The sequence below is a fragment of the Vollenhovia emeryi genome, unplaced genomic scaffold (genome assembly GCF_000949405.1).
Source record: "Vollenhovia emeryi isolate VEMERY1.0 unplaced genomic scaffold, V.emery_V1.0 DF939362.1, whole genome shotgun sequence".
Classification (NCBI taxonomy): domain Eukaryota; kingdom Metazoa; phylum Arthropoda; class Insecta; order Hymenoptera; family Formicidae; genus Vollenhovia; species Vollenhovia emeryi.
In genome coordinates, this window is record NW_011967004.1 from 1 (window position 1) to 109,399 (window position 109,399).

The following is a 109,399-nucleotide window of genomic DNA, read 5'->3' on the forward strand; positions in this document are numbered from 1 at the left end:
TGTAGTAACTAAGATGAAGCAAGATATATATATTAACATTAAGGCTTTCGATTGTTCTTTATTGGAGGAGTGTGTTCGAAAATTTGTTGATGAATTAAAGCGGTCCAATGCAAAATTATCTGGTCCGATTGCGTTGCCAAGAAAAGATTCTAAATTTATTGTTAATAGATCTCCTCACGTTGATAAAAAATCTCGTGAACAGTTTGAAATGAGGACTTCTAGGCGTTTGATTGTTTTACATGATCTTACTCCTACTATGATGCAGATGCTTACAGGTTTATCTTTTTCTGCTGGCGTAGAAGTGGATTTAAAAGTCAAGGAAGTTAAGGTTTAGGAGAAGGAAATGAAGAGAGTAAATTCACTGAGGAGAATTGGTTTATTAATGACGAATATTGGTCATACTGCTATATACTCTGATAATAGTCGCATGGCTGTAACTTTATTGCATCTCAGCGAAACTCATATTGTTGATATAAAAGGACAAGATAAATGTGGCTATAATTCAGTCGTTTTAGGCACAGGAGATTTTAAAAATATAGCAAAACCTCAGTTGGAATATTTAAAGAAAAAGGGTGTAAATAATAAGTGTAAGTTATACGAAAGTAGATTAAATGACCTGTCGGGAATAAAATGTGGTAAAAAAGTGGGAATCAATCATTTTGTGGTTGGTCAATATCTTGATATTACAGGTTATTCTATAGGTAAAGGATTTGCTGGTGTGATGAAGCGGCATAACTTCAGTGGGCTTAGGGCATCTCATGGTGTTTCTATTGCTCACAGATCACAAGGTTCCACTGGTCAATGTCAGGATCCTGGTAGAGTATTCAAAGGAAAGAAGATGGCTGGTCATTTAGGTAACAGCAGAATAACTGTACAAAATATGAAGATATTATCCATTGATTATGAAAATAGTATAATTGCTGTGAAGGGTAATAATGTTCCTGGGTTTAAAAATTCCTATGTTTTTGTAAGAGATGCAGTTAAAAAACCTTTACATAAAGATGTTCCTTTTCCGGTAGGGTTACTTCTAGATGTAAATGATGATGCTAGTAATTTGGTAAGTTAGTTATGGAATGTAATTTAGTTAATCTATCTAATAATAATGTAGGTACTGCTCAGCTCAATCCTTTGATATTTTCTGCTAAGCAAAAATTGAGTGTTTTGCATGATATAGTGAGATGGCAATTAGCGAAGAGAAGAGCTGGTACTCATAAAACAAAAGGTATCAGTGATGTCTCTGGTACAACAGCTAAACCTTATGGTCAAAAACGTACCGGTAGGGCAAGACAAGGGAGCTTGCGATCTCCTCAATTTAGAGGTGGTGGGGTTATTTTTGGCCCTGTTGTGAGGAGTCATAGTTATTCTCTTAATAAGAAGGTACGCAAATTTGGTTTAAAAGTTGCTTTATCTTTAAAGTATTTAAATAATCAAGTAATTATTCTGGATAATTTAAATATTGATGTGAAGAAAACGTCTGAAATGTGCAAATGTATTAAAAATTTTAAATTTTCCTCCTTTTTGATAGTTGGTGATTATGGAGATGATTTGTTGCGTGTTGTTAGAAACTTGCATTATGTAGACTTAATCAAACCTATTGGGTTAAATGTCTTTGATATATTGAATCACGAATGCGTAATGTTGACAAAGGATACTTTAAAGCATCTTGAAGGTAGATTGTTATGATCAAATATAATAATATAATAAAATCTCCTATAATTACAGAAAAGGCCTCTTTTTTGAGGGAGAAGTTTAATAAATATTCTTTGTATGTTTTTATAAATGTAAATAAGCGTCAAATAAAGTTGGCAATAGAGTCTCTATTTGATGTTAAAATTTCTTCTATAAATGTTGTTAGAATTAAGCCTAAATATAGGCGTTTCAGGGGTGTGATTGGTTGTGAAAAACAGAAAAAGAAAGTTTATTTTTCTTTGATAGATGGTCAAAAATTAGATATAATGAGCGTTTAATATGGGTATGAAATTTTTTAATCCTGTTACTCCGTCTTCTCGTGGGACTGTGTTAGTAAGTAAAGTTGGTTTATCAAAAGATGAGCCAGAAAAGTCTCTTACATCCGGTAAAAAGTCCAGTGGTGGAAGAAATAATTATGGTAGAATTACAACTCGTCATAGGGGTGGTGGTCACAAAAAGAAGTATAGAGTTATAGATTTTAAGCGTAATAGAAGTGGTCAGGGTATAGTTGAAAAAATAGAGTATGATCCAAATAGAAGTGGGTTTTTAGCGTTAATATCATATAAGGAAGATGATATTAAATCTTATATATTAGCTCCTCAAGGTATGAAACCTGGTGATATTGTTACAGCTGGAAATGATGCTGATATTTTGCCAGGTAATTGTTTGCTACTCAAGTATATACCTGTTGGTTCTTTCGTTCATAATGTTGAGCTGAAGCCAGGTAATGGTGCTGCGATTGCTAGAGCTGCTGGTTGTTATGCACAAATCGTTGGTCGTGATGGCCAATATGTTTTATTACGACTTAGGTCTGGTCAAATTAGGTTGATTTTATCTTCTTGCAAGGCTACTATTGGTGTAGTATCTAACCCTGATCATAAGAATAGAAAGCTGGGTAAAGCTGGAAGAAGTAGGTGGCTTGGAATTAGACCTACTGTGCGTGGGGTTGCAATGAATCCGGTTGACCATCCTCATGGAGGTGGGGAAGGAAAAACCTCTGGTGGTCGTCATCCTGTTACTCCTTGGGGTGTTGCAACAAAAGGAAAGAAAACTCGGAGGAAAAATAAATCTAGTGATAAGTATATAAAACAATTGAAAGGTTAGTTTATGAGTAGATCTGCGTGGAAGCCTCCTTTTTGTCATCCTTCTATATTAAAGTCGGTGAATAATGCTTTAAACAAGGGGTTTGTTAACATGGCTATAAAAGTTCATTCCAGGGCTTCTGTAATTCTTCCTAATTGTTTAGGTTTAAAGTTTGCTGTTTATAATGGTAAGGATTACATTCCTGTTAATGTTAATGATCAGAATATGATAGGTCATAAGTTTGGTGAATTTTCGCCCACTCGTAAATTTACTGGGCATAGTGGTGATAAAAAGGCGACAAGAAGGTAATTGATATGAAAAACAGAGATGTAATAGTTAAAGCTGGTTCTAGGGTTTTAAAATCAACTCCTCGTAAATTGAATTTGGTTGCTGGTTTAGTACGTAATAAAAAAGTTTCTTTTGCCACTGTGCAATTAAGATTTTGTGAAAAGAAGGCTGCGGGTCTTATAAGGAAGGTATTAAATTCTGCGATTGCTAATGCTCAATATAATTATGGATTGGATATCGATAATTTATATATAAAAGAAATTTCAATAGGTAAGTCTCTTACTTTGCGCAGGGTGTGTCCAAAAGCTATGGGTAGAGCTAATAGAGTTAGTAAACGTTATAGTAATATAACTGTAAAATTGGGGGAAATTATATGATTCATAAAAATAGAAAATTAATAAGGAAAGTGCAAAAGTATGGGAAACGTTAATCCTAAAGGATTTAGGTTAAAAATAATTAATACTTGGTCATCTGTTTGGTATGCTGAGAAAGGTTATAAACAAGGGTTGCATCAAGATTTATCTATTCGCAGTTATATCAATGAATCTTTTAAGCATGCTGGTGTTTCTAAAGTAATTATAGAGCGTACGATCGATTTGGTGTCTGTAATAATACATTCTTCTAGACCTGGAGTGATAATAGGTAAGAAAGGCTCAGATATTGAGAAGATAAAGCAAAAAATAGCTGAAAAAGTAAAAAATAATGTGGAAGTGAATGTAGTAGGAGTTAAAAGGTCTGAAATAGATGCAACTTTAATATCAAACAGCATTGCGCAGCAGTTAGAAAAAAGGGTTTCATTTAGAAGAGCGATGAAAAAAGCTATTCAAAGTTGTTTAAGGATGGGTGCTAGAGGTATTAAAGTAAGTTGTTCTGGGCGCCTTGGCGGAGCTGAGATAGCTCGTACTGAATGGTATAAAGAAGGTCGTTTGCCTTTACACACTTTACGTGCTAATATAGATTATGCTTTTTGTGAAGCAAAAACTATATATGGTATTATAGGAGTTAAGGTTTGGGTTTATATTGGTAATTAAGGTATATTGAGATGTTTGTTCCCAAAAAAAGTAAATATAAAAAAGTATTTAAAGGACGAATTAAGGGTAACACGAAGGGTGGTAGTACGCTATCTTTTGGAGATTATGGTCTAAAGGCTATGGAAGCTGGTAGGATTCAATCTAAACATATTGAAACTGCAAGGCGTGTAATATCTAGAACTTTAAAACGTTCTGGTAAAGTCTGGATAAGGATTTTTCCTGACACTCCTGTTAGTAAAAAGCCAGCGGATGTACGTATGGGTAAGGGAAAAGGTAGTGTTGAATTTTGGGTGTTTAAAGCTAAGCCCGGTAGAATGTTGTTTGAAATTAGCAGTGATGTTCCCATGCATTTAGCAAGATTGGCGCTTGAAAAGGCAACCGCTAAGCTTCCTATGAAGTGTAAATTTGTATCTAATCATAATTAAATGGAGTTGCAATGGATATAGCTGACATTGAATCAAGGTCTTCACAAGAATTGCATGAAATTCTTGTGAATTTGAGAAAAGAGTTTGTTAATTTGGTTTTTCAAAAGAAGTTGGGGCAGTGCAACAATATTTCGCGTTTTAGCTTAATAAGAAAGAGCATAGCTCGTATTCTAACTACATTAAATAAAAGAAGAAGAGAGGAAAAGAATGCCTAAAAAGGTTTTTTGTGGTACTGTAACTAAGGCTAAGTGTGATAAGACTGTAAAGGTTTCGGTATTACAAGTGTATAAGGATAAGCTGTATAAAAAGGTTATAAAAAAATACAAGAAGTATACAGCACATGATGAGAATAATAGTTGTAAAGAAGGGGATAAGGTTTTAATACAAGAACACAAGCCTATTTCTACTACTAAAAAATGGGTTGTTGTTAATAGCTCACATTGAATAGGATATTTATATGATTCAAAAAAATACATTGTTGGAAGTAGCTGATAATTCTGGTGCGCGTGCAGTGCTTTGTATTGGTTTATTGGGTGGTAGAAAGTCTGCATCTATAGGTGACACAGTTATTATATCTACTAAATCTATTATTCCAAGAGGGAAGGTTGAGAAGGGAAAAGTATATAGGGCAGTTGTGGTGAGGGTGAAAAGCCCTATTAGAAAATCTGATGGTTCTGTAATTCGTTTTTCTAGCAATGCTGTAGTTTTGATTAACGATCAAGGTGAACCACTTGGCACTCGGGTATTTGGTCCGGTAAAAAAGTTATCATCTGGTTCTTTTATGAAGATAATGTCATTAGCTGTTGAGGTTTTATAATGAGTGCTAAAATAAAAAGTGGTGACGACGTTATAGTTTTAATTGGTAGAGATAAGGGAAAAATTGGTAAAGTGATTAAAGTTGTGGCATGTGATGCTAAAAAGAAAGTAATTGTTTCTGGGGTAAATGTACATAAGAGACACACTAAACCAAAAGCTGGTAGTAGTGGTGGTATATTAAATAAAGAGTTAGCTATTGATATATCCAACGTTGCAACATTGGACCCTAAATATAAAACTCCAACTAGAGTGGGGTTTAAGGTTATAGACGGTAGAAAAGTGCGTTTTGCAAAAGTTTCTGGAGAAGTGATAGATTAGGTTGATATGTTTAAAGAATTGTATAAAGATAGCATAGCAAAGTCCTTAAAGGATAAGTTTAATTACGGCAATATAATGCAAGTGCCTAAACTTGTCAAGGTGTGTATCAATATGGGCGTTGGAGATGCTGCTACAGATAGTAAAGCAATAAATGAACCACTTGATAGCCTATATTTGATTGCTGGGCAGAAGCCTTTATCAACTTTTGCAAAAAAATCTATTTCTGGCTTCAAGATCAGAAAAGGTGCTACAGTAGGTTGCAAAGTAACTTTGCGTAGAGATAAAATGTATGAGTTTTTAGAAAGATTGATATATATTGCTTTGCCAAGGGAAAAAGATTTTAGAGGATTTAGTGTGAAGCAATTTGACGGTAATGGTAATTTTTCCTTTGGTATAAAGGAACATATCTCGTTTTTAGAAATAGACTATGATAAAATAAGTAAAATTAGAGGTATGGATATTAATATTATAACAAGTGCAGTTAGTGATAAGGAAGCAAAGGAATTATTACTGGCTCTTAAATTTCCTTTTTTTGATTAATTGAGAGGAGAAATATATGGCAAAAAAATCTATGATAGAAAGAAATCTTCGCAGAATAAAGCTGTGCGATCAATATAAAGAAAAAAGAGAGAAATTGAAATCTATAATAAATGATAAGAATTTATCTATTGTAGAAAGGTTTACAGCTCAAAATAAATTAATTAAAAAATTGCCTAGAAATTCTTCTAAAACCAAAATTAGAAATAGGTGTGCTTTAACTGGGAGACCAAGAGGAGTATATAGAAAATTTGGTTTATGTAGAATTATTTTGCGTGATTTATGTTCTTTTGGGCAAGTTCCAGGAGTTACAAAGTCTAGTTGGTAAATATAATATAAGGAGTATATTGTGGCGTTATCTGATAGTATTGGTGATTTTTTAACAAGGATACGTAATGCTCAATTGGCAATGCATAGAACAACAAGAGTGTTGTTTTCTAAAGTGAATTCTTCTATACTGAAGATTTTAAAAGATGAAGGGTATATCCTTGATTATGAAAAGCAAGTTGTAGATAATTTACCTTCTTTCATTGTAAAATTGAAGTATTATGAGAAGTCACCTGTAATTAGTGACATAGTTAGGGTGTCAAAGCCTGGTTGTCGTTGTTATTCTAAGTATAAGGACATTTCTAAAGCATATAATGGTCTTGGTATTTTTATTATATCGACACCCAAAGGAGTGATGACTGATTATAATGCACATAAGTTAAAGGTTGGTGGAGAAGTTTTGTGTCGTGTGTTTTAAATAATAGGAGAAATTCATGTCTCGTATAGGTGCTGCTCCTATCAATATTCCTGCTGGTGTTTCAGTTGAACATAATAATGGTAGGATGTTAATAAAGAGCGCTAAGGCTGAAAAAGAAGTTAGCTTAATCAGTGATGTTGTGTGCCGAATTGTTGATAATCAGCTACTCCTTTCTGTGGATCAAGATAAAGATGATTATGATGAAATAAAGCCTATGTGGGGCACTTATAGGAGTAATATTAATAATATCATTAACGGCATGGTTGATGGTTTTTCTGTTAATCTTGAGATTAACGGTGTGGGATATAAGGCGGAGTATGATGGTAAGTATTTGACTTTGTATCTTGGTTATAGCCATAATGTTAAATATAAAGTGCCTAAAGATGTTGAGATTAAGTGCATAAAGCCAACTCATTTAGTAGTGAGTGGTATGGATAAGCAAAAAGTCTATATGGTGGCATCCGATATATGCAGGATTAGGAAGTACGATCCTTATAAAGGTAAGGGTGTTGTAATAAAAGGCAAATTTATGCTGCGTAAGGTTGTAAGTAAAAAGAAGTAATTAAAATGAAAAGATCGTATAATTTTTTAAGTAATTCTGAAAAAAGGAAGTTACGTAATAGAGCGAAGCTTGATAAGAGCGCTGAACGTTTACGTATATCCATATTTAAATCTAATAGGCATTTTTATGTCCAGTTAATTAATGATGTAAAAGGAGTAACTCTCACTTCGGCTTCTACTTTGGATGCTAAAATTAAGGATGTATGTAAAGGGAAAGTCAACGCTGAAACTATAAAACAGGTGTCTTCTTTAATGGTTGAGCGTCTGTCTGGCATGAGATTAGAGCAGCAGCTTACGTTTGATCGTGGAGCGTATAAATATACAGGGTTAGTTTCTCAATTTGCTGAGGCTTTAAGAAGTTCTGGATTTGAATTTTAGAAGGTTTTGAATATGGCTATAAAGAATTTACAAAATAATAATGATTTATCAGAGCTTTTAGTTTCGGTACGAAGGGTGACAACGGTTACCAAAGGTGGTAGAAGATTTTCATTTTCAATTTTGGTTGTTGTTGGCGACGAAAAGGGTAGAGTAGGATGTGGAATAGGTAAGCACGCAGAAGTTGCTGAAGCAAGAGACAAAGCTGTAAATGCTGCAAAGAAATCGATGATTAGAGTGTACTTGCGTGAAGGTAGAACTTTGCATCATGATATTAAAGCTAAATTTTGTTCTGGTGAGATAGTTTTAAGAACCGCAAGAGCTGGAACAGGTATTATTGCTGGTGGAGCGATTAGATCAGTTTTTGAGGTGTTAGGTATAAAGGATGTGGTAGCTAAATCCACTAGATCAAATAATCCTCATAACGTTATATGTGCGGTATTTAAGGCTTTTGATAGCATGTTATCTCCTCGTCAGGTAGCAAGCAAAAGAGGCAAAAAGATTAGCGAGATAGTTGGAAACAGGTAAAGTATGAATAATGCTGTAAAATTAAACTCTATATTTACTAAGTTATCTAAGAAAAAGAAGCCTAAGTTGCTGGGTAGAGGTATCGGTTGTGGTAAAGGTAAAACATCCGGTAGAGGGCATAAAGGGCAGAAGGCTAGAAGTGGAGTTTCCATAAATGGTTTTGAGGGTGGACAACAGTCTATATATACTCGTTTGCCTAAAAGAGGTTTTAAGCCTATACGTAGGAACATATACTCTATAATTAATGTTGGCGATATACAGCGCTTAATGGAAGCTAAAAAAATAGTGAAAGACTCTGTTATAGATAAGGAGAGGCTGTATAGATTAGGTTTTATAAAGTCTATTAAGGATAAAATTAAACTTCTTAATAAAGGTAAGTTGAGCGAAAAATTTGTGTTTCATGTTGATTTTGCGTCAGAAGCTGCAAAAAAATCTGTAGCTTCAGTTGGTGGTAGTGTGGAAATACTATCGTAAATCATGGGCAATAAATCCGCATTTAATAGCTTGGATCCTACGTTTTTATATAAAGGAGATTTATTAAAACGTATATTTTTTACGCTAATAGCTTTAATTTGCTATCGCTTGGGTACTTATGTGCCTATTCCTGGAATTAATCTTGATATAATTAATGATATATTTCCCAAAGAGGGCTCAGGTGTTTTTGGAGTATTTAATTTATTTTCTGGTGGTGCATTAGCTAGAATGACAATTCTAGCATTGAACGTTATGCCATATATAATGGCTTCTATCATTATTCAGTTGCTTTCTTCTGCCATTAAAGGAATGAAGGAAGTTAAGAATGATGGAGAATCAGGCCGTAGAAAGATGAATTCTTATATACGCTATCTGACCATAGTAATTTGTGTATTTCAATCAATTCCAATTTTGGTTGGATTGGAAGGGATGAATAGGGAAGGGGTATTGGTTGTAATCGAACCTGGTGTTATGTTTCGTATAATAGGTGTTTTCAGCCTTTTAGGTGGAACTATGCTTTTAATATGGCTTGGTGAACGAATCAGTGCTAGCGGTATAGGCAATGGTATCTCATTGATCATTTTCACGGGCATAATATCAGAGTTACACAGCGCTTTGTCATCTCTGTTAACGTTAAATAAAAACGGTAGCGTATCGTTATTTATTATCCTTTTTGTTTTGGTATTGTTTTTTTTGCTGCTAGTCTTAGTCATTTTTGTAGAGTCTTCTTATAGAAAGGTTATTGTTCAACATCCTAAAAAGCAATTTAAAAGATTACATAATGACGATTTTACTTATATTCCATTGAAGATTAATTTATCTGGTGTAGTACCAACCATTTTTGCTAATGCAATTTTATTGACACCTATTTCAATTGCAAATTTCTATAAGGGGCACGCTTTTTCTGATTTTATTTTAAATTACTTTATGGCAAATAAAGTAGTATATATTGTAGCCTATTTGGTGCTGATAGTATTTTTTAATTTTTTCTATACCAATTTTATATTTAATCCAGAGGAAAACGCAGATTTTCTTAAAAAAAATGGTGGTTTTATACCTGGTAGAAGGCCTGGGAAACATACTTCTGATTACCTTCAAGATATAGTTTTTAAGTTGACATTCATTGGCTCTGCGTATTTGGTAGTCATATGTACTGTACCTGAAATTATGAGATATTATTATGATATACCATTTATTTTTGGTGGGACGAGTTTACTGATTATAGTGAACGTTATTACTGATACTATTATGCAAATACAATCTTATATTTTTTCGAATAGGTACGATAGCTGGATAAAGAAATATGAGTCTAAAACGAGGAAAGTAAGATGATCATTACGATTTTTGGTCCCCCAGGTTCTGGTAAAGGTACTCAGTCAAGCTTGTTAATAGCAAAATATAATTTTAAATTAATTTCAGTGGGGGATTTATTAAGGAATATTATATCTGATGGCAGTGAGTTAGGTAAAAAAATAAAGGGTACCGTGGAATCTGGTAATTTAATTCAAGATGGAATTATATGTGGATTATTGCGTGACCAGCTTGCATTAATGGATGATAATTGCTTATTAGATGGTTTTCCGAGAAATTTAAACCAGGCTCATTTTTTGACTCAAGTTTTGCAAGAAAAATATAATAGGGATGTTGATATTGTAATTGAGCTGCAGCTTAACGATAATATTGCAATCGATAGATTAAAAAATCGTCTCGCGTGTTTGGACTGTAAAAGCATATATAGTGTATCTTCTTTTAAGAGTACTACTTGTGCTAAATGTAAAAGTACGAGGTTAGAGAAAAGAATTGATGATGCTGATATGTCTGTAATTAATAAGAGAATAAGTGAGTATCACCTTCAAATGAAAGGTTTACGCGAGTATTATAAAGGCAAATTATTAACAATTGACGCTAATTTAAGTGTTGATGAGGTAACGCAAGAGATTGAAAGTAAAATTTCTTGTAATTTGGTTTGACTCTGAGTTGTTTTATGGTATAAATTAAGAGTTGTTATTAATAAAGTATCGAGGTACCAGTGGCACGTATTGCAGGCATAAATATTCCAGTGAGGAAATGTGTTCCTTTTGCATTAACTTATATATATGGTATAGGTATTGCTACTGCGAATGTAATTTGTCACGCTTGCGAAGTTGATAAGCGCAAACGTGTTTCAGAATTACGAGATGAAGATATAGAAAAGATCAGCAGTTTCATTAGACAAAATTATGTTATAGAAGGTGAACTCAGAAAAGAAGTGGCTATGAACATAAAATCTTTAGTCGAAATGGGGTGCTATAGAGGAGTGAGACATAGAAAAGGTTTACCTGTGAGAGGGCAAAGGACTCATACTAATGCTAAGACTCGTAAAGGTAGATCTCGGTTGCCTATTGCTGGGAAAAAATAAAATTTATTATTGTGAGTTTTAATGAAAAAAGTCAAAACGGTTGGTAAGAGTACAAAGGAGTTTATTACTGGTGTTGTTCATATTCGTGCAACTTTTAATAATACTTTTGTAAATGTAACTGATGTTCATGGTAATACGCTATGTCAAACTTCTGTGGGTGCATGTGGTTTTTCAGGTTCGAGAAAATCCACACCTTATGCTGCAGGTAAGGCTGCGGAGGCTGCTGTGAAGAATGCAATGGAGAGATTTGGTATGAAGGTTGTCTCTGTAATAATTCGTGGTCCTGGCTTTGGTACCGAAGCTGCGGTTAAAGCACTTCAGAGCTGTGGGTTGACTGTGACTTCAATTGCAGATAAAACCGCAATTCCTCATAATGGGTGCAGGTTAAGAAAAAAAAGAAGAGTATAGGATATTTGAAAAGGTTGTTTTATGTATTATAATAATGATGTTTCTCTCTGTAGCAATTTAGATAAATTGATTAAACCTAGTTCAGTTAAGGTAATATCAGATGATTCAAGTGAAAAAAGTGATATAATCCTAGAACCGTTGGAAAGTGGTTTTGCTTTAACATTAGGTAATGCATTAAGACGTGTAATGTTATCTTCTCTTAAAGGTAGTGCTGTTTATGGAATGAAAATTGAAGGTATAACTCATGAGTTTACTTCAATTCAAGGGGTAAGAGAAGATGTAACTGATATAGTATTAAATATGGGCATGTTGAGGTGTAAATTAAATGGTGCTTCTAATAAATGCTTAAATTTAAACGCTAAAGGGCCTTGCCAGGTAGTAGCTGGGATGATAGAAACTGATGATCAATGCTCTATTGTTAATAAAGATTTGTTAATATGTACGCTGGGGCAAAATGTAGAGCTTAACATGACCATATATGTGGCTAGCGGAAAAGGTTATCTTCCTGTAACTAAGTATAAAGAAAATGAACTTTTGAAGCTTATGAGTGAGCAGGATTTAATTGGTTTTATTCCAGTTAATGCTTTGTATAGCCCTGTCAACAGGGTTTCATGCAGGGTAGAGAATAGTCGTGTTGGCCAAGTGACTGATAAGGATAAGCTGATATTGTCAATTGAAACTGATGGTACAATCTCTCCGAGTCAAGCTGTTGACTCTGCTGCAAGAATATTACAGGAGCAACTTCAGCCCTTTATTAGTTCTGATGTAAGTTATAAAAAATCGCAGGTTTCTTCGTCTAGTGGTGCTAAAGATTTGGGTTATGATCCTGTCTTATTGCGTAAGGTAGATGAAATGGAATTATCTGTCAGGTCTCATAACTGTCTGAAAAACGAAAACATCACTTATATAGGTGATCTTGTGCAAAAGACAGAAGGTGAAATGTTAAGAACTGCTAATTTTGGCAGGAAGTCTTTGAATGAGATTAAGGCAGTTTTGGCTAATTTTGGTTTGTCTTTGGGTATGAATGTGCTAAACTGGCCGCCTAAGGATATAGATGAGTTGGCTAAACAACATACTGATGAAGATTAGGTGATATATGAAGCATGGAATAAAAAAACGTAAACTATCTCGTTGCACTGAACATAGATTATCGACGTTAAAGAATCTATCTGTCTCATTAATTAACCATGAGCAGATTGTAACTACTTTACCAAAAGCTAAGGAACTTCGTCCATATGTCGAAAAATTTATTACAATTGCTAAGAATAAGAATACTTTACATGGTAGAAGACTTTTGCTTTCACGCCTTCATAATAGTAAGTTAGCAGTTGATAAGTTATTAAACGTCTTAGCCATCCGTTATCAAGATCGTAAAGGTGGGTATTCTAGAATAATAAAATTTAGCACTCGAAAGGGTGATTGCGCTTCAATGGCAGTGATAGAACTGGTTAATAGGGATATTGCAGCAAGAGGTAAGGTTTATAGTAAAAATAGAGAAGGAGGTAAAGTAGTTACACAAAGTTAATTGTTATCATAATTGTTCTTCTTATGGTAAGTAGGTTACGCTACTTTATGGGTTATTTTGGCGAATTGCTAGTTTTAGCATATTTAAAGCTGAAATGGTATAATGTTATAAAACGCCGTTACCGTTGTAAGTTTGGTGAAATTGACTTAATTGTGTCTAAAAAAAAGGAGCTGATTTTTATAGAAGTTAAAACAAGTTTACTTGGAAAAGAAATACCGATATCTCATCTTCAATGTCAGTCTATTATAAATTCTTCTAAGTATTTCTTAAGTACAAACCTTAGTTTTTTAGATTATTCAGTCAGATATGATTTATGTTTTCTTTCCTTAAAGAGGGGACCTGTTTATATAAAAAATGCTTGGATTGAAGAATGGAAGGTTTGTAGCTGAATTAATTTAGATTTACTGGATTTAATATGAAAAAGACCCAATACAATAATTTAGTTTCATTTTACGCTAGAGTGCTGTTTCATGTCTCAGAAAGCAGGTTAGGTATTATAAGGAAAGAAGTAGAATTTTTATTGGCTTTTTTTAAGGATCAACGTGATGTTTTTGTGTACCTATCTCATCCTATGATTTCTTTTGCACACAAAAAAGAAGTGATGCTTTCTATAAATGAGCACTTGAGTGAAAATTTAGTAAAATTTATTATGGTTATATTTGCAAACAAACGCTCTAGTTTATTGATCCTTATATTAGAAAAATTCTTAAGTCTTGCAAAAGAAAATGAAAATGAATTCGAAATTACTATAAAGTCAGCAGAAGCTTTAAAGGAATCTGATATAAAAATAATTACTGAATCTTTGAGCTTTCTTGGTAAAATAATAAAAGTAAGCAATGTGGTTGACTCTTCTATACTAGGTGGCTTCGTAGTTAGGTATGGTTTTAATTTGATCGATGCTTCGCTAAAAAGTTACTTAGATAGGTTAGTTGACTTAAGTAAAATGGAAATATTAAAAGTAAGGAATTTTGTATGAAGAACAGTATGAATGTTTCTGAGATAGCAAGTGTAATAAGGGAAAAAGTTGAGACGTTTGATAATCCTATAAAGCGGGAAAATATAGGTGAAGTAATTTCAGTAACAGATGGTATCGCATTGGTTTATGGGCTGGAAAAAGCAAAATTCGGCGAAAAGGTATTTTTTGCAAGCGGTGTAGAAGGAATAGTTCTTGATTTAGATCATGATACGGCTGGAATAGTTGTGCTTGGTAATGACCGTGATGCGAAAGAAGGGGACGTTGTAAAATGTAGTGGTGATGTTGTGCAGGTGCCTATAGGGCATGAATTGTTAGGGAGAGTTGTAAATGCGTTGGGCCATCCTATAGACAACGGTGGGGAAATTAGAGCCAAAAACAGAATGGATATAGAATCTAAAGCGCCAGGCATTATTGATCGTAAGTCTGTGCATGAGCCACTGCAAACAGGAATTAAAATTATAGATTTGCTAATTCCAATAGGTAGAGGGCAGCGTGAATTAATTATTGGTGATAGACAAATTGGTAAAACTACTATTGCGCTTGATACTATTATCAATCAGAAGAAGATTAACGATGAGGTAAACGAAAATCAAAAAATCTACTGTGTTTATGTTGCTATTGGACAAAAAATTTCAACAGTAGCAAAAGTGGTAAATAAGCTGAAAGAAAGCGGAGCATTAGAGTATACAACTGTAGTTGTGGCTAGTGCATCTGACTGCGCGCCTATGCAATTTTTAGCACCTTATGCTGGTTGCACTATTGGGGAATTTTTCCGTGACAATGGAATGCATTGTTTGATTATATATGATGATTTATCTAAGCATGCTGTGGCATACAGGCAGATGTCTTTATTGCTCAGACGTCCTCCTGGTCGTGAAGCTTACCCTGGGGATATATTCTATGTACATTCTCGTTTGCTTGAAAGAGCTGCTAAAATGTCTGATAAAAAAGGGCAGGGGTCTTTAACTGCTTTGCCGATTGTCGAAACTCAAGCTGGTGATGTATCTGCATATGTGCCAACAAATGTTATTTCAATTACCGATGGGCAGATCTTTCTTGAGTCTGAATTATTTTATAAAGGATTTCGACCTGCAGTAAATATAGGTTTGTCAGTTTCACGGGTTGGTTCTGCTGCACAACTAAAGTCTGTGAAGAAAGTTGCTAGTTCTATAAAGCTAAGCTTAGCTCAGTATAGAGAATTAGAAGATTTTGCAAAATTTGGTTCTGATCTTGATGCTAGTGTTCAATTATCCTTGAATAAGGGTAAATATCTTGTCGAGTTATTAAAGCAAAAACAACATTTACCTATGTCAATAGAAGAGCAAGTAGTGCTGATGTATATTTTTTCTAACCTATATAATCAGTTAAGTAAAATACAAATAAGTTACATTAATAAATTTGAACATGATCTTATTAATTATTTTCATACTGTACACCCTGGGGTTTTAAAAAAGTTGTCAAGTGACATGAGAGATGATATAAAAGGTGATATTTTTAACATTGTGAGTAATTTCGTTACTCAATTTAATTGCATTTAGGCGGTGATTATGGCTTCATCCATTATTAATAAATTTCCTATGACGAGGGAAGGTTTTGAGAATATGCAAGCCGAACTTGAAAAATTAAAGGAAGGAAAACCTTCTGTGATACAGGCTATTTCTGATGCTCGTGATCAAGGTGATTTGTCTGAAAACGCAGAGTATCATGCAGCACGGGAAAGGTTAGGTTTTATTGAAGGCCGTATAATGGAGATAGAAAGTAAGCTCTCACATGCGGAAGTAATAGAAGTAAAAAATTTGTCTGGTGATTTAGTAATGTTTGGTGCAACTGTGACATTAAGCATGTTAAGTGATAATAACGGTGAAGTGGAATATGTTTATAAGGTTGTAGGCGAATATGAAGCTGATGTTTCAAAGCAGTTAATATCTACTAGTTCACCACTCGGGAGTGCCTTAATCGGCAAAAAAGTAGGTGAGTATGTGGAAGTGACAGTGCCAAATGGAGAGAAATTGTATAAAATAGCTAAGATTGAATTTAAGTAAATTATTATGGTACAGGCCACTTATGCTTCAATGAGTCTACCCGGTATTTCTTCTGTGGAAGATGTATTAGAGGATGCTCGTTCCGGTAAATTATTCATTTTAGTTGATGATGAAAGTAGAGAAAATGAAGGTGATTTGGTTGTCTTAGCTGAAAAAGTAAAACCAGAACATATGGCTTTTATGGTTAGATACGGTACAGGGGTTGTGTGCTTAGCAATGACTAAATTTCACATGAAGAGGTTGGGCCTTAATTTCATGGAAAAGAAAAATATTGGTGAAAATCATACCGCATTTACTACATCAATTGATGCACGTTATGGTATTACAACCGGTGTTTCAGCAGAGGATAGAACGAAAACTATACATGCTGCTATCAACAAGGATGGCACTCAGGATGACATCATAACTCCAGGTCATGTTTTTCCTGTAATTGCACATAAAGGTGGGGTGGCACAACGTGCTGGTCATACTGAAGCGAGTGTTGAAATGGCGAAGTTAGTAGGGTTTGATCATTCAGCAGTTATTTGTGAATTAGTGAATGATGATGGCTCTATGATGCGCTTACCTCAGTTACTTAAATTTGCTGAACAACATAAAATTAAGTTAACTACCATCGACAAACTTATTAGTTACGTTAAAAAATTAAACTAGCGTTTATAAATTTGTATAATTTAAGTGTTAAAATATAGAATTCCTATAAATTATACAAGCACAGAATTTCCATGTTTAGAATTGCTAAGTTTTTGACCTTATTGTTCTTTTTTGCATATTATAATAATGCTTACTCTATTAACATTATTAGAGATAGTGAAGTGGAAGCAATAGTGAAAGAGCTAGCGCAACCTTTATTTTTTGCTGCAAACATTGATAGTGACCGAATGAAAGTTTTTATAATTAATGATAATTCGATTAATGCTTTTGTAATTAACAATAACAGTATTTTCATTCATTTAGGACTTTTACAATACTCGGCTAAACCTTATGTCCTGCTTGGTATATTAGCACATGAGATTGCTCACATATCTGCTGGTCATATATTGCAAATGAGTAGTGCTATGGGTTATTTTCAATCGATAGCAATGATTAGTTATATGGTAGGATTAGTTTCTAGTATTATCATTAACCCTCAGGTTGCTGGTGCAATTTTGCTTAGTGGTGTAGCACTCAGCTCAAGGCTATTTTTTAACTATTCTCAAGAGCAAGAAAGTGTAGCAGATAGCTATGCTTTAAGGTACCTTGATGAATCTGGCTATGATAATTCAGGTATGAAAGAGATTTTTGATTATTTTAAAAGTATTGAGCATGAGAACACCGAGGAATATTTCCGCACTCACCCACTTAGTGAGAAACGCATATTTGCTGTACGAAATTATAAGGTCAAAAACAACGTAAAACCAATTTTTGCGGATAAGTTACTAAAGTTTGAGCGTGTGGTTGCAAAGCTAGACTCTTTCTTTGCTCCTATTCATGTGTTATCTAATAAATATGAAAATAATTCTGAGTATGTAAATGCTATAGTTTGCTATAGGCAAGGAAAGATAGAAGAGGCTATTGCTAAAGTTAATTCATTGATTCAAGAATCACGCAATGACCCATACCTATATGAATTAAAAGCAGAAATGCTATACAAGGCCGGAAATTTAAGTGAAGCAATAAAAATGTATGAGGAATCGCTTAGGTATTTATCTGAGAAAAACAGTTATTTAGTGAAACTTGCATTATCTCATACTTTATTATTACACGGTGATGCAAAAAAGGCGATTTTTTACCTGGAGCAGATTTTGAATGTAGAACCAAATAACGCTTTTGTCTGGAAATATTTAAGCATTGCATATAAATGTGAAGCTGATACGGCAATGCATTATTTTGCCTTAACAAAAAAGGCTTGTATTGAAGGTAATTTAAAGCAATTGACAAAATATGCTGAGCTAGCTGTTAAAACTTTACCAAAAGATAGCCCTTATTTGTTGCAAGTTGAAGATATGAAGCGATTTAATGGATAACAAAAAAGCATTTCCGTACTTTTATGGATTATTTTCCACACTTTTCCAACATAGCTTTTGCTTCATTACTTACGTTGGGCATAATTTTCATTATGATAGTTTTAGCGCCAAAAAATACACCACAGAACATGCCTAGAGCAAAGAGGGCTGGCCACGGCATCCTGCCAAATATTGCAAGCAAAGCTGCACCGATTATTACTACCGTCATAAGTGGACCGCCTATTCCCCAAACGTAACCAATAATATTGCATATTACTTTAGTTGTGTCATCCATATCAGGATCAGTGGTAGCTGCATAACCTGAGAAAGAGAAAAGTAATACTACACAAAAAACACTAAAAAATCTTTTTATTATAGAGCTCATTTTCTTGCCTTTAAATAATAAATTAACGCAAACGCAAACCTACACATATTTTTATTTTAAAGTAAAAATTATAATTTGTCCATACATAAGTGTTGCTACATAAATAACCCACCATTAATGTTAAGCACATGCCCTGTTATATATTTTGCTTCATCACTTGCTAAAAATAAGACCCCTGCTGCTATTTCTTCCCCTGTTCCCATTCTTTTCATTGGAATATTATCTAATATTTTTCCCTTTTGTCCTTCATTTAAAACTTCAGTCATTTTAGTATCTATAAACCCAGGAGCAATACAATTTACTGTTATATTACGACTTGCAACTTCTTTTGCTATAGATTTGCTCATAGCTATTATTCCAGCTTTAGACGCTGCATAATTTGCTTGCCCGGCGTTTCCTGTCAGCCCTATTATTGAGGAAATATTTATAATTCTTCCCCAATTATTCTTAATTAGTCTCTTACATGCTTCTCTACTCAGCTTAAATGTAGAGCTCAAGTTAATATCAATTACTTTTTGCCATGCTTCATCTGTCATCCTCAATAATAAACTGTCTCGCGTAATGCCCGCATTGCATACAAGCCCGTCAAAGCCTTCCATCAACTCACTTGCTCTATTTACTAGTTGATTTACTTCCTCAGCGTTTAATAAGTCACAAGGGAGTATATGCATATTTTTTTCATATTGTTTAGCAACTCCTTCGAGCACTTCTTTTTTTGTGCCAGAAATACATAAAGTTGCTCCGGCTTTGTGCATAATTTTTACAATTGCTTGCCCTATTCCGCCTGATGCGCCAGTAATCAGGAACTTTCTGCTTTCCAATTTAAACATAATAACTTTATATTATCTTAATTCCTAACAGAATATTGACTGGTTGGCAATAGATTTCTTACATAATATAAGTAACTCAGGTATTCACAAAATAAAGGAAAAGTTATAATAAAGTTAAACGTCAAAAAATTTTAAAAACATAGTTGATGCAGGAATTGTTACTAAATAGTTTATTCTGGTGCTCTGCAGCCTAAATGGAATGCCTAAATTATAGATTCTTTGTTTTTGTGTGTTATCTTGAGTTAACACAAATTCACAGTAGTATTATGATAAGTAAGTTGAAAAAGCTTAGCGCTGGATTTTCTTTGACAGGCCTGATTGGCCATAGTGATAATATAAATATGCAAGGAGCAAGAAATAAAAAGAAGAAGTACCCAAAATTTTTGGATAAGACGTTTGCATTGATTGATGCGGTGATAAATTTTATTTTAAAACGCGAAAGTAATAACGTAAATGAAGTTCTGAGAGTAACATGGGGACCACTATTTTTTGGTCTGGTAGTAATACTCATCTTTTTTGGGATAGGTGGTATTTGGTCGGCTATAGCTCCAATTGACGGTGCGGTGCATGCAAGTGGAGAAGTTATTGTATCTTCAAATAGAAAAATAGTTCAACACTTGGGCGGAGGAATAATAAGCAAAATTTTAGTCAAAGAGAGCCAAGCAGTTAAAAAAGATGAGCCTCTAGTTTTGTTGAGTGATGTTAACGAGAAGGCGAATTTAAGTATTATCAAAGAGAAGCTCTTATCATTTTTAGCAACAGAAGCAAGGCTTATTGCAATCAGAGGAGATTTAGACACGCTCGAGTTTCCTGATGAGGTTAAAAAATTATCTCACGATGAACTTGTAAATAAAGTGATAAAGAATCAAGTAAAGTTATTCAACTCTCAGAGAAAGAGCATATTGGGAAAAACAGACATACTGCAACAACGTATAAAGCAGTTAAATGATGAATTAGCGGGGCTAAACTTTCAACTAAATGCAGCTCATAAGCAATATGACTTGATAACTGAGGAGTTGGAAACAAAAAGACAATTACTTGATAGTGGCCATATAAGCAAACCACACATTTTAGCTTTAGAAAAACAGTTTGCTGAAATTGAAGGCAGAGTTGGACATTACCGTTCTGCAATATCTCAAGCGCAGCAAAAAATTGGAGAGAACGAATTAGAAATTATAAACGTGAGAAATGATTCTCAAGAAAGAGCAAACGCTGAACTTAAGGAAGTTAGTACGTCTATTGCAGACTTGAAAGAGAGGCTGATGGTTGCTGAAGATTCATTAGCACGTACAATAATTAAATCGCCTCAAGATGGGATAGTCACAGATATAAGATACCATACTGAAGGTGGTGTTATACAATCTGGAGTTCCAATCATGAGCGTAGTGCCATCGGATGATGACTTAATAATAGATGCTAAAATTCAAACTAGAAACATAGAAGAGGTACTGTCAGCACAAAAGAAAGATAGCAACATAGTCTCTATTGATGGGCTAGAAGGGCTAAAGGTTAAAGTCCGGCTGAGTGCTTACAGTGCACGTCGTTTAAGTTTAATTAGTGGTATAGTAAGCCATATTTCTCCTGATGCTCTTGATGATCCAAGACTAGGGCGTTATTATTCAGTGCGTGTAGTGATACCAAAGTCAGAGCTTGCTCAATTTAAAAATGTATACCTATACCCTGGTATGCCAGCAGAAGTGTACATAGTTACTCAATCCCGTACTCTTTTATCATTCTTGTTTACGCCTATAATTGCAACAGTCGATAGGTCTTTTATAGAAAGGTAGCTCACTCGTTAAAGTAGTAGTGAAAGTGCCGTAATAAAATTTAGGTATATAGTTAGACAATATCAATAATATGTAGCCCTACACTACTTGCAATCCCTATAAATTGAATATCGAATTTTAAAGAAGGCTCTGTTTTGCTACTTGCATTATGAAGCCTAAAAGAAATAGTCCATCCACCCTCAAACATTACTTCTATTGTACTTGACGAGCCAGACTTTCTTTCTATTACTCTTATTCTTTCAGGTATTTTCCATTTTGAACCGTATTCTAATGTGCCGCCAATATTGACGGACTGCAAAGAGACTGTTTTTCTTTTACATGCTGTTTTTAACATAATCTTATAAAAATCATGACGCCCAAGTAAATATCTGAAAAATTTTTCAACAAATACACCTCTAAAACTTTCACATAGCCGTTTAAGCTTATCCTCAAACGCTGTTAAAACTGGCAAATAAATTCTTGTTTCTTTTCCTTGAATATCTCTAAATAGCATATTCTGAGCACGCATTTCTCTTAATTGCATAAATACAGGCTGAATAGTCTTAAAATATTTTTCGCCACATGGATGATCTGTCCATTCTTTACCAAAATCAATTTTATCTGAAAGTCGAGAATGTTTTATTGCAGCATGATTGTATTTAGCTGAAATTCCAATTTGACCTTTAGGGACTTCAATCACAATATCTCGAACATCACCCTGTATTCCAACACCGTCATCTTGAAGCAAAATAGAACGTGCATTTGTTACTCTAGCATCATGCGCTTGCAAAAACATTGCTGCCTCACTGGAGGCTTTTTCTAATATATATTTATGTAAATCTTCTAAACTTCTATAGCAATTTTTAGCTACCTCAAAAGAAGAATTTTCTTGAATCTTTGCTTTTGTTATTTGATAAAATGCTATAGCTAATGTATACTCAAACGCCTTTCCGTTTATGTTTTGCTTCATGCTATCTTCCTATAGTCTTTGCTCAAGATTAAAACCTCATTTGATTTTTTAGAGTTACCCATCCCATAAGTCCACTTGGGTGTAATAATACGATACCCTGTATACATATCCCGTATTTCTTCGCAATCATTGTACGACAAAATCCATCCATCACGAGTCGCTAAAAGTTTGGCAAGTCCTTTATGATCAAAATCTGTGTGTTGATCACCTCTTTTTCCATATAGTTTTTGATCAATTAGATAGGGAGGATCACAATATAAAAAATCATTTGCGTGTTTAGGAATACTTTTTTTAAAGTCAGCTGAATTCACAGTAAGATTTTTAATTGAGAACTTTGCCAATCTTTCTATTGAACTTGGTGTAAAACGTGGGTGTCCTGGGGACATACCGCCCGACAATGTTGTACCGCTGAAAGATGAGCGATTTAATGCAAAAAATGCTGCAGCAATTTCAACTCTATCTTTCAAGGTGAAAAATGTTTTTTGTAAGTTATAAAACATGATGGATGTCATATTTTGATACTTCCGCACCACCTCTGCAAGGTAAGAAGCATCTTTTAAAAGCACCTGCCAAAATCTTACTAATGGTTCAAAGGCGTCATAACCATAAACTTTTGTTCCTATGCTGGCTAACGCTAACTCTATTGATCCTCCGCCTATAAAAGGAGAGCAAAGCTTAGGTAACCCTTTTGGAATATATTCATTAATGATTTGGGAAACAGCACGACTCTTACCGCCAGGATAACGAAGAGGAGACTTTACAGGCAAAACAACTTTATTTGTTTCTTCTTCTTTATTTGGTTTTTTCCCTACACTAGCAAGCATTAATTCGTTAAAAGAAGCATTTATTTTAACTTTCTTTTCATTCATATAGTTGGCTCAAAATATGTGGTCCTTTTCCGAACTTCGGACCATATGTGTTAAAACATTCATTAAAGTCCATGTAAACGTATTATGCCGGTTGAAAATTCATCTACGTAGCGATTTAAATATTTAACACTGAAGTGATAAAATGTACCATGCTTTAGAACAAACCAAAAACTTTCCACTCCATCAGTGCTTGCTTATTGTTTAACATATTTACCGGCAGAATGCCTAGCACTTTCATAAGTACAATTTCCTAAACCTAATAATCTCCATAATCATTGTTGATTCCTATTTCTCCTAGAAACATAAAATTTTCTATTGTCCATGATTCCCTAACTCTTTGCAACATACACCACGCCGTCTTTTGAGTTATGTGTTAAAAACTACTTGTCTAATTATGCATATAAATTTCAAAATTTTCTAGGTTCTGTGGGCAAAAATGTAATAGGAAAGAAGATGAACATATTTATAAAATGTCCATAATTGAATATTTTTTTGTCAAATCAGGAATTTTAGCGTATTTTGCCTTGTTTTGGCGAAAGACCTTCATGAAACTTTGCCCATTTGGCTTCTCTAAAGATTTTGTTTACAGAATCTAGTAACTTAGCTATGCAGAATGAAAAAAGTTTGTATGGTATACAAATATAGTGTGTTTTTTATAATTATTTTCTATAATGCATAAACTTTTGGTCCAAGCTGTAATGCTACCATAGGCATTAAAAGTTAATTAACAAACTGCAATGTATAATAAAATAAAGGAACTTGTAAGATTTTGATCTTGCAAATTATAAACTTGTCATAAAGTTTAATAGTGTCTGTTACTGCTTTTAGGTGTGAGGCTAGAGGGTTATTAGCAGTAACAGACACTATTAAACTTATTATAGAATTTACTTAAAGTAAATACTTAATTTAAAATATTATAATATTTTTACTTACAATAGATTTATGTAAATGCTTTTTCCTCAAATTAGTATTGTACTATTATACTTATTGAATGCTAAAAAATTATTAACCATCACTAATCTCTATTTGCATAGTAAGTTTATATATACTATTATACAGTATATCATTTAGTTTTATAGCAAACAAACAAAAGATATGGTGAAGTTATTTGCACTATTGATAATATTTTACTCAAATATATCTGTTGCCTCTGCTCCTACTTCCTGGCAATTTGGATTTCCTGCTCCTGCAACTGAAGTAATGGAGGCTGTAGTTAGGTCACATTCGTTTGTAATGGTTGTGATGGTTGCAATAATGCTTTTTGTGTGGGCGCTGCTTGCTTATGTAGTATTTCGCTTTCGTAAAAGCAAAGTGGCAAACGTAAGCCAAACTAACCATAATGTCCTTTTAGAAATTGTTTGGTTTGTTATACCAACGATTATTGTTGGTATATTAGCTTTTGAAAACGCTAAATTACTGAAGCTACAGGAAGAAATACCGAAAGCTGATATAACACTGAAAGTTATTGGCCATCAATGGTATTGGAGTTACCAATATCCAGAATATCAAGGTGTGTCATTTGATAGTTATATTAAGGGAAAAGAAGACTTTATCGAAGGAGATTTAAAGCTATTCTCTGTTGATAACAACATCGTTTTACCCATTAATACTAACGTTCGTTTACAAGTTACAGCAGGAGATGTGATACACAGCTGGGGAGTACCGGCTTTTGGTGTAAAAATTGATGCGATACCAGGTAGGCTGAATGAGGCGTGGTTTAATATCAAAAAGTCTGGTGTTTATTACGGGCAGTGCTATGAATTGTGTGGTCAAGGCCATGGATTTATGCCAATTGTTGTTGAAGCAGTAAGCAAAGAAGATTTTAATAAGTGGATTGAAAATAGAAAATTAGTGAGTTAAATTTGGAGTATAGATATGAGTGACGTACCAAAGGGCATAAAGCGTTGGTTGTTTTCCACTAATCATAAAGACATAGGGACACTGTACATTATTTTTTCCATATTAGCTGGAATTATTGGTGGATTATTATCGGTGATTATTCGCACTCAGCTAATGCACATTAATATACTTAACAATAATTATCAATTATATAACGTAATGGTTACAGGGCATGCGTTGATAATGGTGTTTTTTATGATAATGCCAGCCCTCATGGGAGGATTTGGTAACTGGTTTGTACCTCTCATGATTGGCGCACCAGATATGGCATTTCCTCGTATGAATAATTTAAGTTTTTGGTTATTAGTGTCATCTTTTATTTTGCTCATTCTCTCAGTGTTTATTGGTGAAGGTCCAGGTACAGGTTGGACCTTATATCCACCTTTATCACAGGTAATGTCCCATCCAAGTGCAGGAGTTGACATTGCTATACTTGCACTTCATGTTGCTGGTATGTCGTCAATTGTTGGGGCGATCAACTTTATAGTTACTATATTTAACATGCGCGCAAAAGGCATGTCATTAACTAAGATGCCACTGTTTGTTTGGTCTGTCTTGCTAACAGCATTTATGTTGATTGTTGCTTTACCAGTGCTTGCCGGTGCTATAACTATGCTTCTTACTGATCGCAATGTTGGTACTTCCTTTTTTGATCCTGCCGGTGGCGGAGATCCTGTGTTATTTCAACATCTATTTTGGTTTTTTGGTCATCCAGAAGTTTACGTAATTATTTTTCCTGCATTTGGCATCATAAGTCAGGTTGTATCAACTTTTTCTCACAGACCTGTATTTGGTTACATAGGGATGGTTTATGCAATGATAGGTATAGCAGTATTTGGCTTTATGGTTTGGGCTCATCATATGTTCACTGTTGGGCTTAGTGCTGACGCTGCTGCATTTTTTAGCACTACCACAATTTTTATCGGTGTTATAACTGGTGTAAAAGTCTTTAGCTGGATTGCAACTATGTGGGGTGGAGCAATTGAGTTTAAGACCCCTATGCTATTTGCACTAGGTTTTATTTTCATGTTTGTTGGCGGTGGCATAACGGGAATAATTCTTTCTCATGGTGGAATAGATAAGCTTCTGCATGATACCTACTATGTTGTTGCTCACTTCCATTATGTCATGTCACTTGCTGCATTATTTGGAGCTTTTGCTGGCTTTTATTATTGGATTGGTAAAATGTCGGGTAAACAATATAATGAGCGCTTAGGTCAAATCCACTTTTGGCTTACTTTTATTAGCACCAATATCACTTTTTTACCTCAACATTTCTTGGGATTAGCTGGTATGCCAAGGCGTATACCTGATTATCCTGATGCGTTTATCCCTTGGAATTATATATCCTCAATTGGCTCATATATATCCTTTGTTTCAGTTATGTTTTTTGTGTTTATAGTTATACATCTCTTTAAATGGGGCAAGAAAGCTGGAGATAATCCTTGGGAAGGTGACACCTTGGAATGGACGGTATCTTCACCACCGCCTTTTCATACTTTCGAAAAACCACCAGTGATAGAATAGAATGCATACAAGTGTTTTGCTAAATGTTGAATCAACAATACTGGATTTTTGGCGTTTGCTGAAGCCAAGGATAATGTACCTTGTGGTATTTACTGCAGTTGCTGGTATGGTTACTGCACCAGGTAGTATGCACCCTTTTCTAGCACTAATATCTATTATATGTGTTGCTCTTGGCTCAGGATCTGCAGGTGCTATAAATATGTGGTATGACAGAGACATAGATCTGCTCATGAAAAGGACAAAAAACCGCTCTATACCCTCAGGCAGAGTTCTTGCAGAAAGTGCGCTTGAATTTGGTATAACTCTTGGAATATTGTCAGTATTTATCATGGCAATAGCAGTAAACTATATTTCTGCTGCTTTGCTTGCAGTTAGCATATTATTTTACGTTTTCGTATATACAATTTGGCTAAAAAGGCGTACTCCGCAGAATATCGTTATCGGTGGTGCAGCGGGTGCTTTTCCTCCAATGATTGGCTGGGCAGCTATGACTAATTCTGTCAGTTGGGAAAGTTTCATTTTATTTTTAGTAATTTTTATGTGGACTCCACCACACTTTTGGGCCCTATCTTTAAATAAGTCTGAAGACTATGCAAGTGCATCGATTCCAATGTTCAATATTGTTTATGGTCCGGAAAAAACAAGAAAATATATATTAATTTATAGTGTGTTGCTGGTATTAACCAGCTTGCTTCCAGCTCTATTTTTGAAAAAGGCTTTACTTTATCTAAGCATGGCAATTTTTGCAGGTTGCATCTTTATTTGGTACGCTATATCAATTCTCAGATTCAAGAACCACAACTCACAGAAACAAATGTTTTCTTATTCAATTTCTTATCTATTTTCCCTATTCGCCAGTATTATTTTTTGTTCTATTGATTTATTTTAGTTATGAAAGAACGGCAGAAGCATAAAAACTATTTTTTACTTTTCCTTTTAGTAATGCTCGTTGTCACACTTTTTTTTGTTTCTATAATAAAATTTAAAGGTGCAGCTTAAACTACCTTTAGAAATTGTGCTTTCATAGAAGCAACTATATACTTTATCAATTCATTACAGTTAAAGATGAGCAAAAAGGAAGTGATAATATACACGGATGGGGCGTGTTCTGGTAATCCTGGAGCGGGAGGATGGGCAGCTATCATATTATTTCAAGATTATAGAAAGGACATTTATGGTAGAGAAGAAAACACCACAAACAATAAAATGGAGTTAACAGCAGTGGTCAATGGGCTAAAAGCGTTAAAATTTTCTTGTAATATTAATTTATATACGGATAGTCTTTATATTAAGCATGGCATAACAGAGTGGATAAATAAGTGGAAAGTGAATGGCTGGAAAACAAGTAATAAAAAATCAGTAAAAAATATGGAATTGTGGAAAGAGCTAGACAACGTTGCTTCACAACATGAAATTGATTGGAAGTGGGTTAAAGCACACAGTGGCAATAAATATAATGAGGAGGCTGATAGTTTAGCAAGAAAAGCAATAATCGATGCTTAAAAAAATTACTATATTATTTTCCGTAGTTTTATTGTTCATATTGTGCTTCTTTATTTTTTTTAAGCCTTTAGAAATCAATATTAATTATATTAATTTTTATGTTAAACATAAAATATCAAAAATATTTGTTGGCTCAAGCGTTAATACGGAGAATACCTCAGTTGTTTGGCAGAAAGATGGCAAGGATCCGTACTTAGTCATTACAGATTTGGCAATAGCAAACCCTAATTTTACTATAAAAGTTCCTGAGCTTTTTGTACATTTTAAGTTAAGTTCCTTATTTAAAGCTAGCACAAGTCTCTCTCAGGTTTCAGCTGATAATGTGCATGTATGTATCAATCAGAAAGAAGCTGACTTTAAAGCAGTAAATTTTAATCTGCAAAACTCAGTAAAAACAATAAAGGAATTTTTTTTTGACTTAAATGCGGATTCAAAAATTGAATTTACTAACATCGCTATTAATAAAGGCACGGAAGATGAATTTTTTATTGATAAATTGTATATAGGGAAGGGGGAAGATTTTAATGTTTTAGATATTCATGTGAATACAAAAGATGGAAAGGGATTGTTGGACGATTTATCAATTACGGTAAAAAATCGCAACAATTTGTTAAATGTGTACGGGACATTTTATGATCTAAAATTGGGACTATTGAGCGAGTTTTCTACATTAGTTAAAAGCTACAATTTGGACAAAAATATAGGATTCAAAGGAAGCTTCTCAGTGAAAATTAATAAAAAGGATGAAATTGTAGATGGAAATATATACGTATTGAATACAGAAAATTATTTGAACAAAAATTTGGCCTTAACTAATGTAAATATAAATTTAACATATAGTGATGGAATTATTAGTGTAAAAAACTTTCATTTTAAGTTAAATGGCACGTATCTCTCTTTAATAGGCAAGATGAACTTTAGTACAAGCCATGCTTTGCTTAGAATTAATATTAGTAAGTTTGCTGCAAAGGATTTATGTACTTATGTACCAGATGGTGTAGTGAATAGTAAATTTAAAAGCTGGTATTGTGATAATATTAATGGGGATGTTTCAAATACCATTGTAAGTTTCAATGGCAAAATTAACAATTTGGTTAATGACGATCTGTCAGACATTGTAATTGTTGCTGATATAGAAAATGGTAGCGTAAAATTTGATGAAGATTTTGAGCAAGTAAAGGAACTAAAGGGTGATTTGATTATCAAGAATAACGATCTTGAGATTACTGTAAATAGCGCTAAGTTTCAGAATTTCACTATTAATGGTGGTGATATTGAAATGAAATCTCTCAATAAGGAAAATTCAGTTCTAACCATTAATGGCCAAGCTGTAAGTGATGCGTATGGTTTATATGAGCCTATAAGATTTAAGCTGGATGATGTGGTGAAGATTGAAATGGATAAAGTAAGTGGAATGGCAAAATCTATATTTAATTTTCGCATTTTTAATCTAAATGCTGATGACAAAAAAGTAGACTTCTCAGCAAATTTTCATTCTGAAATTGACAATTTGGCCATCTATAATGCAAGTCTTGGTAAATATGACATTAAGCTTAGTTTTGGCAGTGACTTTATAGATTTAAATGGTAGTGGTATGGTGAATAACACACAGCTATTATTTGACCTGAAAAGTAGCAATAGGAATGAAAGTTTTGCCTGGAATTTGACCGGAGATTTACCCGCTCAAATACTTGATTTTGATGAAAATATAGGTGGCTATGTCAATACAAATATAGAATCGGTGATAAATCAAGATAAGACGGGATATGTTAATGGTAATATGGATTTATCAGAGCTTGAATCACGTTCAAGTTATTTTGGGTGGAAAAATAGTTTTGAAGATCACAATAAAGTTTTGTTCTCTGTAAAGTTAAAAGGTGCCGATGAATTGTTAATAGACAGATTAGATGTTATAGGAGATGACCTAGATATAAAATTCAGCGGAAGAGTAGGAAATGGAAATTTATATTTAAATTCTAGTAATTTTAAATTGCCTGATAATGATTTTAGTATAGAAATTGAATCAGGTAAGGAAAAAAATGCCATAACTATTTATGGTGAGAAAATCAATTTGAGTGATATTTTAGGCTTGCTTGGCAAAAACAATAATGGATTAAACAAAGATATAGAAATTAGTATGAATGTTGACGATGTAATTATGAAAGAAGGCGTCGTTATCAAAAATGCTAAGCTGAATGTAACCTGTACTAAAGGTAATTGCAATGGAAGTCAATTTACAGGACAGTTTCTAGAAGATAGCAGCAACATACTAGCGGAATACAGTGGAATAGGGCTCGAAATATATGCGGATAATGCAGGTATACTTTCGCGTTCCTTAGGCATTAGTAAATCAGTCAAAAATGGTAAACTTTCTCTTTATCTATCTCCTCAAAGAGAAAATAAAGAACATTATGGCATGTTATCTATTAGTAATTTTTATATCAAAGATGCTCCACTACTCACTACTTTATTATCGATGTCTTCGCTTCCTGGTATTGTGAATGCTATAAAGGATGAAGGTGTATACTTTTATAAATGTAATGTACCTTTCTCATACAAAGATGGCTCTGTCGAAATTGAAGAATCTTGGCTTGAAGGGGCGGAATTAGGCATTAGCACTAGCGGTAAGCTCGACATTAGAAATTATAAATTCCAAGTTAAAGGACAGGTAATACCAGCATATTCAATTAATAAATCTTTGTTAAAAATTCCTATAATTGGGAAATTTCTTACTGGCGGGAAAAGTAGGGGAATCGTTTCAATAGACTATAAAGCAAGTGGTGATGACAAAAACAATAACGTATCTGTTGATCTTATCTCTTCGCTAACTCCAAACCTATTAAAGAGGTTATTGGGAGTGTTTGATCGCATTATGACAAAAACCAACGAAGCTGTCATCGGTGGCTTAAAAGGTGGTGTGAAAAAGAAATTTGGTTCGACATGACCAAAAATGCAAGAATTTCAGAATGATCCACCTAATTTTTTATCTAATTGTTTAAGTAATACCACTCCCTTTACCTCTCTATATTTGATGAACAACTAAAAAGGGTAGGGGAGTGGTTGTAAATTAGCTATATTACATTAGCCCATCAGATGAGTTGTAATGGTTATAATTGTCTGATAAGTGATCTCTAACATCGTGACCTAACTCATTGGCATCAGGCTTGACATCGTGATCTAACTCATTAGCATCGAGCTTAAACAAAGAAAGATTGTCATCAGATTTTTCCTCTTTAGACCCAAATAGCCATGAAAAGAGTGATGAGATAGAATCAATAACGGATTTAATTGCTGAAAAAATATTGGATAAGAAATTACTGGGTTGCTGAGTATCCTCTTCGGCTGATTCTGGTTCAGGCTCTTTTCCTGCTGTGTCATCCACATCTTCTTCAGGTTTACTTCTGCTTATGAGTGTCTTATCTAACCATTTTGATATATTCTTGTCTGGATTACGAAAAAGCATTAGACTTATCTCCTTATTTTTATCAACGTAAATCGATAAAGCTGTATTCTCATTTCCCAATCCATCACATTCACTAACGAGCGATTCATGAGAGTTCTTTATATCTTGAATAAATTGAAATTTCTCTTCTTCTGAAAAGCCCTTGCTGTATATACTATAAGTTGTACCTTGGTATTTAAAACTAAATATCGATCCATGGCATTCATATTCATCTACACCCATCTGCTTGCAAATAGCTTTATAATTTTTTTCTTCTACCTCTCGTCCAATGACATTCGCTATGAGTTCAGTATCCAGAATATTCAAAGTTTGGACTGTTGTTGATGGTGAAAAACGTAATTGAAATATGTGACCTAGCTCATGACCTAGAACAAAATCCATGGCACTTTGCTTATATGTCAGAATATTCTGACAATCTGTTACTCCTCGTGTAATATATTTTGGACCACCATCTTTATCTAAGCCGAGAAGATCATTATACTTTGTATAATCGCTTCTATTATTAAAAATGTAAACCGTTATATTGTAACTTGCATTACTATTTTTCAAGCAAAACTTTTCTTTAAATGCTTCATAGGCAGTTTTAATGTCTGTTTCTATTTGGTTTTGTTCCTGCTCAGATAAGTTGTCGTATTTTATAGTACAATTTATATACCCGTATTTAACGGTAAAGCTGTTAGACAAAACATCATGTATATTTGTGGAAAAATCATTGAACTGCTTTGACTCAGCTTCCTTATACAATTGATGCCCATATTTATCACTAGAATGCTTTGGTAGTATAGGTACTTTGGCAATTAAGTTTTTGTTACTATCAAAAAAAGAAATGTCTGTATTACCAATTTTGCAATTTTGTATAGATTGCCCGCAAGTGCCATCATTTGCACAATCGTGATGATTTGGGTCAGTCTTCTCATAAAACCATGCGTTGGTGTATTTTCCCATTTTGATACCTCACTACCAAACCTTACTATATTATTATCTTGGTAGAAGTTATAATAATTCGTTAACTTGTAAAGTGCCAATTGTGAGGCTAATGAACTTTATTTGTTTGAAACTTTGCTGAAATAGCTCTTTTTATACTATGTTTTATCGTTTGCTATATTATGTGATTTTATTTTTAGCGTTGCTTCTTATGTTATGTAATTTTATTTTCCATAATGTATATTATGTAATTTTTAATGCTAATAAAACCACTTCCCAACCTTTTAAACAGCAACTTGTCAAACCTCCAGATTAGCACTTAAGAAGAAGTGTTAAAGTATCTCTTTAAGTATTATATATTAGTATTTAGAGATCATATTTATTATAAATGTCCAAAGTACTCATAACGCGTTATGAGCAACACTCGCTACTTTGTTTGAGTCTGGTTCATCTAGTTTATTACTAGGTTTTAGTACTGCATATGTAATGCCACCAGCAACAATCCCGACTGCCAGCGCAGCAGCTACAGCTATACCAACTAAAGCCAATATTGGTAATTGAACACCAGCAGCAAAACATCCACCGAAAGCTATTAATCCAGCTATAATACTAGAAGCACCACCAACTTTCATTGCTTTATCAGTTGCCATGCTTCTTTCAATTTTATAAATTTTGTCTAGTATATTCTGATCTTCTAATCTACTTTTAATGTTTGCACGATCATTTTTATCCATAAACTTCAAAATAGTTTTAGTTTTTTCTTCCTAATCATTAGAATCTAGAACAGCTTCAAATAGTGTTACAGTATGTTCCGTACCATTTGAGAGCCTCATATGCATATCTGTATTAAGAACTTCTTCTAATATACCTTCCTCTTTAGCTGCATCTAAAACAGCTTTACTTCTTTCTTGCCAATCATGCGAACGTAAAGCACAGGCAAGCAGTGTTATAGTATATTTTTCATCTCTTGAGCAATGCTTTATATACATACTTGTATAAGTAAGAACTTCTTTTAAGATACCTTTCTTTTTAACTGCATCTAAAATAGCTTTAGTTTTTTCTTGCCAATCACGCGAACGTAAAGCAGCGCCAAGCAGTGTGTAAAACCCTATCTCATTAAGTTGCATACATATCTTGCCGAGTAAGAACTTGCAGTAACTCATCTCCTGATACTTCTGTTAAAATGTCAGGTATACGTACATAAGCTCTGTCATTGATTGCTTCCCTTAACTGGAAATGTACTATCTGTAATCTTTGATTTACCATATACTTACCTAACATAAAAACTTAAGCTTAATTATTCCATATTTTAGCAAAAAAATCAACCGGAGTGGCATCACATATCACATACACTCAAACAAGAAAAGGCGCTCAGGTATTCATCTTTTTTTTCAACAACTAATATTCTTGTTTTTTTAAGCACTCTATCTATATTCAATCCTTTGCCTTCTTCTCAATATACCTACATATCAGAATGGACAATTCATATAGAATCAGCATTGGTATTGCAAGCCCTACTTGGCTTAACACATCAGGTGGAGTTAAGATTGCAGCGATAATAAAAATTACTACTATCGCGATTCTGCGTTTATTTGACAAACTTTGTGTAGTGAGTAACCCTACTCTCACCATCAATGTGAGTATGACTGGAATTTGAAATGCAGTGCCAAATGCAAACATAAATTGGAGAACGAGGTCTAAATATTCGCTAACTGATGGCATAAACTCTATCGGTATATCGAAGGATTTACCACTGTGTTCGAAGTTGATAAAAAACTTCCAGGCTAAAGGAAATATATAGTAATAAACTACAGTAGCTCCCGTTACAAATAAAACCGGTGTTGCAATTAAGTATGGCAACAACACTGCCCTTTCACTTTTATATAACCCAGGTGCTAAGAACATATAGAATTGCCATGCAAACACAGGAAAAGAAAGCAAAAGTGCACTCATTATTGCAACTCTAAGATACACAAAAAATGCCTCTGTTAAGTCTGTGTAAATTAAAGAGAAACCTTCGCTATCTTTTGTTGCTTCTATTAAAGGTGCAAGTAAAAAACGGTATATATTTTCCTTAAAGTAATAACAAAAACCAAAAGCAACGCAAAAAAATAGAAAGCAAAAGATAACTCTTTTTCTGAGTTCCGCAAAGTGCTCACAAAATGAAGCATATTTGTTTGGGTTTCCATTCATACTTTACTATGGCTCAATAATGCTATGTCTAACATTCTCAGCGAAAAAGCCCACTCATTGTCATACCACGCTGCAACTCTACAGATGTCGCCTGTAACATATGTACCAGTTAAATCCACAATTGCACTATAAGGGTTATGCACAAAGTCTATTGAAACCAAAGGTTCCGTGCATATAGAAAGTACATTTGACATTGGATAACCCTCTGTCATCCTAGTACCCTCTGATGTCATCCGAGTAGCTGACACTGGGATCCAGAAATTAGATTCCAGCGTCACGCGCTGGAATGACGTAGAGGAGAGAGCTGCATCCTTAAACATTTCATTTATTTCTTTGACGGTCGCTTTCTTATCAGTCGTAAATTTAAAATCAACCATAGAAACATTGCTAACCGGAACTCTGACGGCAGTGCCATCTAGCTTTCCCTTTAATTCAGGAATTATAGAACCAATTGTTTTTGCTGCCCCAGTTGTAGTTGGCACCATAGATAATCCGCAAGCCCTTGCTCTGCGCAAATCTTTATGATTACCATCAAGAATATTTTGATCATTCGTATAGGCGTGTATAGTAGTCATAAAGCCACTTTTTATACCTAGATTAGAGTGTAGGACTTTCACAATCGGAGCCAGGCAATTTGTAGTGCAAGAACCTGCTGATATTACTTTATGCTCTTTTTTGAGCATATCATTATTCACACCATAAACTATAGTTACATCAGCATCTGGAACTGGAGCAGAGACAATCACTTTCTCTGCATTGTGCCTTATTGCTTCTTCACGCTTGTTAAATGCACCAGTACATTCAAGTATTACATCAACATTCCAAGGAATATTTTCAGGGCTCCGTTCTCTATATAAAGAAAATTTTCTGCCATTTATAGATAGCCAATTTTGAGACTCATTAAAGTCAATATCACCACTGAATTTGCCATGAACAGAATCATATTTAATCAAATGTGCATGCTGCTTTGCACTGAGCGATCCATTCACAGCTACAACTTCTATTTGTTTGCTATATTCTTCTATTTCGAAAATAGCACGCAATACGCCTCTGCCTATTCTACCCAGACCATTAATTCCTACACGAATCGTCATCTCTTCATTCAAAAAATTTAATTATAGAGGATATCACTTGATATTTCATTTTATTCTTTTGCTTTTCTATCGATATGAACATTATAGCAAGGAGACAGGGCTAAAAAATTGCTTGACAAACTCCGCCAGCCCCCTTATTGTAGTATTAAGGGTATTTATGACTCAAAACTTGTTTTTGATCTGCGCAGGTTCAACAACAAAAATTCAGTAAAAAACTCAGAGTATTTATTGGCGGATTACATAAAATTATAGCGGCTGCATGTCTTTTTTATTTTTTCTACATTCAGCCAAATCGCGCTTATTTTAAGCGTTAGCACATTATTACAGCGCCACTTACAGTAATATAGAGTCAAAACTCGCACCACGGGGCTTCTTTTGCCTTTTTTTTCGTTTGGTAAATTTCTTAAACATTTATAGCTAAACGACAACCGTCATCCCGCTGCTTGTTAGCGGGATCTCTTGTTAGCGGGTGAGATACCGCGAATGAATCGCGGTATGACGGTCTGCTGCTTGTTAGCGGCTAAGAGATACCGCGGTGGAATGACGGTTCGTGGCAGAATGACGGTTAAGCAATTCGTCATCCCGCTACGTGTTAGCGGATGAGATACCGCGGCGGTATGACGGTCTGTGGCGGAATGACGGTTAAGCAATTCGTCATCCCGCTACGTGTTAGCGGCTAAGAGATACCACGGCGGAATGACGGTCTGCTGCTTGTTAGCGGATGAGATACCGCGGCGGTATGACGGTTCGTGGCGGTATGACGTAGAATTTTATAACCCAGTGTCCAATCTGGATTCCGGTTAGCGTTTTTAGTAACTAAGAAAAGTGCTTCCCCTTTTTAGAGAACTGCATATAATAGATTTGACATTGCAGTGCATTATGCAAACAAAATTCCCAATATTACAGGAGGCTTTATGAATAAGAAATTTCTCTATTCACCATTGTCAATAAAAAGCATAGGAGAAAACGGTGTATTTTCTGGTTATGCTAGCGTTTTTAATATAGTTGATAAACAAAATGACCTGATCTTACCCGGAGCATTTAAGGAAAATTTAAACAGAAATAAAATAAAACTCCTTTGGCAGCACAATCCTGGTGAACCTATAGGTAATATTATAGATATTTGCGAAAATGATGTTGGCCTGTATATAACCGCACACTTACTTTTGGGCATCCAAAAAGCAAAGGAAGCGTACTTAATGCTCAAAACTGGAGTAATCAATGGACTTTCCATCGGCTATATACCTATAGAGTATGATGTTGATCATAAAAGCGGAGCTAGAGTGTTAAAACAAGTAGAATTATGGGAAGTCAGTTTGGTCACTTTTCCTGCAAACTTAGCTGCTCAGGTAATCAATGTGAAAAATCAGAACAATGAACAGGAAATGTTAGCAAGAGCGATAGAAAAAGCAAATGCTGTACTTGCAGACATGTACATTTCTGCTTAAAGTGTATTAGGCGGGCAAAGACTTTACCATAATTTGACACCTGCGTTAGTATTTGTTTAACATTTATACTAATATATATAACTTTATTACTGTTAAAATTTTCTGTAAATTAAAGTTAAAAAATAAGGTAATTTTATGCTAAATATTAATAATAAGGTTAATTATGAAATTAATATTAAACGAAAGGAAAAAAAATACAGCTGGTCTACTGTATTTGCTTGGTTATACCTAAAAACGATTGGACGAATATTGCCCAAGAGATGGAACAGATGGGCAGAAAATATTTTGTACTACGATAAAACTACTGCAAACAATGAAGTTCAAACTGATGCTTTTAAGACAATAGATGGAAGTGTTCAAGTTGACTTAAAACCTGAAGTTGTAGAGAAAGAGAGCCAAAGTGTAGTGATAAACAAAGATGGAGGGGTTCAGACTGATGGAGTAGCATTGATAACAGAGGAAGATGATGAAGCATTAAAAGAACAGCTGGAGGGCATAAATCAGGAATTAGAACTTGAACGTTTACAAAATGCTTCCTTAAAAGAAGAAAATAGAGAATTACAATCTGCAATTGAAGGATTTGAAAAGAGTTATAAGGGACTTACAGAAGATGCAGGCGAACGAGAAGAGGAACTAACCAAATACAAACAAGATAAAAAAGCAATGCAGGATGAAGTTGATGAACAACAGAAAACTATATTTGATCAATACATGATAATAAGAGAGCAAGGAGACGAAATTGAAGCTACTAGGAAAGATAATGAAAGTCTGCGAGCACAAATAATAAAACTTAAGAGTAGGTTAAAGGACAAGGAGGATAAATTAATTGAATTGAATCAACAATGGCAAGCTAGCAAATTAGCGGCTTTACTGAAATCACAGACTGATAAATTGTGGCTGGCTAAAGACAAAAATACTGAATTAGAAAATAAAGTCAGTGACTTAGGTCATGAAAACAAAGCTCTACGATTAAGTGTGAATACATTGACTGCTCAATTGGGTGAAATGAAGAACTTGGGGAAGCAATTACAAAGTGCTCAGGAATCTAAACAACAATTGGAGATTGATTTAGAAGGTCAATTGAAAGCTGACACTAAGAAACTACAGGAAGCAAAAGGAGGTCAATTGGCTAAAAAGGCAGGTGCAGTGAGTACAGTATCTACTGCAAAATCAACTACTGAATCAACTCTTTCAAAATTACGAAACTTGCCCAATAAGCTTTCTAGGGATAAGGGTCTCAATAACTTTTTATCTGGGAAAAACGAGGAGTTAAAAAAAGGTTTTCCTGAATTTAAAGAGAAACACTTTTGCCATAACGTGCTTAATGAAACTATAAAGTCTCTATCAAATCAAGATGATGGCAAATTTGAAAGCAGTAAGCTGCTTGAATTATTAGAAAGTAATTTGAAACAATCCGCAAGGGAGATCATAGAAGCCAAGGTTAAAGAAGTTGTCAACAAACATTGGAACATTGGAAAAAATGTAGGTAAAGAACTACAAGATGACACGTTAAAAACCAAGTTGTCACTTTCTGTTAGAAAATGCGTAAAAGAATTCAAACAAAAAGAAGGAGTAAATAAGATTGTAAACTCTATCTTGCACAGCTTTAATAGCGAAAATAATAATAATAACGACTCAGTAGAATTACTTAAAGAAATTGTTGTGAAAAAGCTAATAGAAGCTAGAATGAGATTTTTTTCAGATAAGATTCAAGAGTTACGACTGACATCAAGCATAAGAGATAAATTTTTATCTACAGATCAGGGAATGTGTAATCAAACTCAAGGAGGAGTAAAAGAATACACACCTAATTTCTCGATGAGTCACACTAATACTGTAAGCATACATTCATTGAACAGTCGGAAAGCAAGTTAGAGTAGGCTCTTAACATAAAGCACCAGCTCCTCTTTTGTTAAAGTGTAGGAGCTGTCTTCCCAATGTTGTTTTAGCAACTCCAAGCTCCTACCTAAACTTTTTCCTGGCTGGTGACCTATACTTATTAAATCATTGCCAGATAAAGGAAATTTTGGAATATTGAATATATTAGCAAATGAAATGTATTTATCAACATTTTCTCCAGACTCAACACCACAAATTTTTACTAAATCACAATATAGTTCCCTACCAAATAAAGATATGTACTTCTTCTGCTCTTTTTCTGAAAGTTCTGTTTTGATATCGTTGGATAGTAAAAACAGCAGCTTTTTCTTTCGCTTGTTCGAAAGACGTAAAAATTTGCTTACATATTCTCCAAGACTTAGCCTGTCATTTTTTTTAGTAGTCCTAAGGAGTAACGCTAATTTTACTAGTGCATCAGTGCCCAAAAGAAGTGGCGAAGACAGAATTTCGCATTTTACTTCTTTTGGGATAATCTTTTGCAAAACATCAGATTCTTGCATGCTCTTAAGTGTTGGAAAAGGATCATTGCACTCCAGCAATTTAAGTATTTCATCTCTTATTCTCTCTCCAGAGAGGTTTTGGATCATATGCGAATGCTTTTTGCATACGCTTAGTATTTCATCACTCAAATCTCCGACACATATTTTTGCATGAAAACGAAATGCTCTTAAAATACGTAGATAGTCTTCTTTAATTCTATCTTCAGCGTTGCCTATAAAGTTTAATCTTTGCGCTTTTAAGTCCTGGATACCACCAAAGTAGTCATATATATGGCCATGCTTATCTGCATATAGAGCGTTAAATGTAAAGTCACGCCTTGAAGCATCTGTTTGCCAATTATTAGTAAATTCTACTCTCGCATGCCTGCCATCACATTTCACATCATGTCTTAGTGTTGTAATTTCAAAAGACCTCTGATTTAAGATTGCAGTGATAGTTCCATGTTTTAAGCCAGTTGGAATAGTTTTTATATTACGGAGTTTTAACGCTTTAATTGCTTGATCAGGCAGAAGATTGGTAGCGAGGTCAATGTCGTGAATGTCACGCTGCAAAATTGAGTCTCTCACACACCCGCCGACAAGCCTAGCCTCACCACCAAATTCCTCTATGGCATCGATAATTAAACTAGTTTCATGGTCAACTTGCATTTAGTTAGTATATGCTGCAGTTCATATTATATGAAATGCAAGCAAAAAGCCCTATATAAAAATATACAGGGCTATGAAGATTTATTTTACAAGTATTTGTTGTGGATGAAATGGTTGTTCTGCCATCGATTCCGTACCACATCTTGAACTTAGTAAACTTGAAGGGTTTTGCTCTTCAGAACGCTCTATGTGCTGCTTTATATCACTAACGCACTGTTCTACAACATCACAAATTTTTCCATCAGCATTTTCTGCCAATAACTCATCAAATCTCTTCTCAACCTCTGCTCTCTCAGAGATATCCTTTGAAAGGTTACAATATTCCAACTTCAGGATCACCCCACCTACCATTACGCATAATGTTCACTGTATAATTATCTACAGTTTCACTACGGCGCTGGCCACTATTATCATAAATATTGGTAATTGCATTTATGAACCACTCTGGCGGGTTGTTTTGCGCAAATTCTTTACAATCATTTCTTAATTTTTCGACAGTAACTTGCTCTCCTGTCTGTTGTTCTAGACTTTGTCTGAACGAGTCAAAAAAACAGCTTCCATTACCAATTGCTCGCCCTATGTGAAAGTTGCCAGGGTAAGGCTTGCTACTCAAAGGAGCTATTTCTTGCTCTGAGATCTTGCGACTTTTCGTATTTTCAACATAATGAAAATCACTTGGTAGCTTCCGTTTCCTAGATTCAGCCATAATTTTTACCTTACTTAAGCTATATATTACTATATCAATGAAATTATTAATAAGTAACTAATTAAGTATAGCAAAAATTTTTAAATTATGCAATAATTGCAATTTATATAATAAATATGAGCTTTAATTGTGGCATAGTTGGACTGCCAAACATAGGAAAATCAACCTTATTTAATGTACTTACAGAGTCAAGTGCAGCCGAAGCTGCAAATTATCCTTTTTGCACAATCGAGCCAAATATAGGCAGGATTTCGATAAAGGATCAGCGTTTGAAACAAATCGCAGCAATTGCCGGTTCAGAGAAGACAATCTATAACCAATTAGAAGTTGTGGATATTGCAGGCCTGGTAAAGGGTGCGAGCAAAGGTGAAGGGCTCGGCAATAAATTTTTAAGCCATATCAGAGAAGTTGATGCCATCGTTCATCTGCTCAGGTGCTTTACGGATGACGATATCAGCCATGTACACAGTAAAATAGATCCAATATCAGATGCTGAAGTGGTAGAAATGGAATTAATCCTAGTTGATATTGATAGCATAGAAAAAAGGCTTCCTCAATTGGAAAAGAAAGCAAAGCAAAGTGATAAAGAGCTAAAGAGACAACTTGAATTAATGCAAGAGGTATTAGCTACTTTAAAATTAGGTAAACCTGCAAGAAGCTTGGAGAATATCGATGGAGATGAGATGAAGTTGCTTCAATTGCTGACAACAAAGCCCGTTATGTACGTTTGCAATGTTGAAGATACAAATGTTATAACTGGCAATGAATTATCTAGAAAGGTAGAGAGAATGGCGGAGGAAAATAAAAGCAAATTTTATTGCATTTCAGCAAAACTTGAAGCAGATATTGCAAATCTTGATAGTGAAGAGGAAAAACAGAGTTTTTTATCAGAATTTGGCTTACAAGAATCAGGCCTTGATGGAGTAGCGCATATTATGTATGAAGTGCTGAGTATGATAACTTTCTTTACTGTGGGCCCCAAAGAAGCACGGGCATGGCCAGTAAAAATAGGATCAACAGCTGACAAAGCAGCAGGTGTAATTCACACTGATTTTGAAAAAGGCTTTATAAAAGCAGAGACAATAAGCTTTGCAGACTATATAAAATATGGAAGTGAATCAGCTTGCAAAGACGCAGGAAAAATTCGCTTTGAAGGCAGAGATTATATCGTACAAGATGGTGATATAATGCACTTTAGGTTTAATGTGTAGCTTTCTTGGGAGAAGAAACTCCTCCTTCTACAGTGTATTCGTTTAGGGGAGAGGTTTAAGAAACAATTGATCTTACCCAGAAAAAGTAATGCAAGAAATCTATTGGTTTTTTATCTAAGGCATTTTTTACTGTAGATTAATCATTTGATTATAGTATCATCTTAATTAAGCTTATGCTTTGGAATATTTATGAAGAGTATTTTATACTTTGTATTATTAGTTGTTGTATTGGGATCACTGAGCCTATTTGCTGTAGAGCAATTTGAAGAAAAGAAAATTGAATCAGTTCATAAAAACGAAAATGTAGGTGTAAGGAAGCAAGATTTACTGAGCAGCACAAATCAAAAAGATGAGTTGAAAAGCAACGTCGATGCTAAACAAACACAGGAGGCTGAGAGCAAAAGAGTAACCGATAAAGAGAAGCTGAAACAAAATGAGAACAAAGCTTCCGTGGTTGAAAAAACTATAAGTGAAGGTGAAAGGATTGATAAAGATTTGCCAAATGACCAGCTAGAAGAAAGTACAGGCGAATTTGCTCGAAATTTACCAAATGTGGCCAATAAAGAAGTGAATAAAGATTTGAAACCAGAGCCTTTGCCTTTAAGTGCTGATTTAAATGAGAATACAACTGACCCGCAAAAAAATCTACAAGCTGATCAGAAGATTGATATAAAAGATAATGAACTTTCAAAAAATGATGCAAGTCAATTATTAGAGGGAAAAAAAGAAAAAGTAGAGAATCAGTTTGAAGAAAAAAAAGTGAAAGAAACAAACAATAATTCTAAGAACCGCAATAGAGTAAAACCTATAACTAAAAAAGATGAAGAAGAGCAAAGTGAAAAGAAAAATTTACAAAAATGGACAAAGCTAAACAGAGAACCAATAAAAGAATGGGGTCATAAAGATATACAAAGCAAGTCAATATATAAACGACAATACGATAGCCTTAATGAGCATCTTCCTACAACTGTATTTATTGATGATTACAGTAAGCAATTTTTTTACTGTATTAAGAAAAATAACTTACCTTGCTTAAGAGGAATAATGAGTAAGCTAGAAAAAATTGGATTAACAACTCAAGAGATACTAAGGTTTAGAAATAAATTGGGTGATACTCCTCTCATTTATTCAGTTAAACAAGGTGAGGTAGAAATAGTGCGCTTTCTCTTATTACAAGGTGCTGATCTTAGAGTAGTTAATAATAATTTTCAATCCCCAATTGATATAGCAATCAAAAAAAAGCAGATCAATATAATAAATGCGATTGCTGAAATGATGCCACACCTTTTGGAGGATAGAAAAATAGACAATAAAGAAAGCTCAGCAATGTACGATTGGGCTGTGAAAACGAAAGAAAACAATGAGTCGCAGTGCGATAAGCAAGATGATTAGATTTTTGATATTAATTTTAGTTGGTTATTTATGTTATGGAAATGAAACAAATGATGAAAAAAATCAGATTAGTGATTTTTTAAACGCTCTACATGATGCAAAATACGTATCTTACAGTAAAAAAGACTTTGCTGAATTTTTGGTGCAGTGCCACAAAGAGTGCGTGCCAGAAGATTTTAAGAAAGGTTTTGGCTCTAACTTAAATGGAGCTAATTTTAGCCAATTGTACCTAAGTGGATCTGTTTTTGATGGAGTAAGTCTGATTGGTGCTGATTTTTCTAATACTGATTTATCCGACGTGTCTTTCATTGATGTTGATTTACGTGGTGCTAATTTCTCCAATGCTAATTTACATGGCATTAAAATAAAAGGTACAAATTTGAGTTTTACAAAATTTGTTTCTGCAAACTTAACAGATATCGTATTTGATCAGTCTAATGTTAGTTATGCTGATTTTATCAGTTCCGATCTCAAAAAAGTAAGTATGCACAACTTAATTGGTTTGCATACTAATTTCTCGAATGTGAAAATGAATCTCTCCAACTTATCAAACTCGAATGTTAGCTACGTAAATTTTAATGATAGTGAAATAAACGATACTGTTATGCAGAAAAATAACCTTGATAATGCAAGTTTCTTTGGAGTGGATGCATATAAATTAAAGATACAATTTTCTTCATTAAAAAATGCTAACATATATGGTGCAGAGTTAAAAGAATCAGACTTTACAGGTAGCAATCTTTCCGATGCCTGCCTTAATTCTTCTATCATAATTAACAGTAACTTCGACGAAGCTAATTTAAGCAACACACAAATTTCCTATGTGAATGACGATAATTCAAGTTTTGTTCAATCTATACTAAATGGTTCCAAGATAAAACATGTATATGTTTCTGAAGCAAGTCTTCAGGATGCTGATTTATCCAATATTGATTTTAGTTTTAGTGAACTGCATCAAGTTAATGTCTCTAATGCTGACATTCGTCACGGAAAGTTTCATAATACTAAAGTTGCGAATTCTAACATGAATGGCTCATTTTTTGACCATTCACTATTCACCTCTGCAAAGATAGAAGATTCAGACCTTTCTACAACTTCAATGTATAAGATAAAAATCCAAGACTCTCAAGTTTATAACAGTACACTTTCTCGCCATAATATTGATTCCAGTGAAATAGAAAATTCAACATTCTTTAATTTATTAGCTGATAATTCGAGCTGGTCCAATTTAAAAGTAACTAATTCAAATTTTATTGAAAGCGATTTCAGATCTTCTTTGCTTCACGCTAATGCCTTTAGGAAAACTAGCTTTTTTCTTAGCAATTTGAGCAATTCAACAATTAGTGATATGTCTTTTCACTCTTCAAGCATATATAAAAGTTCAGTTGCTGATGCTCATTTAACAGATTGCAAGTTTGATAATTCAATTTTGATTGACAATCAAGGGCAGAAAAAACTTGCAGGGTTAGAAAACGCTATAACTTCAATTGGAGATTTGCAAGAGAAAATATCACAGGGTGAAAAATTTGATGTAAATTATTCTTACTTTGAATTTAAGAATATGAATTTGGAAAATGCTGATTTTTCTAATTCAACATTGAGTAGAGCAAAGTTTGTAAACGTTAATTTGAATAAGGCAAATTTTGAAAAGACCGATTTGCGCTATACTGTCTTTGATAACTCTTCTCTCATTGGCACCAACTTATCAAATTCTAATTTAGAAGGTTCTAGCTTTTTAAACTCTGATCAAAAAAGCGCCATGTTAAAAAATGCAAAGAAAAATGACCGTAAAAAGTGAGGGCGTATTATTGGTTCTATCCTCCCCTTCTGGAGCTGGAAAAACTACTATATCAGCAAAATTACTTGAGCGATCAACTAATTTAGTTAGGTCTGTTTCTATGACTACGCGCAGGCCTCGCTCCGGCGAAATAAATGGAAAAGACTATTTTTTCGTTACCGAAGAAAAATTTCACGAGTTATGCGAAGCTGGTCAGATGCTTGAATACGCCAAAGTTTTTGAGAATTTTTATGGTATACCAAAAGATTTTATAGAGCAAAACCTGAGCAGTGGAATAAGCGTTTTACTAAGCATAGACTGGCAAGGAGCATTTCACTTATTCAAGCTCATGAGAAAAAAAGTTGTGAGTGTTTTTATACTTCCCCCTTCAATGGAAGAGCTTAGGTTGCGTTTGCAAAAGCGTAATAGTGATGATGCGAGCGAAATAGAGCGCAGATTAGCCGAAGCTCAAAAAGAGATAAGCAAACGTGATAAATATGATTATGTAATAATCAATGATGATATTGATAAAAGTGTAGAAGAGATAAGCTCCATACTAAATAAAGAAAGACTTAAAAAACTAAAAGAAAAACCAAGTCTGGAAGACTGATAAAAACATCAATTTGGATATTTGCAGCTATAGTTTCTTATCCTATTTTAGCCGATAGCACGTTTCGCAGTTTAGCTATATTTATTATTTTTTAAGACAAAATGGTTAAAATAGTAGACAACTGTTCAAGTGAGGATTTGACTATGATAACAGATTTTCTAATAGAAACTAGTTTTCTGCCTTTCCACCTATATTTTGATCACATATACAACGTTTAGCTCAATTTAAAAGTCAAACTTCTTGGTTGTTAGTTTAGTGCTGACAACTTAAATAGCTTTTAATATTGAGGTTTTAGTATGGGTATAGATCTAAGCGCACTAGCTACTAATGCAAATAAATTAGACGAATGCATAGATAAAAATAAAAAGCAAGAGCAAGATAGAAAAGACGAGCAATTGTATTGCATTATAGAGAAAAAGGTAACAAAAGGAAAGCACAAACACCTAAACCCAGAAGTTGGGAAAGACGGGACTCTCACAGAATGCAAGAGGTTGTTCAAAAAAGGGGCTAGTCCTGAGGTATTAACTGAGGTATTAATTAAATTAAAAAAATCGCCAGAATATTATGAGTATTATACCCAACGCTTCCTTCCAGTATTGAAAGAAGAAATCAAACAGTCAAAAGAACTAGAGAAAATAAAGAAAGAGAAGATAGAACAAGTAATTTCAGAAATTACTGATAATAGCAAATATTGTTCTAATAGTATTACCCACAACAAAAATGATCGTAGGAATAGTGAAGATAGTGAAGCAGAAAGTGGCTACGGTAGCGATATTGAAGATGATCATAAAGTAGAAATAAGCAACGAAATAACAAATAACAATGCTCTATTACTAAAAGCGATCAAAAATGGAAATAACAGGAAATTTAAAAAATATCTCAAAGATTGCACAGATATTAGCAGCATAAAAGATGAAAAAGGAAATAATATTTTACACATTATCGCGTCGTTGGAAAAGAAACAGAAATGCAAGTTCCTAGGTACCCTAATAAAAAAGGTCACCGAGGAAGATCTAGCACAACTTGTTGACAGTAAAAATCAGGACGCTCTTCAGGTGGCACTAATTGACAAGATAACAAAAGAAAAACATGAATCTCATACAATTCGAAGTAACGATAACACACTTAAGTTTCTTACAAAATTGTTAGAGCATGGAGCCAGCCATGATCAGTTAGAATTACCTGAGGAAAGCTTAAAAAAATTGTCTAAGGGGCAAAATAAATACTATCGTAAATTTTTAGAGAAATTAGCTAAAAAGGCTGAGCTAAAGCAGGAAATAAAAACTAAGACAGAAGCAAAAGTTAAAGAAATTGTAGCACATACTGTAAACACTCCAAATAGTAATAGTGATTATCCGTTACATTTAGCAATTAAAAATAATGATAAAGAACTTTTTAAAGAACTATTGCAAGAGGGGGCGAACATTAGCCTTGAAGGTGCAAATAAAAATAATGCCTTACACCACATTGCTTTACTTAAAGGAGAATATAAAATCAAATATTTGAAGTTAATATTAGATTTTGAAAAAAAAGGAGTAATATCTTCAGAAGAATTGCATAAGGCTATAAACGCCCAAAATAAAGATGATAAATATCCAGTGCAAGTTGCTTTAATTAGACAAACAGAGAAGATACCTAGTAAGTTAAAAGACTTTTCTAGGTGGGCTAGATCAAGGCCCACAAAACATTATTATACTGCTGAATTTTGTGTAGAATTGTTACAAAATGGTGCTGAGAATAAAAGTGACCATATAACAATACCTAAAGAGCATCGTAAGCAAAAATATTATCAGACTACAAAAAGAATCAAAGATATAACAGGTGTTAGTCCTGACCCAGAAACACAAGAAGAACTTGAAGAGCATTTTTCTAAGAAGAATGGTCGTAAGAATATAAGTCTCCCAGTAAAATGGATACTCGGAGGTTTGATTTTTGCAACAGTATTTAGTGCTTTAGCAGGAAACATGATAGCTGCAGCTGCTTTATCGGTGACCATAGCGGTTTGTGCAATGTGTTACCCTGTTTACTTAAAGTTGGAAAATGCTTTTAATGCTAGAGCACAAGAGCCGTCAAATCAATCAGAACATACTGAGAGTCCTCCAGGCACTAAAATGAGTGCCATATCAATAATGAACTCGTTGAAAAATTGTGTAGGGATAGTGTAACTAGTAAACCCTCTTTTCTGGAGCGATGAAGTCAATTTCATCGCTAAGAGTTTTTTCAGCCACTTTTTTATAATCAATTTTTACATTGATCTGCCCTTTCTTTTCTTCAAGCCACGCTATGGTGTGTTTCATCCAGTTTTTGTCATCACGCTCAGGAAAATCTTCACGAGCATGAGCACCTCTACTCTCCTCTCGATTAGCTGCGCATTCCATGGTAATAACCGCTTGTGGGATCATGTTAGCAAGCTCCAGTGCTTCAACTAAATCACTGTTCCATATCATACTGCGATCCTCAAGTGAAATATCAGGCATCATTTTTGCTACCTTTTTTATGGCTTTTTTACCTTCTTCTAAAACTTCAGCAACACGGAACACTGATGCGTATTTTTGCATAGTGTTCTGCATTTCGCTGCGTATTTTTGCTACTTTGAGCTTCCCAGAAGCAAATCGCATTTTATTAAACCTATCTATTATCCAATCTGTACAATCTGAGCTCAATTTTTTATGTGATGTACAGGATTTTAGTTTCTCTTTTGCTTTGAGTGCTGCAGCTCTACCAAAAACCACAAGATCAAGAAGCGAGTTAGAACCAAGTCGATTTGCACCGTGCACAGAGACACACGCAGCTTCTCCAATTGCAAATAGTCCATCTACCACTTCTTCCTTACCTTGCTTCAGCGTGATCACTTCTCCATAATAATTGGTTGGAATGCCACCCATGTTATAGTGAACAGTCGGAATGACCGGTATTGGATCTTTAGTGACATCAACTCCAGCAAAAGTTCTTGCGGTTTCGCTGATGCCCGGCAATCTGAGTTTTATTACTTCCGGATCAAGATGTGCTATAGTTAAATACATATGATCTTTTTTCGGTCCAACCCCCCTTCCCTCTCTAATTTCAATTGTTATTGCACGACTTACCACATCACGGGAAGCTAAATCTTTTGCTTTTGGTGCGTAACGTTCCATAAACTTTTCGCCCTGAGAATTAACGAGGTACCCCCCTTCTCCACGGCACCCTTCTGTCATCAAGCACCCTGAGCCATATATTCCTGTTGGATGAAATTGTACAAATTCCATATCTTCAAGTGGTAACCCAGCTCTCACCACCATGCCATTACCATCACCTGTGCAGGTATGCGCACTTGTTGCAGAGAAATAAACACGTCCATATCCACCTGTTGCTAGCACCACCGAATGTGCGCGAAATTTATGTAATGTACCGTCGCATAGCGACCAAGCAAGAACTCCGCAGCATGCTCCGGTTTCGCTATCCATAATTAAATCAATCACAAAGTATTCAACAAAAAATTCAGCGTTGAATTTAAGACACTGCTGATATAGAGTGTGAAGGATTGCGTGCCCAGTTTTGTCTGCTGCCGCACAAGTGCGCTGCGCTGATTTTCCTTTACCAAAGTGAGTTGTCATTCCACCAAAAGAGCGCTGGTATATTTTGCCATCTTCTGTACGAGAAAAAGGTACGCCAAAATTTTCAAGTTCAATAACAGCTTTAGCAGCGTTTTTACACATATATTCTATTGCATCTTGATCACCAAGCCAGTCTGAACCTTTTATTGTGTCATATGCATGCCAGCGCCAATCGTCTTCACCAATATTACCTAAAGCTGCACTAATTCCGCCTTGTGCTGCAACTGTATGACTTCGTGTAGGGAAAATTTTAGAAATGCAGGCAACTGAAAAATTAGTCGCAGCCATCCCAAGCGTTGCTCTGAGCCCTGCTCCACCTGCACCCACTACTACCACATCATACTCATGTTCTATGATCTCATACGCTGACTTATCCATATTTGCTTATTTTATTATTACAGGCTTATGATATCACAGAAGTAGAAAAAATCTATACAAGTTTTCTATAGCTAATACCAATTCTCATTATTAGTGAACCACTTTTTCATCCAATAATTTTAATCTTAATGCCATTTAAACCTCGCTATTTTACTTACTTCAGGTGGAACATACATTGAAACAATGCGTGAAAATGACAGGTCATTGTACAAGAGGTACCTAATTTGCCGACAAGAATGCTAGATAAAGAAACTTACATTTCAATTATTTCATAATTTCTGTATAATCTTAAAAACTCAATTAGTGTGTTATGAAGATAATAATAGGTAACGCTAGTAAAGAATTAGGGGAATCAGTAGTTAACCGGCTAGATGCTCAACCATCCTCTGCTTGGATATCAAAGTTTACCGATGGCGAGGCAAATGTGGAAGTAGCAAATGATCTATATAATCAAGAAGTATACATAGTACAATCTCTTTCTCCCCCTGTGAATGATAACCTTATGGAGCTTCTGCTTATAATTGATGCAGTAAATAGATTAGGAGCCAAAAGGATAGTAGTAATTATTCCTTATTATGGATATAGCAGGCAAGATAGAATTATCAAAAACAATAATATGCAATCTGCTTTAAGTGCCAAATTAGTTGCAAATCTTATTCAAACTGCAGGTGCAAGTAGTGTTGCAGTGATTGATTTGCACTCAAGTCAAATTGAAGGATTCTTTGATGTACCGATAACTAATTTGAACTGCTTTGAAGCATTTGTTGACTGTATACACACGGAAAATTTGGCAATTGTTGCACCTGATGTTGGAGCAATTGGCAGAGCACGTGCTTTTGTAAAGACTTTAGAGGAAAAGTACAAGATAGGGTTAAGTGATAAGATTATTGTAGTAGATAAATATAGGGAGAAAGCAGGCACATCTCAAGTAATGAACATAATAGGAGAAGTTGCGAATAAAAATTGTGTCATTGTTGATGATATAGTTGACTCTGGTGGAACATTGTGTAATGCAGCCCTTGCTTTAAAAAATTGCGGAGCAAAGTCCGTAATTTCATGCATCACACATGGCGTGCTTTCAGGAAGTGCAGTTGAAAAAATTTCTTCCTCTTCTTTAGATAAATTAGTGATTACGGATACTATACTTCACAAACTTGAAAAAACTGGTAAAATAGAAGTTGTTTCGGTCGTAGATATTTTAACTCACTTCATCCAAGGAGGTAAAGATGCCAGCTAAGTCAACAGAAGACGTTATTACTTCACTAATAGAATTTGCAAATAAGAGAAAAATAACAATTACCAAGGAAGAAATGCTTAAAATTGTACAGCTTGTAAGGATTAAGTTATCAAATGACGAGATTGATCACTACTCCAAAGAACTGACAATGCTGGATTGGATACATGATACTTTATTGCAAGTTAATACCGAAGGTGTTTCTCCTATGCGTTATGGCAGTATAGACAAGGACATTCATGTACGCGATGATGTTATAAATTCTCAAAACATTAAAGAAGAGATATTGTCCAATACAAAACCTGAGCATGGGTATTTCGTAGTGCCAAAGGTTATAAACGATTAGGGTAAAATAAGGCGTTTTCCTACGTCATACCGCCGCGGTATCTCTTAGCATAGATCCTGCTAACAAGTAGCGGGATGGCGAATTGCTTAACCGTCATACCGCCACGAACCGTCATTTCGCGATTCATTCGCGGTATCTCATCCGCTAACAAGAGATCCCGCTGCGGGATGACGAATTGCTTAACCGTCATACCGACACGAACTGTCATACCGCCGCGGCGCTAACAAGAGATCCCGCTAACACGTAGCGGGATGACGGCAGTCCTACGTCATCCCGTGATTTATTCATGGTATCTCATCCGCTAACACATAGCGGAATGACGGTTGTCGTTTAGCTATAAACATTAAGAAATTTACCAAACAAAAAAAAAGGCAAAGGAAGCCCCGTGGTGCGAGTTTTGACTCTATATTACTGTAAGTGGCGCTGTAATAATGTGCTGACGCTTAGTTTAAGCGCGATTTGGCTGAATGTAGAAAAAATAAAAAAGACATGCAGCCGCTATAATTTTATGTAATCCGCCAATAAATACTCTGAGTTTTTTACTGAATTTTGTCATTGAGCCTGCAGGTCAAAAACAAGTTTTGAGCCATAAATACCCTTACTGTCATAATAAGGGGGCTGGCGAAGCTTGTCAAGCAAGTTTTTTCGTTTCTACTGAATGACAGTTGTGGCTTGGGAGGTAGTGCAAGAAGTCTGTTATTTTAATTGTGTGAAATTTAGTTTTGTGTTTCGTAATATTATGCAATCAAATTGATAAAAGCTGTATTATCTCCTTGCAGCATTAAGTGTATATTTTTTGCTATTTTTTCCACTAAGGGAGTAACGTTATCAAAATTTGAAAATTTTGATAATACATAATCTGCTAAGCTTTTTTCATCTTCAGGTCTACCCACTCCAAATCTCAAGCGCCAATAATCGTTGCCAATAAAACTATCTATGGATTTAAGTCCATTATGGCCAGCAGAGCTACCACCTTTCTTTATTTTTATTCTTCCAATTTCCAAATCAGCGTCATCGTGTATGACAACGATATTATCTAGCGATAATTTGTAAAAGTTTCGTATTTTTGCAACAGGGATGCCTGAATTATTCATAAATGAATAAGGCTTTATTAACATGATTTTATTATCATTAATTATGCCAGAGGTTATTAGATAATCGGCTTTTTTAGAAAACGACTGGAAATTCCAATATTTGTAAATTTTATCAACTACGATGAAGCCGATATTATGATGAGTTAACTCGTATTGACCACCAGGGTTACCAAGTCCAACTATCAGATGCACTATTCCTCTGTTTCTGCTTGAGGTTTTTCAACGTCACTATCGGCAGCAGAAATTGTAACAATAGTAAAATTTTCTTCTTCATGAGCTACAAACTTAACACCTTCTGGTAATTTTACATCATTAATATGTATAGACTGGCCAATCATTTTACCGGATAAATCAACTTCAATAACCTGAGGTATTTTATCAGGAGAGCATTTAACAGCAATAGAACGACACAAAACATTAAGCACTCCACCTAACTTGATCCCTGGAGCTTTACTTTCATTCACAAATGATAGAGGTATGTCTATTTTAATTTCGCTGCCTTTATCAACAAATTGAAAATCAACATGTTGCACAGTATCCTTTACTACATGCAATTGGATATCGCGAACAAGAGCATATTCCTTTTTGCCCGAAATATTCAGCTCTATCAAATGTGCAGAAAGAGAGCCTGATTTATATTGCTTCGTGAATTCCTTTGCAGACAATGTTAAATTTATATTATCATGGCCCTTTCCATATATGATTCCAGGGATGTTTCCTTTCTTCCTTAGAGAATGCATCGCTTTTGTTTTTGTTATATCACGTAACTCTGCATTAATTGTTACTATTTCTTGTTGCGTCATCGATTACTCCTATTCAGCTAATCCTTTTAATGTAATTTAATAATAATATAACATAAAAATATTTATTTCAAACTTCATTCTTTCATACTAATTGTTTGTGAAAGGATTTATTTAGATATATATTTAAGCTTATTTAACAAGAACTATGGGCATTGATGATAAAGTAGTTTTTAGGATTTATAAACCAACAAAAACTGCAACACAATCTGGTTTAGGTAATACAAATCTCTGGCACCTGAAAATTGAATCTGGTTCTTACTACATTGAACCTTTAATGGGATGGATTGGCTCAAAAGATCCAAAAAAACAGATTGTATTAAAGTTTGATTCTCTTGAAAAAGCAATATTCTACGCAAAAAAACGCAACGTTAAATACGTAATTGAAATGCCAAAAAATGTTAAGAGGCTGCCAAAATCTTACGCAAGCAATTTCATACTAAAGTAAGGTTTATTGTGGTGTGCTTATCTGTAAAAGATAAAGCTTAGTATAACCAATTTAACTCTGGGTTTTAAGTTGTGCTAACACACTGCGGCCATTTAAAGAGTCAAGATTTTTAACCTGGCTAGCCAGTATTAAAGAGTTATTTTTTAGGTATTTCTTTACAAGGCTTGCAAGTCTTTTTGGATTATTCAAATAGCTCCACTCTGCTTGTAAAACTTTTATATCACTTTGTACTAAACTAATTTCACTTTTTATTTTTATTAGCTCTCTATTTAACAACTGAACATGTAATTTTACCTTAAATAGTCCTACAATGCTAAGAAAAAACATAACTATTGAGATGATGCAGAAAGTCCTCACGACAACCTCTGTATAGCTCTTAGTTTTGCTGAGCGTGAACGCGGATTTGCACTTACTTCTTCTATACTTGCTTCGATCACTTTTTTATTTAGAAGAGAGAATGTCTTGCAATCAGTAGCACATAAATCTTTAAAAAAAGTTTTGACTATACGATCTTCTAAGGAATGAAAGGTGACGACAATTAATTTGCCACTCTCATTTAAAATTTCAGATGCAGCTTTAATGCCCCTCTCAAGTTCTCCCAGCTCATCGTTTACCCATATTCTGATTGCCTGAAATGTTCTGGTTGCAGGATCAATTTTGCTTTTTCCACGGAACACCACAGAACGTATAATATTCGCAAGCTCAAATGTAGTTTTGATAGTTTTCTTCTTCCGTGCACTTACTATTGCTCTTGCGATTTTGCGAGAATGATGCTCTCCTCCGTAGTTATATATAGTATTTGCAATTTCTTCTTCGCGTAAAGCGTTAACAAACGTTGAAGCGTTTATATAAGAAGAATTATCCATGCTCATATCGAGTGGACCATCATGTAAAAATGAGAACCCTCTATCTCCGTTATCAAGCTGCATAGATGAAACTCCGATGTCAAAGACCACCCCATCCACTCCGTTTGATGTAATTCCAGCGCGTGACCAGTTATTTTTTCCAGTATTAAGTACTGGGATGACAGGAGATAGCTCAACGCTACTTAGTATACTTTTAATATTACTAAACTTCTCAATGAATAGTTTTATTCTATCGGGATATCTAACGCTTAAATCATCATAAAACTTAGTTACCGTTTCATCTCTATCAATTGCATATACCTTGCAATCAGCTGACTCCAATATTGCTTTGCTATACCCTCCAGCTCCAAATGTGGCGTCCACGTATATACCACCATCCTGCGGTGATAGTAGTGATAGCATCTCTTTTAACAAAACTGGAGTGTGTGTCATAGTGCTCCATCAAGAGACTCTGTGCATACAAATAAAAATGGCTTCCCACTAAAACATATGGAAATATATAGGCAATAATATAAAAATACTTGAATATAGTCAATGATATAAAAATATTAAGATTTAATAAGATACTATTACTAATATAATGTTTAAATTTTTCTATTATATAAAAAAAGTAATGTATATTACTAAATACTAAACAAACTATAGAAAATTATGCAGCAAATAACAAAAGTAATATTTTCAAGTTTGATTTGTAACACTTTATTGTGGTATGACCACATGCTTTTTGGCCACTTAATAAACATAATAGGTGGTGTGTTTTTTCCATCAGATGATCAACTAACCAGCGTATTGAAGGCTTTTGGAGTGTTTGCAGTGGGTTTCTTAATGAGACCAGTAGGCGCTGCTATATTTGGTCACATTGGTGATAAGCATGGCAGAAGAGTTGCCTTATTGCTCTCGATTATATTAATGACTTTATCAACTGTATTAATTGCTTTTGTTCCAGGTTATCAAAGCATTGGAATACTAGCGTCAATGCTGGTAGTTTGTTTAAGATTATTGCAGGGTATATCCCTTGGAGGAGAGGCAGGAAATGCACCATTTTTAATAGAACACGCTCCTAAAAACAAAAAAGGATTTTTTGGCAGCATTGAAGTATTAAGCGCAATTTTTGGTTCAGTATTAAGCCTGATAGCAGTACTCATATGCAAAAAAGTATCTGATTTTGAATCTTGGGGGTGGAGATTACCTTTCATTTTCAGTTTAGCAATGGGATTAATTAGCATATATATGAGATATATACTCGATGAAAGTCCAGAGTATAAAAGACAGAAAAATCCATCTAAACTGCCATTAAAAGAGTTATTGAATAGCTATAAAAAACCTTTTCTGATATCAGTTGGGGTTGATATAGTTGAAAACTCATCTCTTTACATATATCTGGTATTTTTCAATGTGCTTACATCAACAATAAATACTCATTTTAATCATATGGTAGAAATACTGAGTCAAATTGCGCTCGGAGGATTGACAATATTGTTTGCAATGCTTTCTGATAAGGTAGGAAGAGAAAAAGTTATGAAATTTGCATTTATAGCTTTTGTAATAGTGAGTTATCCAGTTTTCTCAATGTTATGTAGTGGCAATTACTTACTCACTTTTACGGCACATATTCTTTTTATAATTCCAATAGCTGCATCGCTTGGGCCTGTTAGTGCACTGATGTGTGAATTATTTCCAACAAAGGTTCGGTACAGCGGATTTGGCTTGTCAAGAAATATAGCTGCTGGATTTTTTGGTGGCCTTGCACCATTTATATGCACAACAATTATCAAAGTTACAGGACAAGAGACTTCAGCTAGTTTTTACATGATTTTCTGTGCATTAATTGGACTAGTTGCTATATCGCAAATTAAGGATTAGCTTTCTTCAAGATCCAAGTATAGTTGCAGTATAGCAGGGTTTAAAAAAATCTAATTATATGGTGGGAAGTGCCAATTTTTAGGTGATAATGTGAATATTTCAGCACCATCTTTAGTTACTCCGAGCGTATGTTCAAATTGAGCAGAAAGTGAAAGATCGCGTGTTGTCACTGTCCAGTCATCGAGTTTACTGAGCAGAGTCTCATGTTTTCCAGCATTAATCATTGGCTCTATTGTAAAAAACATACCTTCCTTCAAGATGAGATTTTCATCTTGATCATAGAAATGCACTACATTTGGCGGAGCATGAAAGACTTTTCCTATACCGTGTCCGCAGTAGCTACGTACGATAGAATATCCAAAATCTCTAATATATTTCTCTATAGCAAGCCCTATTTCATTTAACTTATTGCCGGGTTTAACTTGTTTAATTGCTTCCATCAATGCATGATAAGTAGCGTCACACAAACGTTTTGCTTTTATTGATAGTTTGCCAACCCAAAACATGCGACTTGTATCACCATGCCAGCCATTTAAAATCACCGTAACGTCAATATTCAAAATATCTCCATCTTTAAGCAGTTTATCATCGGGAACACCATGGCACACAACTGCATTTTTTGAAGTGCAAATTGATTTTGGATACCCCCTATAATTTAGTGGTGCTGGAATTGCACCTGCATTAATTATAAAATCATGACATAGATCATTTAACTCATTAGTTGTCACCCCTATCTTTACGTATGGTGCAATGAAATCAAGAGTTTCAGCAGCAAGCCTGCCAGCCTTGCGCATAAATTCAAAATCTTCTTGTGAGTGTATAGTTATGTTCATATTTTCCATGTCTTATCATAATTGGTACGCTTACTTGCAGTACATAAATGTAATAACTTTGCGTATTATGAAAATAAGCCCTATGGATCCTAGCGTCAAGTCATTTGTATGAAAGGTGGTCAAGCAAGAAGTCTATTTAATAATCTGAACTATACAACTATTATCTCAGGATAATCTGAAGGTTTTTTGTGATAGTAATCGATGCTCTTAGAATTCACCTCAATGTAAATATTGTAGATACGATTCTCAAAACCACCTCTCTCTTGTTTTTTAGAGATACGCTTTTCTTCAATTTGTTCATCTTTTTCCATCACCCTCTCATAAACAATAATTCCATGGGAACGTATAATTTCAGTTGTATGACCACGAACAAGTTTATTAATTTTGAAACAATGTTTTTTATTCATAATGTTTCCTTTGACAGATATAAGAATTTCATTCAGTAAAATTAAACTGTAACTTTTGATTTAACCCAATGGTACAACTTACTTATTTTACCATCTTGACCGAGCATTCCAGAGTTATTTTTATAGAAAGTGTCAACTATTAGCTTTATAGAACCTATAGCAGCAGAAAATACAGGATTTTTATCATATTCGCCATCAAGACCGTTACAAGACTCAGGGCACCCAATTCGAACTTGCTTATTGAATATATAGCCTGCAATTTCCTTCATGCTTGTGAGTTGACTAGTTCCACCTGTGATCACTACTTTATTAATTGGATCTTTCTGCTCTTGAAATTGCTCTCTTACCATTTCAAGTATTTCTTCAACTCTTGGTCTTATGATGTTAATAAGCTCAGATTTGAATACTTGAGTAGGTTCATCATTTTCACTATTTTGGACTGTAATATATTCGTTCTCATCTATTGAAGTTATGATAGTGCTACCATACAGTATTTTTATATACTCTGCACGTTCTATGCTTGTGCATAGCCCGTAAGCAATATCTCGAGTGATATGAACGCCACCAATTGGAACGCTGCTTGCATACACAAGTTTCCCTCTTTTGAAAATTCCAATTGCAGTGCACCCACCGCCTATATCAACAATAGCAGTCCCGAGCTCTTTTTCATCTTCACTGAGACACGCAAGACCTGCAGAATATGCAGAAGCAATACAACCTGCCATATTTAATCCACCATTATTGGTAATACAGTTTTCAATATTGGTAAGCGCTGGACGCGAAGCAGTGACAACATTAACATCAGCAGATAGTCTTTTTCCGTACAATCCACCAACTTCTTTTATGTCAGTCATGTCATCTAAGTGATATTTCAGTGGTATATTGTGAATGATAACATTTTCTTCAATATATTTCTCAAACGTCTGAAAAACTACACGTTTTATATCCCGGTCAGAAATTTCATGATTAGCTGCAATAATTTCATTATGTACATTAAAAGATGAGATGCCACATCCAGCAATGCTCACATATATCTGGTCTATAGTTTCCTCTGACACTTGCTCAGCTAAACCTATAGTTGATGAGATGGAGTAATTTGCGTGTTTTACATTAGTTATCGACCCACCGTTTACACCTTCTGCAATCTTATAGCCCGTTCCTGTTACTTTATAGCTGAAGTTGCCATTTATTTTAACGATTAGACAAATAATCTTTGTTGTACCTATGTCTAAAACAGCAAAAACGTTTCTCTTTGGTTTTGCTATTACTGCAGAGTACATTAGTTAACCTTATTACGCAATTTCATTTAAATTGTAGCTTTCTTTAATAATTTATATTTCTATTATAGATATAGCAACATTTTAATATACACTAAATTCTGGACAAAAAGAAAAGCAAAACATAGAATTATAATTTTTATGTCCATTTTATGTCCATATTACCAATTGTAATTGCCCCTGATGAAAGACTAATCACACGTGCCAGTGAAGTAACAGATATAAACGATAAAATTAAAGAATTAGTAAACGACATGTTCGAAACTGTGTACGATGCAGAAGGTCTTGGCCTTGCTGCAGTGCAAGTTGGGGTGCTGAGGAGAGTTTTTGTTATGGACATTCAGCTCTCTCGAGCTGAAGACGAGCCAGTAGGGTATGAATCGACTGGCAAGTTTTACATGATTAACCCTGAAATTACGGAATTATCCGATGAACAAGTAATTCTCAAAGAAGGGTGCCTTTCAATTCCAGAGCAAAGCTATGAAATTAAGCGTCCAAAATATTTGACTGTGAGATATAAGGATTTAAATAATGAGGAACAGACACTAAAAGCTTGCGGCTGGCTCGCAAGGTGTATTCAGCATGAGCTAGATCACTTAAATGGCATATTATATATTAGACATTTATCTAAATTAAAGTATGATATAGCCATGAAAAAAGCACAAAAGGTTAAAAAGCATTATGAGCAATGAAGACCTAGAATTATTAAAATTTTACCATGAAGTGGGCGTTGATTGCACACTAACAGAGGGTGAAGAGGAAAAAAAGTTGGAGAGCAAAGAGGGTGTGCAACCCTCTGTTATCCAAACTGTGACCCAGAAGAAAGATGCAGATATGCGCTGGGGTGACACTAAAGATGGAAAAGACATGTTTCCAAGTGATTGGATAATTGAAGCAAGGAAACTTGCAAGTAAATGTAGTAGTGTGGATGAACTAAGAAGTGCAGTTGAATCATTTGAAGGTTGTGAGATAAAAAAAACTGCAACTAATACTGTCTTTTCCGATGGTAATCCAAATGCAAAAGTTATGCTTGTTGGTGAAGCTCCAGGAGTAAATGAAGACCTTCAAGGCATACCATTTTGTGGTGCAAGTGGAATGTTGCTCGATAAAATGTTAAATGCAATCAATCTTGATCGCACTAAGGTATACATAAGCAATACTGTATTTTGGCGCCCACCTGGCAATAGAAAGCCAACCGACCTAGAGCTTGATATGTGCAGACCATTTGTTGAGAAGCATGTTGCACTGGTTTCACCGCAAATTCTAATTTTGGTCGGGGGAATTGCGTGTTATAGCCTTCTTGACAGCACAAAGACTATATCGAATTTGCGTGGTAGATTTCATACGTACACTAACCAATATTTATCTCACTCAATCACTATAGCTGCTATATTTCACCCAGCTTACCTACTGCGTCAGCCAATGCAAAAACGTTTAGCTTGGGAGGATTTGAAGAAGATTAAGGAGTATCTTAATAATACCAATAACTGTACGAACACTTAACACCACTGGTGTCGAGAAGTAGCCCGCAGAAACGAAAAAACTTACTTGACAAACTCCGCTAGCCCTCTTATTATGACAATAAGGGTATTTGTGACTCAAAACTTGTTTTTGATCCGCGCGGGTTCAATGACAAAATTCAGTAAAAAACTCAGAGTATTTATTGGCGGATTACATAAAATTATAGCGGCTACATGTCTTTTTTATTTTTTCTACATTCAGCCAAATCGCGCTTATTTTAAGCGTTAGCACATTATTACAGCGCCACTTACAGTAATATAGAGTCAAAACTCGCACCACGGGGTTTCTTTTGCCTTTTTTTTCGTTTGGTAAATTTCTTAATATTTGTGGCTAAAAGAATCCAAGAGAGGTGTCATTCCAGTCTGGAATCTAGAAAAAAAGAAGCTGGATCCCAGTGTCTGGGCACTGGGATGACATCATAGAGGCGCTGGCCTGACAACCGTCATACCGCAGCGGGATCTCTTGTTAGCGCCACGGCGGTATGACGGTTCGCGGTGGTATAGTAATTCGTCATCCCGCTGCTTGTTAGCGGGATCTAGAGATACCGTGGCGGGATGACGAGGATGCCGCCGCGAACTTGTCATTCCAGTCTGGAATCCAGTTTTCCATATAATCTCATCGAAAACGTTGTAACCACTTTCTATGATAGTTTGCTTGTGAGCAACCTGGATCCCAGTGTCTGGGCACTGGGATGACAAGAAAAAGAGGTACTGGTATGACATTAAAAGAACAGACAGTAGAATCGAAAGATTATTACAAGGAGAAATCTTACACAGATCGACCCTTTTGTGAATCTGCGTTTCTGCTTTCTTCAACTTGTTTTGCAAAAGATGTTTCCTGTTTGCTGATATGCTGAAGTGGCTTAGCAATTTCGCGCACAACGGCAGTAACTGCTGTTAAAAATGTTTTTAATAACGCACCTAAAGCTCCACCAACTGCTTCCCTGCCATATATATGAGCTTGCTTTTCGTTATCGTCAGCAGTTTCCCCTGCTCTCCTTCTTGGATCCATCCTATGAGCAATCACCGAAAACAACACTCCCCTGATTGAAGACTTCACTCGTTTTTTTGCTTCATCGTCATGTGCTGTTTCATGTCCATGACTTAAGTGTTTAGCGTTCATTAGCTCCTTTTGTTGCTGGGCAAACATGCTACTTAATACTTCTTCTATTGCTTGCTTCCTTCTTTTCTCTCTAACTCTTTTCATAGATTCTGATTTATCGCGAGTATGCTTTGTGGTTTCAAATTCTGCATCAATATCTTCAGATGCAGCCTGACTATATAAAGTCTCTATGAGCCTGTCTATGCTTCGCTTTATTTGCATAGTCCTTTCGTAACTATCCGAATTATCAATTCCTTCGTCGATCTGATTTAGAATATCCTCAAAAACTTTTAAATAGTCTTGAATATACTGTATTATGTATTGCTTATCTTCCTCTTTGTATTGTTCTTCTTGATTTTGCTGATTTTCATTTTCTAAACTTCTCTCTCTTTTATCATCGTTATTTTCTTCAATATTATTACCGTCTTCCTCGAAAAGGTCTTCGTCGTTCATGATTTTTTTAAATTTAGTTAAAATTCTCACCAGTTAGTATTATATATGAAAAAATTAAATTAACATTAATGAAAAGCGTTTACAACTTCAGCACTCGCTAAAATTACAGTAAAACTGTCAAAAGCAGCGGGGTCATAATACCTCTCATACAGTTCAACTGAACACCTTAATCTGATCTTTTCCTTAGTGTTAAAATTAATTTCATAATCATTATTAGAGTTTGATATAGCAGAATTACGTAATAATTCATCAGCTAATACCGAGTCTAAAATTCCATTAATTTTTATTGTAATGTGTCTGCTTCCAGCACAATCGAGCACTTTTCTCCAGCCAAAAGAAGAAATATCTTTCATCTCTTCTCTGTTATTATGCAAAGTAAACCTTAGGTTTCGTATATTATTTAACACAATAAAATTATTGTCATGATCTTTAATTTTTAGCTGTAATTTGCTCATTATCGCCTCCTTTCATTAAAATATCAAAATTAATTGTTGAATGTAAAATTTCATCATGCTGACTCATAGTACAATTACTTTCCAAAATAGTTTCATTATCAGAATATTTAATACTCTTAAGTATCAAGTTAATATGCCTTATAATGGCAAACATACTGCCTATATGATGGGTATATATGTCGCATGAAAATCTTGCCTTTGTAGCAAAATTGGACAGCATATGCAGGTTATTATAATTCGCTACGCGCAATCTCAGGTAAGGAATGGTGACCTGTTTAGGTAAGTAGTCATAAATGTTAGTAACATATTTCCTTAAATCAGAGTTTGCTTTTAGTGCTGCATAAATACTATTGTACAACTCGTTTATAGCTTGAATTTTTTTCATGATTAATCCTCGTAAAGATATATAGCTAAAACATAAGCAGTGATACAAACTCGTCATCCCGCTACTTGTTAGCGGCTAAGAGATACCGCGAATGAATCGCGGTATGACGTAGGACTGCTGTCATCCTGCTGCTTGTTAGCAGGATCTATGTGGGATACCGTGACGGTATGACGTAGTGCTACATTATCGTCATCCCGCTACTTGTTAGCGGGATCTATGCTAAGAGATACCGCGAATGAATCGCGGTATGACGTTGGCAAGTCTTATTTACTTTAGCTATATTTCATCCTTATCTACAAAACAACCTTTGGTTCGCGAAATGGAGAATACATCTTCTTCACTTCAGACAAATGGCTACTTACCCCCGATTCACGATCTTTGTAAATAGCAGAAACATGCCGCATAATACCTAGTTTTATCTGCTCAGGAACATTGTCATAGCCAGCCTCGTATACAACATCAACTCTTATTGCATTCAAATAATTGAAAAACTCAACGTAGCCCCCTACATCACTAAAATAATACTTAAGTGTTCTCTTCTCTTGACCTTTAGACATCATTGCAGTAGCCAATACTATCTTACTCACAGGGCCATAGCTTAAATAGATCCTACGAGGTACATAATCTTCATATGAAACTTGCCATGTTTGTTTCACCAGTGACTTTTCCATATGCCACTCAGCATAATCAGTTGCCATAAAAATTAGATCTGAAATCAACTTATCATCCTGGTCGTTCTCAATACGTAAAAAAGATTTAACCTCTTCTAAAGTAACTGGAAAAGATTCAGGCTTAGATTTACGTTGCACATGTATTCTTGGTGAAGTAGATCTTGTTGACATGATAACCCTCCTTTTTGATATAGTTAGAATAAGTAAGGTTTACCTCGTTTATCGTGGGGCAAATCTTACTTACTTTAGCTATGCAGCTTGCATTCAAATTAAGTTGAATTGGCGCAGCAACAACTCTGAGTGCTTGAATTCTTTATCGTATGAATATATTAAGAAGAGAACGTATTAAAGCTGTTTCTCCTTTTTTATTGATAAAATTTGAACTTATAGCATATTCAACTAGGCTGGATTTTAGTAGATTAACATTTTGAGAATGAATATTATTGAAGATGGAGTTTAACTCTTTAGCAAGCAGACTGCGAAATTTTTGCACACTGTCATATGCGATATTTTCAAGTTCATGTGCAAATTTATCTTGAGCTATAGTTGTTATATCTTCAATTTCCTTATTAAACTCTTCTAGCTTTTTTTCGTTATTTTTAAAATTTTTCGTAAAAGTTTTCATATCAATTAAACTCAACTACTATTATGATTATAATGATAATGAAAAACTACCGAAGTAAAAAATTCACACTACTGTGTAACTTGCAAATACTTTTTACTAGATTCCAGCGTTACGCGCTGGAATGACATGGTATCCTGCTGCTCCTTTCTCGTCATGCCGCCGCGAACCGTCATACCGTGATTCATTCGCGGTATCTCTAGATCCCGCTAACAAGCAGCGGGATGACGATTGCCAGGGTGTCATGCAAGTAGCCTCCTTTTCCTGTCATCCCGCGCGGAACAATTAACCGTCATACCGCCGCGGTATCTCAGCCGCTAGCACGTAGCGGACCGTCATACCGTCACGGTATCTCTAGATCCCGCTGCGGGATGACGATTGCTAGGGTGTCATGCAAGTAGCTCTGTACGAACATTACCTCCTGGGACAATGTTCGTACAGATGTAGGTGCTAAGTTTTACAAACACCATGTTGTGCTGAACCTTGAATATCCACTTCTTTCAATTCAGTGGTAGGTTTTAGTTCAGCGATAGGTTTTGATATTGTGTATGTAATGCCACCTGCTATCAGTGCAGATACCACAGAAGCTGCAACTATTAATAGAGCAGACAATCCGGAAGCAATACTAAGAGCAGCACCTACTACTAACATAGCTGCAAGGCTCGCACAGGCAACTTTTGGGGAGAATTGTCTTTTTTCTACTTTTTCTAGTGACAATTTATTTGTTTTAGTTTTTGTTTTGCCTAGTTCACCCTTAAGTGGTGTGTTTTCATTCTCCAGACTTTTTATTTTTTGTTTTAGTGATTCATTCTCTTCATTGAGTTTCTCCAGTGTGTCCAGCCTAGCCCCATGTCCAGTGAAATAACTTCTCAATTCTGTTAGTTCTTTTTGCGCTTTTTCTAATGGTACTTCATTTGTTTTAGTTTTTGTTTTTTCTAGTTCACTATTAAGCGTTGTGTTTTTACTTTTTAGATCTTGTATTTGTTGTTTTAGTGATTGATTCTCTTTTTGGTTTTGTTTCCCCAATGCTTCCAATTTACTCTGATATTCAGTTACATGACTTTTTGATTCTTCATTTTTTGCATCAATATCTCCTCCATCTTCTGATTCAGTACATATTCCACTGTCGTCACTACTACTACTTTCATTTAAAGAGATAGAGGTCTGTTCATTACTACATGTGGCATTTATTTTTTGCGGCGACTCAAAATTTTGTACCATATTCTTAACACTAACACGTGAGTATTGCTTATCTACTGTACTGTCACTACTTTCACCCGTAACAGAAGTCTGTTTATCATCACGTGTAGCATCATGTTGTTTCAAATAAGGACTTATAACATTTGCTGGTGCAGCAGCTGCATTATTTCCGTTCACAACTAAACCTTCTGGAGTTTTATTCGTTTTTATTATGATATCTCTTGGAGTTTTGTCTTTATTTTTTTCTAATTTAGAATTTGCTTTAGCATCTAGTAAATGCACTATCTCTTGATCACTATTCGAAGTAGCAATGTCCAAAGGAGTCAGTCCAGAGTGATCTTTCATAGTAACACTTACTTTGTTTTCCAGTAGGAGCTTCACCATTAATGCATCACCGCATTGTACAGCAAAATGTAATAATGTACCTCGTGCTGTAGTGCCATCTGGCATTTGCAGCTTAAATTCGTGATTTTTATAAAAATTGTTAGATTTAAATATGTTATATACTATTGTATATGGAGAATCTATTCCGTTCTCATCACTCTTTTGTTTTAATTTATCTTGTACTTTTTTTAATACATTATCACTGCTTAAGTCTCTGCTTTCACTTACTTCTTGTATTATTTCAAAAAACTTTTCCCTTTTCATTTCCATAACTTTTACACCTAATTTATTTATTATTGCTGAATAGTCTCACAAAAAAGTTAAGTTTGTCGAAATTCCATGTTTGATCTAAAAATTAGTCATAAACATTTTCTATGCAAGTAGCTGACACTGGTTTACTTTATGATGGTGTCATGAAAGTAGCTTTCCATCCAAAAGGGTGTCATCCCAATGCCTATTTCTTTGTCATCCCAGTGCGTGACACTGGGATCTCATTTTATTTTATGATGATGTCATGAAAGTAGCTTTCCATCCAAAAGGGTGTCATTCCAGTGCGTGACACTGGGATCCAGGTTTTTTAGAGCTATCATAGGATGACAGAAGCACACTTTGTCATCCCAGTGCGTGACACTGGGATCTCATTTCGTAACTTCATAGTATAAATTATTTCAAATTGTATCTATTTGCAAATATATAAATATAGTAATTTTGCATAAAAAATTAGATCCCAGTGTCACGCACTGGGATGACAAGAAGAGGGCTACTGGGATGACAAAAAAAGGAGCACTGGAATGACACCTTCCTGCCCAGTTCATGTTGCTATAAACATTAAGGAATTTACCAAGCGGAAAAAAAGGCAAAAGAAACCCCGCGGTGCGAGTTTTGACTCTATATTACTGTAAGTGGCGCTGTAATAATGTGCTGACGCTTAGTTTAAGCGCGATTTGGCTGAATGTAGAAAAAATAAAAAAGACATGCAGCCGCTATAATTTTATGTAACCCGCCAATAAATACTCTGAGTTTTTTACTGAATTTTGTCATTGAACCCGCGCGGATCAAAAACAAGTTTTGAGTCATAAATACCCTTATTGTTATAATAAAGGGGCTGGCGAAGCTTGTCAAGCAAGTTTTTTCGTTTCTGCGGGCTACCTGGGTTAATATTATATAGAAGGTCTGCTGCCAATAAAGCCTAAACTTACCAAATACATTTCTGTAGATTCAGATCTACTTGACTTCGGTTTAAAATATTTTACTGTTTTAAACATTTCTTTTAGCTCGTTACAAAAATCTTTATCAGATTCTCCTTGGAAAATTTTTACTACAAACGTGCCACCATGGCTCAAGAAATGCTTTGCAAAATTGAGTGCTGCTTCACATAAAAGCATAATTCTGATATGATCCAACGATTTTAAACCACAAGATTCGGGCGCCATGTCAGATAAAATTACATCAAATTTTTGATCCTTGAATTTTTCTTTTAAAATTTCAAGCCCATTGATAATATCACATTGTATAAACTCTACTCCATTAATTGCGTTCATTGGTTTCATGTCAAGAGCAACTACATTTGCACCTTTCTGAGATGCGACTTGTGACCATCCACCAGGAGAAGCACCAAGATCAATAATTTTTTGCCCTTCTTGGAATAATTTAAATTTATTATCCATTTCTACCAGCTTATATGCTGAGCGTGACCTATAACCATCCTTGCTAGTTTTTCGCACATACTGATCATTCAAATGACGATGTAGCCACCTTGTTGAAGATAGTTTTCTGCCTCTAGCCGTCTTTACTCTAGTTTTTATTGCTAATACCCTACTTATTATTGATTATATCTTTGAGCTCTTTTTCAACTACTTCTTTTACCAGTGCATGTAGATATTTATTCAGCCATTCTGAGAGCTGAGGTTTTAAAAGAGATGTAACTAATTCTTCAACAGTAAGATTCGCTCTTTTTTGTTGTTTATGCTGCAATTTGTTTTGCATTTTTCCAAGCAGCGCTTTGATCTCTTCCATATTCTCTTTTAAAATTAGATGATCATTATTTTGCGCTTGTAAGCCACTATTACTTGCTTTGTTATTACTCATTTGGATATTATCGTACAAATAAATATCTTTTTTTTCTTCTGAATTGCAGCTATGGCCATTAAATTGGTTATTGTTGTAAGCCATTTCCTCACTTTGGTCATCATTATCAATGTCCTCTTCTTTACCATTTTCTTTTTTGCCATCTTCTTCCATATCTTCTAGATACTCTTCTTCAAGGCATAGCACATCATCATTTTCATCCTTTATTTCTGCTTTATCGTTACTTGCGTTTTTACCCGATATAGCTTTTTTTATATCTTCTAGAATATCTTTTACAGATTGATTGCCTTGTTCATCATGCATAGTGCTAATACCATTAAATTTAGAGGTTTATACTATTTATCATAAAAAGCAAGTTGTAAACACTAATCACATAATTGCTTTGTGCTTCAACTAAGTCTAAACGTGCTTTAAATAATGCATCTTCAGTGTCCAAAAGGTCAGATGTACTCTTTAAATTTAAGTTTACCTCTTGCTCAACTCCTTCCAATGCTAGAGCTGCTGCTCTTTCCGCTTCCTGACTTGCTTTAATAATGGCTTTTGCTGTTAGCACATTATTCCAAGCATTTACAACTGCTTGTTCTATATTTTTTACCATTTCATAATAATTGTAGGTAGATTTTTTTGCATCCATTTTAGCTCTACTGACACCAAAAGCATTCACTCCTTTTTTAAAGATTGGAACATCAAGAATAAAAACTATATGAACATTTTCTAATAGCTTGTCTAATTTTACACCATCCTTCCCAAAACTTTTGCTTGCGCTTAGATTTAAAGAAGGAAGCCACTTGGAGCTTTCAGCGATCACTTCCATTCCGGCTGCTCTTTTTTGATAAACTGCTGCTTTTAAAGATAAATTATTGGTTTTTGCTAATTGTAAACATTCATTTAGCTCTGGAACAGAAGGTAGTTTATCATTAGCCTCAGAAAGGTCATCAGCATCTTCGCCAATTAAATGATAATAAGCAATATTTGCCAACTTTAATTTACCCTCAGCATCAACTCTTTCGGATATAGAAGACGAGAATTTTGCTTTTGCTAACAAAACTTCAGCATTGGTTACCTCTCCAAGGGAAAAGCGTTTTTTCATAGCTGACAAATGTTCCAAAGAAACGCGTTCTTTATGTTCTCTGAGCTTTAATATTTCTGTCTTTTGTAAAACACCAACATATGCTTTCACAGCATTAAGTGCAACCTCTTGTTTTAATTGCTGAAATCGCATTTCTTCTGCTTTGAGAAGATGACTTGATCGACTGAATGTGGCAAAGGTGCCACCGCCATCTATTATCCTTTGGCTTAATATCAGACGTTTTCCAGGTAAATTAGGTTGATTATAAAGATTAAAATTACTATCAAAATTGTACTGCAAACTAATGTCAGGTAAAAATCCAGCTAACCCAGAAGACTTAAGCTGTTTTTTTGCGCTTTTATATTGGTAAAATTGAGACTTTATTTTTGAGCTATTTTTGATCGCTTTGCTTATAACTTCTCCCACATCGGTTGCATAGCAACTTATAGTACTAAAAATGATCGCAAGTGTGATAATCAATCGAAACATTCTACTTCCTATGCATATTGGTTACGCAGTTCAATTACTAACATAAATTACTTTAATAATCAACAACTAATATTGTTGACACTATTGAGAAATTAAGTATATAGTAGCTTACTATTGTTTAGTTAAATTACAATGAAAACTTTTTTCTTAAAAGAGAAACAAATCGACAAAAAATGGTTTGTCATAGATGCAGAAGGATTAGTGGTAGGAAGGCTTGCAGCATTTGTAGCGACACTATTGCGTGGAAAGCATAAACCTGAGTATACACCTCATATGGATTGTGGCGATAATGTAATTATTATTAACGCAGAAAAGGTGCATTTTACCGGGAAGAAGCTTAAAGATAAAGTTTACTATAAGCATACAGGTTATTCTGGTGGTTTGAAGAAAACTACTCCAAATAATATTTTAAATGGCAAATTTCCTGAGCGTATAATAAAAGTGGCAGTGAAAAGGATGCTTGATGATGGCCCTATGGCACGTAGACGCTTTGAAAATTTGTATGTTTATTCTGGTTCAGAGCATAAGCATCAAGGGCAGCAACCTGAAAAGATAGATTTTGCCTCTTTGAATCGTAAAAATAAAAAGTAATGGAGTAAAAATGAAGAGTTCTACAATAAATAATAATGATTGGTCAGAAAAGACAATTAAATCAGCAGTTGATTCGCTTGGTCGTTTATATGCTACAGGCCGAAGAAAAGAATCTGTAGCAAGGGTATGGATAAAGCCGGGAAGTGGAAAATTTAGTGTTAACAAAAAAGGCGATCTAATTTCTTATTTTAAAAGAGAGTCAGTGTGTCAAATAGTGAAAATGCCATTTGTAGCAACTTCTACGTTAGACAAATATGATGTATTTGCAACTGTAAAAGGTGGAGGGCTATCTGGTCAAGCAGGTGCTCTAGCTCATGGAATAAGCAGAGCTTTGAGTAGTGTAAGCCAAGATTTGCATTCTATATTACGTAATGGTGAGTTCTTAACTAGAGATTCGCGTGTTGTTGAACGTAAGAAATATGGTCAACATAAAGCTCGGAAAAAGTGTCAATTTTCTAAGAGATAGTTATTTCATAGTGGTATTTTTTTGTAAGTATTATAAAAATATTTGCAAAAGTGTATGATACCCTCTATTTTTGTGATGAATTTAGTTGACTATCGGTGTCAACATAATATGCTATTTGTGTGATTTTTTCAATATTAAGGTAATTTATGAGTAAAGAAGATATAATAAAACAATTAAAGGAAGATTGTTCTGGTCAGAATATAGATATAACAAAATCTGATTTGAGCAAGATTCATGATGCGTTTATTAAAATAATAAAGAATGAGCTGCATGGGAAAGGTGAAATACGTTTGCATGGAATAGGAACATTTTCTACTGCTATAAGTCAGGAGAAACAATGTCGTAACCCCCAAAATGGTGAGATCATGACTGTTCCTGAAAAGACAAGGGTAAAGTTTAAAACAAGCCAAACTCTTTTAAGTATTTTAAATGAGAAGAAAAAAGCAGCAGTTAGGTAGACATTATCATTTTCATTGTTTTTACTACGCTGTGTAAGCCATAAAATATAGCTTCGCTAATTAAATAGTGGCCTATGTTAAGAGCTGAGATGTGAGGTATTCTTGTCATCTTCTTAGCGTGTTTATAAGTTATGCCATGTCCTGCGTGGCATTCTATTCCTAATTTATTGATGTACTCTGCAGCATTAGTAATTAACTGTAACTTTTTCTCTGATGGATTATCACAGTAATCCCCTGTGTGAATTTCTATTATGTCAGGTTTTATCTCTAGCTTCTCAAGATATTTTAGTTGATTAATATTTGGATCGATAAACAGTGAGACTTTTATGCTAGAGCTATGCATTTCCTCTATTATATTAGAAAGTTTACTGTGCATATTCACGATATCCAGGCCACCTTCGGTTGTTAATTCTTCTCTTTTTTCTGGTACTATACTAATCGAATAGGGTTTTACCTTTTTTGCTATTTCAAGCATTTCTTCCGTGGCTGCAATTTCAAGATTTAGCTCAGTGCTAATGCTTTTTTTTAGGTTAAATACATCTTCATCTCTAATATGCCTTCTATCTTCTCGTAAGTGTACAGTAATAAAGTCTGCTCCAGCATCAATAGCTATTTCTGCTGCTTTCAATGGATCTGGGTAGGAAGTTCCGCGTGCGTTGCGGAGGGTTGCAACGTGATCAATATTGACACCTAGTTTCACAATCTACCTCAAAAATTATTTATGGATTATACATGTTATCAGGTCTTTTGCATAGTCATTGTTTGATTAGCAATACCATAGCCGAGAGACGGGGTTGGCAAAATGTGTCAAGATGGCCTAGCATCACGCGCTGGAATGACATTTGGGAGTATGTTATCCGTTTGTCACTTCTAAATGATAAGAGCCTCAATGAATTTATTAGTTTATTACATGTCTCTTTTCATGTATAAATCTATAGAAAGCTTTATACGGAAATTGTTTTATGAGCAAAATTATAGAAATCAGAGCACCAAAGACTCTTGGTGGTGAGTCAGTTACGGAAGGTATAGTAAAAATAAAGAAAAATATTGGAGAAGCAGTAAAAGTAGATGACTTGATCTTTGAAATTGAGACTGACAAAACAGCACTCGAATTAACTGCAGAAGCTTCAGGGCAAATAACTGAATTTCTTGTAAAGGAAGATGATGTGATAAGTCCTGATCAATTGTTAGCGAAGCTTTCTGTGGGGGAAGTAAAAGAGGAAGCGAGAAAAGAAGATAAAAGCGAAAGTTCTGCTAAAAAAGATGCTCCATCAGCTCGCAAAATTATGGAGGAAAATGCAATCAATGCAGAAAGTGTTAAAGGAACTGGTATGGGGGATAGAATAACAAAAGCAGATGTGATAGGCCATATAAACAAAGCAGAACAGTCTGCAATAAAACAATATGAATTGCCAAAAAGTGTAGTAAATGGAGAGCAAAGAGAGGAACGAGTAAAAATGAGCAAAATAAGGCAAGTAATTGCCGCTCGTTTGAAAGCGTCGCAAAATACTGCCGCAATACTGACCACGTTCAATGAAATTGACATGAAAAATGTCATGGATCTAAGAGCAAAATATAAGGACACTTTTGAAAAAAAATATGGAATAAAACTTGGTTTTATGTCGTTTTTTATAAAGGCAGCGGTGCAAGCACTGAAAGAGATCCCTGAAATTAACGCTGAGATCTCAGGCGATGAAATCATATATAAACATTACTATGACATAGGTGTTGCTGTTGGCACTGACAAAGGCCTTGTTGTGCCAGTTATTCGGAATGCTGATCAGATGTCATTCGCAGAAATTGAGTTAACTTTAGTTGCTCTTGGCAAAAAAGCTCGTGAAGGTAAATTACAAGTATCAGAAATGGAAGGTGCAACATTTACTATCTCAAACGGTGGAGTATACGGTTCACTTCTTTCCACTCCGATAATAAACCCTCCGCAATCTGGAATACTTGGAATGCATTCAATACAAAACAGGCCAGTTGCTGTTGGCAACTCAATTGAAATTAGACCTATGATGTACATTGCCCTCTCCTACGACCACAGAATAGTTGACGGCAAAGGAGCAGTAACTTTCCTTGTTAAGGTAAAAAATTACATAGAAGATCCAAATAGATTAGTTTTGGAAGTATAATTTTAAACATGATCCCATAGCTCAGTTGGTAGAGTGGCTATCAATAGGTCGTGTACACTGGGATCACTGAACAAGGAGAAGGTTTCAAAAGTTGACAAATTTTACTAAAGTGTATATTAGGATATAGGTATATTGGGTAGTAACTTAATAAATGCAATACATGATGAGAGAGGTGTTGCGAGTATATTAAAAGATAGGAGTAAACAAGAAATACAAGACATTCTTTTAAATTATACACATAAAGTAAATAGTAAAACGTGTATGCCAGTAACTTATACGTTACTTACTTATGCTATATGTGAACACAATGATCAGGCTATTGAAGATATTCTACAAATAGCTGAAGAAAATGGTATTCTTGAACAAATTCTTGGATTGAGAGCGACTGACCAACTAACTTCTTTGTTAAAGCGCAATACTGTTTACCTTTTTATTATGCTATAGGAAAAAAATGATCAGGCTATTAAGAGTATCCTAGAAAAATCTCGGAGGAATGGTATTGAGGGATTAATCTTAAGTAATACGGCAGGAGATCTTGGTGAAGATATTGAAAGTAGTCGTACTGATGAATGGATTTATCTTTTCAGCAAGCATCCTAACATTGCTTGCTCAATTCTTAAATCTGGTCCATTTAAATATAGATTTACTGAAGTTGAATGAAATGAAAGCTTCTGAACCTAATACTGACATAAACGGAGTTAGCACGCAAAATCAAGAAAAGACAGAGCAGCATATTTAACTAAGCGTTAAGGAGTGCACAGAGCACTCCTTTGTTATTATATATCATTGCTGTAGGCTGCATTTAGTAATATAATCTCATATTAAATAAGACGTTACTTAAGTTTATGCTAGATTCTCCGCTAATTTTGACAGCCATTCTTATATTTTTCATTTTTACGTTGTCATTCTTTTTTATAAGAAAGATATTTGGATCAACAAACAAGAAGATAATAAAATCCTTTAGAAAAATTGTTCAGCAAATAAATACATTAGAAACAGAAATGCAGAGCTTATCTGATGAGGAGCTTGCTGGTAAAACTCAAGAATTCAAACGAGAATTGAAAAATGGAAAAACGTTAAATGATCTTCTCGTACCTGCATTTGCAGTTGTGCGCGAAGCCTCTCGACGATTCCTTAATATGAGACATTTTGATGTCCAGCTAATCGGTGGAATGGTGCTTCATAATGGCATGATATCAGAAATGAAAACAGGAGAGGGAAAGACACTCGTTGCAACTTTAGCTGCATACCTTAATTCTTTAGAAGGGAAAGGCGTGCACGTCGTCACTGTTAACGATTATCTTGCAAAACGAGACACAGAGTGGATGAGCAAATTATATAATTCTCTTGGGGTTTCTGTTGCGTTTATCACGAATAACTTGACAGACGAAGAGAGAAAAGAGGCTTACAGTGCAGATATCGTGTATTCCACAAATAACGAGCTTGCCTTTGATTACCTGCGAGACAATATGAAATTTTCTCAAGAAGACATGGTTCAGAGAGGATTTCACTACGAAATAGTTGATGAAGTAGACTCAATACTCATTGATGAAGCTCGCACTCCGCTTATTATTTCTGGCCAGATTGAGGAAAACAATCAGATATATAAGCATATCAATAAAATAGTAACAAAATTAGTTGACTCTGATTATGAGGTGGATGAGAAGGGTAGGACAGTGTTCCTTACTGAAGATGGTATTTCACGAGTAGAAGAACTACTCAGGTCATACAATCTCATTCCTGAAAATTCCTCGCTCTATGATACTGACAGCATGATAATGACTCATTATATAGACCAAGCATTACGTGCACATAAGCTGTTTACTGCTGATAAAGATTATATAGTAAAGGATGGCAAGGTAGTGATTATTGATGAATTTACTGGGCGTATGATGGAGGACAGGAGATATTCCGATGGTCTTCATCAGGCACTTGAAGCGAAGGAGAATCTTGAAATTCAGCATGAAAACCAAACTTTAGCATCGGTCACATTTCAGAATTATTTTCGTATGTATAATAAACTTTCCGGAATGACTGGAACAGCAGCAACAGAGGCAGAAGAGTTTCGTGATATATACAGACTAAATGTAGTAAAAATTCCAACTAATGTACCTGTAAAAAGAATAGACATCGATGATGAGATTTATGGCACAGAAAAAGAAAAATTTAATGCTGTGTTGAAGTTTATAGAAGAATGCCACAAACGCCTTCAACCAGTCCTTGTTGGCACGGTAAGCATCGAAAACTCTGAGAAGCTTTCTGCGCTTTTGCAAAGCCATTCTCTTAAGCATTCAGTATTGAATGCTCGTTATCATGAACAAGAGGCGTACATAATAGCACAAGCTGGAGTGCCAGGTAGTATCACTATAGCAACTAACATGGCAGGACGTGGAACTGATATTCAACTCGGTGGAAACGCTGAAATGATCGCAAAGGTAGAGCTAAAGAAGATAAAAAATGCTGATGAAAGAGAAAAAAAATACCAAGAAATAGTCGAAAGAGTAAAAAAAGATAAGGAAATTGCTATAAAAGCTGGTGGTTTATGCGTGGTTGGAACCGAAAGACATGAAAGCAGGAGAATAGATGATCAATTACGCGGCCGTTCTGGTCGTCAGGGGGATCCTGGACTTTCTAAGTTCTTTTTATCGCTTGAAGATGACCTAATGAGAATATTTGGTTCTGATAGAATGAGAAGCTTTTTACAAAAAGTAGGGTTAAAGAATAACGAAGCTATTCATCATCCATGGATCAATAAGGCACTTGAGAAGGCGCAGAAGAAAGTTGAAGCTAGAAATTATGATGTGCGGAAGTCTTTGCTTAAGTTTGATGACGTAATCAACAACCAACGTAAAGTTATTTTTAAGCAGAGAAACAATATCTTAGGCAACGAAATTAATGATTTACTTGAAGTATATAGCGAAGTAAATGAGAGCATAGTAGAAGGTATAATCCAAAGTGGCTATTATGAGGATTATATTGAAGATATAGTCAAAGAATTCCATACAAGGTATGGAATAACGCTTGATAAAGAAGATTTAGCAAAGTTTTTAAACAAACAAGAAGCTTTGAATTATATAAATGATAAGATACAAGAATTTTTTACTGAGAAAGAAAAATATTTCAACAGTCAGCACACTACAGATTTGTGGAATACGATCGTGAAGCAAATGATGATAATGGCACTTGATCATTTATGGAGGGAACACCTTTCAGTTCTAGAGAGCCTAAGACAAAGCATAAGCTTACGTGCCATGGGGCAGAAAGATCCACTGAATGAATTTAAACGCGAAGCTTTCTTGATGTTTGAGTCAATGCTTGAAAAATGGAAGGAACTCACCATTCACCGCCTAGCGCACTTTAAGTTGGCAGATAACCAAGAGATAGGCAATAGGTTACATTCTGCTAGAAATAGCAGACTTCCCAAAGTCTCAAGAAACGACAAATGCCCTTGCAACTCAGGAAAAAAATACAAACACTGCCACGGCGCGGTTACTGTAGTGAACTAAAAATTATGGTTATACAGTTTGTTTATTTCCATCAACATTACTGCAGCTAACCTCACTTAGCTTACTGTTTAATGAATGCTCTGATGACTTATACGCAACCCCATAGGAAATTCCACCAACTATCAGTGCAGATGCTGCAGTAATTTCAATTATTGCTAGTACAGGTAATGCAGTGGCATAGGCAAGTACTAGTGAAACTACAACAGCAGATATAACACCCACAGTAATTCCTGCTGTCATAGCTTTAGGTCTATGGATGCATGATGGATCTGCACCATAATTTAGTAGAAGTTTTGCTATTTCTGGATATTTACTATGCCAAGCACAACTCAAAGGGGTATATCTATTTTTATTTTGTAGATTGACATTAGCTCCATTTTTTAGTAGAAGTTACACTATCTTCATATGCCCGTGCTCAGCAGCAATATGCAAAGGAGTCTCTTTATCTTCATCTTGTGCATTAACGTCTGCTCCCTCTTCTAGCAAAACTTCTACTACTTGTGTGTATCCATTCTCAGCAGCATAATGTAAAGGACTTCTTCCATATCTGTCCACTACATTAACATCTGCCTCTTTTTTTATAAGATGTTTTACTACCTCTATATGACCACTATAAGCAGCAATATGCAAAGGAGTCCCTTTATCTTCATCTTGTGCATTAACGTCTGCTCCATTTTTTAGTAGAAGTTTCACTATCTTCATATGCCCATGCTGAGCAGAATAATGTAAGGAGGTTTTTTCCCATTCATCTTGTACATTAACATTAGCTCCGTTTTTTGTTAAGTATCTTACTACTTTTTCTAGCCATTTTCAGCTGCTGTAAGTAATAAATTGCACTTGAGCACTATAAACATGTAATTTATATCAAATTCACTTTCTTTCCACTCATCATATATAGATCGATTTTCCTGCTGCAGCTTATCTTTAATTCTATCAATTAAATTTTCCTTACTCAGATCTGGACTACTGTTGACTTTTTGTAGTATTAACCTTAATGTCATTTCCTTCTCCAAGATATAAAATTTTATTGTAGCATATGAAGTGGATTATGTCAATGAAGAACTAAGAAACTGGTTCTTCTTTTTTTCTATAGCTTTAGGTTTACCTACAATTTGAAAAACAACAAATTCGTCATTCCGCCGCGAACCGTCATACCGCTGCAGTATCTCTAGATCCCGCTAACACGTAGCGGGATGACGAGTTACTTAACGTCATACCGTGATTTATTCACAGTATCTCAACCGCTAACAAAGCGGTATGACATCAATCCTACGTCATACCGTGATTTATTCACGGTATCTCTAGATCCCGCTGCGGTATGACTAGACTTTTTGATTTACTCCCACTCAATGGTTGCTGGTGGTTTAGAAGTTAAGTCATAGACAACTCTATTTACTCCAGAAACGTTATTAACAATTATACTGCCAACATTCTGTAAAAAGTCCCAAAACACTAGCGAATGCTGATCCTTATCCTCAAATGGAAATGCATCAGCCGTCATACCATCGGACGATGTTACAGCCCTTAAAGCACAAACATATCCGTATGTACGACCATCTCCCATGACGCCTACAGTTTTTATTGGTAATAACACAGCAAAAGCTTGCCATATCTTATCGTATAGATCGTAATTTTTCATCGTATTAATATATATTTCATCTACTTCTTGCAATATTCGCACCTTTTCTTCATCGACTTCACTTATAATCCTCACTGCAAGTCCGGGTCCAGGAAATGGATGTTGAAATATTATCTCGTCTGAAAGCCCAATTTCTTTTCCAAGTAGCCTTACCTCATCTTTAAAGAGGTAGCGTAAAGGCTCTACTAGCTTCAGGTTCATCTTTTCTGGCAACCCACCAACATTATGGTGTGACTTAATTGTACTAGTGTTGTCTGAGGCATGCCCTGATTCAACTACATCAGAGTAGATGGTACCTTGCATCAAAAAATCCACACCACCTATTTTTTTTGCTTCTTCTTCAAACACTTCAATGAAAGCGTTACCGATAATTTTTCGCTTTTCTTCTGGATCAGTTATCCCCTTCAACCTACTCAAAAATAAATTTGATTTATCAACGTAGTTTATCGGAATCTCTTTTAATATAGTAATGGTCTGGTTCTTGCGTAACAACCCAGTATCGATAAAAATACAGTTCAATTGTTTTCCTATAGCTTTATGTGTGAGAGCCGCTGCAACACTTGAATCAACCCCACCACTTACTGCAGCAATTACTTTTTTCTCTCCTACTACATTTTTGATTTTTTCCTTCTGCTTTTCAATAAACGATTTCATTGTCCAGTCTCTCTCGCAATTTGCAATATCCAAGAAGTTAGAGAGCAATTTACTGCCATTTGTTGTAGGCTTAACTTCAGGATGGAACTGAGTACAGTAAATCTTCCGCTGTTCGTTAACAATCATTGCAATTGTTTGATTTATCACACCTGATGCGATAACAGTAAATCCCTGTGGTATAGTATCAACACTGTCCGCATGGTTCATTAATACATCCACTTCAGAATTAATATCCCAGGTATCCTTTATAATGGGGGATCCTTTTAGTATCTTGATTTTAGTTCTGCCAAACTCCTGTTTGAAACTCTCTTTTACTTTTGCTCCAAAATAATGACAAATGAGTTGCTGTCCATAGCATATTCCAAGTATAGGAACGTTTGTTGCCTTATTAAGTTTTATAATTTCATGTACTACTCTACTTGTTTCAGAACAATCATCATTTACAGATTGTGGTCCTCCAGAGAGAATAAACCCATTGAATTTTGATATTGTTTCAAAACTGATGTTGCTTGGAAATATTTCGCAATACACACCTATTTCTCTGACTTGTCTTGCGATAAGCTGTGTAAACTGTGAACCAAAATCAATAATGGCAATTGCTGACAATTTGCTCCTCCATATTATTTAAAAGTGATATCTGATAATAAAGAAAATAAAGAAGTAAGTAAACTATAGCTAAAGTGACTTGGGTTTACCTACAATTTGAAAAACAACACACTACATTTTCTTTATTTTGCTTATAACTTCCACAAGCAGTGCAAACATAAATGAAGAATACAAATATCCTTTTGGTAATTCTATATGAAATCCATGCAGTATGAGGTACACACCGACAAATAAAACAAATAAGATAGCGATTACTTTTAAACCTGGATTAGATTTGATTAACTGGGCGGTATAACTTGATAAAAACAGCATTGCTAGCATGGAAAATGTAAACGCTGTGGCAATTATTATCATGTTATAAGTTAGTGCTATAGCAGTTAATATCGAATCAACTGAAAAAACTAAATCTATTAATATAATTTGTAGCACAACTAAAAAAAATTTTGATTTAACGTTTGCTTTCTTTTTATTTTTCTTACATACAAAGATGTCATCTCGTAACTCCATAGAGCTTTTAACAATAAGGAATAATCCCTCTGCAATCATAAGTAAATCACTTGCTGAAATATTTAGCGATGCAGTGTGAAATATAGGTTTTTGCATTGACAATATAGATGATGTAAAAAATAGTATTACAAAACGCATTAATAGCGCTAATCCAAGGCCCATAAGGCGCACTCTTTCTCTCAGCACATTTGGTACCTTATCTATTGCTAGAGAAATAAAGATTAAATTGTCTACACTAAGTATAGTTTCAAGTAGTGTAAGTGTCAGTAAAGTCCAAGCATTAGCTAGCATTTTTGTCCCAAATTCAGCTCTTCTTACTCTACAATAGATGTGTAAAAATTAAGTGACTTTACTCAGAAGTTTTATAGCAGCTCTCCAGAAAAACAGGATAACTGCTAATATAAAGTTCAGCAGCTTCTTCTATTTTCGTTTTTGAGTAAAATCAATAATAAGAGAGTTTCTTATTTTCATACACGCAAATAAGATAAAGCCTTATTTTCGTTTTTGACTTTATTTGAAAATAATACATATACTATGAACATTGTGTGCTGGGTTGAATGATAAGATAAAGCCTTATTTTCATTTTTGACTTTATTTGAAAATAATACATATACTATGAACATTGTGTGCTGGGTTGAATGAATGGATATTAAAGAATCACCTCCGGGTAAAGTTGTTAGAGCATTCGCTGGTTATCAGGCATTTCCCTTGCCACCAAAATTTGAATGGGACAATGATTTAGTTAATAGTCTTTCCAGAGCAGATCATATTTTGGGTATGTTATCCAGGGAAGGAGCTAAATTGCCTAACCCTCATCTTCTCATGCGACCCTTTATAGTACGTGAAGCAGTTCTTTCAAGTAGAATCGAGGGAACTCAAGCAACTCTTGGTGAAATTTTGGCTCAAGAAGCAGGTGCTAATGTAGATCGCAATCCCGATGATTTACAAGAAGTACGCAATTATATATCAGCGCTCGATTATGGACTAAAACGTTTACAATCTCTTCCACTGTCGCTCCGATTAATTAAGGAAATTCACGGGAGGCTGATGCAAAGTGCAAGGCCAGGGGAATTTCGTCTAGTACAAAACTGGATTGGAAGTCCAGGGTGTACAATAAATACGGCAAAATATGTCCCGCCAGCACCAAATGAATTGATAAGTTGCTTGCGCTCTTTTGAAAAGTTTCTACATGATAGAACATTACCCCCACTTATACATATAGCTCTATGTCATTATCAATTTGAAGCGATTCACCCATTCTTGAACGGTAATGGACGTATTGGACGTTTATTAATAACATTACTTCTGATCGAAAGAAAATTATTACCATCACCTCTGTTATACTTAAGTGCATTTTTTGAAGCTACAAGAAGTGAGTATTATGGCCAACTTTACAATATAAGCAACAGAGGCACGTGGCATGATTGGTTCTCTTATTTCTTAAATGGTGTAGTACTGCAATCATTGGATGCATTGTCAAGAGCAGAACGAATTAATATTTTGATTGCAAATTGGCAAACTGAAGTTAGTTCTAAAACTGAAGGAGTTGCGAGTGGTATTGTAAGGTATCTCGCTGTAAACCCTTACTTTACTATAAGGAAAGTAGTTGAAAACTTAGGTGTCGTATTTACAACAGCCCAAAGAGCAATCGTAAAGCTTGAAGATTTAGGCATCGTTTCACAAACTTCTCAAGGAAAGAGAGATCGGGTTTTTTGTGCAACTGATATTTTGAATATTCTAGAAGAACCAACTAAGATTACAGAGAACTTCGATAGCACATTGTAGCTATTGTGATGAATAAATTCAGCAAACAGCAAGCTTAAAGAGTCTGATCCAATGGACATGCTGAACAAAAAGTAAGGAGCTCCTTTTGGAGGATTATATTAACTTATTAATCAATTGCTTGACTTTTAGCAGGATTTATTATATTATTTATTAATGAGCAATGCAATCAAACCAAGGAGGATAGCATGACTGGTGACGATAACAGAAAAACTTTACAATCGATAATTACTGGCAAAAATAACAGTATAAATATAATTGAGAAGTTAAAAGATTTTCTTGGAAAAAACAAAGAAATAACTATTAATAAAGACACATTTGCATGTGCTTTACGATGCCCAAAAACTATAAAGGAAGCGATAGTACACAAAATTCTGCTTCATTTTATACAAAATCCTGGCGAGCAATCACTAGAACAAGTAATACAATACTTAGATGAAGCAATAAAACCTAGGATATATGCAAAAAACAACCCAGTAAGAAATCTAGATGAGGAACTTCGTACTCATATAAACTTTAAAGATGAAAAGGGAAATACATTACTACATCATGCAGTTATAGGTAATAAAACTGAAGAAATAATCACCCTTCTTGTTACATATAGTGCAAATCCTTTGATACAAAACGCGGATAATAAAATTCCTTTAGATTTAGCTCAAGGAAAAACAAAAGAAGTGCTTATTAAAAGTATGAAAAAACAAGCTCATACGAAAAAAGAAAGCGCTATGATAGGCAGTTTAGTGCCTGGCATGATAATTGGTGGTTTTCTTAGTGTTGTACTTGGAGCTGGTGTGTGTGTTGCAGTAAGTCTTTCTGGTGGTATGATACTAGGTGTAATGATAGCACTTGTTCTTGTTGCTAGTATAGCTGTTGGACTGGCCATGTATTTTTTGAGTCAAGACTATGAACAGGCTAAAGCGATAGAAAAAACTGTTAGCACTGTTAGTTCTGAAATATCTGTTGATGGTGCAACTGCCGCAAATGATAAAGAAGGGCTACAACCTACATATAGCTGACCCAAGTATACCGCGATTCATTCTACAACTGTACGAACATTGTCTAGCAGGAAGGTGTCATCCCAGCGCCCCTATGACGTCATCCCAGTGCTTGACACTGGGATCCAGAAAAGTTTGCTTGTTCACAAGCAAACTAGCATGGAAAGTAGCTGATCTTACACTAAATGAATGTTTTTGATGAGGTTGCATAGAAGCTGGATTCCAGACTGGAATGACACCATTTGCTGTCTTCAAAAATGAATGTTCGTACAGCTATGCGCGGTATAGATTCCGCTAACTAGTAGCGGAATGACGGTTTTTCAAATTGTTGGTAAATCTAGGTCAGCTTAGCTACAGAAAAAGCTATAGTATTTTTCAAACTAAATAATAAACTTTGTAATTAGGATATTCTGGATTCCAGCGTCACGCGCTGGAATGACAATTGCATTTTTTGCTTTTTTGTCATCGAATACTCCTACTCTTTATATCATCCAAGTGTCCTGACTACTTGGATCCAGAAAATTTAATTGTTTTAAATTTTGCTCAACGTCCTTCTATACACCTATTTAAATTTTATGTATGTGCAATATAATCTATAATAACGTTTATCAATACAATATATTAAAAAATATTATGAGCTTCGTAAGAGAAAAAAACACCCCTGTGATGGAACAATATTTGAACCTGAAAGCTCAATACAAGGATCATCTGCTATTTTATAGGCTAGGAGATTTTTATGAGTTGTTTTTCGATGATGCTATTAAAGCTGCGAAATTGCTGAATATAGTGCTAACCAAGAGGGGCAATTCAAATGGGCAAGAAATACCAATGTGTGGAGTGCCAGCACACAGTAGCGAATCTTACCTACACAAGCTAATAGATTTAGGATTCAAAGTAGCAATCTGTGACCAATTAGAAACTGCTGATGAAGCAAAAAAGAGGGGCTATAAATCCATAGTAAAACGTGATGTAGTACGAGTTGTAACTCCAGGTACAATTATAGAAGATTCGCTACTGGAGGATAAAAGCAATAATTATCTCGCGTCCATAGTTGAACAAAATGACGAATATGCTATTAGTTGGCTTGAATTATCAACGGGAAAATTTTTTCACACTTTAACGAATTTAAAAGCTCTAGATAGTGATTTATTGCGTATATCACCAAGAGAATTATTAATTTCTGAAAAATTCATTGAGGACGAAAAAATTAGATCGATTTTAAAAAATTATAAAATATCAATTACACAACACGCCCAGAGTTTTTTTGAGTATAGTAAATCTCACAGAACGTTATGCGAGTTTTATAAAATCAGAGAACTTGGGAGTATAGGAAATTTCAGCAAAGTAGAAATCATGGCGTGTGGTGCACTGCTTGAATATGTCAGAGTAACACAAAGGGGCTCCATTCCAAGACTTGAATTCCCAAAAACCTATAAGCAACAAAATTTCATGCTTATTGATGCTTCAGCAAGGAGAAATCTTGAGTTGTTTACAACTCAATTTGGTGAAAAGAAAGGTTCACTAATTTCAGTTATTGATCACACAGTTACAGCCTCTGGTGGACGCCTGCTCAAACAAATACTCGCTTCACCACTTGCTTGCTCCAAGGCAATCAATTTGAGGCTCAGCACCACTCAATTTTTTGTAAATAATCATGAGCCACGCAGAAAAATACGAGAGATATTATCTAACATTCCGGATATTGAGAGGTCTTTATCGCGCTTAATACTAGGGCGTGGTTTACCAAAGGATATGAATCTATTAAAAATAGGCCTAGGAAAAACTTTAGAGTTATCTGAGTTCTTATGTAAAATTGAATCAGGTGAAAATGGATCTCTCCCACAACAATATGTCATCCAAGTAGCTGAAACTGGAATCCAGATGCAGATTCCAGCGTCACGCGCTGGAATGACAGTAAAATCAGACGAGAGTGAACTAAGCACAATACATAAAAGTCTTGGTAATCATAAAGATCTATTCGAGCTTCTAAACAGCGCTATACTTGATAACAACCTCAGTTCCGTAAAAGAAGGAGGATTTATCAATCCAAAATACAACTCAGAATTATCTGAGTTATCTTATATATTGAACAACAGTAACAAGTTGGTAACCAAGCTCCGTGAGTCTTATCGCGACCTAACTGGCATTGCCGCACTCAAAATATTACACAACAATATACTTGGTTATTACGTTGAAGTGTCAGCAAATCACAAAATAACTTCGGACATATTTATTCATAGGCAAAGCTTAGCAAATAGCATGCGCTACACTACTAATGAATTGAAAGAACTAGAAAATAAAATTCTTACGGCACGTGATGCTGCAATCGGCTTAGAAGTGAAAATTTTTAGTGAACTGTGTAGTGAAGTCGCTAAAGAATCTGAAAAAATTGCTCTTGCTGCAAATGCTTTGGCAAAACTTGATATTAGAGCCACGTTTGCGGAGCTTGCAGTGCAAAATAATTACGTAAAACCCATTATCGATAACAGTAAAGAGTTCAATATTCGCAATGGAAGACATCCAGTGGTTGAAGTTAACGATAAATTCATTGCAAATAGCATCAATTTAGCTGGTATACATCTAATTACTGGGCCTAATATGGCTGGAAAAAGCACTTTCTTGAGGCAAAACGCTCTCATTTCAGTTTTAGCTCACATGGGGTCATTTGTGCCAGCAGAGAGTGCGCATATTGGAGTGATTGACAAGATATTTAGTAGGGTTGGTGCAACAGATAATATAACAGCTGGTTATTCTACCTTCATGGTAGAGATGATCGAAACAGCAACGATAGTAAATCAGGCAACAGATCGTTCCTTGGTGATACTTGATGAAATTGGTAGGGGCACAGGAGTGTATGATGGATTATCTATTGCACAGGCAGTGATTGAACATATTCACAATGTAAATAAGTGCCGCGCCATTTTTGCAACTCATTATCATGAATTAACTAAAGTAAGCAAATACTTGAAGAACGTGAAATGTTTTTGTGTAAAAATAAGAGAGTGGAACGGAGAGGTTATCTTTCTACATGAAGTAATTGAAGGCATTGCAGATGAGTCATATGGAATACATGTAGCAAAACTTGCTGGTTTTCCTGATTCTGTTTTAAATAGAGCAAGTGAAGTATTTGAGGAGCTAAAGGCTTAAGAGGAAATTCTGACCTTACCCAGAAAAAATGGAGAGAACCCTATGATATTATTTTTTGTAACATTGTTATACACGTCATGATAAGGGGGCTGGCAAAATGTGTCAAGTAAGTTTTTCGTTTCTATGTTACCCGCTACTTGGATGACAGAAAAGAGTGCTGGGATGACAGGAGACAATGTAACCTCATTAAAAACTTAATTTCAGTCCAGTCAAGAGCACATAACCAGAGTTGCTATTTTCTACTTCAGGCTCTTTGGTACTAAATTTTACAATATCGAAATAGTATGAAGTGCCCATAAAAAATGGATATTCAAGGCTTAAAGCATATGATATTAACTCGTTTGTACCTTTGCTTGCAATGTTCCTACCACTATTGAAATATGTTAAACTCAATTTGCGAGAATCAGAGTGGTAAGCGATACCTGCATTCATATAATACGTATTATTTATTCCAGGATTACGCTTCTCGCCTGATTTACCACCATTACCATATGAAAAAATGCAATCAAGATCGAACAATTTTAGCTTCAAACCAAAATTCCAGTGCAGTAATTGATTATGACATCCATAACCTTCAGGAGTTCCATCTAAGCAACCAGTTAAATTTTCTCTTGCAAATTCACCAGTTAAGGCAGTAGTAAAATTTATATCGTCTGATAGGCCATTTTTATAGGAAAGGCCAGCAGCAATTAGATTGCTATATTGTAAGTTATTTTTTCCTGGGACATAACTGAACCCGAGTTGAAAGTTATAGATTTCAGGGGAGATGTAGTTAATTGATGGTTGTTTTAACCCTAGTTCGAGTCCATTATAATCGCTATAAATATTGGGCTTGACCCAGAACACCTTGTCTTTATCATATCCAGGGTCATTATCTCTGTTTTTGTTACCATGCAAATTTGCATAATCTGTCCAATGACCATTTACTCCTCCAGCAGCTGCATAAATTTTTGAAGTGTTAATTAACATGCTCTGACTAACTAAACTTCTTTTACCATATTCAATTGATCCAAGCACCTGATTTTTAATGATGAAATACCATTCCTCCATGTCTAACTTTTCTATGTCTAACGCTTTTAGGTTTGCAATACCAGAAACTCCTGCCTTAACATTAAACCCCATTTTAGTATTTGGATAAACTTGCTGTAAATAAAGAAAGCGCAAGTATGAATAACTTGAAGTTTTATCCTTAGCATTAGCACTGAAAGAATCTCTGTTGAAGGCGTAGCCGAATCTCAAATCTATTTTTCCGTCTAGTTCTACATAAAATATTTCCTTATCCAAAATTGTTCTAGAGCTAGCACTACTCTGCAAAAATAATAATGAAAGCAGTGCTACCAGGTAGTACCTTAACTTCATAAATAAACTCAATATAAATAAAAAACAACTTTTCAGAAGGTGCCGCTGGTAGATTTTGCTGCCCGTTTTTGAGCTATATTCCCATAAATTATTGATACACTTGGTAATTTTCGCTTTAATAACTGCTTATTAATGGCAGAATGTATACGATTAATTATTTTAGACGTACTTTTTACATCGCAGTTAATCAAAACAAAAAGCACTTTATTCTCATCAATATACCCTAGAAAATCATCACTACGGCAATTTTTATAAAAATGTTCTATGATAACTTTCAGTGCATCATTTATCTCACTACAGCTACTATTTAAGCCAATCACTCCTATAGCTGCATTAATTTGATGTTGAAAGGCAAAATTTAATATAACGTATAACTCTAGAATAGTAGACTCATTATTTGGTATATCGAATAAGTTATGGTTTTTATATTTTTTACCCATTAGATATTCATCTCTAAAGATTCCTAATTTATGAGACAAGCTGATATCACGTATCAATAGCTCATAATTTATTTTATTACTAGCAAATTGTGTAGTGCGGAAAACTTTTACTTTTGTCTTTATATCTTCTCCTTTAGCATCAGTTAAGGAAAAATCTATCACTTTAGGTAATACATCAAGTAAATCGTGTCCATTTTCGGTATACTCCAAATAATTCTTCATGTCGTCAGCTGCTCTTGCACTTAAAATATTGATTAACGGCTTATTAAGTAAATTCCCTTCCTCGTATTTTAACAAATTCCTTGCGGTTTGATTAAGCCCTAAAATTAATACGTTTTTTTTCTTATTATCCTGACAAACAGATACCACAGCATCATCTTTCCTTCTTGCAGTTATGAAATCATCCATACTTTCATTCTATACAGCATATTTATAAGTATAATAAGATTATATTAAAATTTGCTTACTTATTAATATGCTTAATTAGATATAGATAAAATGTCATACGGGATGGTTTTGTTAGCTATTTTAGGTGGTAATAAATGGATAGTCAAGCAAAATTACATTTGTAACTTTGCTTGACTTATCCGTTTTTTTTGAGCTTGACCATAAAATGATTCTTAAGAAAACAAATGCAATTTTTTGCAGGTTTCACGTATGATAAAAATTAACAGTTTTATTTTTAGCCAAATTAATTGAATCAAGCTACAAAACCTGCTAAAGTTAACTTTATGAAAGCACCCTTAGCTCAGTTGGATTAGAGCATTTGACTACGGATCAAAAGGTCGGGCGTTCAAGTCGCTCAGGGTGCACCACATTTTATAGGAAACAGAAGTCACACTTGAAATTAATATATGCAATACCTATCTTTAAAGGTTAAACACTAAACTATATATATGAGCAAAAAAGACTACTATGATCTGCTGGAAGTAGGAAGAAATGCCAGTGCTGATGAGATAAAAAAAGCGTATAAAAAATTAGCGTTAAAATATCATCCTGATAGAAATCCTGGCAATCAAGAAGCAGAGGAAAAATTTAAAGAAGTAACAGGTGCATATGAAGTTCTATCTGACTCTGAGAAAAGGGCAAGCTATGACCGTTATGGCCACGAAGGTGCTTCTGGTGGGTTTCAAGGCTTTAGCTCTGCAGGAGATTTTAGCGACATATTCAATGACTTCTTTGGTGGAGGATTCGGTGGTGGTGCAAGTAGATCAAGAGCAAAGAGGAGCACAACAGGAGTGTCTGGAGCAGACCTACGTTATGATCTTGAAATTACCTTAGAAGATGCATTTAAAGGAATACAAGCGCCTATACATTATGTGACAAATGTAAAATGTGATACATGCCAAGGCACAGGTAGCGAAGGAGCAATTAAACCAGTTCAGTGCCCCACATGCCAGGGAAGCGGTAGGATTAGAACTCAGCAAGGCTTTTTTACCATCGAAAGAACATGTACTACATGCTATGGGGAAGGAGAAGTAATACAAAATAAATGTAAGAAATGTGGTGGAAGTGGACGTAGAAGAGATGAAGTAAATATATCCGTTTCAATTCCAAAAGGCATAGAAGAAGGAGCTAAGGTAAGGATAAGTGGTAAAGGAGAAGCTGGAACAAGAGGTGGAAAAAGTGGAGATTTATACGTATACGTGAAAATAATTTCCCATAAAATCTTTGCTAGAAATAAAGCAGATTTACACTGTAAAATGCCTATAAGAATGACACTAGCAGTGCTTGGTGGCGAAATCGATGTCCAATCAATTGATGGAGCTAAAATAAAAGTAAAGGTCCCTGAAGGCACTCAAACTGGTACCAAATTACGTTGTAGGGAAAAGGGTATGCCATATATGAACTCACATGTTCGTGGTGATTTATATGTACAGGTAATAGTTGAGACTTTAAATCCAAAAAATTTAACTAAAAAGCAAATTGAACTATTAAAAGCACTTGAAGAAGAGGAAAATGCAAGTGTACAACAGCAATCTGAAGGGTTTTTTAGTAAAGTAAAAAAAAAATAAGAAATCTGCTAAATGACATGAAGGAGTAACTGTTTACACTTAATCCTGCAATTCTTTGACCTTATTAATGGAAAACTTAACAATAGTGTTGATATCAACATTATTAGTCAACAGAAACTTCTTAGTTCCTTAAAACTATGTAAAAGCAATAAATTTCTTTATTTAAGGTCGAAGTTTTGCTATTCTCAGGTTTTAATAATTTAAATTTAATGAATATAAACAAAAATGAGTTTTTATTTCTTCCGCTTGGGGGAGTAGGAAGAATCGGGATGAATGTTAGCCTATATCATTATCAAGGTAAGTGGATTATGATCGACCTTGGTGTTGGTTTTGCAGATGAAACTATGCCAGGTGTTGAGCTGCTCATTGCTGATGTAGATTTTATTGCTCAAAGGAAAAAAGATTTGCTTGGAATAATAATTACACATGCACATGAGGACCACTGCGGTGCAGTGCCCCACTTGTGGGAAGAGTTGCAGTGCCCCATATATACAACAAAGTTTACGGTTAATTTTCTTAAGGAGAAACTAAAGGAGTTTCGATTAGAAGGTACAGTACCTGTGAAAGAGGTGGACATAAATGGCAGCACAAATTTGGGTCCTTTTACCGTCGAGTTTATAAATATAACTCATTCAATTCCTGAGGCAAATTCAATATTAATTAGCACTGAAATGGGTAGTGCACTCCATACTGGAGACTGGAAATTTGATCCAAAACCTGTTGTTGGATTAACTTCTAATGTAGAGCGTCTAAAAGAAATTGGCGATAAAGGTGGTCTGCTTGCAGCAATTTGCGATTCAACCAATATATTAAGCAAGCATTACCCTGAGTCAGAAGGTGAAATTTATAATAATATTTATAACATAATAAAGCGGTCTAAAAAATTAGTTGCTGTATCGCTATTTGCTTCAAATGTGGCACGAATTGAAACAATAAGCCAAGCTGCAAAAGCACTAAATAGAAAAGTAGTTTTACTTGGTAGATCTTTATGGAGAATCGTAAAAGTTGCACAAGATAGTGGGTATTTAACCGATTCTCCTCAGTTTCTTGAAGCAAAGGAAGCAGTAAATTTTCCAAGGGAAAAACTGGTGCTACTTTGCACAGGTTGTCAAGGTGAGCCACTGGCAGCTACTGCAAGACTTGCTGCTAAGAGTCATCAAGCATTTAAAATGCAGCAAGGTGATACCATGATCTTTTCGTCAAAAATCATTCCTGGAAATGAAATTCGTGCGCACAACATGCTCAATGCCTTTATTGAGATGAGGGTAGAAGTTGTTACTGAAAAAACAGAGCATGTTCATGCTTCTGGGCATCCAACGAGAGAAGAGTTAAAGGAAATGTATTCTTTAATAAAACCGAAGATGTCTATTCCAGTTCACGGCGAATATATTCACACGCATGCACATGTAAAATTTGCTAAAGAGTGCGGTGTGGCAAAAGCAATAATGGTTGCACCAGGTGATATTGTTAATTTGGAGAACGGAGAAAAAGTTGATTCAATCAGTGTTGACTACTTTGGTATTGATGGTATGCTGCTACGTCATCCGGAGAGCAGTGTTATAAAAATGCGTAAAAGAATGAGAGATGCCGGAGTTATTGTGGTAACAGCAGTTGTAAACAAGAAAAATAAATTGCTTACTAAACCGAAAGTATTTGTACCTGGTGTTTTTGAAGTGCTAGAAGATGCAGCTATTATACAGAAAATTGTCAAGAAAGTTGAGTCGTTGTTTAGTTTGCAGCCAACAAAAAAAATTAAAAATAAGATTGAAAGTTCAATATTGAGTATCTTAAAGGAATATTCACTAAAAAGACCTATAATTGAAGTCCAGATAGAACAGGTATGAAATGAAAGAATGAAGTTATTCGTTCAATTAATATTGCTTGTTTCGTTATTTATTCCTTATTTTACAAAAGCTGCTTTATATGTTGATATAAAAAAAAGCAGTGTTGGTAACATTGGTCTTGTTGTATCTAAATGTACATGTAAAACAGCGCTGGAAAGCGAATTAAGCGAAAATATTGCAAAGGTAATAGGAACAGATTTATCTAATTGTGGCTTATTTAATGTAAAACGTGGCGCGGAAGCTGAATTTAAATCTTGGAAAAGCGATACTGTAGTCACAGTAAGTTTAAGCGAAGTATCTGGTAGTGCATTAGAGCTATCATTTCGTTTATTTGACACTTTTACAAAAAGAGAATTACTTACTCAGTCAGTTGTTTTTCCGGCAAAAGACTGGAGAAAAACTGGTCACCTCGTTTCGGATGTGATACATGATAGACTGATTGGTGAGAAAGGGCACTTCAACACAAAAATCACGTATATTGCTGAAGAAAAAGATAGCAATTATAAATCCGTACGTAAAATTGCTGTGATGAATCAAGATGGAAGTAATATAAAATACTTAACAAATGGCGATAGATTTGTGTCAACACCGAGATTCTCACCAAATGGAAAGGGTATTGTTTATATCTCATACGCAAATGGTAAAAGTTATATAGTATTAAAAAATTTAAAAGACCACACTGAATCAATAATCAGCGCATTTGAAGGAGTTATTTCTGCACCAAGATTTTCTCCTAATGGTAAATCTCTTTTAATTTCCCACTCATTGGGTGGTGAAACGAATATATTATCTTTGGACTTAAGTAGTAAACGGACAAAAAAAATTACTAAAGGTTCAGCTATAAGCACTTCTCCCTCCTTCTCTCCAGATCAAAAATATATGGTTTTTAGTTCTGATATAAGTGGAAGTCAGCAACTATACGTTATCGATTTCACTAACAAAAGTAAAAAACCTAAAAGAATTAGTTTTGGAAGTGGAAGATATGCTACGCCTGTTTGGTCGCCAAAAGGAGATCTGATAGCTTTCACAAAGATTCAGTCAGGAAAATTTTACATAGGAGTTATGAAGCCAGATGGCAAAGAAGAACGTCTACTTTCAGAAGGGCATAAAATTGAATCTCCGGCATGGCTACTAAATGGTAGAGAAATCATTTTCACAAGAACAGAATCACCAAGCAACTCTAAACTATATTTAGTAGACTTAGTAAAGAAAAATCAAAAAATGGTTTCCACTCCCACAAATGCTTCTTTACCGGATTGGTCTTATTCTTGAACTACTGAGCTGCATGCTCCACAGCATTGATTTATTGCCACATTAACAAGATATCCCGCTACACCACCTACTATAGTACCAGCGATTCCTGATAACACAACAGTTGCAATTACTCCAATAGCAGCAATTTCAGGTATAATCCCATTGATAGGTATGCGGTTTACAACTACTTCAGTGACGAAAAAAGACAGATTTGTTGGGCACATTTGTTAAGGAAAGGCTATCTACCCACTTTAAATGGTGCTATATTGGGCCTTAACTTGACGCATATGGTTTATTTAACACCCCCGGTTAAAATAATTACTTAGCAAACAATAGGTTTCATGTAATGGTAACCCTATAACGGAAAAGTAGGAGCCGCGTAAGAACAATACGAACATCCCAGCTAGGCCTTGTATATTGCATCCCCCTGCCCTATTTTTCCACTCTTCTGATGCTAAATAATACTTAATTTCTTGTTCACTGAGACGTTTAAATTTCACTATCGTAACCACAGTTCTAATATGTTGTTTAGATTGATCGGGAGTTAATAGACACACACTAGTATATACTCTATGCCTTCTTCCTGATAACAAGCGGATGCATTTTTCTGCTTGCTCAACGTTTTCAGCTTTAAGCAATATCCTTCTACCACACGCAACAACTGTATCAACACCAAGCACAAAGTAATTTGGATTTGAACTTTGTATTTTCTCAGCTTTACTTTTTGCCATACGGATTGAGTAATCCTTCGGAAGTTCCTTTTTCAAAGGAGTTTCCTCTATATCTGCTGGCAAAATCAAGCCTGGTTTAATATTGATTTGTTTTAGTAAAGCTATACGCCTTTTCGATGATGAAGCAAGAATAAGATTATTTAGAGATCGTTCTGTCACTTGTACCTTTAAGCCTTCTAATGATCCGACCTTTTTTCGCATTCCTATCGTAAATGCTCATCTCAACTAACACCCTATCCCCTATAATGATGCGTATTTTACTTCTTCTCACTTTCCCTGATACATGACAGATAATCTCATGTTCATTATCCAGTTTCACTCTAAATTCTGCTGCAGGTAGTAAAGCAGTTACTGCCCCTTCCACTTCAAAAATTGTTTTCGATTTCTCGTCTTTTATCATATGTTATATTATAATTTAATAATCTTTTTCAGTCTACTATAGATTTTAAATTATTATCAACACAAAAGACCTTGTGCACCCCACTTAAGTTGCTACTTAACCCCAACCATCTTCACGATAATGCCTTACCTACGTTTCTACTCTCTGCCACCTTCTCAACAGAACTTATAGAACTTATGTTAGAAGATAAATCATCATCACAATTTTCCTTATCGCTACCATATCCGTCATCAAAGCTTAAAGATCTGCGTAATGTTGTTTTTTCTTTCAGTGGAACACAAGACTCATTATCAAGCTCACTAGAAACGCCCCCTTTTAGGATATAAAATTGATCGTTGTGGCTCCTTTGTCCATCAGCAAGAATTTTTTCTTTTAGTCCATCAAGCATTTCTATAATGTCATCATCATTGCATGCATTATCTTTAGTGAGTCCAAGTGTAAGTATCACATCTTCTGGAAATTCTTCATACTTGTTTTCTGACTCTTCAATGTCGAACTTTAGTCTCTCTTCTTCAAGTTCATCTTTCAAATTGCTACCCCGCCTCTCTAACCTTACAATTGCTTGATTAGTTTCTGCTTCTATTTCTTGCTTCAATTCAACGTTTTCTTCGGACAGCATCTGATTATTTAAAATCAATTCATCCATTTGTTGTGAATTAATTTCTGTCTGAGTTGCAATCTGTTGTAATTTAACTTTTGTTTGAGTTGATGCATTGCTATTAATAGAAGGAGGAAGGCTATTGTCAGCATCAACTTTATGGTCTAACTTTTCCTCTGGTTCCTTATTTTGATAGGCCACTATAGATTCATTATGAAAATTAATAGGTACAACATCAGCAGCCTTACCCTTTTCTAGTGATTTCATTACAGCATTATACAAGGAGAGACCTTGAATATATAATTCATCGTTTTGCTTTATTAATTCTAGGATCTCCTCCGATGAAACAAAATCTTCACCATTAAATTTTAGTACTTCAGTTATGCGATCGCTACTCACATTCATAATCATGGTACAAATTGAAACATTCCCGAACTCATCCTTTATAGGCCAAGTGCTTGTCATTTCATAACATGCGCCTTCTTTAAATTCATAATATCTTTTCTTATCTTCTTGATAAGCGTATATTTCATGTTTTTTATTGCAATAGATATTCAATTTTTTAATATCTTTCTCTTGCTGTAAAATGTCACTAATTCTTGTTGGCTCACTTCTATTGTAATTAATAAGGTTAACATTCAAAACTCTATGAGCGTTATCAGTTTCTGTGTAATAAGCTTGAAGCTCTACGTCTTTCCTCTCAAAATATTTACTTGCAGTTTTTTTTCCCTGCTCTGCCAACTCTATGCATTTATCTATATCTTCCTTAAAGCTCTTATTAGCAGACTCTGTTACTGCTTTATCTATGTACGTTTGTTTAAAATCTCTATCGTTTATTAGGTCATAAAAACTCCACCCATCCCCAAAAGCCCCCTGCACGTAAGTGAAATTCTTTTTTTCCTTTAGTTCTCTTAAGAACCACACCTTTTCTTTCAGATTTTTCAGTTGAAAGCTTATCCTTGCCTTTACACTAGAGTTTTTGGCAGGAATATTCATTTCCTCTAATTCTTTAAATAATTTATTATCTTTTATAATTGAGTAGCAAAACTTTACAATAGCAGAATTTGCAAACAAAGGATCTTTTTTTATACCTTCATCAAGAATTTCTTTAAAATGTGCAAATTGAGGTAGAACATAAAAATCGATTATTTCTTTTTCTGATCCCGTTTTATTAGCATAAGAGATATCACCTAATTGTGAATGTAACTCTTTCAATGTATGGTAGATAAGCATAGAGTAATAAACTTCCCTATTCAGTGAAGTTGGTCCTATACAAAAATGCTTTTCAAATTGATCACCTGCCTCTGCTGCTTTGTCTCCCTTAATCAAACCTGCAATCATAATATACCCCTTATAACTATATTTATATTATAACATACATTTAAGAAAAATCACACTGCTCACTGTATGTTCACACTGCTGCTTTGTATAATAGATTGTTTGAAGTCACACAAGTATCTTTCTTTATTAGATAAAAGTTAACAAGACGTTTTCATATATTTTTAAGCTTAATAACATCTTCCCTATTTGGACTAGTTGAAATTAGATGAATTGGTACGCCTATTAATTTTTCTAACCTGTCTATATATTTTATTAAATTAGTAGGCAATGCTTTAATCAACCTTTTACCTTGAGTGTTTTCTTTCCAGCCAGGAAATTCTTCATACACTGGCTCTAGTTCTTCTTGTATTGAATGTGATGCAGGTAAATAATCATACATTTTCCCGCTGTACTTGTAACCAATGCATATTTTAACTGTATCAAAAGAATCAAGAACATCTAATTTGGTTAATACAATACTTGAAACTCCAGAAAGTTGCACAGCCTGACGCACTAAAACTGCGTCAAACCACCCGCAGCGCCTTCTTCTATTGCTCACTGTTCCAAGTTCCTTGCCTATAGTAAATAAGCTATCTCCAATCTCGTTCTTTTGCTCAGTAGGAAATGGACCATTGCCCACTCTTGTTGTATACGCTTTTGCTACACCAATAATGTGAGCATTGTAGGATAATCCTGAGCCTGTTATCGCTTGCGATGCTACAGTATTACTTGAAGTAACAAAAGGGTAAGTTCCGTGGTCGATATCTAAAAATGCGCCTTGGGCGCCTTCAAATATTATTTTCTTACCTTCTTTCATCAAGTCATTTAATATCTTCCATACAGGTTTTTTATATGGAAGAATTTTTTCTGAAATCTCTTGAATTTCCTTTAATACTTCTTCTTTTTTAACCACCTGGTAGTTAAGGCCTTTTCTGATAGCATTGTGGTAATTCAGAAGAGTATCTACTCTTTTGTTGAGCTCATCTGCGTTTTCTAAGTCACAAAGGCGTATAGCTCTCCTGCCAACTTTATCTTCATAACATGGCCCTATCCCTTTGTTTGTTGTACCAATTTTGTGATTCCCGTTTAAATCTTCAAATAGCTTTTCCTTGTCCTTATGTACGCTAAGTATTAATGGACAGCTCTCGGATACCATCAAGTTGTTATAGTTTATGTCCACTCCTTTAACTTTCAATGACTCTATCTCTGAGACTAGAGCATGCGAATCAAGAGCAACACCGTTTCCTATAATAGATATTTTGCCCGTTCTTAAAACAGCAGAGGGCAGTAAATTTAATTTATAAACCTCATCATCTATTACTATAGTGTGCCCTGCATTATTTCCTCCCTGAAATCTCACAACTACATCTGCATTCTCAGAAAGATAATCTACTATTTTACCCTTGCCTTCGTCACCCCATTGCAGACCAATAATTACAATGTTATTCATCATTATTTTCTAAATTAATACATAAATATTAATGCAGTACGCTACAAATGAAAAGAGAAATCTACGCCTTTCCTACACCTCTTAAATAAAGAAATATACTGTCGATTTTCTTAATATATTACCAAATTATTCATCATTATATGATATAACTTACAGCATATTTACAGTAAGGTGTTATTTATGAAAGAGACAAAAGGAAAAAATAATAAGAGTCCAGTAGTTAGATTAAAGGCCACAGCTAAAGAGTTCAATTTTAGTAAATTAAGAGCAGATCAAGATAATAAATTAGCGAATTCCGGTGAAACAATGTTCTTAGATTTTCAAAGGATGAATTTTATTATTAACGGAAAAGAAATAGATAAAAATCTTATTATTGCATTTAAGGAAGGAGCTAAGCACCGCAAAAGCGAACTTTTTAATAGTGATGATATATATAATGACGAAATATTTAACAAAAAAGGAACAAGAGAAATAGATACGGATCATGGCAAAGCTTTTGTTGCTTCAGTACTCGAAGATATTGAGAAAGAGCTTATAAGTAATGCATTGGGTGAGCTATGGAAAAATCACTGTGAAAATCCCAAAACTGCCAATCATCAAAAAACCGATTCATATAAGAAAGAATTTGAAGAATTTTACAATGCTGGCCACGGGTATATCCATCTATTACCTACAGAGAGAGATAAAAACAAGGATTACCGTTCCTTTGCAAAAGAAGTTTTCAAAAAAATGTTCAGATACGCTGGGGCAGAAGTTCCAAGTAATGCTATTTTAGAAGAGCTAGTTACCAATTGTAATCAAGCAGGGTATGAGGCTGCTCCATTTATACAAACCCAACTTGCACTTGGACAGTCGTTCATAGTAGAAAATCCTAAAAAAGTAATAAATATTGATTGTGCTAACCAAAATAATGTAAGAATTAGATCTGACATGAGGCTACCAATACTCTCTGTTAAAAATCAAGTTATGCATGGTGATAAGATATGTGATCTGTCTAACTCATTAGAATTTACACTTGAGTCTCAAGATGGTGAAGACCTTGTAAAATATCGAGATGGTAAATTATCACTTACTATTCCTAAAGAGTTAAAAAATTATAAAGATAATGGCAAGAACTTGTTTGACATTATTAAAGAATATTTTCAGAAATTCTGTGCAAAATTAGGATTTAAACCTGAGACAAAAATACAAATAGAGCATGGCTTCGGTGCTCAAAGTAACTATTTAGATGGTACAATATCAACCACAGGATCAGATGCAAATGAAGAATTTATCAATCTTTTAAGCGAAAATCTCAGAGAGAGGTTATTGGGGTCAGGAGTTGCTCTAGAAGATGAAGATGTTGATGATATTGTTGAAGTCAGAGTATCTACCGTTATAGATCTATTGAGTAATTATGCTAAATTGGAAGATAATAAAGAACACAGAGAGTTATTAATAAGTAAAGTAGCAGATAATTTAGGACTTTCCACTCAAGATAAAACAGCACCAGAAGTATTGATGGAATTAGGCTCTTTACCTTCTTTGATAAAAGGTCAGGTTAATCATAATCAAGTGCAGTCTGTTGTAAATACTTTTATTAAGTTAATTATTGAAGGGAAAAGCGAAGTATACAAAAAAGGAGGTGCGATTAATGCAATTGATGCAATTCATCAGAAGATAGATAAGGCAATTGTTGAGCAAGAAAAAAGAGCAACCAACAAACAAGATATAGAAAATGATAAATGGACAGATAGAATCAAAAAACAGAATTATCTGTGGAATCACATGAACATTTACTTTAAAAATACTGGTAGGCTCTCTAGCATACTCTTCTATAGAGTTGCAAGACTATCTAATACCGCACACTAATTTCTCTCTTTATCTTATATAAATTAATTAAGTAAAGCGAATACAGTATCCACACTACTAAAAAAAATGTGATACAAAACATAAACATTACAATGAGTGGCAACAGCAAAGAACTTTCTATTGCTACTCCACCTCTTCTTAGAATACTTCCTGGCTGGTGGAGAGTAGACCATAAATTTACGGAAAATTTTACTATAGGAATATTTATAGCACTAAAAATAGCAAATACTGCTGCTGATTTTTCTGCCCTCGCTTCATTATCAAAAGCGCTCCACAATGAAAGGTAGCCAACATATAGGAAAAATAAAATTAGCATTGAAGTAAGCCTTGCATCCCATACCCACCAAGTGCCCCAGGTTCCTTTTCCCCAGATGCTACCTGTGATTAAGCATATTGCAGAAAAGACTGTCCCTGCAGGAGCAGCAGCATGCGCTAAAACACCAGCAATGCTATTGCTCCATACCAACGAAATGAAACTGAGTAATGCAATTAATCCATATATTCCAAGTGCAAGCCATGCAGAAGGCACATGAATGTACATAATTCGTACAATTTCTCCTTGTTTATAATCTTCTGGGGAGAAGAATAACGCCAAAGACATTCCAATTAAAAAACATGCGAAACAAATAATCCCAATCCAAGGTAGTGCTTTTTTAGAAAAAGAAGTGAAATTTGTAGGCTTTAATAAAAACATTCGTTTTGAGAATAATTGTGTTAAGAATTTATCAATTAGTTTGAGTTTTATCAACAAGATAGTTTTTCTATATTTACGTAGTATAATAAATTAGCACAATTTCAGTAGCAGATTGCTTGCTATTATTTTTAGTATAACGTTGATGACCCTTAAAAAGCTTAATCTACACTTAGTATCAGATTCAAGTGGTGAAACTGTTATATCAGTTGCAAAATCAGCTCTGAAACACTTTCGTTCTGTAGAAACAATCGAATATGTTTGGTCTTTTGTGAAAGGAGAAGAGCAGGTTGATAAAATTTTGGAGGAAATTAATAAGAAAAGTGATGAGCATAACTTTGTTATATGCACTATTACTGATGATGAGCTAAGAAAATATCTAAAAGATAACTGTATAAAGTTGAAAATTCCCTATAGAGCAATATTATCACATATTATTAGAGAAATTTCGTCCTATCTTGAAATTGAAAAAGACGAAAAGCTTGACTTGCATACTGAGATAAATAACGAATATTTCCAGCGCATTGAGGCAATAAACTACACTATTAATCATGATGATGGACAAAGTATTCAAGATATTGATAAAGCAGATATAATTTTGGTTGGAGTTTCACGTACATCAAAATCTCCCACCAGTACGTATTTAGCTTACCGAGGCTATAAGGTTGCAAATATTCCTTTTGTTAGTGGAGTACCCTTTTATGTCGACTTGGCAAAATTAAAAAATAAACTAACGATAGGGGTAACAATAGACGTAAGTAGGCTAATAGAAATACGCAAAAATAGACTTACTTCAATTAACAACAAAGATAACAATATATATGCTAATCCTGAGAAAGTAGAAAAGGAAATTAAAGAAGCAGAGGAACTATTTAAGCAGAATAACTGGCCAATTATTGATGTCACGCAAAAGTCAATCGAAGAAGTATCAGCAACAATTATACAGTATTTTAATAAAATGTGAAAAATTTATCAATTGACTAACTCTCTGTAAGTGATCATAATGTAAGGTAATTTAATTCTTACTATAGATATGAAAGTCAAAGGGTCGCTAAAATCTCATCGTAACAGAGATAAAAATTGTAAAGTTGTGAAAAGGGGTGGTAAGATTTACATTATAAACAAGGTAAAGCCAAGATGTAAAGCACGTCAAGGTTCTTAGCTTTTTGTTCACCTTTTCATATTATACATTTCTTGTATGTGAAAGTACGGTGCTTATATCCAAAAAGAAGCAAAAGTTACTGTGTTTAAGCGCAGCCCTGCTCATTTCTTCTCTTACATTATATTTCAGCATTAGCACAATTACAGGTAAACGCGGCTTATTGACGCTAATAGACTTAAAAAAAGAAATCGAGTACAATAAACTTCTGCTAAAGGATGTCTCTTCTGAAAAGAAAAAGTTGGACAACAAAGTATTTGGCTTATATGAAAAAAGCTTAGATTTAGATCTGCTTGATGAGCAAGCAAAAAATGCTTTAGGTTATGTGAACCCTAATGAACTTATGGTTGTTCTTGACGTGGAATAGCGGTAGACTTCTTGCGTTACCTACTGTCATCCCAGTACTCCTTTCTTGTCATTCCAGTAGCTGACACTGCCCTCCTTTGTCATCCCAGTGCCCCTGTGATGTCATTCCAGTCTGGGATCCAGGTTGCTCACAAGCAAACTAGCATAGAAAGTGGTTACAATGTTTTCGATGAGATTGCAGGAAGGCTGGATTCCAGCGTCACGCGCTGGAATGACAAAAGAGTGGGCTGTTGGTTTTTCATATGGTTATGCAAGCACTTAAATTTTTGATCAGAAAGGAACAAGTTTAGAGAAAAATAATGATATTATTAGTGGAACATAAAATAGTCCCACTGCAGTACTGATTAGAAGCAACAGAGTAGCTTTATCTGGTTGATAATTCAAAATATTAGCAAGTATTATACTGGACCCAGAAACTGGAATAATAGCTAGCAACATCAGTGCTTTATATATACTCTCGTCGTATACACCTATAACATGTTTGTCTATAAGAACGATTCCTAAAACAAATAATGGCCAGAATACGTACTTTGCTGTAATAGTGATCAAAGCAAGCTTCCAATCTACTTTAAAGCTTGTAATATTCGCAATGCTCACTCCAAGTAGCACCATTCCTAGTGTAACAAATGTACTTCTAATATTCATCATAACATCTGTTAAAAAAGTAGGTATTTGTATATCGTATATACTTAAAAAGAAGCCCAGAACCATCGCATAAAGCGAAGGAAGTTTGAACAACTTTAATATGCATTCTTTTGCAGTATAAATACCATTTGCGGCTATGTAAAATCCTAAGCTATTTTCAAACAACGCCATTCCTATATAACAAACAACATATACAGATACTGAATCTTCATCAAATAAAGCCATGGCAATCGGCAGGCCAAAATAACCCATACTTGTGCTGCCCGAGCTAAACGCTAATATGTTTCTCGTGTTATCCTTAAATAAAAAAGAAGAAAGATAATACACTGATAAGGACATAGTGCTACTTATAAACCATATCAAAACCGGCAGAAAAATTACTTTTAAATTAACTTCTGTATGAGAGACTCCATATAAAATCACTATTGGATTAGCTATATAAAAGAGTATTTGAGATATAGTGTTTCTGTCAATTTTAAGACATTTTCCTGCTAAATAACCAATAAATATTGTAATATAAATAGGTAATATTTTGAGAAAAAGAGTAAGGAACATACTAGCCTATTGTGATACTTTTGACTGATAAAGTGATATTAGATCTTAAGGTATTATAAAAGTAAACAAAATTTATTTTCCAATTTATCCAGCTCATAGTTAATTAAAAAAGATTCACTTAGTGCCAAAATTTGTTTTTACATAGGACTTAAGGATGACATTTTTATGATAAAATTATGTTAAGTTTCTATAAAGCTTCTTGCATATTTTTTTAATAATGACATATTTACTAAAAATTAAACTGCTTGTAGTAATTTAGACGGACTGTTGAAAAAACACTCATCTTGCATGGTTCTCAGGAATTCTTGCCTTGATCATTAAGATTGTACCATTACTTTCCCCAATTTTTTTAAATCCAACTTTTTCGTAAACACGGATTGCACGAACATTTGCTGTATCTGGGTCAACAAAAGCATTTTCAGAAACTTTAAAGACAAATTCGTTTAAAAATATATTCAAAGCTTGTGGACCAATGCCTTTGCCCACATAATCCAGCTCTCCGATATACCAGTCTATAGCAACACAGCTTTCTGGAAGCTCAGAAGTATCGTAGCCCTGCTCAGGTGGAAAATCATGTTTGTTATAGTATTGAATATAACCAATATCAACCCCGTTACAATTAATAATGAATGTCTGGTGTCCAATTTATATCCGCATCCCACCATTTCTTTATGTGAGGTGTTTCTAACCATTCTAATAACAGTAAAAAATGTTCTTCTTTCAACGCTTTAAATGTGAGATTTTTATTCATTAATTAAAAATCTCAAATGTTACTACCATTTCTGTTAATCCTGTCTCTAATTGCCAAGTTCATTGAAATTGACATTTCCGTACCTAGTTTTCCTGATATGGTGCACTATTTTAACGTATCAGAAGGCACAATTCAATTTACAGATGTGAGCGATTAACTTTCCCCGGCCAATCTTTCTGCTTCATTACGTGAGATTAGTGCCTCAATAAATTCATCTAGTTCACCTTCTTTTATAATCTCCTCTAGCCGATGTGAAGTTAGATTAATTCTGTGGTCTGTTATTCTTGATTGTGGAAAGTTATATGTTCTTATGCGCTCGGAACGATCACCAGAGCCAATCTGACTTTTTCTCATTGTTGACCTTTCCATTTCTTTTTTTTGTCTTTCAATTTCGTATAGCCTTGCCCTCAATACTTTAAGCGCTTTAGCTTTATTTTTGTGCTGCGATTTTTCATCTTGCTGTATTACAATTATCCCTGTTGGCAAGTGGGTGACCCTTACTGCGCTGTCAGTTGTATTCACTGATTGCCCTCCAGGACCACTGGATCTATAAACATCTATTCGTAAGTCTTTTTCTTCTATTTTAAAGTCAACTTCTTCTACTTCAGGTAATATCGCAACAGTAGCGGCAGAGGTATGTAACCTTCCTGAGGATTCAGTTTCTGGCACTCTCTGTACTCTGTGCGCTCCTGATTCAAATTTCAACCTTGCAAAAACTTCTGTTCCATTAATGAGTGCAGAAGCTTCTTTATAGCCACCTATACCTGTATTAGAAATGCTTATTGGCTCGAACTTCCAATTTCTTCTTTCTGCATATTTTTGATACATACGAAATAACATTGCTGCAAATAATGCTGCTTCTTCTCCTCCTGTACCGGCTCTGATTTCCAATATTGCATTTCTTGAGTCATCTTCATCTTTAGGCAATAATGCTAACTTTAGTTTTGCTTTTACTTTTGGTAATAATACCCTGTGCTTTTCGAAAAATTCTTCTTTTGCTAACTCTTTTATACCACCTTCGCTATTTTCATCTTTCATTATTTCTTCTAAGTCTGAAATTTCCTCTTTCAGCGTGTTATATTCATCAATTATCCTGATTATTGGCCTGAGCTCAGAGTATTCCTTTGAAAGGGTAATGAATTCTTTTTGACTTAAATTGGTAGGGTTTTCCAAGTTCCTTTCTATATCACTAAATTTTTTCTTTAAGTCTTGTAAATTATTCTCTATATTCATATAGTACAGATCTAGCTAAGTAATATATACTGAAATAAAAAATTTCTTATATCAAGCAATAACACTATAATATACCTTCTACTTGAATATAATGGCAAGACAGATAACATCAAGCTGCAATTTCATATTTGGAGCTTCGGACATGAAATCATTACCAGATGAGTCGGCTCCAGAGATTGCGTTTGCTGGTAGATCAAATGTAGGAAAATCCAGTCTGATCAACTTACTGATAAACAGCAAAAAAGCTGCCAGAGTTTCCTCTAAACCTGGATGCACTAGACAAATAAATTTTTATTCTATGTACAATGATAAGTTCAGACTCGTTGACCTACCAGGGTATGGTTATTCTCATGCAGGTAAGGAGGAAATTATACAATATTTAAACTTAATTGAGTATTATCTAATTCAAAGAAAAAATCTAAGAAGAGTGTTTGTATTGATAGATAGCAAGGTAGGATTAAAAGAAATAGACAAAGACTTCATTTATTGGTTAATATATAATAATATTAACTTTAACGTTGTGCTAACAAAAATAGATAAAGTGAGTCAAAAAAGCCTAGATGCCATTCTAGAAGATACTCAAAAATGGATTAATAATGAAAATGTGTCAATTCATCAAATAAGCATTCGTGTTAAGCATAAAATAATCAAGGTAAGAGATGAGTTTTTCAAGTTTACAAGATAAAAAAATGAAAAGTAGTGAATTTTTAAAGGGTGAGGTATCATTTGAACAAAAAGCAGAAATATTACTTGAAGTGCTGTCTAGCATACCTAGCTTTGTAGGTGAAACTTTTGTCATTAAATGTGGCAGCGTAACGATCTCAGATAAAACACTATTCTATACTTTTGTGCATAATGTTGTCTTATTAAAGCAGCTTGGTATAAATCCGGTGATAGTTCATGACGGAGAACATGAAATTAACTCAGTGTTAAAAATGCTGGGTATGGACAGTAAGTTTGTGAATGGTATCAGACTTACAGACAAAGACACTATGAAAATCATTGAAATGGCACTGTGTGGTTCAGTTAATAAAAAAATTGTTCAGCATATAAATTCTGCTGGTGGTTCAGCCATTGGATTATGTGGAAAAGACGGCAACTTAATAAAAGCTGAAAAGATAAGCACTACGCTTAAGGAAGACAGATCAAATAACATCGAAAAAATATTAGACATGGGATTCATCGGTAGGCCCACTGAAATCAATCCCGATATATTATTTTTTATTGAAGAATCAGATTTTATACCAGTTATTGCACCTATCGGTCATGGAAAAAATGGGGAAACATATCATATTGATGCCGATAGCACTGCAAGCACAATTGCAATTGCAGTTTCTGCATCTAAAATGATAACCTTTAGCGATACAGGTGAAGAAATAGATAAAATTGGTGGCAGGAAGATATCTGTTAAAAATTTAAATGCATCGATTGATTGTGGCAAAATTCAAGGAGAAAAATTTATTGGAAGGCTTATGGCATATACTAAAATGATAGAAGAATGTGCTGGAGTTGTTCACATAGTTGATGGTAGAATACCTAACATTATGCTTGATTTATTTACTGAGAATAATTCGAGCATATCAATTGTGAGTGATTTATAACTAGACAACTACACGAATAGACTTCTTGCATAACCATATAACGAACTTTTCTTGGAAATAGAAACGAAAAAACTTGCTTGACAAACTCCGCTAGCCCTCTTATTATGACAATAAGAGTATTTGTGACTCAAAACTTGTTTTTGATCCGCGCGGGTTCAATGACAAAATTCAGTAAAAAACTCAGAGTATTTATTGGCGGATTACATAAAATTATAGCGGCTGCATGTCTTTTTTATTTTTTCTACATTCAGCCAAATCGCGCTTATTTTAAGCGTTAGCACATTATTACAGCGCCACTTACAGTAATATAGAGTCAAAACTCGCACCACGGGGTTTCTTTTGCCTTTTTTTTTCGTTTGGTAAATTTCTTAATGTTTGTGGCTAAAAGAATCCAAGAGAGGTGTCATGCCAGTGCTCCTTTTTTTGTCATCCCAGTGCCCAGACACTGGGATCTAGCCTTTATTATTTGGTTGAAATTAAGTCTTCTGGATCCCAGTGTCAGTTACTTTCATGACATCATCATAAAATAAAATGAGATCCCAGTGTCACGCACTGGGATGACACCCTTTTGGATGGAAAGCTACTTTCATGACATCATCATAAAGTAAAATGAGATCCCAGTGCCCCTATGATATCATTCCAGCGCGTGACGCTGGAATCTAGTTCTTATTGTACATTTACTTGGTAAGTTTCCTGGATCCCAGTGTCTGGGCACTGGGATGACAAAGAAATAGGCACTGGGATGACAAAGAAATAGGCACTGGGATGACAAAGAAATAGGCACTGGGATGACGAGAAAGGAGTACTGGGATGACACCTACGCACGCTCACTTTGTCATTCCAGCGTGTAAAACATAGACCCCAAGTGTCAGCTACTTGAACAACATCACTTTGCTTAAAAATTGCAACGTTTGTACGCAATATGACGTTAGCCGTACCTTTCTTCTTTCTCCTGAAACTAAAATCTATATACTTAACTCCAGAAACTTCAAAATACGATGCGATCTAATATTAGAGAGTTATTTTGCTATATAAAGCCTAATCTATCTTATTTCATCATAGCTTTCATTGCAGTTTTATTTTCAGCCTTAACGATCCTCCTCTTTGGCAGAGGCTTAAGCAATATAATTGATTCTGGCACAGAGCACGATTTTACTACCAAACTATTAGTTGCAATACTTATAGTTTTAGCCATTTCTCTCACTGCATTTACCCGGTTATATTTCATTGGCATTGGCAGTGAGAAAGTTATCGCACGAATCAGATACAACTTATATAGCAGTATTACCGATTTACAACCAAGCTTCTTTGAGAACACAGGCGTACAAGATGTTATCTCAGCACTCATTACTGATACCTCTGTGCTGCAATCAATAATAAACAGCAGCTTACTAACCATATTACGAAATTTTGTGATTCTGATTGGTAGTGTTGCCATGTTATTATATACAAATATACAACTAACTGCGTATGCAGCCGCAATAATACCTATACTACTCATTATCATGACCTCACTTGGAAAAAAAGTGCGTAGCCATGCACGCTTTGCCCAGGATAAATTAAGTGAGCTTGCATCACTTAGTGAGGAAAATTTTCGGTCTATCGTAACCATCAAATCGTTTGTACTCGAAGAAAACGAAAAAATCCGTTTTAAGGAACATTTAAACTCAGTATCAAAATCATACGTAAAATTAGTACTCTTGCGTGCTATTTTAGTAACTCTAGTTATCACGTGTGTGATAGGTTCACTAGTTGTTTTGCTCTTCTTCGGTATTAAAGAAGTCTTAAGCAATAATATAACTATTGGAGAACTCTCCTCATTTGTGTTTTATTCAGCGCTTGCGGCAGGAGCTATAAATAATTTGAGCGATAATATCAGTGATTTACAACGAGGTCTTGGAATAGTAGAGCGTTTATTTGAATTTACAAATATGAAAAGCTCTATAGCAGATGCCGATGATCCTATAAAAATTTGTAGTGTTCAAAAAGGAATTTCGTTTAATGGCATAACATTTTTTTATGAATCTCAGTCTGATAAGCCAGCGTTAAATAACGTATCATTTTCTATAGAGGCAGGTCAAGCAGTGTCAATTGTTGGCCCATCTGGCAGTGGTAAAAGCACCATTTTAAAGCTTCTGCTCCGTTTTCATGATCCAAACAAAGGTAGCATTACTATCGATGGGCACAATATTAAGTCAATTGCACTCAATGACCTCAGATCGTTGTTTGGCTTAGTGCCACAAGATCACATGATATTTTCTTGCTCAATAATGGAAAATATACTATATGGCAAACCGGGTGCTGAATATGAGGAAGTGAAGCAAGCAGCTATCAGCGCTTATGCGATGGAATTTATTGATAAGCTGCCTGATAAATTTGATACATTTGTAGGAAAAAGAGGATTAAAACTTTCTGAAGGACAAAAACAACGTATTATAATAGCAAGAGCCATACTCAAAAACCCTCAGGTTTTAATACTGGATGAAGCAACCTCTGCCCTTGATTATAAAAGTGAAAACCTCGTGCAACAAGCATTGAGCAAGTTAATGCAAAACAGAACAACGATCGTAATTACACATAGGTTATCAACTGCACTTAAAACTGACAAGATTATAGTGATTAACCATGGGAAAGTAGAAGAAGTAGGAACTCATAACTCTCTAATGAGTAAAGACGGGCTGTATACAAAACTGGCGAAGATACAGTGGAATTGAAAGAAAATTTAAATCATATCGTTAGTTGATATGCTAGATTTATAATTAAAATTATTAAATTTTTAATCATTTTGATTTATAATCATCTCATAGTATTTTTTAGAGGATTATTATGACCCATAATTTTTTCATCTTCATGCACTCCTGTAGATACAGCTTGCGTAACGGTAAACTTATGGGCAGCTGTGAAAACAGTTCTTCATGTGTGATGCATGTGTAGAAGTAATAAACTCTTCTGTGTTAGATTTAAAAGAGGTTAAAACCTATTTTTCTTTCCATCAGTACCAGAGAGTACTGTTGATATTATATCAAAGTGATGAAGTGTGTACATTTTCAGTACACACTTTCACTTTATGGTTAATTTTTTAATAATTTCATTTACCAATGGAGGTACTTTATGCTAGTAAAAAATCTTTCTTGTCCGAATCAGGAAAATAAAAATTATATGTATCGGTTGCCATTTAATACGTGCTGTACCATTAATAAATGTGGTAAAGATCATAAGTGTGAAATTGATGATAAGACCAAGAATGAATTGAAGGAA

General features: G+C 34.7%; 22 protein-coding genes, 1 non-coding gene and 2 pseudogenes across 23 annotated transcripts; 15 read left to right on the forward strand and 10 right to left on the reverse strand.

The window, feature by feature from the left end:
• Positions 1 to 1,939: 1,939 nt before the first annotated feature.
• Positions 1,940 to 3,079, forward strand: LOC105558227 (60S ribosomal protein L2, mitochondrial-like). Its single transcript, XM_012005815.1, has one exon. The coding sequence runs from the start codon at positions 1,969 to 1,971 to the stop codon at positions 2,791 to 2,793; it is 825 nt and encodes a 274-aa protein (XP_011861205.1). The 5' UTR covers positions 1,940 to 1,968; the 3' UTR covers positions 2,794 to 3,079.
• An 11,094-nt stretch (positions 3,080 to 14,173) lies between these two features.
• LOC105558230 lies at positions 14,174 to 24,881 on the forward strand. Its single transcript, XM_012005818.1, has 8 exons — positions 14,174 to 15,679; positions 15,716 to 16,144; positions 16,235 to 16,713; positions 17,022 to 17,482; positions 17,738 to 18,115; positions 18,322 to 18,454; positions 19,676 to 21,099; positions 24,373 to 24,881. The coding sequence occupies exons 1-8, from the start codon at positions 14,174 to 14,176 to the stop codon at positions 24,879 to 24,881; spliced, it is 5,319 nt and encodes a 1,772-aa protein (XP_011861208.1).
• A 15-nt stretch (positions 24,882 to 24,896) lies between these two features.
• Positions 24,897 to 26,447, forward strand: LOC105558228 (cytochrome c oxidase subunit 1-like). Its single transcript, XM_012005816.1, has one exon. It carries the CDS (start codon positions 24,897 to 24,899, stop codon positions 26,445 to 26,447), a length of 1,551 nt encoding a protein of 516 aa, XP_011861206.1.
• A 73-nt stretch (positions 26,448 to 26,520) lies between these two features.
• On the forward strand, positions 26,521 to 27,950 carry LOC105558231 (ribonuclease H1-like). The gene is made up of 4 exons (XM_012005819.1): positions 26,521 to 26,569; positions 26,627 to 26,787; positions 26,878 to 26,946; positions 27,507 to 27,950. Exons 1-4 carry the CDS (start codon positions 26,521 to 26,523, stop codon positions 27,948 to 27,950), a joined length of 723 nt encoding a protein of 240 aa, XP_011861209.1.
• Positions 27,951 to 34,526: 6,576 nt separating this feature from the next.
• Positions 34,527 to 35,624, reverse strand: LOC105558233 (glyceraldehyde-3-phosphate dehydrogenase A, chloroplastic-like). Its single transcript, XM_012005820.1, has one exon. The coding sequence runs from the start codon at positions 35,622 to 35,624 to the stop codon at positions 34,527 to 34,529; it is 1,098 nt and encodes a 365-aa protein (XP_011861210.1).
• Positions 35,625 to 38,943: 3,319 nt separating this feature from the next.
• On the reverse strand, positions 38,944 to 40,119 carry LOC105558234 (CCA tRNA nucleotidyltransferase 1, mitochondrial-like). The gene has a single exon (XM_012005821.1). It carries the CDS (start codon positions 40,117 to 40,119, stop codon positions 38,944 to 38,946), a length of 1,176 nt encoding a protein of 391 aa, XP_011861211.1.
• A 7,861-nt stretch (positions 40,120 to 47,980) lies between these two features.
• LOC105558229 (succinate dehydrogenase [ubiquinone] flavoprotein subunit, mitochondrial-like) lies at positions 47,981 to 49,786 on the reverse strand. Its single transcript, XM_012005817.1, has one exon. The coding sequence runs from the start codon at positions 49,784 to 49,786 to the stop codon at positions 47,981 to 47,983; it is 1,806 nt and encodes a 601-aa protein (XP_011861207.1).
• A 310-nt stretch (positions 49,787 to 50,096) lies between these two features.
• LOC105558235 (ribose-phosphate pyrophosphokinase A-like) lies at positions 50,097 to 51,023 on the forward strand. Its single transcript, XM_012005822.1, has one exon. The coding sequence runs from the start codon at positions 50,097 to 50,099 to the stop codon at positions 51,021 to 51,023; it is 927 nt and encodes a 308-aa protein (XP_011861212.1).
• A 1,628-nt stretch (positions 51,024 to 52,651) lies between these two features.
• On the reverse strand, positions 52,652 to 53,263 carry LOC105558236. The gene has a single exon (XM_012005824.1). It carries the CDS (start codon positions 53,261 to 53,263, stop codon positions 52,652 to 52,654), a length of 612 nt encoding a protein of 203 aa, XP_011861214.1.
• A 798-nt stretch (positions 53,264 to 54,061) lies between these two features.
• LOC105558237 (probable methyltransferase-like protein 15) lies at positions 54,062 to 55,006 on the reverse strand. Its single transcript, XM_012005825.1, has one exon. It carries the CDS (start codon positions 55,004 to 55,006, stop codon positions 54,062 to 54,064), a length of 945 nt encoding a protein of 314 aa, XP_011861215.1.
• Positions 55,007 to 55,291: 285 nt separating this feature from the next.
• LOC105558238 lies at positions 55,292 to 56,437 on the forward strand. The gene is made up of 3 exons (XM_012005826.1): positions 55,292 to 55,436; positions 55,521 to 55,729; positions 56,261 to 56,437. Exons 1-3 carry the CDS (start codon positions 55,292 to 55,294, stop codon positions 56,435 to 56,437), a joined length of 531 nt encoding a protein of 176 aa, XP_011861216.1.
• Positions 56,438 to 59,106: 2,669 nt separating this feature from the next.
• On the forward strand, positions 59,107 to 59,545 carry LOC105558239. The gene is made up of 2 exons (XM_012005827.1): positions 59,107 to 59,391; positions 59,507 to 59,545. The coding sequence occupies exons 1-2, from the start codon at positions 59,107 to 59,109 to the stop codon at positions 59,543 to 59,545; spliced, it is 324 nt and encodes a 107-aa protein (XP_011861217.1).
• A 5,067-nt stretch (positions 59,546 to 64,612) lies between these two features.
• On the reverse strand, positions 64,613 to 67,413 carry LOC105558240 (POTE ankyrin domain family member B2-like). Its single transcript, XM_012005828.1, has 2 exons — positions 66,946 to 67,413; positions 64,613 to 65,818 (listed from the first exon to the last, which is right to left on the reverse strand). Exons 1-2 carry the CDS (start codon positions 67,411 to 67,413, stop codon positions 64,613 to 64,615), a joined length of 1,674 nt encoding a protein of 557 aa, XP_011861218.1.
• A 2,111-nt stretch (positions 67,414 to 69,524) lies between these two features.
• Positions 69,525 to 70,449, forward strand: LOC105558241 (39S ribosomal protein L13, mitochondrial-like). The gene is made up of 2 exons (XM_012005829.1): positions 69,525 to 69,966; positions 70,082 to 70,449. The coding sequence occupies exons 1-2, from the start codon at positions 69,525 to 69,527 to the stop codon at positions 70,447 to 70,449; spliced, it is 810 nt and encodes a 269-aa protein (XP_011861219.1).
• A 450-nt stretch (positions 70,450 to 70,899) lies between these two features.
• On the reverse strand, positions 70,900 to 71,749 carry LOC105558242. The gene is made up of 2 exons (XM_012005830.1): positions 71,684 to 71,749; positions 70,900 to 71,610 (listed from the first exon to the last, which is right to left on the reverse strand). Exons 1-2 carry the CDS (start codon positions 71,747 to 71,749, stop codon positions 70,900 to 70,902), a joined length of 777 nt encoding a protein of 258 aa, XP_011861220.1.
• Positions 71,750 to 71,869: 120 nt separating this feature from the next.
• Positions 71,870 to 73,042, forward strand: LOC105558243 (dihydrolipoyllysine-residue succinyltransferase component of 2-oxoglutarate dehydrogenase complex 1, mitochondrial-like). The gene has a single exon (XM_012005831.1). The coding sequence runs from the start codon at positions 71,870 to 71,872 to the stop codon at positions 73,040 to 73,042; it is 1,173 nt and encodes a 390-aa protein (XP_011861221.1).
• Positions 73,043 to 74,043: 1,001 nt separating this feature from the next.
• On the forward strand, positions 74,044 to 76,548 carry LOC105558244 (protein translocase subunit SecA-like). Its single transcript, XM_012005832.1, has 2 exons — positions 74,044 to 76,049; positions 76,170 to 76,548. Exons 1-2 carry the CDS (start codon positions 74,044 to 74,046, stop codon positions 76,546 to 76,548), a joined length of 2,385 nt encoding a protein of 794 aa, XP_011861222.1.
• Positions 76,549 to 76,557: 9 nt separating this feature from the next.
• Positions 76,558 to 77,549, reverse strand: LOC105558245 (annotated as a pseudogene).
• Positions 77,550 to 77,884: 335 nt separating this feature from the next.
• Positions 77,885 to 79,954, reverse strand: LOC105558246 (GMP synthase [glutamine-hydrolyzing]-like). The gene is made up of 2 exons (XM_012005833.1): positions 79,931 to 79,954; positions 77,885 to 79,411 (listed from the first exon to the last, which is right to left on the reverse strand). Exons 1-2 carry the CDS (start codon positions 79,952 to 79,954, stop codon positions 77,885 to 77,887), a joined length of 1,551 nt encoding a protein of 516 aa, XP_011861223.1.
• Positions 79,955 to 83,397: 3,443 nt separating this feature from the next.
• On the forward strand, positions 83,398 to 85,878 carry LOC105558247 (mutS protein homolog 1-like). Its single transcript, XM_012005834.1, has one exon. The coding sequence runs from the start codon at positions 83,398 to 83,400 to the stop codon at positions 85,876 to 85,878; it is 2,481 nt and encodes an 826-aa protein (XP_011861224.1).
• A 2,536-nt stretch (positions 85,879 to 88,414) lies between these two features.
• On the forward strand, positions 88,415 to 88,489 carry Trnar-acg. Its single transcript has one exon. It is a non-coding gene; the product is annotated as a tRNA-Arg (tRNA).
• An 84-nt stretch (positions 88,490 to 88,573) lies between these two features.
• On the forward strand, positions 88,574 to 89,692 carry LOC105558248 (dnaJ homolog subfamily A member 3, mitochondrial-like). Its single transcript, XM_012005835.1, has one exon. It carries the CDS (start codon positions 88,574 to 88,576, stop codon positions 89,690 to 89,692), a length of 1,119 nt encoding a protein of 372 aa, XP_011861225.1.
• Positions 89,693 to 99,976: 10,284 nt separating this feature from the next.
• Positions 99,977 to 101,357, forward strand: LOC105558249 (pyruvate, phosphate dikinase regulatory protein 1, chloroplastic-like). The gene is made up of 2 exons (XM_012005836.1): positions 99,977 to 100,776; positions 101,123 to 101,357. Exons 1-2 carry the CDS (start codon positions 99,977 to 99,979, stop codon positions 101,355 to 101,357), a joined length of 1,035 nt encoding a protein of 344 aa, XP_011861226.1.
• Positions 101,358 to 103,460: 2,103 nt separating this feature from the next.
• On the reverse strand, positions 103,461 to 104,540 carry LOC105558250 (annotated as a pseudogene).
• Positions 104,541 to 104,682: 142 nt separating this feature from the next.
• LOC105558251 (ABC transporter C family member 10-like) lies at positions 104,683 to 108,855 on the forward strand. Its single transcript, XM_012005837.1, has 4 exons — positions 104,683 to 104,896; positions 104,984 to 105,192; positions 105,413 to 106,126; positions 108,172 to 108,855. Exons 1-4 carry the CDS (start codon positions 104,683 to 104,685, stop codon positions 108,853 to 108,855), a joined length of 1,821 nt encoding a protein of 606 aa, XP_011861227.1.
• The last annotated feature ends 544 nt before the right edge of the window (positions 108,856 to 109,399 follow it).

Coding starts and splice junctions, on each gene's coding strand:
- LOC105558240 (XM_012005828.1), bottom strand. CDS start 67,413: ATGGATAATAAATTTAAATTATTCCAAGAAGGGCAAAAAATTATTGAT. Junction 65,819..66,945: donor AATCTACAGAAATGTATTTG/GTAAGTTTAGGC, acceptor CACGAATTTAAG/CTGCAAATGCCAGATGGCAC.
- LOC105558242 (XM_012005830.1), bottom strand. CDS start 71,749: ATGTCATTCCAGCGCGTGATGCTAGGCCATCTTGACACATTTTGCCAA. Junction 71,611..71,683: donor AACCCCGTCTCTCGGCTATG/GTATTGCTAATC, acceptor TTTTTGAGGTAG/ATTGTGAAACTAGGTGTCAA.
- LOC105558228 (XM_012005816.1), top strand. CDS start 24,897: ATGAGTGACGTACCAAAGGGCATAAAGCGTTGGTTGTTTTCCACTAAT.
- LOC105558249 (XM_012005836.1), top strand. CDS start 99,977: ATGACCCTTAAAAAGCTTAATCTACACTTAGTATCAGATTCAAGTGGT. Junction 100,777..101,122: donor GTATCAGCAACAATTATACA/GTATTTTAATAA, acceptor ATTATATTTCAG/CATTAGCACAATTACAGGTA.
- LOC105558238 (XM_012005826.1), top strand. CDS start 55,292: ATGCTTTTTGGCCACTTAATAAACATAATAGGTGGTGTGTTTTTTCCA. Junction 55,437..55,520: donor TGCTATATTTGGTCACATTG/GTGATAAGCATG, acceptor CTTTTGTTCCAG/GTTATCAAAGCATTGGAATA. Junction 55,730..56,260: donor CAGTACTCATATGCAAAAAA/GTATCTGATTTT, acceptor TTTCCAACAAAG/GTTCGGTACAGCGGATTTGG.
- LOC105558236 (XM_012005824.1), bottom strand. CDS start 53,263: ATGACGCAACAAGAAATAGTAACAATTAATGCAGAGTTACGTGATATA.
- LOC105558246 (XM_012005833.1), bottom strand. CDS start 79,954: ATGGAGTTACGAGATGACATCTTT. Junction 79,412..79,930: donor AGTTACGAGATGACATCTTT/GTATGTAAGAAA, acceptor TTTGGTTCACAG/TTTACACAGCTTATCGCAAG.
- LOC105558243 (XM_012005831.1), top strand. CDS start 71,870: ATGAGCAAAATTATAGAAATCAGAGCACCAAAGACTCTTGGTGGTGAG.
- LOC105558234 (XM_012005821.1), bottom strand. CDS start 40,119: ATGCAAGTTGACCATGAAACTAGTTTAATTATCGATGCCATAGAGGAA.
- LOC105558230 (XM_012005818.1), top strand. CDS start 14,174: ATGAAGAACAGTATGAATGTTTCTGAGATAGCAAGTGTAATAAGGGAA. Junction 17,483..17,737: donor ATCTGGCTATGATAATTCAG/GTATGAAAGAGA, acceptor TAAATGCTATAG/TTTGCTATAGGCAAGGAAAG. Junction 18,455..19,675: donor GGACCGCCTATTCCCCAAAC/GTAACCAATAAT, acceptor ACAAATTCACAG/TAGTATTATGATAAGTAAGT.
- LOC105558239 (XM_012005827.1), top strand. CDS start 59,107: ATGTCCATATTACCAATTGTAATTGCCCCTGATGAAAGACTAATCACA. Junction 59,392..59,506: donor CGGAATTATCCGATGAACAA/GTAATTCTCAAA, acceptor AGACACTAAAAG/CTTGCGGCTGGCTCGCAAGG.
- LOC105558251 (XM_012005837.1), top strand. CDS start 104,683: ATGAAATCATTACCAGATGAGTCGGCTCCAGAGATTGCGTTTGCTGGT. Junction 104,897..104,983: donor GTATGGTTATTCTCATGCAG/GTAAGGAGGAAA, acceptor TTGTATTGATAG/ATAGCAAGGTAGGATTAAAA. Junction 106,127..108,171: donor ATAATTCGAGCATATCAATT/GTGAGTGATTTA, acceptor TATGAATCTCAG/TCTGATAAGCCAGCGTTAAA.
- LOC105558231 (XM_012005819.1), top strand. CDS start 26,521: ATGTACCTTGTGGTATTTACTGCAGTTGCTGGTATGGTTACTGCACCA. Junction 26,570..26,626: donor TGGTATGGTTACTGCACCAG/GTAGTATGCACC, acceptor CTCTTGGCTCAG/GATCTGCAGGTGCTATAAAT. Junction 26,947..27,506: donor GGGCAGCTATGACTAATTCT/GTCAGTTGGGAA, acceptor AATTCATTACAG/TTAAAGATGAGCAAAAAGGA.
- LOC105558227 (XM_012005815.1), top strand. CDS start 1,969: ATGGGTATGAAATTTTTTAATCCTGTTACTCCGTCTTCTCGTGGGACT.
- LOC105558235 (XM_012005822.1), top strand. CDS start 50,097: ATGAAGATAATAATAGGTAACGCTAGTAAAGAATTAGGGGAATCAGTA.
- LOC105558241 (XM_012005829.1), top strand. CDS start 69,525: ATGAAAACTTTTTTCTTAAAAGAGAAACAAATCGACAAAAAATGGTTT. Junction 69,967..70,081: donor AGATTTTGCCTCTTTGAATC/GTAAAAATAAAA, acceptor TATATGCTACAG/GCCGAAGAAAAGAATCTGTA.
- LOC105558233 (XM_012005820.1), bottom strand. CDS start 35,624: ATGACGATTCGTGTAGGAATTAATGGTCTGGGTAGAATAGGCAGAGGC.
- LOC105558237 (XM_012005825.1), bottom strand. CDS start 55,006: ATGACACACACTCCAGTTTTGTTAAAAGAGATGCTATCACTACTATCA.
- LOC105558248 (XM_012005835.1), top strand. CDS start 88,574: ATGAGCAAAAAAGACTACTATGATCTGCTGGAAGTAGGAAGAAATGCC.
- LOC105558229 (XM_012005817.1), bottom strand. CDS start 49,786: ATGGATAAGTCAGCGTATGAGATCATAGAACATGAGTATGATGTGGTA.
- LOC105558244 (XM_012005832.1), top strand. CDS start 74,044: ATGCAGAGCTTATCTGATGAGGAGCTTGCTGGTAAAACTCAAGAATTC. Junction 76,050..76,169: donor GTCAAAGAATTCCATACAAG/GTATGGAATAAC, acceptor ATATTTCAACAG/TCAGCACACTACAGATTTGT.
- LOC105558247 (XM_012005834.1), top strand. CDS start 83,398: ATGGAACAATATTTGAACCTGAAAGCTCAATACAAGGATCATCTGCTA.